This window comes from Manis pentadactyla, chromosome 12 (assembly GCF_030020395.1).
Source record: "Manis pentadactyla isolate mManPen7 chromosome 12, mManPen7.hap1, whole genome shotgun sequence".
In the NCBI taxonomy this organism is placed as follows: domain Eukaryota; kingdom Metazoa; phylum Chordata; class Mammalia; order Pholidota; family Manidae; genus Manis; species Manis pentadactyla.
The window spans coordinates 72,086,634-72,230,812 of record NC_080030.1 but is presented as its reverse complement, the minus strand read 5'-3'; the positions used below and the strand labels follow the sequence as shown (position 1 = coordinate 72,230,812).

The 144,179-nt window shown below is 37.6% G+C and overlaps 3 protein-coding genes across 5 annotated transcripts in view; 2 read left to right on the top strand and 1 right to left on the bottom strand.

The window, feature by feature from the left end:
* Positions 1 to 51,502, top strand: part of DCBLD1 (discoidin, CUB and LCCL domain containing 1) — a 67,635-nt gene extending 16,133 nt beyond the window's left edge. Inside the window, exons 2-15 of one of the 2 annotated variants that reach the window (XM_036925034.2) lie at positions 15,495 to 15,707; positions 29,371 to 29,505; positions 30,881 to 30,932; positions 34,462 to 34,534; positions 36,902 to 37,035; positions 41,624 to 41,664; positions 42,531 to 42,746; positions 43,140 to 43,261; positions 43,537 to 43,684; positions 43,780 to 43,887; positions 45,615 to 45,699; positions 45,934 to 45,983; positions 46,822 to 46,941; positions 49,305 to 51,502. In XM_036925034.2, coding sequence (XP_036780929.1) covers positions 15,495 to 15,707; positions 29,371 to 29,505; positions 30,881 to 30,932; positions 34,462 to 34,534; positions 36,902 to 37,035; positions 41,624 to 41,664; positions 42,531 to 42,746; positions 43,140 to 43,261; positions 43,537 to 43,684; positions 43,780 to 43,887; positions 45,615 to 45,699; positions 45,934 to 45,983; positions 46,822 to 46,941; positions 49,305 to 49,810 — 2,003 coding nt within the window. In that variant the 3' untranslated portion in view covers positions 49,811 to 51,502. The remainder of the gene's footprint in view (positions 1 to 15,494; positions 15,708 to 29,370; positions 29,506 to 30,880; positions 30,933 to 34,461; positions 34,535 to 36,901; positions 37,036 to 41,623; positions 41,665 to 42,530; positions 42,747 to 43,139; positions 43,262 to 43,536; positions 43,685 to 43,779; positions 43,888 to 45,614; positions 45,700 to 45,933; positions 45,984 to 46,821; positions 46,942 to 49,304) is intronic. The other variant, XM_036925033.2, reaches the window with a different exon arrangement.
* A 12,714-nt stretch (positions 51,503 to 64,216) lies between these two features.
* Positions 64,217 to 107,771, bottom strand: GOPC (golgi associated PDZ and coiled-coil motif containing). Of its 2 annotated transcripts, XM_036925036.2 has the most exons (9): positions 107,261 to 107,771; positions 92,386 to 92,550; positions 90,811 to 90,834; positions 87,762 to 87,937; positions 87,202 to 87,367; positions 84,397 to 84,492; positions 82,964 to 83,128; positions 71,866 to 72,046; positions 64,217 to 67,285 (listed from the first exon to the last, which is right to left on the bottom strand). In XM_036925036.2, the coding sequence occupies exons 1-9, from the start codon at positions 107,546 to 107,548 to the stop codon at positions 67,155 to 67,157; spliced, it is 1,392 nt and encodes a 463-aa protein (XP_036780931.2). In that variant the 5' UTR covers positions 107,549 to 107,771; the 3' UTR covers positions 64,217 to 67,154. The 2 variants fall into 2 exon arrangements, with proteins under 2 accessions (XP_036780931.2, XP_036780932.2); XM_036925037.2 differs by lacking the exon at positions 90,811 to 90,834 and having other exon boundaries at positions 107,261 to 107,770.
* Positions 107,772 to 107,993: 222 nt separating this feature from the next.
* LOC118932020 (nephrocan-like) lies at positions 107,994 to 141,978 on the top strand. Its single transcript, XM_057489313.1, has 4 exons — positions 107,994 to 108,122; positions 115,867 to 116,154; positions 123,718 to 124,619; positions 140,005 to 141,978. The coding sequence occupies exons 2-4, from the start codon at positions 115,966 to 115,968 to the stop codon at positions 140,450 to 140,452; spliced, it is 1,539 nt and encodes a 512-aa protein (XP_057345296.1). The 5' UTR covers positions 107,994 to 108,122; positions 115,867 to 115,965; the 3' UTR covers positions 140,453 to 141,978.
* Positions 141,979 to 144,179: the final 2,201 nt, after the last annotated feature.

The window sequence follows — 144,179 nt, the reverse complement described above, 5'->3', positions numbered from 1 at the left end:
GGGATCACAGGACTGGAGAGTGACCAAGAACTTACTAGTCTTCACTGGTTTTACTTGTAGCACATTAACCAATAGCATTAAACTAGTTTTTAAATTTTTTCCCCATTGGGAGTAAATGATATGTTACATTAAAATTATTCATGTCTTTGCACACTGCTGGTAACAGTCTCACATTATGTAGAGAGTCTTGGATAGAACCTCTTGAGATGATTCATTTTCATGCATTCAGGTTTGATTAAATTATTCTTTTAACTGATGGAAAATGTTATGTTGAGATTTACAAGGAAAGACTTTTTTGACAGTAAGTCCCTGTGTTTCCTTTTATTTTACTTTTGAATGTGTTTCATAGACAGAGGCAAAAGTGTCATCTTCATTACATCATCAGTCGTATCATTAGCTGTCTACTTTATACATAATGAGAATAAGGCTTAAAGAGGTTCTAAACAGCTTTGCAGAACTTGGTCATGTGTTTCTAGTCTATAGTTACGACTTCTTTCAGCAAAGTATTAACCATTTTCCTTCCTAGAAAACTAAAGATTTTTTAATAATTGAAGTTTAATCATCATAACTTCTGTTTTACTCTTTTTATTCTCACAGAACCACTTAGGCCCTCCTGCCCTTGTCTTTCTATTCCTTTCCAGGCAACAAAATAAAAACAAAGAAAAATAAAAATAAGTACAGTTGGAGAAGAGCAAAGTTTGTACGACAGTATGACTGATCGTCAAATTAGTAATACCTTGGGAAGTCTGCTCACTTTGCCATCAGACAAAGAACTGTAATAATTGTAAGCTCCCTTTTGTGGTTGAAAAGATTGTAGTCATCAAGGACTCACTTGATTTTAGACATGGGAAGAAATTTTCTTACACCCACACGTGGATGATTGTGTATGTGTTGAGGCCTGTTGTAACTTGAATATTAGAAGAGCAAGGGTACAACTGTAATGAAATCATCTTTCTAGAAATTGTTTCTCTCTTATGATAGTTTAGAGCACTATTACCCAAGTTGCAGGTTGTGATCCGTTAGTAGGCAATAAAATCAGTTCAGTTGACTCAACCAGCATGCTTTTAATGTAAAAGTGTAATGGAATAAAATAGGGAATATCGCAGTGCATTACAAACAGTAAAAAGAATTATAACAGACTTTTGCCTGTTTGTGCATGTATATGCTGTGTGCTTAGGTTGTAACGAAAAATCTGTATTCTAACTATGGGTCATAATGACCAAAGTTTGAAGGCTGCGAGCTTATTCTAGGGACTAGTTAATAATTAATCTTAAAGGTATTTTTGCAGTACTTCTTTACTTCTTCCAAACAATTTTTCAACAAGTATAGTTCAGTTAAAAGTTTTCTTTTTAAGCCTCAATCATGCTTTGTACTGTTGTGGAACTTAGCCCATAACAGGTGTATCTTAATTTCGCCTTTCTGTTTAGTGCAGCATGACTGCTTATCGAAGGGAAATAGTCTTTTAAGGAAGTTAATTGTTTTCCTTTCTTAGTGGGTGGAATTAGAGTAGACTAAATAAACGGTCGACTCGAGTAGACAAGCATCTAGGATTTGTTTTAAGCTTACTTAGAAAATACCTTGTATATCACTGCTTCCAGAGACTCTGAGCTCCTTTAAGTGAGAACTGTATTATACTCAGTTCCTAGCTGTTGAGTGTTTTACTGACTCTTTGGGCATATTGGTTATAGAGACGTCTTCCAGTCCATGCTTTAAGGTTAATGCTGAAAGTAGCATTAGGTGAGTGTAATATTTTTAATTATATTTTTCTGATACATATGTATAATACATACAATGTATTCATGTAGAAAATTTAGAAAAATTTGTAAATAAAATGAAGATCACTTGTAATCTCACACCATAGAAATAAACACTGTAAACATTTTTCCTTCATATCTATATGTGTACTCTATTTTCTGTTTTAAATTTAAATAGACTTTAAATTAAATTAAAAATGACTTTAACCTTTCCTTAATATCATTGCTTGGAGATATCATCATTTGTTCTTTTATAATTTAGATTGTTTCCAAATGTTGTGAATAAAATACTTAAGTTTTATAAGGAGATCACATGGGGAGTTACAAAATACTAATAAGTACTTGCAGCTTTTTCCAAAATACACACATCCTCCCCCCAGTTTTAGTTTTGTAAGTTATTTTGAGGAGGAGTTTTAGGCCCAGTGGTTTAGGCCCATCATGGAGTGACCACCTTCAGATACTCCACAAGGGAGAGAAGAGCTTTCAGTCTGAGGAGGAAATGATACACAGTTTAGTCATCATGTGCTTTGGCAATTAAATTACAGTTCAAAGGAAGAAAAAGATAAACATTGTGTGGCAGCCACTTTGGAAGAGCAGACAAATTCCCTGTGACGGAGCTTCCTCCTTCCCCCTTCCTTCCGCAGTCCCCCCTTTTGATGTTAGGTAGGTGGCAGTTTCATCTGGCTGTCACCATGTACTTCTGGGTCACTGTGACCCACTGCCCACCAGGCCTCCCAACACCACATGGTGCGTAATCATAAAACCAAGGTTGTATTTCTTCCGTTAAATATTGACCTTTATTTCTTTTCATTTCAATTAAAAACAAAACAAAACAAAACCTGTGAACTCCCATCATCCATTTACCACAACTGTCAATGTTTTCCCATCTTTTTTCATACATCCCACTCCTTCCCTTTAGCTGGAGTATTTTAAGGCAAATCCCAGATGTCATGTCATCCTGTCATTTCATCCCTACATATGTCAGTAAGCATCCCTGAAAAAATATATTTTCTTTTATAACCTCAATATCATTATCATACCTAATAAATGAATAATAGTGAATGAGTGAATAGTACTTTCCTGATACTAATACCCCAGTTACCGTGTTTTAAGTGGTTTTGTAAGGTTTGTTTTTCAAATCAAGTTTCAAACAAGATTCACTTGGTTGTTGTGACTCTTAAGTGTCCTTTAATCTTTTTTTTTTTTTTTTTGCTTTAAGCTAATGTTTAATTTTTTTTTGGTGTCATTAATCTACAATTACATGAAGAACATTATGTTTACTAGGCTTCCCCCTTCACCAAGTCCCCCTCACATACCCCTTCACAGTCACTGTCCATCAGTGTAGTAAGATGCTGTAAAATCACTACTTGTCTTCTATGGGTTGCACAGCCCTCCCCATGCCCCCCACGCACTATACATGCTAATCGTAAGGCCCCTTTTCTTTTTCCCCACCCTTATCCCTCCCTTCCCACCCATCCTCCCCAGTCCCTTTCCCTTTGGTAACTATTAGTCCCTTCTTGGGTTCTGTGATTCTGCTGCTGTTTTGTTCCTTCAGTTTTCCTTTGTTGTTATACTCCACACTCATACTCCACATATGAGTGAAATCATTTGGTACTTGTCTTTCTCCGCCTGGCTTATTTCACTGAGCATAATACCCTCTAGCTCCATCCATGTTGTTGCGAATGGTAGGATCTGTTTTTTTCCTATGGCTGAGTAATATTCCATTGTTTATATGTACCACATCTTCTTTATCCATTCATCTACTGATGGACATTTAGGTTGCTTCCATATCTTGGCTATTGTAAATAGTGCAGCAATAAACATAGGGGTGCATTTGTCTTTTTCAAACTGGAGTGCTGCATTCTTAGGGTAAATTCCTAGAAGTGGAATTCCTGGGTCAAATGGTATTTCTATTTTGAGTTTTTTGAGAAACCTCCATACTGCTTTCCATAATGGTTGAACTAATTTACATTCCCACCAGCAGTGTAGGACGGTTCCCCTTTCTCCACAACCTCGCCAACATTTGTTGTTGTTTGTCTTTTCGATGCTGGCCATCCTTACTGGTGTGAGGTGATATCTCATTGTGGTTTTAATTTGCATTTCTCTGATGACAAGCGATGTGGAGCATCATTTCATGTGTCTATTGGCCATCTGAATTTCTTCTTTAGATAACTGTCTATTCAGCTCCTCTGCCCATCTTTTAATTGGATTATTTGCTTTTTGTTTGTTGAGGTGTGTGAGCTCTTTATATATTTTGGATGTCAACCCTTTATCGGATCTGTCATTTATGAATATATTCTCCCATACTGTAGGGTACCTTTTTGTTCTGTTGATAGGGTCCTTTGCTGTACAGAAGCTTTTCAGCTTGATATAGTCCCACTTGTTCATTTTTGCTTTTGTTTCCCTTGCCCGGGGAGATATGTTCATGAAAAAGTCACTCATGCTTATGTCCAAGAGATTTTTGCCTATGTTTTTTTCTAAGAGTTTTATGGGTTTATGACTTACATTCAGGTCTTTGATCCATTTCGAATTTACTTTTGTGTATGGGGTTAGACAGTGATCCAGTTTCATTCTCTTACATGTAGCTGTCCAGTTTTGCCAGCACCATCTCTTGAAGAGACTGTCATTTCCCCATTGTATGCCCATGGCTCCTTTATCGTATATTTATTGGCCCTATATGTTTGGGTTAATGTTTGGAGTCTCTATTCTGTTCCACTGGTCTGTGGGTCTGTTCTTGTGCCAGTACCAAATTGTCTTGACTACTGTGGATTTGTAGTAGAGCTTGAAGCTGGGGAGCGAGATCCACCACACTTTATTCTTCTTTCTCAGGATTGCTTTGGCTATTTGGGGTCTTTGGTGGTTCCATATGAATTTTTGAACTATTTGTTCCAGTTCATTGAAGAATGCTGTTGGTAATTTGATAGGGATTGCATCAAATCTGTATATTGCTTTGGGCAGGATGGCCATTTTGACAATATTAATTCTTCCTAGCCAGCAGCATGGGATGAGTTTCCATTTGTTAGTGTCCTCTTTAATTTCTCTTAAGAATGTCTTGTAGTTTTCAGGGTATAGGTCTTTCACTTCCTTGGTTAGGTTTATTCCTAGGTATTTTATTATTTTTGATGCTATTGTGAATGGATTTTTTTCCCCAATTTCTCTTTCTATTAGTTCATTGTTAGTGTATAGGAAAGCCACAGATTTCTGTGTGTTAATTTTGCACCCTGCAACTTTGCTGAATTCCGATATTAGTTCTAGTAGTTTTGGAGTGGAGTCTTTAGGGTTTTTTATGTACAATATTATGTCATCTGCAAATAGTGACAGTTTGACTTCTTCTTTATCAGTCTGGAATCCTTGTATTTCTTTGTCTTGTCTAATTGCCATGGCTAGGACCTCCAGTACTATGTTGAATAACAGTGGGGAGAGTGGGCATCCCTGTCTTGTTCCCGATCTCAGAGGAAAAGCTTTCAGCCTCTCGCTGTTCAGTATGATGTTAGCTGTTGGTTTATCATATATGGCCTTTATTATGTTGAGGTACTTGCCCTCTATGCCCATTTTGTTGAGAGTTTTTATCATGAATGGATGTTGAATTTTTTCGAATGCTTTTTCAGCATCTATGGAGATGACCATGTGGTTTTTGTTCTTCTTTTTGTTGATGTGGTGGATGATGTTGATGGATTTTCGAATGTTGTACCATCCTTGCATCCCTGGGATGAATCCCACTTGGTCATGGTGTATGATCCTTTTGATGTATTTTTGAGTTCAGTTTCCTAATATTTTGTTGAGTATTTTTGCATCTACGTTCATCAGGGATATTGGTCTGTAGTTTTCTTTTTTTGTGAGGTCTTTGCCTGGTTTTAGTATTAGGATGTTGTTGGCTTCATAGTATTTGGGAGTATTCCCTCCTCTTCTATTTTTTGGAAAACTTTAAGGATAATGGGTATTATGTCTTCTCTGTATGTCTGATAAAATTCCGAGGTAAATCCATCTGGCCCGGGGGTTTTGTTCTTTGGTAGTTTTTTGATTACCGCTTCAGTTTCATTGCTGGTAATTGGTCTGTTTAGATTTTCTGTTTCTTTCTGGGTCAGTCTTGGTAGATTGTATTTTTCTAGGAAGTTGTCCATTTCCGTAGGTTTTCCAGCTTGTTAGCATATAGGTTTTCATAGTATTCTCTAATAATTCTTTGTATTTCTGTAGGGTACGTTGTGATTTTTCCTTTCTCGTTTCTGATTCTGTTGATGTGTGTTGACTCTCTTTTTCTCTTAATAAGTCTGGCTAGAGGCTTATCTATTTTGTTTATTTTCTCAAAGAACAAGCTCTTGGTTTCATTGATTTTTTCTATTGTTCTTCTCAATTTTATTTATTTCTTCTCTGATCTTTATTATGTCCTTCCTTCTGCTGACCTAAAGCCTCATTTGTTCTTCTTTTTCCAATTTCGATAATTGTGACGTTAGACTATTCATTTGGGCTTCTTCTTTCCATCTTTAAATATGCCTGGATTGCTATGTACTTTCCTCTTAAGACTGCTTTTGCTGCGTCCCACAGAAGTTTGGGCTTTGTGTTGTTGTTGTCGTTTGTTTCCATATATTGCTGGATCTCCATTTTGATTTGGTCATTGATCCATTGATTATTTAGGAGCGTGTTGTTAAGCCTCCTTGTGTTTGTGAGCCTTTTTGCTTTCTTTGTACAATTTTTTTTTTTTGAGAGGGCATCTCTCATATTTATTGATCAAATGGTTGTTAACAACAATAAAATTCTGTATAGGGGACTCAATGCACAATCAATAATCCACCCCAAGCCTAATTCTCATCAGTCTCCAATCTTCTGAAGCATAACGAACAAGTTCTTACATGGTGAACAAATTCTTACATAGTGAATAAATTCTTACATGGTGAACAGTACAAGGGCAGTCATCACAGAAACTTTCGGTTTTGATCACGCATTATGAACTATAAACAATCAGGTCAAATATGAATATTCGTTTGATTTTTATACTTGATTTATATGTGAATCCCACATTTCTCCCTTATTATTATTATTATTATTTTTTTTTAATAAAATGCTGAAGTGGTAGGTAGATGCAAGATAAAGGTAGAAAACATAGTTTAGTGCTGTAAGAGAGCAAATGTAGATGATCAGGTGTGTGCCTGTAGACTAAGTGTTAATCCAAGCTAGACAAGGGCAATAAAACATCCACAGATGCAGAAGATGTCTCTCAAAACGGGGGGTGAGGTTCTAAGCCTCACCTCTGTTGATCCCGAATTTCTCACCTGATGGCCCCCCTGCAACTGTGCCTGTCTTAGGTTGTTCCTCCCTTGAGGGATCTTACTCGTCTCTGGATTCTTTGTACAAGTTATTTCTAGTTTTATACCTTTTTGGTCTGAAAAGTTGGTTGGTAGGATTTTAATCTTTTGGAATTTACTGAGGCTCTTTTTGTGGCCTAGTGTGTGGTCTATTCTGGAGAATGTTCCATGTACACTTGAGAAGAATGTGTATCCTGTTGCTTTTGGATGTAGAATTGTATAGATGTCTATTAGGTCCATCTGTTCTAGTGTGTTGTTCAGTGCCTCTGTGTCCTTACTTATTTTCTGTCTGGTGGATCTGTCCTTTGGAGTGAGTGGTGTGTTAAAGTCTCACAAAATGAATGCATTGCATTCTATTTCCTCCTTTAATTCTGTTAGTATTTATTTCACGTATACTCGTGCTCCTGTATTGGGTGTATATATGTTTATAATGGTTATATCCTCTTGTTGGACTGAGCCCTTTATCATTATGTAATGTCCTTCTTTATCTCTTGTTACTTTCTTTGTTTTGAAGTCTATTTTGTCTGATACTAGTATTGCAACACCTGCTTTTTTCTCCCTGTTGTTTGCATGAAATATCTTTTTCCATCCCTTGAATTTTAATCTGTGTATGTCTTTGGGTTTGAGGTGCGTCTCTTGTAAGCAGCATATAGATGGGTCTTGCTTTTTTATCCATTCTATTACTCTGTGTCTTTTGATTGGTGCATTCAGTCCATTTATATTTAGGGTGATTATTGAAAGGTATGTACTTATTGCAATTTCAGGCTTTAGATTCGTGGTTACCAAAGGTTCAAGGTTAGCTTGTTTACTACCTTACTGTCTAACTTAACTTTCTTATTGAGCTATTATAAACATGGTCTGATGATTCTTTATTTCTCTCCCTTCTTATTCCTCCTCCTCCATTCTTCATATGTTGGGTGTTTTGTTCTGTGCTCTTTTTAGGAGTGCTCCCATCTAGAGCAGTCCCTCTAAAATACCCTGTAGAGATGGTTTGTGGGAGGCAAATTCCCTCAACTTTTGCTTGTCTGGGAATTGTTTAATCCCTCCTTCATATTGAAATGATAATCATGCTGGATACAGTGTCCTTGGTTCAAGGCCCTTCTGTTTCATTGCATTAAATATATCATGCCATTCTCTTCTGGCCTGTAAGGTTTCTGTTGAGAAGTCTGATGATAGCCTGATGGGCTTTTCATTGTAGGTGACCTTTTTTCTCTCTCTGACTGCCTTTAATACTCTGTCCTTGTCCTTGATGTTTGACAATTTAATTATGTGTCTTGTTGTCCTCTTTGGGTTCCTTCTTTTGGGAGTTCTGTGTGATTCTCTAGTCTGAGCAACTATTTCCTCCCCCCAGTTTGGGGAAGTTCTCAGCAATTGTTTCTTCAAAGACACTTTTTATCCCTTTTTCTCTCTCTTCTTCTTCTGGTACCCCTATAATGCGGATATTGTTCCTTTTGGATTGGTCACACAGTTCTCTTAATATTGTTTCATTCCTGGAGATCCTTTTATCTCTCTCTGCGTCAGCTTCTATGTGTTCCTGTTCTCTGGTTTCTATTCCATCAATGGCCTCTTGCATCTAATCCATTCTGCTTATAAATCCTTCCAGAGATTATTTCATTTCTGTAATCTCCCTCTGGATGTCATCCCTTAGCTCTTGTATATTTCTCTGCAGCTCTGTCAGCATGTTTATGATTTTTATTTTGAATTCTTTTTCAGGGAGACTGGTTAGGTCTGTCTCTGAAGATCCTCTCTCAGGTGTTGTCTGAACTATTTTGGACCGGCCTAAATTTTTTTGCCTTTTCATGGTGATAGTGGTGGCTGTAGGCAGGTTGCGGGTGTGTCAGCTGGGAAAAGAAAGTCCTTTCCTGCTTGCTGGATGCCTTGCCCTTCTCCACTGCCTATGTCGGTTACCCGCACTCCTGGAGCAGCCACCGGGTTAATCCCCTAAGCGGCTGTGGGCGGGTTCTTCGTCAGAGCAGTGCGGAGCCCTGAGGGGAGTGGCAGACATGCCAGGTGCGCTCCTTCATGATAGCAGCACCCCTGCCGGGCAGCTGTGTGCCAGCAGCGGCCTTTGGGTCTGGCCCGGGTGGCTGTGCGTCAGGCTGGGATTCCGGTAGGCTGCTGGGAGTGCAGCTGCTCCTGCTGGCACCACTGCAGGTGCGCGTGGGCTTCTCCCATGCCCTTCGGGCGCTGCCGCTGCTGGCACATGTGGGCCGCTCCCGGGCAGCTCAGATGCCGCTGCTGTGGGCTTGCGCGGACCTCTCCCAGGCTCCTCTGATGCTACTGCGGTTGGTGCGCGCCTGCTGCTCCCGGGCTACTGAGTTGCCGCCGTGGCGGGCTCGCATGAGCCGCTCCCGGTTCCCTCTGGTGCTGCCATTCCCGGCGCGCCCTGCCACTCTCCCACTACTGGGCCGGTGTGTTGGTGTCCGCGCCAGTTGGGGGAACCACTGGCAGGCTGCTTAGTGCCGTGAGGGGCTTCAGAGCTGTGCTGCCACCCAGGGGGTTAGGGCACCTAAAGTTCCCCGGGATTCCCAGCTGCTGGATAAGTGTGCGGGGACAACTTCGCCCAGCTGTGGGGTCCCTGTCTTTTTAAGACTTGCAAAAAGCACTCGCTTTTCTTTTGTCTCAGGGGCGCCGGTTGCGGGGACCTGCCCACAGGTTTTGCTTTTCCGTTTCTCTAATATCCAGCACCCCGTGCACCTTGTGTCTGCGCTCTGGGTGAGGATTCCTAGAGCTGGTTGTTTAGCAGTCCTGGGCTTTCACTCCCTCCCTGTTCTGACTCCTTTCTTCCCGCTGGTTTCTGGGGTTTGGGAGCATTTGGGTCCCACCTGGCCGCGGCTTGTATCTTACCCCCTTCATGTGATGCTGAGTTCTCGCAGATGTAGATGTATCCTGGCTATTGTATTGTATCCACTGGTGTCTCTTTTAGGAATAGTTGTATTTATTGTATTTTCATAAATTTATATGTTTTTGGGAGGAGATTTCCACTGAACTACTCATGCTGCCATCTTCCTGTCATCCTCTTAGTGTCCTTTAATCTTAAGTAAATGTTTTTTTAATGCCTCTTTATACAGTTCATTGTTGAAGAAACTGAGTTAGCTATGCCTAGATTGTATCAGCTGGTGGCTTCCTTGTGGTGTCAGTAAATGTGTGCCTCTGCCCTCTGCATTTCTTGTAGACTGGAAGTTAGACCTAAAGGCTTGATGAGATTCTGAGTCAATTATTGATTCACAAGTTTTGCTTTTTTGGCAAGAATGCTTCATATGTGTTGTTGCTCAGAGCACAAGAAGAGACACATAGTGTAGCTGATTGCCTTCCTTGTAGTCATACTGAGATCCCTCAGGGAGTTTAGATAGTGACATACCTGATCCTTCCACTTTGAAGTTCTTCCTTAGCCTCTATCCAATTGTTTTCCACCTATTTATGACCATTCCCAAAGTCAGTTACATCTTATTAGGGAGCTGTTCATTTTAATAGAAAAATGTTGTGGAAGTATCTAAAGAGGGGTCTGATAGGGCAGCAGTTCAAGTGGCTTTCCAAGATTAAACACAAGTACACACGTGTTACAAAATCAAAGACAGAGGTAAGACAAAAATGTTTTTAAAATCCTTCAAGCCATTGCTATCATCTGGGAATTATAATCTGAGATCCACCATCAGCTGAGTAGCCCTTAAGGAAAGTCAGTGTACATGTTGTTTTCTCATCTATAAACAGGGGCAGGTATATGAGCCCACATCAGGCACACACCCCATGCTCCTTAGACAAATGTGAAGAACTTGGCTAACAGATTTGGTAAGAAAATTTTAGAATAAAAATGGCCTCCCTTATTTGTTGCCATTCCATGTAGATCTTTTCGATCCAAATTTGTATAAATACTTTAATTAAAAATAATTTAAGTAGAAGAAACAGAATAGTAAAACCAAAATCATACAGAAAAGTATCAAATAGGAAATAAAACCCCTTCATTTCACTCTCTGCCAGCCGAACTTAGCCAGACTGATAATTTTTTTTCAAATTTTTAATTAAATTTGTTATTCTGAGATAATCATGAATCATATGCAGTTGTAAGAATAATGCAGAGAGATGTTATGTACCCTTTCCCCAGTTTCCCCCAAGGATAACATCTTGCAAACCTGTAGTATAATATCACAATCAGGATGTTGATATTGATGCACAAGATATGGAAATTGAACTGGTAGATTTAAAAAATACCTTTTGTCTTCTTCCTTGTTAGTGATTTCTCAATTAGAGTTAGGCTGTGAGAGTCAGGCTACCCAAGTATTAGGATGAGGTCATGGGAAAAGTGCTTCTCTATTGTTTTTCATTTGCATGCATCTGCCTTATTCAATACAGAATACTGTAGGCATTTTCTCTCCCTACCAGTTCTCCATTTCCCATGTTGGCATATTTCAAGTCCTTTTTTTCCAGCTTTATTGAGATATAATTGACACATGACTTTTGTGTAAGTTTATGTCCACAACATGTTAATTTGATCCACTTATACACTGCGAAATGATTACCATAGTATGGGTTAGCTCACACTTCCATCACCACACATATTTACCATTTCTTGTGGTGAGAACATTTTTAAGAACTACTCTTAGTAACTTTCAGGTATATAATACGGTCTTAACTATATCTAGGTCTTTGAAGTCATCAAGGACCTAGTCAAACAGAAGTCATCAACTGTTTGAAGAACAGTTGGGTGAAAATAGCTGATGTAGCTAATACCCATGGAATAAATTTATTATATTAGAACTTGCGATGGAAAATTCCATAATCTACTTCCATAGACAAGAGCGCAATTGTAATTTCTGATGGCAGTTTGCCTTTCAATAAATTAAGACTCAGCAGTACCTTTCAGGTTTTTTGGTAGAACAAAGACTCAGAGAGTTTCATTCTAATAGTTAATGGAAAAGAGAAATTTTTCCAAGGAGCCACAAATACCCCGTGGCAAAGTAGTGATGGGCATGTTGGAGACTTAAACTGCTCACATTCTGCCACGATGGCTAGGTGAAATGAGTTTGCTCTTGGGTTTCAAGTAGAATTGATTGGAAGGAAGTATGATTGCAGGGTGAATAAAAATGACCCTGGGATTTTCCTTTGTCATATGACATGTCACTTAAAATTTAGGATATAATCACCTCACGCCAGTTAGGATGGCCAACATAGAAAAGAAATAGGAACAACAAATTCTGATGAGGATGCAGAGAAAGGGGAACCCTCCTACACTGCTGGTGGGAATGTAAACTAGTTCAATCATTGTGGAGGTTCCTCAAAAAACTCAAAATAGAAATACCATTTGACCCAGGAATTCCACTCCTAGGAATTTACCCTAAGAATATAGCACTCCAGTTTGAAAAAGACATATGCACCCCTATGTTCATTGCAGCACTATTTACAATAGCCAAGAAATGGAAGCAACCTAAGTGTCCATCAGTAGATGAATGGATAAAGAAGCTGTGGTACATATACACAATGGAATAGTATTCAGCCATAAGAAGAAAACAAATCCTACCATTTGCAACGACATGGATGGAGCTAGAGGATATTATGCTCAGTGAAATAAGCCAGGTGGAGAAAGACAAGTACCAAATGATTTCACTCATCTGTGGAGTATAAGAACAAAGAAAAAACTGAAGGAACAAAACAGCAGCAGACTCACAGAACCCAAGAATGGACTAACAGTTACCAAAGGGAAAGGGACTGGGAAGGATGGGTGGGAAGGGAGGGATAAGGGGGAAAAAGGGGCATTACGATTAGCACATATAATGTAGTGGGGGGGTGCCTGGGGAAGGCAGTACAACACAGAGAAGACAAGTAGTGACTCTATGGCATCTTACTACACTGATGGACAGTGACTGTAATGGGGTATGTGGTGGGGACTTGATAATGGGGGAATCTAGTAACCACAATGTTGCTCATGTATATTAATGATACCAAAAAAAAAATTCATCAAGGTGTACAGTAAAAAAAAATTTACAATATAATAATCATGTGTAGGTTGACTTACATATAATTTCTCCTCATTTTATATTTAGTTGTGTTTTCTGTAAGAAGTTTTTACTTTCTCTTATTAAAGCAGAATTTCAAGAGTACTAACAAAAGAGTCATGCAAATGTTTGACCAGGTAATATCTTAGTAGCTTAGAGAGGGTTAGTTATGTGTATATTTATATGCATAATTACGTGTACACTAGTTACCCTATCAGTGCTCAAGATCAATGCCTCCAAAGGTGGGGCAAGTCATAGAAATGAGTGACCCAGGCTTGTTGGGGCGCTTGGGCCTTTGTCTCCTTTAAAGGGCAGCCACCCACTGTATCACTAGCCCTGTGAGAATGCCTGCTGGTATGATTGCCGTGTCTTTCAGTTTTCAAGAGAAAATGTAAATTGGATTTTTTTTTATTAAAGCTTTTAAAAGCAGACAAATACTTCAAATTTTAAATGTAAAGCCATGCACTATGTGCTCCTGTACCATATGCTACATTCTAGTATAATTTTCATTTAATTCTCAACCATTTTGTGTTGAATGCCAGAAAACCCAAGAAATACAGCTGCCACCTTAGACTTTACAACCATCCTTACAGCCTTTGCCCCCGCACCTGCTCTCTCTCTCTGGACTTCTCTTTCTGCCTGTATCACCTCAGTGTTCCAGTCATTTCTACTCAAACTTCCAGTGTTTTTTTTCCCCCTCCTCTTGTGTTTACCCTATACTTAGCCCAAATCCAAGTCTGTTGCTTTTTTTCTTGTGAATTTCCCCATCCTTTTTTCCCACTACCCCATTCTTAGCCCTGGGACTGGACTAAGATCTTCCCTGCATTCCAGTTTCTGTAGCATTACCCAACCAGCACTGATCATCTTTTTCAAATACCTCTTTCATTATCTCCTTTGTCAAAAGTTCCTATGGTCCCTATTACCTGCCATTTAAATTCCACAACTTTTTTTGCCTAGATTCCAGGTTTCAAGGTAGTTTTATCTTAGTTGTCTGTCGACCCTTCCCCCTGGTTTTCTCCAATCTCCTCCCCCAGGCCAGCCTCCTGGTGGGGGCTGCTGGCAATCTTGTGAGACTCTGGATGATGGGTGGATCCTTTCCCTGGACCTTTCTGCTCAGATAGAATATATTCTGGAGTTCTGTGCCCTCCTCCCTTTTTTAAAACCAGGCCTCCTTTATCATTTGGACCACAAGCCTTAAGGCGAGAAGAATGTGGAATAAAGGAAGACACCAGGTCTTTCTCTAGCTCAGGAAGAGGCTGGAGGAGGAGGGCTGCCTTGGGCTTCAGATTATGGGTGCAGTATGTCCGAGTTGGGGCTTCTCTGTGGGAGATTTTGGGATGGAGAAGCCTTGTTTTACTACCTCAGACATTACCTTCTCCAACCGTTTCTGCTTTCACTCCCTTTAGCTGGGGACACAAAATCTTGCTTTGTGTTTGTGGAAGCCATACTAACCACCATATAAATTTCTGTCATTTTGCAATTTGAATGCAGTGTATACTCATTTGCCTTGCAGCCCACCCACTGTGCACGCGAGTAGATATTTGAGTGATTAACCCGGTCTCTTTAATCTACTGGAACAATGCATTGGTCGATTGATGAGCTTCTCTACTCAGAAAAGTGTTAAGGATGTTTCTTCTTTTAGCCACGTAGTGATAATTCACTGAAATAGATTCTCTCTTGCCTCCCTTGACACTTTGTTTAAGCTCCTGGTAGGGCACAGAGCACCTACTGTTACAAGTAACTACTGTTACATAGTTATTTGAACGTGTAACCCTGCCATTTATCTATGAAGTAGTCATCCCTGCTTTTTTGTGTCTCCAGCAGTACCTAGTCTGGTGTGCAGTCCAGTGCGGTAGACCCTTGACATTCTCTAATGATGCATCTGCAGTCTATCAGAAACCATCAAATCTGTGACTGGTATTAACTGAGATATGAATGTTGAGTGATTATTAGTTTCCAGCTAAATGACAGGCTCTTAAAGTCCTCTTGGCTTAAGTATCAGATTCTACCAGCAGCACTTTGCATATATTATCTCACTTGTATTCAGAACAATAACCCTCTGAAGCAACTAATATTATCTTCATGGCAAATTATTGTTAACATTGACTTGTTAATAAGAAAGAAACACAAATGGTGAATCTGTGAATGCCAGGAGCCTGTTGTGCAAATCTGGATGGGTAGTTAGACAGATGATTAGAAAAGGTAATATGATGAGATGGTGTGTTTTCTAATATGTGAAACATTTTGATCAACAATGTGCAGATTAAACTGGAAAGTAAGATGAATAACCTGAAACAATAGTGTTTATAATTTAATCTTTTTAATTTTTTTTTAGCTTTCCTTCTTTCCAAAGAAGGAATGAAATACATGATGTGCAAATTATACCAGACTCTCAATCCTCAGTAAGAATTAATTTCACTTACTTCTTTCATCCTTTTTTTCTTTAACAGGAGATGGCTGTGGGCAAATAGTGACCTATCAGGACAGTGGTACAATGACATCCAAGAATTATCCAGGGACTTACCCTAATCACACTGTTTGTGAAAAGACTATCAAAGTACCGAAGGGGAAGAGATTGATTCTGAGGTTAGGAGATTTGGATATTGAATCCCAGACCTGTGCTTCTGACTACCTTCTCTTCACCAGCAATTCTGATCAGTATGGTAAGAAAAAAAATCCGGGTTTCTTTAAGCATGAAAAAAATTTAGATTTGGAGGAAAGGCAAGTTGTGTGTTGATTAGTGTTAATAACCTGCAAAGATTAGAAGAGAACTTGCTTTTTGTAAACTCTTGGGGTAGCTTACATGGATACATTTGCTTCATAAACTACAACATAGACATCTAAGGAGATGTTAGTGCCAACCTTTTATCTGTGTTCAGGAGCTTTGTTTGAATTTGTAACTTGCTGAGAAGGGAATTGGAGATATATGGCACTTGGCTAGAAAACATCTACAGTTCATTTATTTGTGTGACAAATATTTATTGAACAGTAATCATGTATTCAGAAACTCTGAAGAACTGGGTGGGATATAGCAGTTAAAAAACAAATTTCCTCCTTCATGGAGCTGGCATTGCTGAGGAGGGGAGGGTGAAAAATAAAGAAATGCATCTATAATATTGAGAAGTAGTGAGAAGGAAAAAGAGAAATGATGAAATAAGGTGATATGGAGCCTGTTTTTGAGTATGTTGTGCTACTTCAGATAGGATGGTTAGGAAGACTTCTCCCTTAAGAGGACATCTGAGCAGAGAACAGAATGAAGGGAGGGAAGGGATAGTGCTCATATGTTTGATGAGAGTTTTCTAGGTGAGGTAACAGCAAGTACAAAGGATAGTTTCCAAAATAACCTTTTGGTTTAAGCTTTTGTGCTTTGGGGTGTGCTGTTAGCACACTGGAATCAGAAATCATAGCAGACCCTATGATTCCTAAGGAAACAGCTTGGGTTTAGATGACTAAAAACAAAGACAAAATCTTATACACAGGTTCTTTTGAGAAAGAGGTTTTATGAAGCTCTTTATGTATTCAACTCCAAAAATGCTACAGGTTTTAGGTGATATCCTCCTGCTAGGTCTACAGGCAGTTTCTCACCCACAACTTTCCAGGCTGTCTTCAGTTGCACCCAGAATTGTTTACTCACTCTGGGGCTTCTTCCCAGAGTACTCAGAGGTCTAAATTTATCCAGCCCCTGTAAGAAAAAAATCTAAGATTTCTTATTCCTGGGAATAGTATATCAATTTCAATAATGCTTGAATTAGTGTGAGAGAATAAAGAAAAGATAGTTGATTTCATATAACTGGTTGCAACTTTTTAACTCTAGTTTGAGGCAAATGCAAAAAATGAGAAATCCAGGGACCCTGAAGGCCCTGAGAACACTTCTGTTTAGTTACCAGTGGTAATCAAATGGGCGATAATTTATGGAGGACCTCTTCAGGGAGTGCCTCATTGGCTGGGAAGCTTCATGCAGAGTCAGAGGAGAGGACTGAGTGTCAGAGCTCCAGAGTAAAATGTGGGTCGAAGTGGTTCAGGGCCAGAAATGACTTTTCCACACTGATGTCTCTGAGGAAACATCTACTTTCCCAGAAAATGAACTGTTTATTCCACCTGCTGACAGAGCAGTGGAGTAATCATCCTTGTTTCTTTGGGGCTCTCTCAGATCAGAGACCTCGGTGAGAAGAATTAGAAAGGGGAGTAAATCATCCCAAAGCAGGTTTGGAGAATGGGCACAGCTTTCCCATACTGGGAGGTTACTCCGTCATCTCTGACGTATGTTCACAAATAAATAGAAAGAGGGACAGCCTGAGATTAACTGCATAGTAGGAGTTAGGTTACAAGGTGATCATGGTTGGCCTCAGGGAGCTGTCCTCTCCACATTTGAATTTTTAAGACGGACTCTTCACTAGGAAATGAGTAATGAACAGTAATTCATTTGTAGCAGAAAACCCTAGTAATTAATGTTTCTCTTGAATTTTTTTCTATATACAGTTATGTTTGTCTTTTAAAAACAGAATATATGGTCACTGTAGAAATAAACGTATTCAGTATCTATTATATGCCAGGTATATGCTTGGCCCTTACAAAGGTTTCTGGAATTCTTTTTACACACTGCAAATTAAATTTTATTAACTCCTTTCTACAAATAGGGACACTGAGGCACAGTGAAGTTTTTGTTTAAAGTAACATGCTGAAGATCAGAGAGCTAGTTAAGGGCTAGAAGGAAGATTTATATCTATGTCTTTATGGCTACAAGACATCAATTTCCAGATGTCTGCTCCTCTCTGCCAGTCCCACCACCCAAAGAAAACCACAACGAATTATCACCTTTCCCAGGTGACCTACCCAACATTACATCATATGACAATCTTGTCTAGAACAGAGGTATACTTAATATTTCTAGTTGGGGATATTCTTAAGATAAAATATTTATTAATGCTCAGAATTCCTTTCTTTGTGGCTACTCTAAAGATTTCCTGATCAGTCATGCTAAGGCAAATCCAGCAAAGATAACAGGAATCAGCAATAAAAAGAAGACATGAAAAGGAAATTAGAATATTTCAATCCTAAAGCATATTTAAAAAGATTTAAATAGGTTAGGGCTACATAAAGAAAGTGTACACATGCATATGCCACATATGTTGCATGTATAATATGTTTGTGCCTTTTGTAGTTTTGAAAAGTGTTCTAGAAGTGGCCATTTATTAATGTATGTGAACTTACAATATTTAATACAGTGACTTGAATGTAGTAGATGCACTCAGTGAATTAATGATTTTTTTTTTGAAAAAGTGTATGACAAGTTCAGTGACAAGAAACGAGTTAAGTAAAGCATATTATAGTTAGTTGGAATAATAAACTCATATTTATTTAAAAAGACTATTAACATGGAAAGCTGATTATGATACAGTGTTAGGTAAAATATGAATACATAGTAGTGTTATAATGATAGGAAAAAAAAACCTTTAAATAAAATAAGACAGAACAGAACTAGAAAAATATTAATATGAGATTTTGGAGGTTCAACTGTGAGAATTGTTATGACTTTTCTGTTCTTTTTATTTTTAACAAAGGTACATCTCTTAATACAAAAAACAAATAGATTTCCTTTGACCAAAAACACTAACTAGACCTACATTTTAACTAAGTTAAAGTTTTAACTAAGTTAAAATATTCCCCTGGTCAGTTGGAACTTCCCAGACGACTGCAGCCATTTGCAAAAATGGAGGAGGTGCTATTGTCTGTGAGCTCAGGGAGTGGGCATTCTGGTGGGGCTATTGCCCAGCTTCCAGGGAGGGTGGGAGGCCCTCTGCAGCTGGTGTGGCCACAGGACCTAGCCGGACTGTGGAGTAAGGGCCTTAGTATGAGCACAGAGTCCCAGGGATCCACAGCACCATTTCTGGTTCAGTGGTAGAGAGTGTCTGCTAAAGGGCAGCAGGGGAGATGGAATGTTCTGGAATACTTCCTGAAATTCTAGTATATGATGGTGCTAATGATGGCATGTGTGGCTGAAACAGCTGCATAGTTTTAGTGTATCAAATTTTTTATTAATCAGTTAACTGCTAAAACCCAGACCAAGTAATTTTAAGACTCAGCACCATCAGAATTTTGGATATCGAGTTAATGTTTTGAAAAAGAATAATATTTTCTGGCATTAATGTTCATAAGCTCTGCCAAGAGTAGGCATACTTGAAATGTAATTGCATTAACCATTGTGAATATGGTGAAGTTGTATAGTTTTAATCATTTTTGATTGTCCATCCCTGGCCAATTTTGTTTTAAATGTTTGGTTCATATACCTTGGGTGCCTTTATAACCCACACTGATGGTAGCAAAATGCACTATAAACAAGTGGGACCAATACCAGCTTTCACAGTAATCAGGCAAAACATGCACTTGATCTCAATGATGTTAAAGATGGGAATACTCTTCTGCCTGTCAGATACTATAATTAAGAATGTACTTAACTGTTTGTTCCTGAGTTAAGACACTGACTTGTTCTTTTCAAATACCGTTGAGTCAGCCAGGAAGCAGCAAAGTTGATAAAGTATAAAGTGTATTAACTTTACTTTGGAAAATGTGTTTTTTTAATAACAAATTAAGTATTTAGAGATATGTTAAACAGAAATTTTACTTTAAAACTTATATAAAAATTTTTTAGCTAGAATATACGCTGGCTTTCAAGATCATATGTGCTATATCCTGGCAAAAAAACAGAATCCTTAAGTATACTCTGCTTAGTAGAGATTGTTTTCACTGTAACTAAAGAAATTCTGGGTTTTGGTTTAAGAAAACTGAGAAACTGAGACTCCCGTCCAAAGAAACACTAATGTCCCTTTATGGACTTGGCTCCTATCCAGAATCATGAAGCATCTCCTTCAATCTGAGATAGTTCCTCAGTTTTTCTTTGTCTCTTGCACAGTTTTGAAGAGCACTGACCAGTTATTTTGTAGAGTGGCTATAGATTTGGGTTAGTTTGATGTTCCTTATGATTAGATTCAGATTATACATTCTCAGCAAATATAAAATTTTAAAAAGTAATCTTTAAAAGGATTGTTTGCAACAGTTTCCAACATTAGAAGTTGTGCGGTCATATCCAGCCCCCCATGCTCCCTACCTTCTTACCCCCACCATCTGCCCGAGGAATAAGAACTAAACTGCATGAAGCTTCCTCTGTGTCCCTTTTCACTGGTTTTGTCGAGTGGACTCTTTTTGCTTTCAAAACTACATCCATGTAGGTTATGTCAAGTGTCTTCCCCAAACAGTTCTTTGTTGTTCAAAGAAGCCAGTGTAATAGGAGACTTTGAAAGGACTCAAACATAAAGTGACACCTTCTTTTCAGGAATAGTTCGTCTTATATTGGGGCACATGAGATCGTACAGACTTGACTGAGTTAGCCAAAGCTATTCTAGGGTTGAAAAAATTCACATTTAAACCTGGCATTTTAAGATTCAAAGGAAGAGTCTATTTATTTAAAACTGTTGTGTAGTACAGTTCAGATTGCTGCTTTGGTACTGATTCCTAATCTCCTTTTATATTCATCATATAAAACATTAAGAGGCTAGTTATACAATACATTCAACTATAGGGAAAAGGAGAAGCTGGCTCAGGCATTGTGTCATACCAATATGCCTACATTTAAAATGTGAAATATCTAACATTTGTGACTCTGACAAGGAAAGTCTATGAAATCAAACTGAGTATCATTATTTGCAACTTTAAAACTCTTTAGTGACCTTGTAACATTCACTCTCCCTCTGGTTAGTTTCCATTTCCAGTTTTGTTGACCAGAAAAGATTTGAAATCACTGAGTTTTGTTTCTGCCAACTGTTCAAGGGGCCCCCAGAGGAACTGTCATTTCTGTTTTCCTGAGATTCCAAATTGACTGGGTCCCAATTTTGTCCTGAAAATTGACCCTCCCACAGTGGGTTTAGGGTCGTTCCCAGACTGCCTGAAGGACCTGCTGGCGGAATCTTGGTAGGAACCAGATACTGGCTCTCAGGATCTCAAAGGACCTTATTCTGATGGAGTCTCCTAGACTTCCCCCCACCCAGGTCACTGTGGATCAGTAAAACCAGGCTTCCTTCAGCCTGGATAGAGATGAGCTCTTTTGTTTCTGCCTAGATTTTTCACTTCTGCTTGAGAGTACAGACTCTGGAATTGGATACCTGGCTACAAATTCTTGCCTTACTGCTTATTTTTATTGCTTGACCTTGAGCAAATACTTAATCTTTCTGTATCTCCATTTCCCCATCTTTAAAATGTGCAAAACAATAGAATCTACCACTTAAGGGTGATTGGAGCATATATTTATGTATATGGCTTAAAAGATCTATGCTTTAGTGTAGCACAGAGAAGACAAGTAGTGACTCTATAGCATCTTACTACACTGATGGACAGTAACTGCAGTGGGGTGGCGGGAACTTGATAATATGGGTGAATGTACTAACCACAGTTTTGCTCATGTGAAACCTTCATAAGAATGTATAGAAATGATACTTTAAATAAATAAATGAATAAAAGATCCATGCCTGGCACATAATAAGTACTCAGTCAATGTTAGCCATCATCATCACTCCCCTCCCCCTCCTCCTCCTGCTTGGTGGTCTCACACACAGTTTATTCTTTGTCTAGAGCAGAGAACACATTGGTCCCTCTCAATACCCTGAGCACCCTCCTTCCTGCCAGCAGCCCCATGCCCTCCTGCACACATTCCTGGTGACCTAAGTTTGCCTGAATCAGTCCAAGCGTGGGGCAGGAGTTTCCCGAGCCAGAAATAGCTCCATGTGCGGATTTCCTCCATTCAGCCTTGTGAGATGAGCGAGAACATGTATTTTTTAAGCCCCTAGTTTGTTCAGTTTGGCTTTTTCATTTTTGCCACTGTCGTCAGTCCATGCCTTTGTGTGGTCTTCTAGTAAGAGCCTCCCCAGCTTTCCCTCACTCCTGTCGCTAATTTCCATCCCTCTAGGCCATGCCATCCAAGGTTATCTTTTAAATATTATTATTATATCCTTTTTTCAAAAACTGTTAACTGTGCTCCACTATCTACAGAACTTGTTAGCATGGCATTCAAGGCTTGCTCACTCTCTTCCCATCCACATTTCCAGCCTCATCTCAGAGTCTCCCTAGCTCTATGCCTTATCCCTAACACATCACAGTTTCCTGCCACAGTACATTTGTTGATGTTATTCCTTGCATGTGCCCCTCTCCCTTTCCTTACCCTGTTTTTTCTACCCCTTCCAATGTGCACACACACATACACACACACACACACACACACACACACACACACAGTAAAGGCAGACCAAATCTGATGCTACTTACCCTAGAACCTTTTGTGGTGTCTAGCAGCTCCACTCACTCCCTTTTGGGGGCTCATTTGATTTTCTAACCCTTCATAAAAGCACCAATCTCAGTTCAAGATCATTATTTTAGCTTCTATACCAGACATAGGGATTCCTGAGCAAGGAATTCCATTTTATTCATCTTTTTACTATCCCCTACTGCTTAGCACAGTCTTACAAATACAGGTGGTCATTCAACATTTAATGAATCTGATTGCATGTAGCTTGATTTTGGCAAACATTTTAAAATCTGGATTTTTACAAAAGATAAATTAGTGTATTTTTATTCACTCTGTAGGAAGAATCACAGTAAGATTCCTCTGCCTGTAAATATGCTGTCTGCATTTAAAAAAAGGCTTGATTTACATAGAATTTTAGGGCTCTGTGTATTATATATAGAAAGACCATGAAACACACTATAACAGGTGGCTGCCGTTGAGCATGCAGTTCGGTGTGTGCCCTGGGTTAGTACTTTATAGTTACTAACTCATGTAATCCTCTAGTGGCCCTGTGAGAGAGAGCATGTGATTAACATCCACACATAAGTAAACTGAGGCTCCAAGAGGTCAAGTAAGTTGCTTATGATCCCTTAACTAGATTAAGGATTCCAGTCTGGGTATTTGACTCCAGAGAGCCAGCTCTAAGCACTGTGCCATCCCGATTCAGTGTGACAAAAGCCATCTGATCCCATGGCTTGTGCCTAAGAAGACCTAAGCCAGAGTTCTTGTGTGTCATTTGCTGGGAGGAATGGACACTTCTAGGTCTCCCTATAAGGATGTATCCTGAAAATAAAGTGGAGCTCTGAAAAATCACTCACAGAGTATTAGCATAAATCTAAGGTTTAAAAAAATGCTTCTTACTCAAAATGCATTAGGAGGCACCACGGTCAGTGATAGAAACCAGTTCACTACAAGAACCTAATTGTAGTCAGCTAAATTGGTTCCATTCTGCTGAATGATTTGTGCTATAGAAAAACCAGAAAGTCTGAAAATTGTTGTTACATTTCCTGGACTTCCAGCGCCACTCCCAACATTTTAAAATCATTGTCAGTGACTTGGAAGTACAACTATGTGAAACCACCTGTTAATATTCATATTACACTAAAGAACAAGAGAAATGGGCAAAGTAGGAAATAATGTTTCTTTGATATTATCTGTTTGATATATTTCTTTGATATTCTTAAAAGTTATTAAAGAAATACCAAGATTTCTTTGATAATTTTTTAGAATGATACGTACCTGGCATACTGCAATAAAATCTAATCATAATGCCTTGTCTATTGTTTTTTTTTTAATTCCAAATAGGGAAAAACACAAGATTAGTAGCCTCTATTTAATAAATGTTTTATGTCTCACCAACATATTATGGAGAATGCAAAATTCTATGACTTTTAGAGATATGACGAAAATCCTTGAAAAAATGTCCAGCTTGTGGAGAGTTGTTTTGGACCCAAACACCCTAGAAGTACATTCCCCTGTATGACTGGGGATACTTTGATGGAAATTCTTGAGGACTGCATTTTGTTTTTGTTTTGTTTTGTTTTGCCTTTTATGCCAAGGTATAATTCAGAAAGAATTTAAATTCATAGATAAGGTTATATCAGCCAGAATGATCCATGCTAAAGAGCTCATTAACATAATCATAAGCCTCCAGGAGGAAAAGCTATTGGTTTCCTCCTCTTCCTCCTTCCCCCTAAATGCTTCCCTGGAGACACTGTGATTTAGTTTCAGTAATAGCCATCTTTTGTTGGGAGAGAAATAATGGCCCAAGTGGGTTGTGAGCTACAGTGTTACGGCATGTTTTGACCCCAGTCCCATAGCCCCAGGAAAGCTTCACCTTTGTCCAGGAATCTGCCTGCTTCATTTCTCATCTGTCACTGATTTTTGTCTGAGAACCAGCGACCACAACTCTCCAGGGATACCACTTACATTCTTACGTGACTCTGATTTTAATGGCACAGTCCAGGAATATCCCTTTCTTATGCTAATTTCCCTCTTTTCAAAGAAAATGGCCCTGAAAATTCTGTAATTTTGTGCAGTGACCTAATTGCAATTAGCAAGCAAGGACGACCCCTGCCATTTGACTGCGCTAAAAAAACAAATGGAAAACGGACACAAGTCTTGCGGCATTTGCACTTCAGCATTTCTGCAGATTATTTTTAACAACATGCTTCTGAACACAAATCGGGGCCATGCTGGGTATTGCTTTCCAGGAAGCTGATAGCGTGCGCTGTCTGGCTTTGCCGTGGTGCTCCCTGGGAGGGCCACCGAGGTTCCGTGGCATGTTCTTATTTGTCATGAGAAATTAGATGTGTGCTTCAGAAAATGCTCATAAGGTTAATGAAGGTTTTTAGGTTATTTTGTTGTTCAGTTTGATTCATGACAAATCTTTCAGGAGTTAGGTTTTTAGGTCTCTGTCTTGTTCACCATGGAGACTGCAGTTATGGGGTGCGGGGGGAGTCCTCTTTTTTTCTAACAACATGCATACATGTCCCTTTCACAGATGAAACAATAACTTAGTTTCTTTAGTTTCGAGATGAAAAGCTTATACCCACTTAAAATGACTTGGACCAGTTATTAACCAAACTATTATTGCCTTATAACATAGAGTCGAGCAGACAGTCCATGAGAATGGCACAGTAGTATAAATTGCTGTCTGGATTGTCAAGATTGCCAGAGAATCAAGAGGATTCTGGGTTTGGTCCAGGGCAGAGAGTCCATTCTTCATTGTGGGACAGTTTTCTTTTATTTGTACTTACAAAGATGAAGGGTCCCTCTCAGCTGCTTATGGAACAGTAGCCCCAAACGGGCTGTGTTGTGAGGAATTGGCCTACTGTGCTCAAGGAAGGCAGCTCCCGCAGTTCTGCCCTTTATCCTTTTCCCCAAGGAATCAGTCCATTGTCTGCAAGGTCTTGGTCTCATGTCTGGTGCCAAATGCCATAGTGTTATTCCATTGGGGATCATTCACAGCTCTTCCACAGTCCAGAGCTACCAATTATATTCCACAAAAGGTAGAGATATTTATCTTTCCTGATTTTCTTCCTACTTGATGAACTGCCTTTCTGCTGTGCTCTAGTCCTATGGGAATGTGGGACTGCAAAGTAAAATGGGATGAACCTACCTTGCAGACAAGAATAGAGATGAGGGTAAGTGGGAATTAGCAAGTCCAAATCAGACACACACCCTGCCAGGTGTGAAGCAGACATCCAAGCAAAGCTGTGAGTCCTGATTTTAAGTCTGCCTAAGTTCTTATGACCCATTCAAGAAGGGCTGGGGTTCTGTCTAACCATGAGTTAAGCAAGTTCAGCAATCCAGGAACGCTGCCGAGGAGGGAGACTGTAACCGTGGTCAAGATTAGACATCATCAAGCTCTCATTTGGGTCCCCAGTGGAGTTGTTACTGTGACTACTTAAGTCTAAGTATAGACCCTTTTAAAAAGTGAGGATGGAGAGTTCTAATAGTGAAATACATCGTTTGGCCTGGTGTGGATAGAGGAACTTTCATAAGAAAAGGTATTATCCTCCAGAGTCTAGCTGAAAACTGAGGACATTGCTTAGGACAGACTCTGGTAGAATCCTTCAGTGGTTTAATTATTTTTCTCTCTCACTGCCAGTCACATTTTTCTCTTTACATCTCTTTTCTCTTTTAACTTTAGGAATCCAGTTATTAACTTGCAGTCTGTGAAAAGGAGTCTTTATCTGTCAGACCTTCAGACACACAGGCAATTATTTGGATGTTTTGCTGCAGGCTGTACAACAGCCAGTACCTGAGTGCTGTTGCCTTCCTGCTATGGTGATGGTTGTGCTGGGATGAACTCTCACAATAACTTTTAATGATGCCATTTATGTAGACAGGGTATATCCTATCTCCTCTAGTGTTTAGTTACATTTTTTGTAGCATATCAACAAGAATGTGAGAGGGATTGTTGCCTGTGGGTTAAGTATGACTAAAGGAGTGTGTGTGCTCGCATTTTCTTTCTTTGAACTTCTTCCAGAAATATTTATGTGCCTATCATGACTTTGGGTGGATGGTGCCAAATTAGAGTTTTACTGTATTTATGTGTATTTTTGGTCTAGGAAATCGTTGATCTTATCCAACAACTTAGTGTGATGGCACACACTTATCTATTTGTTTAAAATAAGTATAATTTTACAACCTTTCCTTTCAACTGTTCCATAAAAAATCTTTTCTAAAAGAATCCTATTATTCAGCCATGAAAAAGGATATCCTGCCATTTGCATATCAGGATGGACCCTGAGCACATTAGGCTGAGTGAGATAAGTCAGACAGAGAAAGACTAGTACTGTATGATATCACTTACATGTAGAATCTAAAAGAGCCACCCTTGTAAAAACAGAGAGGAAATTGGTGGTTGCCAGGGGATGAGCAATGGGAGGATAGAACAGATGCTGTTTGAGGGTATAAACTTGAACTCATAGTAAGCCCTAGAGAGAGAATGCACAATACAGTGAATATAGGCAGTAATAAGGTATAATAATCAAGCTTGCTAAGAGACTTAAACTTAATTATTCGAATTACTAAAAAGAAATTATGATTGTGTAATAAGATAGAGGTGCTAATTATCCCTGTAATGATAATCATATTAAAATATACAAATATATCAAATTAATATGTTGTACACCTTAAATTTACACAGTTGAATATATTTCGACTAAAAAAAAATTCCAAAGAAGTTCTCACTGCTAATCAGTTGAGACTTACTTACCTCACTGTTTTTATTAGAACTCACTGAAATGTAATATAGAAATTTAAGAAGAAATTAGTGTCATCAGCCATTTTGGAGAAGTATATGCATGTTATTATTTTCTCTTGGAAAAGATAATAGTAGTTGGAAAAATGTTCTGATTTATCAATAGCAGCAAGTTACTAGTTTTTTATTATTCTTAGGTTTGCAAAGCAAGTATCTTCTTTGTGCAAAGAGCAAAGGAAATTTCAAATCCTCATAAAACAAACAGAATAAGCTCTGACTCGCCTTAATTTTGCAAAAATGCTTGTCATTCTACTTTAGTATACAAAAATTCATTTAGTATAAATTGCCTATCTACTATACTCGGAAGACCTACAGAAGTTCATAAAAATCTACATATCTGTTAGATATCTATTGCACTAATATTTGCCTTCCTTTCTTCCTTTTCCATACTTCTCCTGACTTCTGCATACTTTAAAATGACAGGATTAAATATTTTAGTATCTTTATAGTCAGATTTGGTTTTCAAAACTGTTGCAAGTAAAAGAACATTTAACTTCATTTCAATTCAAACAACATTTGGAAGACCACCACATACTAGGTGTTGTACAAGCTGCTAGAGACAAAGTGATGGGTAAAAAGTTCCTAATCCCATGAAACACAGTTAAAAAGGAAAACAGACGTTATTTATTTCTTTGTTTTAATGTGTTTATTTATTTAACAAGTACTAACATAGCTCTCATTATATGCTAGATACAATTCTAAGTAATTTGCAAGTATTAACTCATGTAAGTAGTTATATACCACAAGTGTTTCTAAAGAGGGAAGTGATTTTTTTTTTTTTTTTGCTACAGTTTAATCATAGGGAACAACAGAGATTGGGGCATGAAGGTAAACACACAGCATTGCTCTTTTATTCTACCACATCTTCAGAATGTGAGACCTGGACAAGACATTGATCCCTAATGTCAGAAGAGGACTGCTTAGTTTTCATCCCTTCATCCCTCTTCTTTAACCAGATGTTGTCATTGTTGCTGTGGATCTCCCCATACTATTTTATTTGGGGAGAAGTTAATGAAGCTTATCTTTCTTCAAAATTTGCTTGCTATTCCCTATTTTCCTAGAAATTACTGTGTCTTGCAAGATGACAATTTGTAAGCTAAAGTTTAACTAGTTTTAGAAAGGTTTTTTTCTTAGCTCCAGATCTGATTTTGTCCTTTGAAAGTTCATTGAACTTCCTGTTACTTTTCAAGCAACTTATTCTAGAAACAGTATGTTATACTCTTAATTGTATAACTTATACTATGGTATTTCAAAAGCCTTTAGAAATTGTTCTGCTTTCTTATAAATTTCATTTTACAAATCACAACAAATTATATTGGTTAACCAGCAGTTATGTAGGAGAGAGATAAATGCATAAATTGCATAAGAACAAAATCTTTACCACTCATTGGACAGTCTTTTAATTCTAGAACCTTCTTGAAAAGAGGGAATTTATGAGTTTCTTTGAACAAATTTAGGAGACCTCTAGAATATCATTTTTGTGATAATACTTTTTTTCCCACCTGTTTTTATCTATTCAGGCTGCTATATCAAAATACCACAGACTGGATAGCGTATAAACAAAAGACATTTGTTTCTCACAATTGAGAGGCTGGCAGTCCAAGATCATGATCCTGGCAGATTCAGTGTAGTAGCTGGAAAGAACCCATTTGCTGGTTCATAGACTTCTCTGCTGTGTCTTCACATGGTGGGAGGGGCCTGCAAGCTCTCTGGGGCCTTCTTCTTAAAGGCACCATACGCAGTCATAAGGGCTCTACCCTTTGAAGCCTCCCAAAGGCCCTGCCTCCTAATACCATCCCACTGAACATTAGGATTTCAACATAAGAATTTTTGGGACACAAACATTTAGACCATACTTTAAGCAAATTTAGGAGGACCCTAGAATATCCTGTATGCAATACTACTTTCTTTACTAACTAATGTATTTGACCTTTGTTTGCTAGTCTTTTTACAAAAACCAAAACCTATCTCTTGGGTTGTGCACAATTAATTAGTTGCAACCTTATCCGAGTGAGCCACTTTGCCTCTTTGGCATGTCAGTATAATCACAATCAGTCACTTACTACCAGTCTCAATATTAAGCAAAATTTCAGTTGGGTAAAGATTACAACCTTACACGTGTGTTATCTGGTAAATTTGGCCTTTAAGGAAAAAAAAGTGCCATATATCAATTCTTTGTTCTGGTCTAAATTTTGAAGTGTGCCAAAAGTATGCTTTTTTTTAGGACCGTATTGTGGAAGTATAACTGTTCCCAAAGAACTCTTGCTGAACACAAGTGAAGTAACTGTTCGTTTTGAGAGTGGATCCCACATATCTGGGAGGGGTTTTTTGCTGACCTATGCCAGCACCGACTATCCAGGTATAACAGAAGAATCAACATGAGTCTGTAAACCTTTATCTGTCTAAGAATTCCTATTGCTACTGGACTGCCACTGTCCCTGGACAGAATTGACCTCAGATAGAGAATTAAGATGTGAAGAAAAATAGGAATGCAATGTCTTTGTAAGTAGTTAGATCTGTACTGAATACTTTGATAGAACATGTTAGATTCATCAGCTGACCTGTGTGGAAGAAGGTTGATCTCTTTTTCCTAGAAACTTTGGTGGAGCATCTTCAGGGCTACCCTGACCCTTCTAGTGTCTGGCTATTCTCTGGAGCCCTTCCCCAACCCCTTTCTTAACTCAAGCCTTTTAACCAATGGCACTGCCTATCCTCCACATACATGTACCCCTACCAGTGCATCAGCATGGGACGTGTGTATGAGCAGGACGGAGTAACTGTCACAGAGTGCCCTAACCGTGGAGCTGACTCGAGCAGGAGAGAAGGGAAGCATGAACACCGATGAGAGAGGGAAGTGTGGCCTCCTGTCTAGGCCTCTGGTTCTCTAAAGTAATTACCATGCAGTCCACTGCATGCCTGCCCAGGGTCTCAGACATGCCCAGAGTTTCTGCCCTCAGTCCCCTCTGGAAGAAGTACTCGGGGGAATGAGTGTGCACCATTTGTTTCTCTCTCAGCCAGTCAGATCTGACCTATTCCAGCAGGCCCAAGCATGGCCAGTGTTCACCATTCATTGCTCTCTAAGAATTACTGAAAAGATTAAGGAAAGAATTATTTCACCAAGTGTGGAATATTTTGGAAACTATACCAAGCTGATCTAAATACATGAAAATTGACAGCATCTCAGTGTCTCCATTGCTGAGTATTTGTTCAGTTTTATACTCCAAAGAACACTCTCTGTTTAAGTCCTTGGTCTTGACTGAACAAGATAGAGGCTGTTTGTGTTCTTGGTAAACACCTGCTTCTGTGTCACTTGGGTGCCACTAGCTAAATTGTTAAATTAAAATGTTCCTGAACCTTCTCTATGAACCACACTGGGCTTTTGAATTGTTTTCCTCCTGCCAGTTGAGGTTTTATACATGATCTTTGTAGGCATGTAGTGGATAGTAATTAACTAGTGTTGATTTTTCTGTTGGAAACAGATTCTGCTATTGTTTACTGGACAACTGCTGAAAAATCATCATTGGTGGTAGAAAAGAGAAATTGAAAGGAACTGATGAAATCCTGGGAATAGTGTTCTCAGTTTCAGTTTATTTTTAAACAGGAAAATTCAGATAACTAGATAACAAGTAAATGCTTTTCTTAAAATGGTCTTTTATATTTAAAAAGAAATCTTTGAACATTAGTGTCTAACTTCCATTCAGTATGCTAATTGCAATTATCTTTATTTATGACAGATTTAATAACATGTTTGGAGCGAGCTAACCATTATTTGAAGACAGAATACAGGTAAATATAGGTGTCCTGGCTGTGCTGCAGTCATACATTGCTGAACATTTGGTTTTCCTTAACATTAAACCAGATAAAGTTACTTATTTGTGTTTGTTTTTTTTTAAATATCATCTGTGTTATAATTAATGAGGAATATTTGAAATGGTTTCTTATACAGTAGAGGCCAACCAATTTTTTCTGTCAAGGGCCAGATAATAAATATTTTAGGTTTCCAGGCCATGCCATCTCTTTTGCATCTATTCATATAAGTCTTTGCTGCTGCTCTAATACAAAAGCATTCATAGACAATATGCAAACAAATGAGCATGGCTGTATTCCAATAAACTTCATTTACAAAGCAAGCAGCAGGCTGGATTTGGCCCATGAACCATGGTCTGCTGACCCCTGAGTCCTGTAGCACCAAAGAGCCCTAGTGGAACCCAGAAGTACATTTTTTCCTGGCCAGCATCTAGGAATGCCTTTTGTAATCCATTTACTTTTGGAAAGGGTTCATGTTTTCTTTTCCACAAGAAAGAAACCTACTGAGAATAGGAGATAAAATTTTTCATCACAGCTTTACTTTAATTATGTAATCTCTTTGATACACATTTCCTTATCTATAAAATCAAAGAGCCTAACGCAGGATGTCTCAACCTTGGCACTGTTGATATTTTGGGTTGGGTGACTTTCAGGTTGTTGTGATGAGCTCTCCTGTGTGTTGATGGATGCTCACCAGTACCCCTGCCCTCTACCCTCTTTGCCAGTTGTGATAACCGAAAACGTCTCTGGACACTACTGAATGTCTCTCAGTGGGCACAGTTCACCCTCAGTTGAGAGTCTATCTGGAGATCATTGTCAACTGCAACACTACTAACAACTGTAACTCCTTAGAGAGCTTTCTTAGTGCCAGGTACAGCTCTCTGGACTTAGCAGATAAGTGACTCATGTGAATATTCCAACATGTCTGCAAAGTAGGTCCTATTACACCCTGAAACAGGCACAAAGCAATTAAGAAACGCCCAGAGCTACACACTTGATAACTATATCCAGAGAGTCAGGCTCAGAAGTCCACCATCCTAGCCATCTCAGATGTTTCAATGAATGGGATTATTTTATATGCAGAATCAATGCTAGTATTAACTAATATTAAGTCTGGTAAAAAAAAAAAAAAAAGAAAATGGCCAATAATTAAATGCTGCTCCATAAAGTTGCCTTTTATCCAGTGTAGTTATAAGCCAACATTCTCAGAAAGCTTTCCAGCTTTCCAGCTTCTCTATACATTTCCAGTGGTGATAGGGCCTTTAGGCATTAATGGTCATTTCTTGTCCTCCTAAAGAATATACTCAGCCTACAGGAGGATATAGTGCCAGATCATCTAAGTCATTGCCTGGCTGTTTTTGTAGTGTTTCATTAAAGATGAGGTGATAAATCGTATAGGTCCACAATCCCTCATGTATAATTGTGAAATGTAGAAAGCATTAAAAGTAAAAAGGTTTTTTGTAATTCATTTGGTGGAAATACCTGGTTAATGTGACCTGAAATTCATTTGACAGCAAAATTGGACTACGTTGACAAGTCTATTTAGTCTTTATGTATTTGATTTATATGACTATTCATGTATTTGATAACAGACATACTAATGTTTTTTATCAATATGTGCAGACCTCAGTGGGGTCTTACGTCATATACATCATTGGCAGTGTTTTACTTTTCTAGAATCCAGAAAATTCTGAATTCTAGAATACATCTGGCTCTAGGGGTTAAGATAGCGGAATGTAAACCTGTAGTAGGATTCTCCATTACTCTTATTTCTTAATTCATTGATCATTGTGCAATGCTGCACTGCATAAGGTCAGTGGGAAATAATTGTGAAACCTGTATTTGGGTAGTTTTAATAATTAGATGTCATTTCACATCTGATTTGCTATGTCAGCAGGAGGAAGCTGAGAGGAAATTAAATAAAAACAACTGCTATTTTGGAATCTGTTTGGGCTGGTACATTCTTTTTAAACAAACTAAGTAAACGTTATAATGTGGAATATATAAAACAAGGGTATACAGAATTCACTTCAACTTCAGAATTGTCAATGTTATAATAGTTTGACTTTATGCATGTTTTTCATAGATTGTCTATATATATATATATAGCTGTTTCTCATAGCCTGTTGATACGTTGATACTTGGAGGAACTACAGATGGGGGAACTGAATTTAAGGGGGATTATATGTAATGTTCGGGGTCACACAGCCAGCTAGGTAGTACCACTTCCTTGGTCAACCCGCTTAAGTCCCTCCAACCATACCATTTGCCATGACATGCATCTAGAAACTTCCTTGAAAAAGGTTAAGTAAATGGAATCTCAATTTTAAAATAGAATTTTTTTAGTCAAACTCATAGAAACCAGAAAGTAAAAAAGTAGTTGCCAGGGTCTGTGGATAACGGAAGTATGTAGAGGTTGGTAAAATGTACAAACTTTCAGCTTTAAAATGAATAAGGCCCAAAGATTTAACATGTAACATGGTGACTATAGCTGATAACACTGTAACGTGTAATTGAGTTTGCTAAGAGAGTAGAACTTAAATATTCTCACCATATTTTTAAAATACATATTTACATTATAAAAATGTCAGATTATGGATATGTTAACTAGAAGGGTAGTATATATAAAATCATCATGATGTACACTTTAAATATCTTACAATTTTACTTGTCATTTATACTGCAGTTAAGCTGAAAAAATATATACATGCCTCTTCTTCTGATTGCAAAATGTAATTCAGACCTAATGTAGACCATCACTGTCCAGTACCTATAGCTATTAAGGGCTTAAACCATAAGTAGTCCAAATTGAAATGTGCTTGAAGTATAAAATATACTGCAGATTTTGAAGACTTGGTACAAAAGTAAAAGGACTGGAAATATCTCATGGATATTTTTTTTGTTCATTATATGTAAAAATGATAAAATTTGAACATATTGGGCACAATAACATATATTATTAGTATTAGTTTGCCTGTTTCTTTTTACTTTTTTAATGTGGCTGCTAGGATATTTAAATTTATATATATGGCTTCCATTATGTTCCTGTTGGATAGTACTAGCAGAGTGAAGCAAGATGTTATTGAGTTAAGACAGAAAGTAAAAGTTCATCAAAATCCTACTCTCAGAAAGAATCAGGAGATTTTCTTCCTTTCCCTTTTTATTCATAGAAAACAAGTTATTTTATATATTTTAATAATATGTTTTTATAAAAATTAGGTCATAGTGTTTAGAAACTTTCCTTTTTGTCTAAAAAATATTTCTTGGACATCTTTGAATCAATTAAGATGCATTAGGGAAGCTCACTGTTTAATAAAGTTTATAATGAATCCTTACATAAAACAAATAATTACTGTGTAAAACTTGCCCTCAGATTAACATTTTAGATCTGTGTTCACAAATGAGGTTTCTGATCTATTAAAGCAAGGTATTCCCTCCTGCATCTTTTAATACCTTTTAATTTAAATACAATTTAATAAAATATAAATTCTTTATTTTCTTTTTCCAGTAAATTCTGTCCAGCTGGTTGTAGAGACATAGCGGGAGACATTTCTGGGAATGTGGTGGATGGATATAGAGATGTAAGTAATTGAGAGTCATTTTCTAAGAAAAGTAAGTGCTTGTTCCTCTGTCTAAATTTATTACAAAGCTGTCATATGTATATATATATATATGTGTATATATATATATATGCATGATTCTATCTTTTCTGAGAATAAATGAAGTGAAATAATAAGTATGAGAAACAAGATTATCCATGCATTTGTTCCTGTTTTTAGCATTTCCAGTTATGTATTCTATAAATGAAATGGTAAACAAAACCTTTTGAACACCTAAGAGTGTAATTCCGTCTATTTTTTATAAGAGTTCATCCTTTTTGTTACAATTTATTTCCTTATTTTATTGCTCCAGTTGTTCATGTCATACAGCCAAGGACATGAACATTTACATCACAGAACAGTGACACTGTCTGGAACCAGTGAAGCTATCCATCCTGCTCTTATATATTATCACCCTCCTGCCTTGCACCCCAGTATGCCTAATGAGACTCTGGGTTATGCATTTTCCCCAGAGACACATGAATTCACAAGAAGTATTTTTCTAAAGTGTATGTATCCTGTCTCCAGATAAACAATCCTTCATTTCTTACTGTATACAGATTTCTATCCTGCAAATCCAATGCCTGGTTTAAAATTTGCATTGTTTTTTAAAATATTGGGTTTATAGCTTATGGGAATTGGCTTGAGTTATTAAAAATGTGAAAATCTATTTAGTGTTTTTAACTTTTCTAAGATTTTAACTTTTGACATGTGCTTTCATGCATGGAGAAAGCATACATGTTTTTGGAGATTGATAATTCATCTCCGGTGGGGAGGAAAAAAACTTGGTTTTACTTTGCTTTTAGCGCATCCTGATTCTGGAAGAGCAGATTTTGTTATTTTGCTGTTTCCACTTTCATATATTGTCATTCTGTACAAGATTGATAGAGGATATTCATTTTTCCTATAAATTGTTTGAATCCTAAAGTGGTTTACGCTATCTCAGTCTGAAGATATACTTGGTACTGCCTATTTCTAAATGACTTCCCGAAATTCAGAGAAATAAAAAGTTGAAGTAAAGTCCCCCACCCATCAATAAAAAGTTTTTATTTATCATTTTCCTGTCCTGAGCAAGGAACTTAAGAATCGTGTACAATAAGAAAAATAGCATTATTTTGTATTTACTTTGGTTTTCTTGCCTCCCCTTGACCACTGTCTTTCTTAGTGTAACAGGTAAATGGTTTCCTGCGTGGTAGTTCTGAGTACATAATCTGCAAGTGCTAGCAAACAGATTTCCTATAACTGGTTTTATACCATTTGCTTTTAGAATGATTTTTTCTGGAGAGAAAAATTTGTATTTTGAAAACAAATCTCTTCACAGAAGTCTGAGTAGTGCCTTTTTTGTATATGTTGATATTGTGGGTGTATCAGATATCTATTGCTACATAACAATAATACCACAAACTTAGAAACTTAAAACAACATATGTATCATCTCTCACATTATGTGGGTCAGGAGTTTGGGCATGGCTAAGGGGAGTTCTTTGCAGAGGGTCTCACAAGGGTACAGCCAAGGTGCCAGCTGGAGCTGCAGTTTCATCTGACGTTTGAGTGGGGAAGGATTTGCATCTAAGCACAGATGGTATTGGCAGCATTTAACTGAATGCTTATGGATTGTTAGATGGAGGACCTTCAATTCCTTGCTGTATGGATCCTCCCAATACGACTACTTATTTCTTCAAAACCAACTAGGGAGAATTTGCCTACAAGGGAGTACCGTAACAAGACAGGTTATAGTCTTATGTAATGTTACGATGGAAGTGGTGGCCCATCACCTTTGCCATATTCTGTTAGTTAGAAGAAAGCCACAGCTCCCCCCAATACTCAGAGGGGTCATTCAGTGGGGGAATACCAGGAGGCAGGGATCGTGGGGGTCATCTTAGAGTCTGTCCTCCATGATGCCTTCATCATAGAAGATGTGTTCCATGGCAGCACGTCTTTCCTGGAAGTATCTTTGCAAAACCAAAACACATTCTCTAGGTCAGGATGACAGAATCTGTAAAACAAGTTGCTAGAGAAGCTGTTGAAGAAAGAGGCACTCTGTTTCGGGCAGACACTTACTCTTTGGGGGGCCACTACTCCTGTAAACTACGTACTTAGCTACCTAGTGGGTCAGTTCCCAAGTAAGCCAGCATAACTTAGTGACTCTGAGATCATTTTGAGATAGTTATACAATATTTTCTATCTCACTGAATAAATACTTCTACATTTTATTGAAATGAATTATAGTTTAGCAATATCATAGGTCAAATAGGAATCCTGACCACAGTTATAATGAAATGGGAAACTCCCACTGTGTTTCAGATGTGTTCTTGAGTAAGCTAGGAATGATGACGTTGCTGTTTTTCAGACCTCTTTATTGTGCAAAGCTGCCATCCATGCGGGAATAATTGCAGACGAAGTAGGTGGTCAGATCAGTGTGCTTCAGAGCAAAGGGATAAGTCGATATGAAGGAATCCTGGCCAATGGTGTGCTTTCAAGGGAGTAAGTACTTTGCCTTTTGTTCTGAGTGGAAAGTAATCCTAAAGGCGTAATTAATCAGCTCACAATTTTGAAAGGACAGCAGGCATGTGATACCAAGGGTTTGTCAACTGGGAGAAAAAAGTGTGAGTGCTTAGAGTAGCGTTTATGGTGTCTGTGTGGAAGATAAATGCAGCAATAGAAAAGCTCACTGTTTGTGCTCACAAGTAAGTTAAAAGGGTACACATCTGAACTCCAAGGGCAAAGGAGTATTTTTACACTCAGTTCTTTACTAGGAGTGAATAGAGGCTTATTCCTTTTTGGTCTTTTCCAGTTTCAGTAAATTGTTGCATATCTCCAATATTACCAAAGATACTGAAGGAGACCGGGGACTAAAATAAGCCCATACAAAACCGCCAAGATCCACAGAAGGTCCCTAGAGACAATCTCTTAATGATGAATAATAGTTGGACATGAAACAAAGATGGCTTTTGTTAACGTTAATTTGTCTGGTGTTATCCTTTGCTCTTTTAGTTTCGTAAGAAAAATGTATGTCAATTGCTCTAAACATTTCAACCTCAGCTTTTAATCCTTTCAAGTTTCCTCTGCTTCTGCAGAAGAAAACTAGAGCTCTTAGAACTAAATACAGGTGGGCCTGTGGTCCAGATGTTCACCCTACCAGCAGGCAACTTGTGATAGTCCAGGTGGGGGCTCCTCTCAGGTGGATGCCTCATGGGGAGAAGTGAGCCTTGAGCCACTGATTTCTCTCTCTCTTCCTCCTTAGCTGCCCTGGAAATGTCTTCCTACTACTGTGACCCTATGTTATTTTGGATAGGGTGCCATTGGTCTTGGTCCCAAGGATATATTCCCTATGCTATTTTAAGTTTAAGGAAAATATATTTTAAGCTCCAGAGAATCAACTTAAGAACTCACAGGTAAACTGTGAGTTTACTAAAACCCATTTCCAGATTGGAGTGTTGGCCTAAGTCACAGGAGTGGGGATTTGGAAGTCGTAACAGAAGTTGGGGGAGAAGTTGATTAGGTTGCCATCAGGAAGGAGGCAAGCCTTGGGTTTCATAGAAAGCAGGGATGAGGCTTAGGGTCCCAGGGGTAAAGTCAAGGCCTGGGCAGGGGCACTGGAGAGGAGTTGCGACAGCCCCCGGCACTCGTGCATATTCAGCAGGTGGGTGGCTGAGGAGAAAAGGCAGAGCTCCCACAGGCAATTCCGAGTTGACAGTGTGGGTGAGGGTAACTGGAGAGGGTGTTCTAGGCCAACTCGTTCACAAGATGCTGTACGTAATCTATAAAAGGCAGTCATCCATGGAGCATGTATCTGTGTCCTCTGCCTGTCATATACTTTCTGACCTTCCCATGTACTTTCCCCTGTGGATAGGAGTTTTAGCTATGCAAGGCCCCGAAGTGTTCTTTTCCTATTATCTGAATATTAAAAGACAAATTAGTCTTAAAATTCGTGCCAGAGTTTAAGATCTAAATAGCTTGGCAACAAAATGCCTTTAGAAACAAAAACCAAATAAATAAAATGTTTATGTGTGCATGCACATATGTACTATATATAAATAAAATTTTATATATGTACACACATATTTTATATATACATAAATTTTTTTTCACTTATGTATTTGCTTCAAACTCTTTGTACCTTAAAATTTATATCCTGATTTATGGTAAAAGTGATTGTTTATGCACAGTAAGCTTTAAATGTTAGCTGCACCTTGACTCTTGAGGATCTCTTTTGTTTTATGTTTTTTATGGTTTGTTGTGTTGATACTAGGGCATTATTTCAGGAAGATATCAGGTTGTGGGCTCCATTTGTTTGTTTCTGCCATCTTGAAATTGGAACAAAGAACTGGCCTTTGGCTTTAAATCTGTTTTTTGGAAACTCTTGCCTATATTTGTATACGTTTTGAATGCTTTTGTAGAAAAATAGGGTAGTAAAATATTTAACTTTTGAAATCCTACTTGGGTTTTATTTTTCTTTAGAAGAAAAATTATTAAAACTATTGAATAAAAGTAGACCTATTGAAAAACTATTGAAAAAAAGAATTATATTCTCAGTTATTTCTGTTACATCAGCTCAGCTTAATACATATGAAGTTGCTTTATATAATTAGAAATGAAACTAATATGCAAAAATAAGAGTACAGAAATCTGATATTTTGAATTAGGAAATTAAATAAATTAGGAAAAGTTTTGGTCCACATTCCATATAGTTATTTGGACAAATTGTCCGATTTTTGTTTTAGCAGAGTAGAAAGTACATAATTATATCAAGGTCTCTTCTTCCTTCTAGCTCTGTGGTTTTGCACTGACTTTTCATACAGAGAGGAGTAAAATGTATGCATATGGTCTCTCCTACTCATTCTGATTCCCAAATCCTTAGGGAATAGTTGTTTTTATCTGTGCAGTTTTGCCGTCAGGGAGGACTGCACACGCGGTCACTGAACTTCTGTTCCCATACGATTGTCTGGCGTCCAGGAAAAAACACAGAAGGAAGCATTGCCGCTGAGGAAGAAGGAGTCCCTAAAGTAAATATCTAGGTCCTTCTGGGATTCATCCCTGGTCGAGTCACTTCCTGGACTTGAGGAGACCAGGATGGAATCAGGAAAGAGAGCTGACCTCACACCGGGGACGATGGCTCAAACCCACAGCGGGGAAAGCTTCTCTTTCTGTTTATATCAGACTCCTCTTGATGGCTTCTTCAGTCCTCTGGGAAGGCTGGCAATTCCTCACTCACCCACCAGTGGGGAAGCCTCAGAACTCCTGAACTCCCTAGGGTGGTTTCATTTTTGAAAGAGGAGCTCATTTACCTATGGAATTCTCTAAGTGGTTGTATTTAGTTAGTTTAATGAGTGAAATGGGAAAACATTCCAGCTGATAATGGAGGAAAGCCAGGCAGCGAGCTGTTAGAATCAGAGCCTTTCCTGGCAGCGTCTTTTCAGAGCTAACTCCAAACTTATCCTTCTTTCCATTACTTTTGTTTTTCAACAACAAAAAAAATATTTTGATGTTTCATGGCAATGGGAATGAGTTTAGGTGCTCAGGGTTGCAGCAGTATTATTTGGATTAAATTTCAAGAGTAATACTTAGTGCAGAAATATTAGAGGAAATGGAAAAATCAGTCAAAGAGAGGCTGTAAATAAACCTTAACAAAAATGTAAATGCAGGTTGCAACAGTGTGCCACCTTTAAGATTAGGAGAGCTGGACCCTCACCCCATCTTTGCCACTAACTGTGAACTTCAGCATGTCTCACGACCCAAGTGGGTCTGCATTTTCTCATGTGAGAAATGACCTGTGCCTGCATTATCTTCAGCACAGAGATTACAGTAGAACCTTTATGTGGCATGCCAGGGCTTACAGTGTCTCTGCCTGGCAGTGGTGAAGAATATGGAGAGAATCCATTCTAGAGTTTGACTACCTGTTACTTATGGGAGGAAAAAAAAAAAACATAAAAAAAAATAAAAAATAAAAAACTTTGATAGGAAGGTGCTTATACTCTAGTCCAGACTATGTTTGGGTGCTCGGCAGATTCACAGTTCAGTACTCTGTCCATTATTGTCATACATAATTCAGAATTAAACATGTAAAATAACAAGCAGTACTCTCAGATTGTAAAATAATTGAACACAACAGTGACATCTGCCTTTTTTGTGTTTACCTCTAATATAGTAAGTTCTGTGCCCATAAGATTAATCTTGAAAATTTGAAATTTTCTATTTATTCTACATATTTTTACACCATTGAATTGGTGAGGGCTTCACAAAAAGGCAGATATGGTGTTGGGCCTTAGGAATCTCTTCTCCACTGGGGAGACCAAAGCTGGCTTAGTAAGTTTGCCCATGAGAGTCATGCCACTGTAAGCTGATGGGTCCTGAGGCCTGGGGATCAGTGCCAGAGAAGGGGGGGGACTGTCTCCCAGCAGTGAGGGCCCAGTCAGGTCCAGTCAGTGACATGCTGTGAGCTGTCCCCAGCAGTGCCTCATTATCCAGAGGCAGGAGCTGGTGGCTACAGTACTAGGAGTGTGACCAGAGAGAGACTGGGCTGATGCTGTCCCCGGGGCAACACTGCTGGGGCGGAACCCCTCAGGGAGCGCAGAGAAGGCAGCTGGCAGACAACATACTCATTCTTCCAAAAGTGACCAACCTTCCTCATTTCTCTCAAAGGTCCTTGATTATTGACGCCAGGTGGGACACTTTAAGGTAACTTCCTGAAGCAGAGGGAGTATCAGGGCAGCCATCCTTTCTGCCTCCATCACTGCGTGTTCATTAATTGGGATCAGACATTGTTCCTGAGACTGCAGTTTTGCACATTCCTTCCCATACAATGTGTGGGGTGATGGAAACAGCTCAGGATTTTGGTTCCAGAGCAGTGTCACAGAGTCCTGCCCACTTGTCACCTGTATGACTTTAGGAATGCTGCTTCCCTTCAGTGGGCCAATTCAAAGCACCAGTGATGAATAGTAACAGTGGCCTTGCAGGTGTTGTGAGAACCCTGCGAGGTGTGGGAGGGCCCTGGAACCCTGTGCTGTAGCACTGTATCCATCACTAAGATCCAGTTAAGCAACTCACCCCATGTTTGTGTTTATAATTTCAGTGGTTCCCTGTCAGACAAGCGATTTCTGTTTACCTCCAATGGTAAGGATCATACTTTCTTTAAGAATTTGATATTTTTAAATCTTCAGTGGTAGTTTATTCTTCCCTCAGATGACATAAAGGACTTTTATTTTTATTTTTCCCTCAGGTTATAGCACCAAGTAGACTTTCATTTAAAAACAATACATAAGACAAGAAGCCCAATTAGCTTTAAGTGGAAAATATTTTTCTTTATGGCCTAAACTCTCTCAGATATTTGCCAAAAAGAACAAAAAATTGCAATGACATTTATTTTAAGTAATTTCCTGTATGTTATATTTTAATAGACAAAGCTTTATCGTGAATAAAGTTATTGAACATGAATATACAAAATTAAGACTTCTTAGTCCCCCCATCATGGAATATGTTTCTTGTAAATATTCGCCCTCAGCATAAAGTACGAATATGTCTTCTTTGCTCAGAAAGGAGAGTGTGGCCTTTATAAGATCACCTAGACATACCTCCTCTTCAAGGGTACAGAGTTGAGGTCCCCTGTGATCTAGTGAGAAGAAACCCAGTGTTTTAAAACTTTAAGACACTTTGCACCTTGCTGAAATCCAGATGAATTTAGAAGGTTAGAATGGAAAATCTACAGTGGGGACAAAGAGATACCACGTATAGGAGATGTGACTTTGATGAGGTCCATTAAAAAGAAAAGCAGCAACAATTTCAAAACACCATGGTACAAGTGAGTCAAATGCAAGTCTGGGTCATTAAAAACTAGTAATTAAACAGCTGACTCAGTAGCAGAAGTAAATCAACTGAATAATTCTAGGTGAGATGGGGTTTGTTTGTTTAGGGTGTGTTTTTGTTTATTTTTTTAGTTTGTTTTCATTGTGTATTTATATCTGTCCTGCCCTTTTTCCTAGGTTGCAGCAGATCCTTGAGCTTGGAACCTGACAGGCAGATCAGAGCTTCTTCTTCTTGGCAGTGGGTCAGTGAGATTGGAGAACAAATTCAGTGGTCTCCCAGCCATGCCCGGCTTCAGGACCAAGGGCCATCGTGGGCTTCGGGGGACAGCAGCGACAACCACAAACAGCAAGAGTGGTTAGAGATAGACTTGAGAGAGAAAAAGAAAATAACAGGTACCGACACGAGAGCAGTTTCACTGATACATAATGATTAGCAGTTGAAATTATGTTTTTGGTTTACATAGCTGCCTCACTCTCTACCTCAAAGTACTCTAAGTCTTTTTTTAAAGTGACAAATCTTCACATTATCTCTGAGAAGAACCTGTGTGCAGGTTGTAAATATGGATGTATGGATTAGGTCAGTGGCGATACCTTTTTATGGCATATTGTCAGTGTGAATATACTCATCATCTGTGGTCAGGTTTCCAAATGCACATAAGAAAAATAGGCCTTTGGTTTAAGATTTCAAAAATGAGGACAAAAAATAGAATAGAAACCTGAAATTGTGGTGCATGTTTTATAAGACCTATTTCTAAAACTAACCTATAAATAATATTTTCTTACAAGGAATTAGGACCACAGGATCCACACAGCCAAATTTCAACTTTTATGTTAAGAGTTTCGTGATAAACTTTAAAAACAATTCCAAGTGGAGAACCTATAAAGGAATTGTGAATAATGAAGAAAAGGTAAGAGACACTCTGGAGGAAAGAACTGAGTAGAAGAGCATGCCTCCAGATGTTTTCCTCAGTATGCTTCCTGAAAATAGATTTGCAGCAGTCCCTTAGTTAGATAACTTGGCCTTTGTTTGCAAAGCCTTATATCTTCAGTATCAAGGGTGTCTACAGAAATGCAACAGACACAGAATCCTGGCTTTGGTTCTGTATGTCTGGGTATGAGTGGGTTAATAAACACCTGAAAACAACTAATGGAATCTGCAACTAAAAGTTAGTTGTCTCTACAGGTGTTTCAGGGCAACTCTAATTTCCGGGATCCAGTGAGGAACAATTTCATCCCTCCCATAGTGGCCAGATATGTGCGGGTTGTGCCCCAGACATGGCACCACAGGATAGCCTTGAAAGTGGAGCTTATTGGCTGCCCGATTACACGAGGTAGGACTCAGGGCAAGTCAGTGAGTTCTTCAGTCCTGGTCATCTCCTTTCACAAATTGTTGTTACTAATGTGGTTTTCCCAACATTTCTCTTAGGTTATGATTCATTGGGGTGGCGCAAAACAAGTCCAAATACCATTGGTTCAACTAAAAGAGAGGATGAGACAATCACAGAATCCATCCCCTCTGAAGAAGTGCCCACAGGTAGAGCAGTTACTGTTTTGTGGATTTCCTGAGGAGTATAAGTGGTATTCCAGCTGATATTATGGTAGCTTCAACAAAATTTTTTTTCTCTGTCATGTAAATGTCTACAAGCAGATGGTCCACAACAATTCACTGCAATATTGTAAGTATGAAAGATAGTGTTTGCCTTTCAAACAATAGGTAAATATTTTTCAGAAAAATAATAGCACATCCATGCAGTGGAATACTCTGCAGCCATGAAAAAGAAGGTGTTAGTAATATAGGAAGTTTTCTGAGATGCAGTGACAATATAAATAAGCAAGGTACAGAATAGTCTATATAGTACTTTACTATGTATATATATATGTGTGTTCTATATAGTACTTCACTATGTGTGTGTGTGTGTGTGTGTGTGTGTGTGTGTGTGTGTGTATTCATTCCAATAACTCTAGAAGAATGTCAATAAACATAATTTGGCTTCCTGTAGGGGAGAAGCAGAGTTAGGAAGGAGACATTCCATTCCATACCTTTATATGCTTTTCGAATTTTGAACACGTAAGTGTATAATGTATTCAAGTAATGAATGTTAAAGTTACATTCTTTTTTTGGAATATAATTAATGTATTCTATAGAATTTGGAAAGATTAGAGAAACATAAATAAAAATTAAGATCATCCATCAATAACCATAAATAAGCATCCATAAATAATCACCATATTCCATTTTACTCAATCCAGTATATTTATAACTTTGAGACAAAATGGTAGCATACCATAAATTCTATTCTGTAGCATATATTTGTCACTTAACATTGTATTATATGCATTTTCCAATGTTATTAAATAGCTGAAAAACACAGTTATGAATATCTTTATAGTATTCTTTCATATGGATATACCATTATTTACTTAACCATTCCCTTACTGTTGGATGTTTAAGTTGTTTAGATTTTTCCAAATTTCCACTCTTATAAATATACTGCTGTTACTCACGTACATTTTGTTCCCTTCAAAGTCCCTTATGCTAGCTCTCCTGAACCACACATTTCCATTCCTGATCATCCCTTTAGTTTCTCCCCAGGGATCACAGATAAAGAAGGATGAAGAACAAGTGTTTCTCTTTTAGCTTGCATAGTTTCTGCATATTAGGGGCCTGCTTTAGTGGCTTTTGAAGTGACCTCCTATCTTAAAGCAGAAAGAGATACAGGAAGACATGGTCTGGTGTTTCATGCAGCAGAGCAGAAATGCTGTTTAAGGTCATCAGGCTGCATTTCCTTTCAGGCCTTGGCTCCAAAGCAAAGCTCTGGTCAACAGGAAGCCCAGGGTTCTCTGGGCCCCATTACTGAACAGGTCCAAACCTGCCCGCTGTCGGATGGGGAGAACTGGTTGCTTTAGCTTCACACTGTGTTTACATTATTTATCTCTCTGAATAGCTCCTGGCTGGGTGGACCAGCTTTAAACTTTCCCCCTCAATTCTGGTACAGTCTAATAGGGTCCAAGCAGTAAGTTCAGATAAATGTTAATCCCTAAGGAGCCTTTTGGGGGAAAAAAGGTAAATTTTATTTCCTTGAACTAGCCACAATTTTGAATCCTCTTTTTGCTTTCCGGTATCAGTAAATGCCTAGCATGTATTCATTTTCCCCATATATTAAACTGTTGAAGACCTTTCAAATCAATGTTCAGTTTTAGATCATGAAGTTTTGTTGCAGTTCATTTCTATTGTAATGTGGTGGTTTCCCCTCCTCTTAGGAATAAACGTCACAACTGTTGTTATTCCCATTGTGCTTCTTACCCTGCTTGTTGCTGGAATGGGAATCTTTGCAGCCCTTAGAAGGTATGTGACTTCACATTTTTTAATTCTTCTCTAGTTGTATAAAAAAACCACAAAACCAAAATGGTTGCTTTTCAGATATTAATGTATAGAAAAGTAGCATTACTTCTTCCAAGATAAAACATTAACTTATATTTTAAAAACAAGTTGCATAGAGGTAGAAAGTGTCAAGTATTATTTTATAAGCAATACTTATCACTTAAGAAACCTTTTCAGTAGGATTTTTTGTCTTGATAGGAGGAGAAAGAAAGGAAGTCCTTATGGATCAGCTAAGGCTCAAAAAACAGGTTGGTTAAAACTCTACGATGATATTCTGTCTTTGAGGAAGGGATAGGATCTGCTGATTGAAAGCACAGTTAGGTCAGTGACCAAACATATAAGTTAAAAAAATAAGATGTGTAGTCTTTAAGTTAGCAGATCTACAAGGAAGGAGTATAGTGTTTCCTATCTCTATTTTAGAGACCTTAAGACTAGTTTACTTTTGTTTTTGTGCATCATCCCATCTCTTATCAACATTCTTTTTCTTTTGGCTGCTGGAGTTGAGGCCACTCACTACACTGCCTGTCATCTAGGAATTAGAATGGCCCCATCTGAACTGAACATTGTCCAGCACTCTCTGTATGTTCACTTCCTGTGTTTTCCACCCTGGGAGGACAAGGTCTAGGAAGAGCTCGTGTTCAGGTTTCAGAGAATCCTTAGGATACAAGATGCCCAAACAATGAGTCAGCCGTGGAGCAGGACCCCTTGGAATCTCAAGGACAACTTGGGACTTCACCTCCGCAAGGTCTAAACAAACAGCTGTGTTGACTCCCCTAGGTCACCAATGCCATGTCAGGGCAGATTATGAAAAACCATGCCCAGCTGGCCTAACAAAAGGGTAATCTGAGACCTAATGGGCACAAACACATTTTAAAGGCACAGTGGAAAGCATGTTGGGATAGTATTTGCTGTTGTAATGACCTCAGCATGCTGCTTTGACCACACACCCTGAGGGCTGTGGCCAAGTATTCATCACTGTCAGCCAGCAGAAAGCAGCCTGGCCTCAGACTCATCAAGGAATGTGTTGTGGATATGTGCATTACACCTTTGAGATACTAAGTTTGTTTCATGTTATCTTTATTCCAGACTGTTGGAAGCAGATCAAGTATCCCTTTGCCAGACACCAGTCAGCTGAGTTTACCATCAGCTATGACAATGGAAAAGAGATGACACAAAACTTAGATCTCATCACGAGTGATATGGCAGGTAAGCATCAAGCCTTTGCTGTTAGACAGGAGGTGCTGCTTATGGGAGAGGGGAGATGCAGAGAAATCAGACTAAAATCCTTTTGTTTAGATGGGATCCAATAACTCAGTAACGTGTGACGTTTTCTTTCCGCACTCTGCACAGAGTTATAGACTGATGTTGAGCTCTCTCTCAAAAGCCCCATTCAGCAGAGGCCTGTATACCAGCAGGGGCTATAAGGAAACCCATAGCAGTGGCCTGAAGTACCACTAAAATTTGGAAGCCCTTAATGTTTTTGTTACTAAAGTTTCACTGAAGGCATAGGAAGGAGGGACTAGAAAGATGAATTAAGCACAGCTCCTCCCCTTGAGGAAGAGGAGATAGGGATTTGAAGAAACCTATCCAGCGTTAGGATGGCCTCAGTGTCCCTGACAAGCCATCGAGAGTTGAGATCCTCAAATAATCTGGGGAAGGATCCATTTTTTGCTTTTATTTTTATATATATTTGTAATCCACCAAGGACTAATACTTTTGTAAAATACAATATAAATTGGTAGTAATAATGAAATTTTTAGAAGACATACAAAATGCAAAGCTCTAATTTTATTAAACTCAGTGGACATAAAACACTCTCAAATTGCTTAAGGTTTATATACACTTGCTCTCAGTTTTCTTACTCATTTCAGACCTATGTAGGCATCTGACAGTTATACTCGGAGTAGCGCTGCTTTAGCTTCTTGCTACTTAAAGTGCATTCTGAGGACACACAACAAAGAGCTTGCTAGAAGGGTGGGATTTCAGGCCATCCCCAGGCCTACTGAACCAGAAGTTCCCAGGTGAGCATGTGTGTGTATATATATATATATATATATATATATATATATATATATATATATATATATATACACTAAGTCACAAAGGTACCAGTGGAAAGGTTGCTTGAGCAGGGGCATAGAGAGCATCCTCCAACCCCAAATCCATCTTCTGTTCTTTCCCCCTGACAATTCTAGTGCTACCCTGGGGATGAAGCAAGCAGAGGGGAGAACCCCTTAGCTGTTCCCTTCTTCCTCTCCGTTTCCTTCAGCTTCTGGTGCAGCCTATCGTTCTTCCTCACAGTGCGGTCCTGCTCGGGCACCATAAACCTGCAAGGCCCCAGTCCTACTCCTGCCCCCACTGTGCCCAGTCCCTCCCATAGGCAGTCTTGCCCACTCCCTCCAGAGTTCCCGGCAGACCCCTTCCTGGCATGTTTGTCTGCTCAGCTGCTCATGCCCAGACTTTCCTCCCAATAAGGCAGTAATTCTCTGCCTACTGGACATCTCCACCCACAGGTGTCACCAGTCCTGCAGTGTGCCCAAAACTGTCCCTAACTCTCCCCACATATGCTGCACGCATTCCTCTTCTAAGTGGCTTCCCAACTCCAGGCTTAACATCTGGGAAGTCATGGCTCTTAGCTCCCTCTTTCCTCATGCTACTAATCACTGGTAATAAATTCCTGATTCCTGTCCTCAAACTGTGGCATGTCTCCAAAGCTGTCGCCAGACCTCCAATTTGTGACTTATATTTCATTTCTGTGTTTTTAACTTCTAGGTTTATCTTTCCTTCTTCAGTCTGCCCCCAAGTTACCTCTAACTGTGCCCATTTTGTAGGAATCCTCAGGTTTCTGCACAACTAAACCAAGCTTCCTAGCAAGGCACCCGGTGCTGCCACGTGATCAAGCATGTGGCTAAACAGCACACCTTGGGATGGTGTACGACTTCTGGCTCCACCCGCTGCTTGCTGTGTGATCTTAAAAAGTTACTTAATCTCTCTGCTTCACTCTTCCATTTGTAAAATAAGTAATAATACCAAACTCATAGCACTTTTTTTTTCTTTTTGAGGATTTAGTTACTTGATTATCTTAGAATAATCAATGGCACGGAATAAGTATTCAATAAATGTGTTCTAATATCACCATTATCATTATTCCCCAACCTATCTTGGTCTTTATAGTCTATTCAACTACTCCAGGTCCCTCATACTCAGGTCACATCAAGCTCCAACTCTAAATAGTTGTTCAATAGGATGCTTAACCTACTACTTTTCTCTTTCCTCCACCTCCAAAATTTGGCATTTCAAGCGCCACACAGTATTTTCCCTCATACCCCTAGGCCTGGCTAAAGCGCCTCTCTGCCTTCTCTGTGTTCCTGTGCCCCTCGCAGGCCTCCAGTAGCAGAAGTATGGTTGTGTCAGTCCCTATTGTGGCATCTATGCCTTGCACAACTCTTGGGCCCGGTACACGTTAGGCGTTCAGCAGTTTGTTCAGCAGACACCCCCCTCGACCAACAGCTGGCTGGTCCGTGTGTCAGTGCGGTCCACAAACGTGTCTTCTGCTCTTCTGATGTCAGATTACCAGCAGCCTCTCATGATCGGCACCGGGGCCGTCACAAGGAAGGGCTCCACCTTCCGCCCCATGGACACCGAGGCGGACGAGGCCGGCGCGCTCTACCACTGCCCTCCCGGCGCCGGCCGCCACGAGTACGCGCAGCCGCTGCCCCACGGCGAGCCCGAGTACGCCACGCCCATCGTGGAGCGGCCCCCGGCCCGCGCGCACGCCTTCCCCGCGCGCAGCGGCTACCGAGTGCCCGGGCCTCGGCCGCCGCGCGAGCACTGCCTCCCCGCCGGCGGCCTCTCCGCGGCCGGGGCCCCGAGCGCGGCCTACCAGATGCCGCAGAGCCCCGCGTCCGCCGCCGCGGGCTACGACCAGCCCAAGGTCGGCGGCAGCTCGCCCGCAGGCCGCGCAGATCCCGACTATCAGAAGCCCCTGGGGAATCCCGCGACGAGTGACCCTTACTCGCCCCCCAGGGACTGCCCCCGAGCCCTCAACCCGACAGCTATGACGGCGCTCCTGTGAACACCCGCCCCGCCCCCTCGAGCGGAGCCTCTGCTGGGGCAGCGCCTGCGGCGCGGGAGGCAGGGCAGGGGGACGGGCTCGCGCGCGTGCCTATGCGCCCGCGTGTGCGCGCGCCTTAGGCCCCTGAGGGAGCGTCCTGGAGACCACCTCCCATTCTGTTTACAGAATTGTGCAGCTGGTTTTGTTCTGACCCACAGGGCAAGCGTCTGTTGGTTTTTTGGGCTAGGAAAATGAGAATTTTCAGATGGCATTTTCATGTCTCTAACTGTGATATTTGAGCTGCTTTGGTGAAAAAATGTGCAATCTGTACAGAGTTGTATTTAACAAGAATTAAAGTAACTTAAGTTTGCTATATCAGATTTTTGTTCTGCACAGAGGTTAAGCGGGAGAATGCAGCTGTGGCGAAAACGTCTATGTTCATTTTTAAAATATATTTTATCTGATAACTGTATTAGCATCAGGTCTATTTAAATTTAATCTTGTTACTGTGGCTCATTTCCTTTCCTTTGATAACTACAACTAAAAGCATTGTTAACATACTTCTGGAAATTACTTGAACCATGAAAAGCGCACCGGGGTGGTGGTTAGAAATTACCATTGCAGATTAAAAAACAAAACACAACCGCCTCAGCAGCTGCTGAGTCTGTTCCTTAGACTCCACTTCAGGTGGAGACCGCGGTGGCTGGGCAGGCCTGTGGGGCCCCTCTCTGCCTCCGCCTGAGGGCCCTGGCTCTCTGAGGTCTATAGGCCTTACTAACCCTTTGTTTGGTCCTCACCTGAGACCTGGAGATACTGTATGGCTTTCACCTGCAAATCCACTTTTCAAACTGCAAAGTCAAATGCTGAGACTTAACCATAACCAAAACTGAGCTCCCAGCAAACTGAATGAAGGTGACACAGCAATTAGTCTGAATTACTGTGTCAGATGCTTTTGTACCTCAGATTAAAAATATTGCCGAGGTCAGACACCCAAGTAAAAAATAATTTTTGTGACTTTTCTTCAGAAATAGCACGTTGTACCTTGAAACAGAAGAAAGTTATTTAAAGTATGTGCTTACTTACCAAAGTGACAGAGGCCAAATCTACATAGAGCTTTTCAACAAAGATGGTTGGGAATTGAACTGATTTTTGAAGAAACAGTTTCCCCTCAACTATGTGTCTATAATTCAAGATAATCCCAGACCTCAGCTGTACCTCATGTTCAGTGGTTTTTGTCTGAGTTTGCTTTGTGAGTTCACTGTGGGGGATTTAACCTCTTTTGCCAAAGAGGAAAGTATGTGTTTCTTTAATAGAAAATGTGGACCAAAAAATCCTTTCCCTAAAAAATGTATTATAATCCTATTTGTATGACTATGACTTTCTGTGAAACGTGTCAATGTTAAAATAGTAGGGAGGGGTGGTGGAAGTTCAGGGCAGACTAGCTGCTGGTTATTGTAGAGGCTAAACCATTTACTTTGTGGAGTTTACATGGTTTGATACACATAGTAATTGTAATAAACTATGCCAAGTCAAAGTGCCTGCCTCTCATCAGCATCCTGCTTGCTGGGCCACTGAAGGCACTTGAGGCTCAGCCTCCATAAAAGGACAAGTGGTACTGCAGAAAGAGCATGAGCTTGGAGTCAGGTCTGGTTCCAGACCCTGACCAGCCCACAACAGCTGAGGGATCCTGGGCCGGTTATTTTGGAAATATATGAAGTCCAACCGAATGAGAACAGGCAAAGGCTATTCCTAGATTGCTGTGGTAGGGGTCAGCCACCGTCACTTGCATTTTGGCAGAGGTAGACTCAAAGGCAGCATAGGAGTAAGAAAGCTTTATAGGACAACAAAGCTTTATAGTACCTCCATCAGATATGCCCAGATTGGAGGCTGTTGGCATGAGGAGCTGTAGGATGGATTATGGGGTCCCCTATGTGGTTAGGGGTGCTTATAAGTTGTGGCTGACAAGACTGCACTAACCACAGAGGCTGCTGAAATTTTGCTCTGGGTTTTATTATTATTTAAACTTTCATTAATATTTATAATCAGCCTAGCAAACATCTAGAAAGGATGTAAGAGATTGTTCTGTTTTAATTATACTTGCTTTGGATTCTTAGCAGAAAGTGAAAGACATTTCTAGGCACAACTGTAGACACCATGAATAGCTTTTCATAAATATGTCTGTTCAACAGTCTAAGGGTAGCCACTAGGTTCACCTCACTATTCTCAAAATTCTTCTCTTGCTTTCATTCATTCACCCTGTCGTTATTAAGGTTCCCAGAGCAATGTTCACCCTGTACCAACCTGAGATGAGAGCATTCCTAGGAAGCTGGGAGTTGCCAGGACCTGGGAGCAGTTGAGACTGCTTATGGGATGCTAGGATTGAATACATTCCTGCTGGTGGTCCTTGCCCTAAACAAGCCAGCGCTCTGTTCACACCCACACCACTGTGCTCACTGCCTGTTACAGATCTCTGTTCTCCCACTGAGGGTCTCATTCCCAGCCTCTCCTGGTTCTGGAATTTATTCCTCTAGAGACTTTAAAAGATTTTCACTCTGCCTTTGGTATTCTGCAGTTTTACTACTAAGTATTTGGCTGTGAAGTCATTTGTATTTACATTAGTTGGGACTTGTGCTTCTTGAATCTTGGTATTCACTTTTATCGACTATAAAAAATTCTCCACCATTACTTCCACTAGTGGCAAAACCATTAATTGCCCCTGTGGTTTTCTCTATTCACTCCTGGAATTCCTGTTGGATGTTCATTGGACCTTCTCATTCTATCCCTCCATGTCTCTTAATCCCTCTTATCTTCCATCTCTTTATCTTTCTGGGCTGAGTTTTGGGTAAATTCCTAAAAGACAATATTGCCTAGCATTTGAGTGCAGACTTCAGATTGCCCAGATGGGAAACTGCAACTTCTCCACGCCTGTTTCCATGCTTGTTTTGTGGAGAAAACAATACCATCCACCCACCTGTGGGTGGAAGATTCAATATAGCTTTTAGAGCACTGTGGGGCCCACATGAAGCACTGTGATAAGATTACATATCATACTCCACTTACTAATTCCCTTCTGCTATCTAATCTGCCTTTTAATTTAGCCACTAAAGTTTTAATTTCCTTTTATTTAACTTCCAGGTCTGTTCTTTTTCAAATCTACCCTTTTTAAAACTGTCTTCATATTTTCTTTTTATGATTCATTTTAATCATTTGAAAAATACTAATTTTATATTGTCTTTCTGAATATGAAGAGAATTCTGATTGTTCTGTTATCTTCATCTCATTTAGTGTAGGAACCAAAGTCTACAATGGTTTATCATGATCTGTGCTGTCCAGTAGGACCTTTTCAATGATGGGAAATATTCTTTGAGCTACTCCACATGGTGAACACTAATACAGGTGGCTTTTGAACACTTAGAGTGTGGCTGGACTGAGGATTAGGTTTTTTATTTTATTGAATTTTATTTTATTTAAATGTAAATACCTATATAAGGCTGTTGGCTACTGTATTGGACAAATCTGTGATATGCACCCCCAACCCCTCATCATGCTGTCACCACTCTGACCTCATCCAGTACTTCCCCCCACTTTGTTCACCCCACTCCAGCCACTGGGCCACCTGGCTGTCACCTGAATATGCCATGGACACACCCATCTTGAGACCTTTGCATTTCCTCTTCTCTCATCCTAGAAAGCCCTTCCTCAGATATCTGTATGACTTCTCCTTCCTGAAAGTTGCACTCACACATAACCTCCATGAGGCCCTCCTTGTACTTCCTGTCTTAAAACTGCAGATTTTGGGAAAAAAAGATAGCGGAGTAGGAAGGTAAGACAGAAACCTCCTCCCACACACACACACCAAGCAAGCAACTACAGCAAATACAACTAACCCTGAAAATGACTTGAAGACTTCAGAACAGAACACCTATACCTGGTGAAGAAGAGACAACACAGAGAAGGGTAAAGTGGCAGAGCCACAATCAGTCAGGACCCAAGCCCTTCCCTATACCAGACCACAGGCAGGAGGAAGAGGAATGGAGCAGGGAAGGGATACGTGCTCACGAACTCTGCACACCCGGCCCTGGAGTGCTGCTCTGGGAACACGAGTCCACATTGCATTGGGCTTTGGTGAGCAGTGGGTCTGGACACCAGGGAGAGTTGGAGCACTCTGGGAGGTGGAGACTGCAGCTGCTTGTGGAGGAAAGGCATGCTCCATTGGTCCCACTGAGACCCAGCATAGGCAGCAGCCTGAAAGATTTCCCAGCAGAGGGAAGAGTGCCAGAGAGGCATGGGTTGGAAGGAGCTGTCTCTGCAGGAGAAAGGGCAGGTGGATGACACTTCCCCAGCCTTCTCTTAGCTCAGCTGGTCAGGTGCTCATGGGAGCCCCAAACACTCCATCCCCCTTACTGATGCCTCAGCCCCAAGACACTTCTCTGTATACCTGCCTGAATGCCTGGCCTGCTCTGCCCAACAGCATCACACTTTACTGCCTGCTGTCTGCTGAGAAATAAAACAGAGGTGGCAGTTTGGAACTCATGAAAGCATGACTGTCCTACCTACCCTGTTAACCTAACACTCCCCTGCAACAGCTGCAAGGCAGACAGAGGGAAGCCCTGACCAAACAATCCCAGCAGAAGCACCACTGCTCCGATCACAAAGGGCCGGCTGAGGCAAACTGTCATCCACTGCAGAATGAGACCACTGCGGGCAGACAGAAAGGCAGCCCCACCCATAACCCACCAACAGCAAATAGGGCTCCACCTCAAAGGAGAATCAGGCCCTGGAAAGAGTCTTGAGTTTCTGGGCACAACAGGGTCACTTCTTCATAAAGCCATTATTCTCTGGACCAGGAAGTATAGCAGATATATCTAATACAAACCAAGAAACACAGAAAACCCTGCCAAAATGAAGAGGCAGAGGAATATGTTCCAAACAAAACTACAGGATAAGACACCAGAAAGAGGGCTAAATGAAACAAAGATCACCAATCTTCTTATGAAGATTTCAAAGTAACAGTCATAAGTATACTCACTGATCTGTGGAAAGTATTGATGATCTCAGGGAGAACTTCAACAAAGAAAGAAAACCTGAAAAAGAGTCACTAAGAGCTGAAGAATACAGTAACTGAAATGAAATATACAATGGGGGAATGAACAATAGACTGCTGCAAGTACAGGAGACAATCAGTGATATGGAAATCAGAGAACAGGAAAACTATGAAGCTGAGGAACAGAGAAAAAAATCTCTAGGAATGAGAGGATGCTAAGAGAGCTGTGCAACAACTCCAAATTAAAAAATATCCACTAATAGGGATACTAGAAGGAGAAGAGAGATAAAGGTATAGAAAGTCTCTTTGAGGAAATAATTGCCAAAAACTTCCCAAATCTGGGGAAGGAAAGAGACACCAGATCCTGGAAGTACAGAGAGGCCCTAACAAAAGGAACACCAGGAAGACAACACCAAGACATATGATAATTAAAATGACAAAGATTAAAGATAAGGAGAGGGTATGGAAAACAGCCAGAGGAAAAATTACTTATAAGGGAAACCCATAAGGCATTCGTGGATTTCTCGGCAGAAAATTTACAGGCCAGAAAGGAGTGGCATAAAATATTAAATATATTGAAACAGGAGAACCTTCAACCAAGAATCCTTTACCCAATAAGGTTATAATTCAAATTTGAAGGAGAGATTAAAATTTCCCAGATAAACAAAGGCTGAAAGAATCTACAACCACCAAACCAGCATCACAGGATGTGTTAAAGGAACTTCTGTAGATGGAAATGTTCTTAAGCCTAGTTTTCATCAGTGAAAATAAACCCACAGTAAAGGTATTAGACCAATTATTTACCAAGCTAGTATGAAATTAAAACAAAGGTTGCAAAACAAACTATACACAAAGTAAGTCAAGGAATACACCAAAAATGCAGATTATGATATCCTATACATAAAGTGTGGAGGAAAAAAGGAAGAAAAAATAAATACTTTTTAGTTTGTGTTTGAAATAGAGCAATCATCAACTTAATATAGACTGTTAATATAGTAAGGAATCTATCCATGAACCTATGGTAACCACAAGCCTAAAGACTATAATAGATACAAAAAAATTTTATAAAAAGAAATCTAATCACAGCACTAAAGAAAACCATCAAATAACAGGAAAAGAGTATAATAGAAGAAGAAGGAAACAGAGAGGAACTAAAAAAACCAACTAGATAACAATTAATAAAATGGTAATAAGTACACACCTACCAAAAATTATGTTACCTGTAAATGGACCAAATGCACCAATCAAAAGTTATACAGTGGCAGACTGGATAGAGAAACAAGGCCCATCTCTATGCTGCCTACAAGAGATTCTTTTCATACCCAAAGACATACACAGACTAAAAGTGAAGGGATAGAAGGAGATATTTCATGCAAATAATAGGGAGAAAAAAGCAGAGTAACAGTACTTGTATCAGACCAAATAGACTTCTAAACAAAGAAAGCAACAACGGACGAAAAAGGACATTACATAATCAAAAGGGGATCAGTTCAACAAGAGGATATAACCATTATAAATATAAACATAGGAGCACCTAAATGTGTAAAACAAATACTAACAGAACTAAATGGGGAAATAGGCTGCAACTCATTCATATTAAGTGACTTTAACACAGCCCTTATATCAATGGATAGATCACCCAGACAGAAAATAAATAAGGAAACAGAGGCACTGAATAATACATTAGATCAGATGGACTTAATAGATTTCTAGAGAACATTCCACCCAAAACCAGCAGGATACATGTTTTTCTCAAGGTCATATGGAATGTTATCCAGAATAGATCACATACTAGACCACAAAAATCACCTTAATAAATTCAAAGATTGAAATTTTATCAAGCAATTTCTCAGACCACAGCAATATGAAACTAGAAGTAATTTACACAAAGAAAAAAAGCCTACAAACTCATGAAAGCAGAACAACATGCTTCTGAATAATCAATGGATCAATGAACAGATCAAAACAGAAATCAAGCAATAGATGGAGATAAAAACAAAATACAACATTCCAAAATTTGTGGGACACCGCAAAAGCAGTTCTAATAGGGAAGTACTTAGCAATACAAGCCTACCTCAAGAAACAAGAACAATCCCAAATCAACAGCCTAAACTCACAATTAAAGAAACTGTAAAAAGAAGAACAAATTAAACCCTAAGCTTTTATCTCCATCTATTGCTTGATTTCTGTTTTGATCTGTTCATTGATTATTCAGAAGCATGTTGTTCTGCTTTCATGAGTTTGTAGGCTTTTTTTCTTTGTGTAAATTACTTCTAGTTTCATATTGCTGTGGTCTGAGAAATTGCTTGATAAAATTTCAATCTTTGAATTTATTAAGGTGATTTTTGTGGTCTAGTGAGTAGAAAGAGGGATATAATAAAGATGACAGCAGAAATAAGGAAAATAGAGAAAAACAAAACAATAGGAAAAAAATGAAACCAAGAGCTGGTTCTTTGAGAAGATAAACAAAATAAACAAACCTGTAGCCAGACTTATCATAAAAGAAAGAGTATACAAATAAACAAAATCAGAAACAAAAAATGAATACTCACAACAGATAGCATAGAAATACAAATAATTATTAGAGAATTCTATGAAAAATTATATGCCAAAAAATTAGACAATCTAGAAGAAATGGACAAATTTCTAGAAGAGTACAACCTTCCAAGACTGACACAGGAAGAAGCAGATAATCTGAACAGACCTATCAGCAGCCATGAAGTTGAACTAGTAATCAAAAAAATCCCAGGGCTTCACAGCTGAATTCTTCCAAACATTTAAAGAAGAGCTAAAACCCATTCTTCTTAAGGTATTCTAAAAATGAGAAGAGAAGGGAATACTTCCAAACTCATTCTATGAGGCCAAGTTCACTCTAATAACAAAACCAGACAAAACACTTCAAAAAAGGAAAATTGTAAACCAATAGCCCTGATGAGCATAAATGGAAAAACCTTCAACAATATATTGGCAAAGTGAATTAAAAAATACATCAAAAAGATCATCTATCACAACCAAGTAGGATTTATCCCAGGGATGCAAGGATGGTACAATATTCATCAATCGACATGATACACCACACTAACAAAAGAAGAATAAAAACCAAATGATCACCTCAATAGGTGCTGAAAAAGCATTTGACAAAATTCAATATCCATTTATGATAAAAACTCTCATCAAAATGGGTATAGGGAGAATTATACCTAAACATAATAAAGGCCATATATGACAAACCCAAAGATGACATCATACTTAATAGCAAAAAGCTGAAAGCTTTTCCACTAAGATCAGGAACAAGACAAGGATGCCCTCTCTCACCACTTTTATTCTACATTGTACTGGAGGTCCTAGATATGCTAATCAGATAAGATAAAGAGACAAAAGTCATCTAAATTGTTAAAGAAGTTAAACTGTCAATGTTTGCGGATGACATACTGTATATAGAAAACCTAAAGACTCCACCAAAAATTATTAGAATAACTGGATTCAGCAAAGTTGCAGGAAACAAAATTAATACACAGAAATATGTTGCATTCCTGTATACTAACAACAACTAACAGAATGAGAAATCAGGAAAACAATTCTATTTCCAATTGCATCAAAAAGATTAAAATACTTAGGAATAAACCTAACCAAGAAGGTGAAAGACCTGTACTCTGAAAACTAATTTATAAATAAATGGAAATCTATCCCATATTCATGGATAGGAAGAACTAATATTGTCAAAATGACCATCCTGCCCAAAGCAATCTACAGGTTCAGTGCAATCTCTATATCAAAATACCAACAACATTTTTCAATGAACTAGAGAAAATAATTGTAAAATTCATATGGAACCACAAAAGACCCTGAATAGCCAAAACAATCCTAAGAAGAACAAAGCTGAACAATTTATCCAATAAGGGGTTAACATCCAAAATATAAAAAAGAACTCATATGACTGAACAACCCCCAAAAATGCAATTAAAAAACGGGTGGACAACCTGAACATTTTTCTAAAAAAGAAATAGAAATGGCCAACAGGCACATGAAAGGTTGCTCCATACTGCTAATCATCAGGGAAATGCAAATCAAAACCACAGTGAGTTATCACCTCTTACTGGTTAGAATGGCCACTATCCAACAAGCAAGGATTAACAAGTGTTGGCAAGGATATGGAGAAAGGGGAACCCTCTTACACTGTTGGTGGAAATGTCAATTGGTGCAGCCACATTGTGAAAAGCAGTATAGAGGTTCCTCAAAAAACTAAAAAAGAGATACCATAAGACTTAGTAATTCCACTTCTAGGGATTTATCTGAAGAAAATAAAATCCCTGATTCAAAAAGATATGTGCACCCCTATGTTTATCACCCCATTGTTTACAATAGCCATCTTACAGAAGCAACCTAAGTATCTATCAATAGATAAATGGCTAAAGAAGAGGTGGTACATATACATAATGGAATATTATTCAGCCACTAAAAAAAGAAGAAAATCTTGTATTTTGCAACAACATGGATGGACCTAGAGGATATTATGCTAAGTGAAGTAAGCTAGGTGGAGAAAGACAAATACCATATAATTTCACTTATTTGCAGAATATAAAAACAAAACAAAACGAGCAAAATAGCTGTAGACTCATAGACACTGAGAAGTGACTGGTGGTTACCATGGGGGAGGAGTTGTGGTGTTTAGGTGTGGAGGATGAGCAGGATAAAGGGGCACAAAAATTCTCACTCATAATACAAGTTGGTCATGGGGATGGTAGTATAGCATGGAGAATACAGCTATGATTCTGTAACATCTTCCTATGTTGACAGATATGTAACTGCACTGTTGGGGGTAAGGATTTAAGAATACAGGTAACTGTTCAAGTGTTGTGCACTGAAACCAATATAAGATTGTATATTAATTATACTTCAATTAAAAAAATATTGAACCTCCAGAAAAAACCACAAAAAGACTTCCCCACTTTCTATTTCCTTTCCTCCTTTTCTGTTTATGTGTATCACTAATATAGCACACATTTTTATTTTCTTGCTTATTATCTGTTTTTCCCACTAGACTGTATCTCTTGAGGGGAAAGATTTTTGTCTGTTTCCTGCATATCTCCCGCCCCACCAATGTTCAGTACTTACATGCTCAATGAATGAGTACTCAGAAATTCTTGAGGCTTTTCCTGTTTGTTTCTACTGACTCTTGTTCATGAAAGCTTGTCTTTGCATGGCTTGAAATTTATTGAAGGCCCTCCCTTACTAAGGCTTTTTCCTCCTTTGAAATCTGTTTAGTTTTTATTTCACTTTGGGTAAATTATAATCTCTATGAAAATTTTTCAGATTTATTCATATAGAATTGAACAAAATATTTTTATAACCCTTTTAACTTCCTCTGTTTTTATGACTATCTCCCTTATTTATTTTATACATACATTTTGTATTTTGCTTTTACTGTCTTTCTCATTAGTTTAGCCAGCAGTTTATCTATTTTATCGTCCTTTTTTTTTCTTTTTTTTTGTTTTTCTGCTTTCAGAAGCTGACAACCCATTTGTTACAGGCAGGGGTAAAATTCTCTTAACAATGGTGAGGATGATGGTAGGGGCGTCACCTAGTGAGAGTGACATCTTCTCAGAGGGTACAAATATCCTGTTACAGCTTTGCTTCCTGAAGAATATGGGGACTTCATGCACACAGGGAGGGCGCCACTGAGGGTGTGGGGGATGCTCTAGTCTCAAGGGTCTAGGAAATTACTGTGTAACTTCAGGAGCTCTTGCATTCTAATAGCCACTCGATTACAGAAAACTATTTATAGAGAAATTCAAATCCAGCTCAACTATCATAAAAAAGTAAAAAAAGAACAAAATTGAATCAATCCTAGGCTCCATAAACCTTTCACAATTTAAGAAAAATAATTATTAGAGGAAGATTGAAAAGCTGACAATTTCATCTGTGCTTCCCCTTGCCCTTTTTGAATGTGGCCTATTAAAGTAGAATCAAGAGAGGGATTTGCATCCTGGCTATGGTGATTACTAGTTATCCTGGACAAGTAACATAACTCTTCGTTCATCCTCATTCATCATAAAAGCCTTCCAGCTTCATTGGGCGCCGAGTATCACATTTGGAATCTGCTGCCTCCTGCTGGCAATTTACCAGATTGCAAATTGTATCTTTCTAAAGCTGAGCCCAAGTTTGTGTCTATTTTACATTTTGTGTTTCTAATTTTCCTTTCTTCCTCTTTATAAGCCAGAGGTCTTTCTCTTACAACCAAATATCCTTTTAACTTGAACTTTAAGACTACCTTGTTACTTTTGCTGTTCAAATATTCCTTCTTTCCTGTTTTGTTGCATTCACTATTGAGGAGTTCTAGAATTTTATTTTTGCTTTATATACCTTGAGATAATTTGTGCATATACAAGATAGAATTATTTTTAACTTTGTAGTAAGTTGATTCTTTAAGAATGTAAGTAGTTTTATTCCTGATGCTCTTTTTCTTGGTCTATTTTCCCTGGTAATTAACTCTCTCAACTTGCCTTTGGAGAATATGTATGTCCAGTGTCTCTTCTTTATTCTGTCACTTTCTAACTTCCTGTATCCTTATGTTTCAAGTATGTTTTTGTAAACAATTTGTTGCTGGATTACTTGTTTCTAATTTGAACTTTTCCTTTACCTGGAGAGTTTCTTGATCAAAACTCTCAAATTCCATTAGCACTAACTTGGCTCCTGCTGATAGGTGCTAGCTATTCTTACATTTTGGGAACCTAATCTCTTCTCTCCCTTACCAGGCCCAGCACATCCACAGCCAGGCTTTGCTAGAATTTCAACCTAGTTATAGGTCTGGCAGCCAACAGAATAGATGGGGGCAGTTATTACATGAGGGGGTGGGGATCGGGTAGCAGCCTCTGCAGCGTTTTTTTTAGCATAGCAGAGGGGAATGTTAGGCAAAGGAGGATTTCTGCAAGACCAGAGGATGCAGTAGGGACCACAGTGTCAGCATCCTGAGGGGCATCCATCCAGATGTCTCCATATTTCATATTTCAAGGCTCTAGGTTTTCTCCACTCACAGCCTTGACTTTCACAAAATAGAATTTGGCTGAACGTTCAAGTATCTGAAGCTCTTCAGTGCAATTACAAACACTGAGATTGTCAGCCTGAAGCTCAGCTGTTTGAACCGTTCCATTGCAGGAGAAAAGGCCTCCTTGTAAGCTCCCCAGGTCCTCTAACTCTCACATTTAGGCGTTACCAGCTTGACTGACAGCACTTGGTCTCTAATTATCCTTCTATAGTTAGTTCTATAGTTCATCAGTACAACCAGCCGACCCTGTTTTTGCAGACATTTTTCTCCCTGTATTGATCAAATGCCTGCATCATTGAACTTGCAGAGAATTCCTCTCCAAGGGGATGTTTGCCCATTACCACACGTGTCTAAGGTTCCCAAGACCCTCTCAGGCTGAGTGATTTGCTAGGAGGACCCAGAGGACTCAGCACAGAGCTGTCCTCACAACTATGATTTATGACAGAGAAAGAACACCAAGCAAAACCAGCAAAGGGAAAAGGCACATGAACAAGTCCAGAGGAAGCCAGGCACAATCTCCAAGAATCTTCTCCCAATGGAGTCACACATGATGAACTTAATTCCTCCAGCAAAGGTATGTAACATGTATATTGTACACCAGGGAAGCTTGCCTAAGCCTGGGCATAGGAATCCAGGGTTTTATCGGGCTGTCACATAGGCATTGTCCATCTGGCATGTACCAAAATTGCAGATTCCCAGAAGGAAAGGTGTTTGTACAAACATTTCAGGCACAGTGGACCACCTTAGCAGTTAGGGAATGAGGGCAACACTCCCAAAATCAAATTGCTGGACACTAGCTAAAGGTGATTCTTGCAAGCAGGCCTTTCTAAGGATAACGATTCAGGCCCGCTGTTAAACCTTTTCTCCACACCATCTGTGAAATGTTTAGTAACTGAAAGATGACTTTGTGCCAAGGACTGTAAGTGCCCCATCTACCAACCAGATGTCATCCTCTTCACCTCTGGGTGGGAGATGAGCCAGTTCCTAACCTCCAAATTAACCCTTCTCCTCAGACCTCACTCCTAGTCCACTGTGTTAGTCTGGGTCCTCCACGCAGCCGCCACCAAGACAATGAAGGATCACCTGTAACAGACTTGTTAGGGACAATGCTGGTGAGGAAAAACGACGGAGTTGGGGTTGGTGGGACACTGGGAGGCAGCCAGATACTGATGCAGGTATGACCTCAGGGGAGTGGAGGAAAGAAGGTTGGATCAAAGCAACTTAGACTATAATGTAACCCCAAGGAGTCTGGAAGACCATCAAGCAGTCCTCAAGCCACAGAGCCACATCCCTGTCATCATCAGTCACCGGCTGGGGACAGTGTGTGAGAGGCGAGGCCTCTGCCATCACGTGGGGATGGACTGCGGAGCGCAGCAGCAGGGCGGCCTGAGCAGTTGTACTGCCTCCTGCTGGAAATATGAAAGATGCTTTCTCGTGGCTGCCAACCACAAGAATAGCTCTCAAAATACACCTGAAGAAGATTATCAAACAAGTATTTAACACCAACAGAATGTGGTAATTGGCAAAACCTTTTAGTTAAAAAGAGTTAGTTATAAATCCACCTAGATCACTGATTAACAATGAAAATGCAAATTATCTCTTACATTTCATAAATTCAACAGTATTTGTGGTTGTAATACTAGGAAAAAGACAAATTTCTTGGTACATTGAGAGCTTAAACTAACATATAGACAGCATGTTGTATTAGGACTAAATTAAAGTTAGTTACCACAAAAAGTATAAATGCTCTATAACTCGTTATTTTAGAAAATTAATACTTGAAATACCATTTGTAAGTTTGTCTTCCTGATAGACCTCAAATACCCTCAGCAAAGAAAAGGCATTTCTACACATTTTACCTAGTTCTTTGGTTGACTATAAATGACCATATGCGAAATTTGTGAAGCAAAGAAATTGAACAGTTTACAGATGTTCGTAAAAATTACTTTATGTATGATTTAGGAACTTCTGAATTATATAGGCCTAGATGATAAAATGGAAGAATATCCTCTTACAAAGAATCTAATAGCATTGGTTTTCTCATTTTTATCAATGTTATCCTCACAGATAACATTGGCTATCGTATTTGTAACACAAAATTAACCCAAGACTAGTTTTGCCATCTGCTAAATTTCAACAGAAAACTGGTCCCACGGTTGCTCTGGCAGTTCCTTCCAACCAAGGTATTTAACAGACTCAGAATAAACAGTTCCTAAAATCCGTTAATTACTGCCAAAAAAAAGTTCTATTAGAGTAACCACTTTCAGCCTTTGCATGGACTTTATGACTTGTTGGTACAAGTAACAGAAGCTACTAGAAATAAGTAATAAACCAAATATTTAATGCCACAGAAATGCAAAGTGTTTATTTTTTTAAAAATGAGATACCATTTTAATGTAGAAGATGCCATCTTTATTTACAAGCTGATAAAAAAATATTAAACTCAACTTAACTGGATATAATACATTTATCATAAATCCTATAGATTTGAGGCTGACCCTAAGTGGAAGACTGGATAGGTGGAATAGTAGATTACATAATAAGGATGCCAAATAATGTGCAACTTACACATGAATCAATACACTTTGTTTCTGAACATGAAAACAAAAGTCCACTGTGAGAATAAACCCAGCACCAAGGATAAGCTGTGCTAACTTTGGACAACTGTTAGTTATAATTACAAGACTCAAAATTTTCATCTCTCTTGAGTCTATTTTAGTAAGTCTCATAACCCAAATGTTTTTTCATCATATTCACAAGAGATACCCTGGAAGAGAATTTCAGAGGTTAAAATACATACTACCCTTACACTCAGTACTGAAATTTTTTTCTTAACTATTCTGTTTGTGTGTGCATTTGTGTTTTTCTTTTCCTTTCAAATTGTAATGGCTTTGTAACAGTTCTCTCCTTATCTGTTTGGTTTTGTGCTAGAAACTTGAGTGTTATGAGTTTCTTTCCTGTAAGTGTGAAAACATAAAAACTGCTTCTCATTCAGTCCTTTGGAAAAAGTCTGTATTTACTTCATTCCCCAAAAACCATATATTCTAAAATGAACTTTTAACTGGCTATTTTCTAAACACCTGACAGGAAATACAGTAGCTTCTGAGCAATAGTTGTCTCATGCAGGCTTGCAAACCAAGGTGGAGCCGGAATGAAAAGGGAACTGACCTGTGCAATTTCAAACTACCCAGAAAATTTTTCACTCTGCTTATCTGCCCTTGCAAGTTTATATCATAACCATCTCATACAATCCTTCACATTACACAGCATCCTCATAGAAATGCCAACTTGAGGCTTTACAAAAACTCTTCATAGTCTTATTGGATAGTTCTAAAAAAATCAAAAGTTTTTAGATAATATTTCCTAAGGATTCAGTCATAGCAAATAAAGGATATTCTCTGAGAAAATGACATGGTCATCCCATCCCAGGCTGTGTTTTAAAAAGATAAGAATAACATGGTTTCAAGTCACAACAAAAAAGTTTTCAGATGGACTACAATGTGAAAATTATTTTTTGACAATGAATACACTGGCTATAATCTAGTTTGCTGATCTCATGTCATGCATAGGGATATGTGTTTGGAATAGAGGAATGTGTACAGAAAAGTTTTTTTTTTTTAAGAGGCCTTACCTGTCAAGAGCAAACAATAATGTAGAGTTTGCTTATTCAGTTGTACAATTAAATACTAGCTTTTGCTTAGAGGCAATGTAATGCTATGAAGTATTTCAATATCAGTAACAATATATACTATGAAATGCATTTCTATTACAAATTAACATAGTGATCTACAGCTAAACAAAACCACCCAGAACAAACCATCAATGAGCAAGTTAAAACATAAAATTTATAAATAGCAAAACCACCAAATGAAGTATATACATTTTATAGATTTATCTATGAACAAATATACAGTGCATCTAGGAAAGACAAAGTGTGTTTTATATCACATAACATTGGAATATTAGAAATGAAGATACCGATATACTCAAAGCCATGTAGTAGGCTTTCTCCCACTTAATATTCCCCTAAATGTGTATCCTTTAGAACAGTGATAGTGGCAAAACTATCACCTCTTTAAATGCAATGTTTTCACATTCCCCAGCAGGATATAGTGGCCTGCAGAACAGTAAGACAGCAGGCACTCCATGCATAATCCTGGGATAAGAGAATTCGCAAATCTGAAGTTTGCATATAACAAGCACTTTAGTCAAACATACACTGACATAAAAGGCCAACCAAAGCAATAACCTTATCACAATGTCTTCACCTTATCTTGTTCAGTCAGCTTTTTAAGACCATTGGCAAATCAGTTACTTTCAGAGAAAACTGCAGTTTGAATGCAATGTATTTCATTGACATAGGAATATATTTGAGCTTTACTGCCAGAAAGATGTGTCTTTAAGTGCCAGGACTACCACAACAGGACAAGCTTTATGAACAACTCAAAATGTATAAAATTGTTTTTTGTCGGTCTCAGAAAAAAACATTTGACACTAAACATCAATAAAATAATGCTCCAATACCATGCACACAGATCAACATAACTGACAACAGATACTTTACACTCATCTGCATTTCTTTTAAAAACCAGAAAAGTACAATGTACAGTAACTTTTTGGAAACTATTTCTAGTGCAAAATTGATTGATAAAGGATTGCTTAAAAAAACTATTTTGTACTGCACTTAATAAAACTGAAAGGCAAAGTCATTACCATAATGATCATTAAGAACTGATTAAGCTATCAGGATGCACAATAAATTTAAAAAAACCAAAACCAGTATTTCAATTAAAAAAAAACATAAGTCAAGCCTACATTTCTGCAATTCATTGAGTCAAGTTCTGTCCTTTGAAACACCACACTTAACATCTGGAATACATAATATGAATTCATTTACTCTCTTGTATTTAAGGGCTATGTCTTATAAAATTCCAGTTAGCAGTGTCCTTCTACTAAATGGAAAAGGAACCAAATAAAACAGTAGTGCTTCATTTGGTACTTAAGACTCTAGTAACATACCTCTGGGAAACACATGCTTTGGTGCTTTACAATTTTAAGAAAATCAAAATTGATTTACATGCAATAGCTAATTATGGTATAGTACAGAAAACAGAGAGTTTATGCACTTATAATTGTTCACATGAAGCCCTGAGGTACCCGCCTTTCATTCAGGCAACAGCCTCCCTTGATCTTGTACAGCCTTTGGCACCATATTCCCGAGTGCCCCAAATTCAGAAGAGTCTGATTAATGATCTTGTCCGGAGATAACAGTCAATTTAGTAAGATTTTTTGTGATACAGACTGTGCATATCATCTAGTTTAGAAGCACTGTCTTCTAGTGGAGTTTCACTCGAAGTTCCTAGGTCTCCATTTTCATGTCCATCAGTTACTGACTTCTTATTAAATCCTGAAAGAAACAGAAAAAAAAAAAAAAGACATTTTTTAGTCTTTAAAAAAAAGGAGCCCAATAATTTTACTGAGTAAAAACAAAGTAATTGTCCACTCTCAATAATAGTAATGGCAATTAACAGATTCCTAGATTAACCAAGTTAGCAATTCTGACAAAGGAATTCTTTCTTCTTACAGCAGATATCAAACACTGTACAGATTTTTAAATATTATCTACTGGGCCTATCTAAAAATTGTATAAAAGTTCCTACCAAATTTTCCATGAAGCTTAGAACTGAACACACACAACTGTGAAATTCAATTCTACTTATGCAAGTATCTGTTGAACTGTAAACTGTATTTTTTCTTTTACATTTTGTTTTCAAATTATGTAACTTCAGTTCACTGAGGAACATACTAGTTTATCACTATAAATCTAGTTTGTTGGCAAAAAAAATGTCCAGATAAAACTGATTTTGTTCAATCTACAAAACAGACAATAGGCTTGCAAATAAATGAAAACTTACTATGTCATCTGCTTAGAGAGCTGTGAAGTATGGACATGTGCTAAACAATAACCAATGGATTTGTGTGTGATTTGAACCAGTTAATATTAAGTAATATTTCACATGAGCATATATTTTTGGTAATATGAGCAACATTTTAAAAGATCTGCAACTTATAGAAGTGACAGGAAAGTCTTCTGGCCTCAACTGCAAAAAGGCTTCTAATCCTGACAAAACAAGTAGAAAGGGTGAAAGACAATGAAATCACAGGAAGAGCAGCCCAACATGTAGGTTTGGACATACCGCTCAGACAATAGTTTTGTTCAAGACGCTTGGGGAGAATAATTACTACTGCTGTCTTTGTGTAGATAATTCATAACATACCAGTTTACCAAAAGGGCAATAGTTCATCAGTTTACTATGCAAGAAGTTCTCACAATTTTTGATCTCAGGATGCCTTGACCCTCTTAGTAAGTACAGAAGACTCCAAAGACTTTTGCTCATGTGGGTTATTAATGTTCTGTGGGATACTGATGTTTACCATATTAGCAATTAAAACTGAAACATCTAAAAAAAAGTCTGACTTTGTTAAAAATGACAAGAAATTCAATAAATGTTAACATATTTGTTTAGTGAAAATAACTATTTTCTAAAAAATTTAAAGAGTAGAATTTACAATTTTGCACATCCTTAATGTCTAGTTTTATAGGCGAGCTGGTTACTCATATTTGCTTTTGCTCAAGCTATTACAAGTATATGAAGAAAGCTCATTCACCCTCATACATGTAGTTGGACGAGGGAAGAGTGGTTTAACAGTGTTTTCAGATAACTGTCAACATTCTTCTTTGACATTATACCAAAATTTGACAATATAGAATTTGAAACCATATAGTGAACTTTCTACATGCTGTCACATTAAAATCTATTTGTTTATCTTGCACTTTGAATGGCTCTTAACCATGCAGGACTTTGTAATTTCAGGCACTAGTCACTTGAAAAACATTAGATCACTGAGCTTTGCAGCAATTCAAAGTTGACACGTTTCATTTTACTGTATCAAAAAAATCACATTCATTAATATCACCACTGATTTTATTAGAAGAGTTCTTTAAGTGTTGGGAAACTTTCAAACTCGTAGTACAGTGGTGCCACTGCCTTGTTCATATGGAGGCACCAGTAGTTTTACCCCCATTGCTTTTGCACCACTGGTGTAAATTACAATACAGCAAAAAAAGGTAAATAATGTCTTAGCATTATTATGAAAAGCTTTGATCTCATGAATCCCCTGAAAAGTATCAGAGACCCCTAAAGATCTATGGAACTCAATTTAAGAACGACTGTTCTATGTAAAAAAAGTGCTAGAATTTTTCTTTAAAATAATATGTAAATACTAGCAAAGGAAGTAAACCAAAAATGCTCAAGATCACATATCCTGGTTCTAGTAACAACCATAAGACATTTCATCACTTAATCATATTTAGCCTATAAATCATTATATTACTGGAGAAGAATTTGCACTAAGACACCAAGATGACACTAAGATGTATCTACTCTAAAAGTTATGTTGGTCTTCTTTCAGAGTATAGAAAACTTGAATTTTATTTATTTTTCAAGGTTCACTTGTAGTTCAGTAACTGGTAATACACTTGTCTTGAAGTCCAAGATGAATCTACTAGAATTATATGTAAATAAAATTTTGGCATAGTTACCATAGTATATAATAAAAACTGTAAGCAAGGGAAAGCTATTTATTCTGTTAATGATGGTATCCCCATCATTAAAAGTGTTACTGAAGAACATCTATAGCCTTCATTTTTTAAATTTATTTTTTCATTTTGATATCATTGATGTACAATTACATGAGCAACATTATGGTTATTAGACTCTCCCCATTATCAAGTCCCCACCACATACACCATTACAGTCACTGTCGATCATGTAGTAAGATGCTATAGAATCACTACTTATCTTCTCTGTGTTATACTGCCTTCCCCGTGCCCCCTCTCGACATTATGTGTGCTACTCGTAATGCCCCTTTTTCCCCCTTATCCCTCCCTTCCCACCCATCCTCCCCAGTCCCTTTCCCTTTGGTTAACTGTTAGTTCATTCTTGGGTTCTCTGAGTCTGCTGCTGTTTTGTTCCTTCATTTTTCTTTGTTCTTATATTCCACATATGAGTGAAATCATTTGACACTTGTCTTTTTCCGCCTGGCTTATTTCACTGAGCATAATACCCTCTAGCTCCATTCATGTTGTTGCAAATGGTAGGATTTGTTTTCTTCTGATGGCTGAACAATATTCCATTGTGTATATGTACCACATCTTCTTTATCCATTCATCTACTGATGGACTCTTAGGTTGCCTCCAAATCTTGGCTATTGTAAAGAGTGCTGCAATAAACATAGGGGTGCATGTCTTTTTCAAACTGGGCTGCTGCATTCTTAGGGTAAATTCCTAGGAGTGGAATTCCTGGGTCAAATGGCATTTCTATTTTGAGTTTTTTGAGGAACCTCCATACTGCTTTCCACAATGGTTGAACTAGTTTACATTCCCACCAGCAGTGTAGGAGGGTTCCCCTTTCTCCACAACCTCGCCAACATTTGTTGTTGTCTGTCTTTTGGATGGTGGCCGTCCTTACTGGTGTGAAGTAATCTCACTGTGGTTTTAATTTGCATTTCTCTGATGACTAGCAATGTGGAGCATCTTTTCATGTGCCTGTTGGCCCACTGAATTTCTTCTTTGGAGAAGTGTCTGTTCAGATCCTCTGCCCATTTTTTAATTGGCTTATTTGCTACTTGTTTGTTGAGGTGCATGAGCTCTTTATATATTTTGGCTGTCAACCCCTTATCAGATATGTCATTTATGAAAATATTCTCCCATCATGTAGGATATCTTTTTGTTCTATTGATGGTGTCCTTTGCTGTACAGAAGCTTTTGAGCTTAATATAGTCCCACTTGTTCATTTTTGCTTTTGTTTCCCTTGCCTGGGGAGATATGTTCATGAAGAAGTCACTCATGTTTATGTCCAAGAGATTTTTGCCTATGTTTTTTTCTAAGAGTTTTATGGTTTCATGACTTACATTCAGGTCTTTGATCCACTTTGAGTTTACTTTTGTGTACGGGGTTAGACAATAATTCAGTTTCATTCTCTTACATGTAGCTGTCCAGTTTTGCCAACACCAGCTGTTGAAGAGGCTGTCATTTCCCCCATTGTATACCCATGGCTCCTTTATCATATATTAACTGACCATATATGCTTGGTTTAATATCTGGACTCTGTTCTGTTCCACTGGTCTATGGGTGTGTTCTTGTGTCAGTAGCAAATTATCTTGATTACTGTGGCTTTGTAGTAGAGCTTGAAGTTGGGAAGCGAGATCTCCCCTGCTTTATTCCTTGTTCTCAGGATTGCTTTAGCTATTTGGGATCTTTTGTGGTTCCATATGAATTTTAAAACTATTTGTTCCAGTTCGTTGAAGAATGCTGTCAGTATTCTGATAGGGGTTGCATTGAATCCGTAGATTGCTTTGGGCAGGATGGCCATTTTGACAATATTAATTCTTCCTACCCAAGAGCATAGGATGAATTTCCATTTATTAGAGTCCTCTTTAATTTCTCTTAAGAGTGTAGTTTTCAAGGTATAGGTCTTTCACTTCCTTGGTTAGGTTTATTCCTAGGTACTTTATTCTTTTTAATGCAATTATGAATGGAATTGTTTTCCTGATTTCTCTGCTAGTTCATCGTTAGTGTATAGGAATGCAACAGATTTCTGTGTATTAATTTTGTAACCTGCAACTTTGCTGAATTCAGGTATTTAGTTCTAGTAGTTTTGGAGTGAATTCTTTAGGGTTTGTTATGTACAATATCATGTCATCTGCAAACAGTGACAGTTTAACTTCTTCCTTACCAATCTGGATGCCTTTTATTTCTTTGTGTTGTCTGATTGCCGTGGAGAGGACCTCCAGTAGTATGTTGAATAAAAGCAGGGAGAGTGGGCATCCTTGTTTTGTTCCCCATCTTAGGGAAACTGTGGCCTTCATATTTTACAATTTTTCAACAATAAATACATTAATAATAAACTTTAGAGTGACTTTTACCTTGTAGCATTTTGATTTCCCCACTTGTGTCTTTGCAACCAGCACCAGGATTACTCCCTCCTTCTAACTCATCAAGATACAGTCGGTAACGATGACCACTCTCATCTTCATACTCTACATTTTCATCATCAGAATCCACTTCAGGAGCCACATAAACTACTTCAAATTCAATCTCTCCTCTCTAAAATGGGGAAAGAAAATGAAGATGTCAACTTGTTATAATTATATTTTAAAACAGATTCCCAAATTCTTTGGGGTGACAAACAGGAGTGAGTAGTCAGACCTCAGATGTAGCTCTTCTCAAGGCAACAAATAATGAAACTCTTGACTCTTAAGAGGCAGAAGGGGACTTAGAGGTCATTGTGTCCAGACTAATCCTCTCTACAAGTAATTTCCTTTTAATATTATAGTAGTTCTTTCTACTGGCCACAATACTTTTGCTAAAAAGCTTAAAATATAAAAGGATGCTTAATTATTTAATTTAATCTTGGAAAAAACATTAAGTTTAAAATTCATTTTGCCATTTTGTACTGTACATAGCAGTTCAGAAAATCATCGAAATACTCAAATATTAAATAAAATTGTACCTAAGGACAGCACACAAACTTTTCCTTGACTAATTTTAGAAACTTATGCACAGTGATTCCTTGTTTCTTACTGAATAGGTCTCAAACCTTTTCTTAACTTTCACTGGGTACCAGACATACATAGTGTTTAGTATTCCATTCAGAAATAATAGCTATTACTATATTTACTGTGCAAAATTATATCCTTCAATCCTCAGAATAACCCTTGTAGTCTTTTACATATATGAGAAACTGTGTGAGTCCTGGAGAGAGGAGGTAACTCTCCCAATAGGATGAACAAGTAAAACAGAAAAAGAGCAATTTGACTCTGAAGTCTTTGTTCTAATTAACTGGATTAAATGTATAATATTTATATTACTATATACGATAACAACTTCATGTTCTTATAAAGCTAGATTATTTTGTTAAATAAATTCCAAGATGTAACTATTATTTAATAAGACACTACAAACAACACATACAAGTCTGGTATTTATAATCCTGAAAATAATGGCCTGACTTTGCTTACAAGAAAGCATGCCATTTTTACTGCTGTTCAAAGGCTCTTTGCTGCTCCAGCAGCTTAAGGTTATGTTTCAGAATTTTAATATGTGCTCTGCTTCTCCTTAAAAGTTTATGACTGCCTATTTGTATCTACTATGCCACAGCTGCCATTCATCCCACTCTTACTACTGGATAAGTAAAACAAGTTCGGCTGAGGAAACCGTAACTTAATGAGGCTAGCTGCACTCTTAGATCTCCATTATTAGCACGTAAGTTTTTTAAATACCATTTTGGGAGACAGAGGGATAATGCTGTGGTCTTCAGTAAAGTTCTAGATGACAGAATTGGGTCTCTGGGTAGCTGTCACAGACGTTGGGCCTTTACTTGAGAAGCACTTTCTAAAAATCATCAGTGTATAAGAATGGAACAGAGAGCTTTATCATCAAGTCCTTCATTTAATACAATTATTTAATAAGTAATATTGAAGAGATTTATGCATCATGTAGACTTGAACCTAATGAACTTTAAATTTACTTTCAACTCTTGAGAGTCAATTCTACAGTGGCATACTATGCTGATGGTCCAACAAGCATCTCCATGTACTACCAATACCTCTCTAATTCCCTCAACCCTATTGCTGAAGGAAAAACCAGACATAAAAAAATCTTTATGGAGGGGCGGAAGATGGCGGCGTGAGTAGAGCAGCGGAAATCTCCTCCCAAAACAACATATATCTATGAAAATATAACAAAGACAACCCTTCCTAGAATAAAGACCAGAGGACACAGGACAATATCCAGACCACATCCGCACCTGAGAGAACCCAGCGCCTCACGAAGGGGGTAAGATACAAGCCCCGGCCGCGCGGGAGCCGAGCGCCCCTCCCCCCAGCTCCCGGCGGGAGAAGAGCAGGCAGAGCGGGAGGGAGACGGAGCCCAGGACTGCCGAACACCCAGCCCCAGCCATCCGGGCCAGAGTGCAGGGCGCTCGATACTAGGAAAACAGGGCAGCAAAAACAGTGAGCGGGCACTGGAGGCCGGGTGTCAGAGGACAGAAGAAAAGCGCGCAACCATTTTTTTTTTGCTTTTTTGCTGTTTTGTTTTGGCGGGCGCTTTTAGGAAGTCTTAAAGGGATAGGGACCCCAATACTAGGGAAACAGGGCAGCAAGACCTGTTAGCAGAGGCCCGAGGCTGCCACCGGATAATAAAGAAAAACGAGCGACCACCTTTTTCTTTTAAATTAAAAAAAATTTTTTTTTTTAATTAAAAAATTTTTTTTTCTTTTTTTTTTTGGTGGTCGTTGTTTTGTTTTGGCGGGTGCCTTTTGGAACTCTTAAAGGGGCAGGGCGGGACACTTAATCTAGAGGTAGGGGATCCGGGGATCCCTGGGCATCCTAACCCCTGGGCTGCAGGGAGCAGGGAGGCCCCTTACGGAGATAAATAGCCTCCCAGCAGCTCCTGCTCCAACGCGACTCCACCACTTTGGAGTAGCTGCCCGAGCCAGGCCACGCCCACGGCAACAGCGGAGATTAACTCCATAGCAGCCGGGCAGGAAGCAGAAACCCTGTCTGCACCCAGCTGCCCAGCACAAGCCACTAGAGGCCGCTGTTCTCCCAGGAGAGGAGGGCCACAAACCAACAAGAAAGGAAGTCCTTCCAGCCGTCACTCGTCCCAGCTCTGCAAACTATTCCTACCACCATGAAAAGGCAAAGCTACAAGCAGACAAAGATAACAGAGACAACACCAGAGAAGGAGACAGACCTAACCAGTCTCCCTGAAAAAGAATTCAAAATAAGAATCATAAACATGCTGACGGAGATGCAGAGAAATACGCAAGAGAAATGGAATGAAGTCCGGAGGGAGATCACAGATGCCAGAAAGGATATCGCAGAAATGAAACAAACTCTGGAAGGGTTTATAAGCAGAATGGATAGGATGCAAGAGGCCATTGATGGAACTGAAATCAGAGAACAGGAACGCATAGAAGCTGACATAGAGAGAGACAAAAGGATCTCCAGGAACGAAACAATATTAAGAAAACTGCGTGACCAATCCAAAAGGAACAATATCCGTATTATAGGGGCCCCAGAAGAAGAAGAGAGAGGAAAAGAGATGGAAAGTATCTTAGAAGAAATAATTGCTGAAAAATTCCCCAAACTGGGGGAGGAAATAATCGAACAGACCACAGAAATACACAGAACCCCCAACAGAAAGGATCCAAGAAGGACAACACCAAGACACATAATAATTAAAATGGCAAAGATCAAGGACAAGGAAAGAGTGTTAAAAGCAGCTAGAGAGAAAAAGGTCACCTATAAAGGGAAACCCATCATGCTAACATCAGATTTCTCAACAGAAACCCTACAGGCCAGAAGAGAATGGCATGATATATTTAATACAATGAAACAGAAGGGCCTTGAACCAAGGATACTGTATCCAGCACGACTATCATTCAAATATGATGGTGGGATTAAACAATTCCCAGACAAAAAAAAGCTGAGGGAATTTGCTTTCCACAAACCACCTCTACAGAACATCTTACAGGGACTGCTCTAGATGGGAACACTCCTAGAAAGAGCACAGCACAAAACACCCAACATATGAAGAATCGAGGAGGAGGAACAAGAAGGGAGAGAAGAAAAGAATCTCCAGACAGTGTATATAACAGCTCAATAAGCGAGCTAAGTTAGGCAGTAAGGTACTAAAGAGGCTAACCTTGAACCTTTGGTAACCACGAATTTAAAGCCTGCAATGGCAATAAGTACATATCTTTCAATAGTCACCCTAAATGTTAATGGGTTGAATGCACCAATCAAAACACACAGAGTAACAGAATGGATAAAAAAGCAAGACCCATCTATATGCTGCTTACAAGAAACTCACCTCAAACCCAAAGACATGTACAGACTAAAAGTCAAGGGATGGAAAAACATATTTCAAGCAAACAACAGTGAGAAGAAAGCAGGGGTTGCAGTACTAATATCAGACAAAATAGACTTCAAAACAAAGAAAGTCACAAGAGATAGAGAAGGACACTACATAATGATAAAGGGCTCAGTCCAACAAGAGGATATAACCATTCTAAATATATATGCACCCAACACAGGAGCACCAGCATATGTGAAACAAATACGAACAGAACTAAAGGGGGATATAGACTGCAATGCATTCATTCTAGGAGACTTCAACACACCACTCACCCCAAAGGATAGATCCACTGGGCAGAAAATAAGTAAGGACATGGAAGCACTGAACAACACAGTAGAGCAGATGGACCTAATAGACATCTATAGAACTCTACATCCAAAAGCAACAGGATATACATTCTTCTCAAGTGCACATGGAACATTCTCCAGAATAGACCACATACTAGGCCACAAAAAGAGCCTCAGAAAATTCCAAAAGATTGAAATCCTACCAAGCAACTTTTCAGACCACAAAGGCATAAAACTAGAAATAAACTGTACAAAGAAAGCAAAGAGGCTCACAAACATATGGGGGCTTAACAACACGCTCCTAAATAATCAATGGATCAATGACCAAATCAAAATTGAGATCCAGCAATATATGGAAACAAATGACAACAACACTAAGCCCCAACTTCTGTGGGACACAGCAAAAGCAGTCTTAAGAGGAAAGTGTATAGCAATCAAAGCATATTTAAAAAAGGAAGAGCAATCCCAAATGAATGGTCTAATGTCACAATTATCGAAATTCGAAAAAGAAGAACAGATGAGGCCAAAGGTCAGCAGAAGGAGGGACATAATAAAGATCAGAGAAGAAATAAATAAAATTGAGAAGAATAAAACAATAGCAAAAATCAATGAAACCAAGAGCTGGACCTTCGAGAAAATAAACAAAATAGATAAGCCTCTAGCCAGACTTATTAAAAAGAAAAGAGAGTCAACACAAATCAACAGTATCAGAAACAAGAAAGGGAAAATCACGATGGACCCCACAGGAATACAAAGAATTATTAGAGAATACTATGAAAACCTATATGCTAACAAGCTGGGAAACCTAGGAGAAATGGACAACTTCCTAGAAAAATACAACCTTCCAAGATTGACCCAGGAAGAAACAGAAAATCTAAGCAGACCAATTACCAGCAACGAAATTGAAGCGGTAATCAAAAAACTACAAAAGAACAAAACCCCCGGGCCAGATGGATTTACCTCGGAATTTTATCAGACATACAGGGAAGACATAATACCCATTCTCCTTAAAGTTTTCCAAAAAATAGAGGAGGAGGGGATACTCCCAAACTCATTCTATGAAGCTAACATCACCCTAACACCAAAACCAGGCAAAGACCCCACCAAAAAAGAAAACTACAGACCAATATCCCTGATGAACGTAGATGCAAAAATACTCAACAAAATATTAGCAAAATACATCAAAAGGATCATACACCATGACCAAGTGGGATTCATCCCAGGGATGCAAGGATGGTACAACATTCGAAAGTCCATCAACATCATCCACCACATCAACAAAAAGAAAGACAACAACCACATGATCATCTCCATAGATGCTGAAAAAGCATTTGACAAAGTTCAACATCCATTCATGATAAAAACTCTCAGCAAAATGGGACTGGAGGGCAAGTACCTCAACATAATAAAGGCCATCTATGATAAACCCACAGCCAACATTAAATTGAACAGCGAGAACCTGAAAGCATTTCCTCTGAGATCGGGAACTAGACAGGGATGCCCACTCTCTCCACTGTTATTTAACATAGTACTGGAGATCCTAGCCATGGCAATCAGACAAAACAAAGAAATACAAGGAATCCAGATTGGAAAAGAAGAAGTTAAACTGTCACTATTTGCAGATGACATGATACTGTACATAAAAAACCCTAAAGTCTCCACCCCAAAACTACTAAAACTGATATCGGAATACAGAAAATTTGCAGGATACAAAATCAACACACAGAAATCTGTGGCTTTCCTATATACCAACAATGAACCAACAGAAAGAGAAATCAGGAAAACAACTCCATTCACAATTGCATCCAAAAAAATAAAATACCTAGGAATAAACCTAACCAAAGAAGTGAAAGACTTATACTCTGAAAACTACAAGTCACTCTTAAGATAAATTAAAGGGGACACTAACAGATGGAAACTCATCCCATGCTCGTGGCTAGGAAGAATTAATATCGTCAAAATGGTCATCCTGCCCAAAGCAATATACAGATTTGATGCAATCCCTATGAAACTACCAGCAACATTCTTCAATGAACTGGAACAAATAATTCAAAAATTCATATGGAAACACCAAAGACCCCGAATAGCTAAAGCAATCCTGAGAAGGAAGAATAAAGAGGGGGAGATCTCACTCCCCAACTTCAAGCTCTACTACAAAGCCACAGTAATCAAGACAATTTGGTACTGGCACAAGAGCAGAGCCACAGACCAATGGAACAGACTAGAGAATCCAGACATTAACCCAGACATATATGGTCAATTAATATTTGATAAAGGAGCCATGAACATACAATGGCGAAAAGACAGTCTCTTCAACAGGTGGTGCTGGCAATACTGGACAGCTACATGTAGGAGAATGAAACTGGACCATTGTCTAACCCCATATACAAAAGTAAACTCCAAATGGATCAAAGACCTGAATGTAAGTCATGAAACCATTAAACTCTTGGAAGAAAACATAGGCAAAAACCTCTTAGACATAAACATGAGTGATCTCTTCTTGAACATATCTCCCCGGGCAAGGAAAACAACAGCAAAAATGAGTAAGTGGGACTATATTAAGCTGAAAAGCTTCTGTACAGCAAAAGACACCATCAATAGAACAAAAAGGATCCCTACAGTATGGGAGAATATATTTGAAAATGACACATCTGATAAAGGCTTGACGTCCAGAATATATAAAGAGCTCACACGCCTCAACAAACAAAAAACAAATAACCCAATTAAAAAATGGGCAGAGGAACTGAACAGACAGTTCTCCAAAAAGGAAATACAGATGGCCAACAGACACATGAAAAGATGCTCCACATCGCTAATTATCAGAGAAATGCAAATTAAAACTACAATGAGGTATCACCTCACACCAGTAAGGATGGCTGCCATCCAAAAGACAAACAACAACAAATGTTGGCAAGGCTGTGGAGAAAGGGGAACCCTCCTACACTGCTGGTGGGAATGTAAGTTAGTTCAACCATTGTGGAAAGCAGTATGGAGGTACATCAAAATGGTCAAAACAGACTTACCATTTGACCCAGGAATTGCACTCCTAGGAATTTACCCTAAGAATGCCGCAATCAAGTATAAGAAAGATCAGTGCACCCCTATGTTTATCGCAGCACTATTTACAATAGCCAAGAATTGGAAGCAACCTAAATGTCCATCGATAGATGAATGGATAAAGAAGAGGTGGTACATATACACAATGGAATACCACTCAGCCATAAGAAGAGGGCAAATCCAATCATTTGCAGCAACATGGATGGAGCTGGAGGGTATTATGCTCAGTGAAACAAGCCAAGCAGAGAAAGAGAAATACCAAATGATTTCACTTATCTGTGGAATATAAGAACAAAGGAAAAACTGAAGGAACAAAACAGCAGCAGAATCACAGAACTCAAGAATGGACTAACAGGTACCAAAGGGAAAGGGACTGGGGAGGATGGGTGGGTAGGGAGGGATAAGGGGGGGGGAGAAGTAGGGGAGTATTAAGATTAACATGCATGGGGGGGTAGGAGAAAAGGGAGGGCTGTACAACACAGAGAAGGCAAGTAGTGATTCTACAACATTTTGCTATGCTGATGGACAGTGACTGTAAAGGGGTTTATAGGGGAGACCTGGTATAGGGGAGAGCCTAGTAAACATAACATTCATCATGTAAGTGTAGATTAGTGATACCAAAAACAAAACAAAACAAAACAAAAAAAAAGGGCAGTTCCTGTGTGGTAACCTCCAATAAGTTCTACACAAGGGTATAAAGGGCATATAAAAGTGTAGGCAAAGGGTCTGTTTGCGTTTATACAGAGGATCAAAGCCTAATTGGGCTACCCCAAAAATGAACTAAGATACGATATGAAAAAGAACTTCCAACATCAGCACTCTCTGGAAGACTCATGAAGAAGATGATCATCAAAAAACCCCAACAAAGATCCATGCACTACTACAGGTGTAGATGCACTCATCCCACCAGCTCCTGGACTTGCCATGGGAATGAAGGAGATATCTAAGCTGGCCTGTGCATACAGTAAAACAACAAATTTGACTGGATCTATACTGTTGGAACTCAACCAAGAATTAGGAAAAGTGCAAATTGTAGCGCTCCAAAATCTTACAACTACAGACTATTTACTGTTAAAAGAACATAAGGGATGTGAACATTCCCCAGGAATGGGTTGTTGTAATTTGTCTGATTTCTCTCAGACTGTTCAAGTTCAGTTGGACAATATCCACCATATCATAGATAAGTTTTCACAAATGCCTAAGGTGCCTAACTGGTTTTCTTGGTTTCACTGGAGATGGATGGTAATTACAGATATGCTTTGGTTATGTAACTATACTCCTGTTATGTTAATGTGTGTGCGCAATTTAAGTAGTAGCTTAAAACCTATACATGCCGAAGTTACTGTACAAGAAGATATGTCAAAGAAATAATCAATCTTCCCATGTTTTCTTCCACCTGCTACTTCTATAGCTTTTCTTCTTCCTTCCTAATTACAACCCTTAAATAGAATTCGTGCCTCATATCAAATTTACCGAGTATCATAATTCTTCCAAGTGGTAAAGATACCTCAAGACAAATGCTGGGCATAGAAGCTACAGGGCATAAATATGCAAAGAAATAAAAAGCTAACCATTTCAAACAATAAGGCTTCTCTCTCACTTACCAACTTTACATTTCCCTGTATGGCCCCGGAAGGTGACTGGTTAGCCAGAGACGGGTAAGATTCCTCAAGGGAGGAACAACCTAAGACAGGCACAGTCGCGGGGGGGCCATCAGGTGAGAAATTGGGGATCAACAGAGGTGAGGCTTAGAACCTCACCCCCCCGTTCTGAGAGAAATCTTCTGCATATGTGGATGTTTTATTGCCCTTGTCTAGCTTGGATTAACACATAGTCTACAGGCACACACCTGATCATCTACATTTGCTCTCTTACAACACTAAACTATGTTTTCTACCTTTATCTCGTATCTACCTACCACTTCAGCATTTTATTAAAAAAAATAATAATAAAGAGAGAAATGTGGTATCCACATATAAATCAAGTATAAAAACCAAATGAGTATTCATATTTGAACTGACTGTTTACAGTTCATAATGCATGAGCAAAACTGAAAGTTTCTGTGATGACTGCCCTTGTACTGTTCACTATGTAACTTATTCATTATGTAAGAATTTGTTCTCCATGTAAGAACTTGTTTGTTATGCCTCAGAAGATTGGAGACTGACGAAAATTAGGCTTGGGGTGGATTAATGATTGTGCATTGAGCATTGACTCCCCTATACAGAATTTTATTGTCGTTAACAACCATTTGATCAATAAATATGAGAGATGCCCTCACAAAAAAAAAAAAAAAAAAAAAGGACAGACTTCCAATGGTAAAATAAATAAGTAACCGGGATGTAATGTATAGCAAAAGGAATATAGTCAAGATATTGTAACAGCTTGGTAGGGTGATAGCTGGAACCTAGAATTATGTATATAAATGTTTTATCACTGTGTTGTACACTTGAAACTAATGTAATGTAATACTGTGCGTCAACTACCCTTCAATAAAAAATAATTATCTAAAAAAAAAAAAGATAGTTAGAGACAAGAGGTAAGCTTACTGTAGAAGAAGTGAATTGGTTTGTGAATACATATAGATGCAGTTGTCTGAATAACATCCATTTTGAGATGTTCAGAGGGCAGGTGAGACCACATAAAAATATGCAATGACTGTGAATAAAATGGATTTCACGTATTTAAAACAAAAAAAATCTTTATAAGTATACTGGGTGACAAATATGACTTTGGTCCTGGATATGAATCCTAACTGTGATTTTTTGCTTTGCAACCTTGAGTAAATAATTTACTCTTGTGGATAAAATGAGAGTTCCTCTGGCCAGGATTCTCACCTGGCCATGGTTGACTAGCTCACTACACACCTGTGAGCAATACATGGCTGTTGACTATAAAAAGAGCTCCGCCTAGGGCTCTGGGTGCGATATGGTGTCAGGGCTGCAAGGCTGCAGGAGAGCAGAGCAGAGGCTGGAGTGGTGGCAGCACTGAGGACAGAGGCCCAGAGGACGGCTGGGTGGACAGAGCGGCCCAGAGAACGGCTGTGCAGGACAACTGTGCAGAGAAGCCCAGAGAACAGCCGTGCGGAGAGAGGGGCCCAGAGGCAGAGAACGTCTTGCTGCCTGCAGACTCGCTCTCAGTGAATGGGATTTTAGTGACTGACCTGCCACCTGGAAATAAATTTGGGTGTAACCCTTTCATCCCAAGAACGTTTTGATGTCATTTTCTTTGGTCACACTTGCCCGGGTGTGAAACCCATTGGCAAGACAACTCTCTAAGAACCTTACTTTACTCACTTTATATAAGAGCACTGGACTAAATGAGTTCTAAGGACTCAAACATTCACGGCTGTAAAAAGTTCACATCTAGCACTGTTTGTTTTTTCTGAAATACCTATATTTATATAGTGTCTTAGTCATTAATGATGTTTTGCTTTCTAAGAACCAGGTCCTGTCCTGAGTAAGCACTGGGTATGTATTAACAGACTTATTCCTTATAGCTTTCAGATAAGGACACTGCAGCACAGAAGATTTAAGTAATTTATTCAAAGCTATACAGCTGTGGAAAAGAGCAAAGAAAATCTTTTTTCTGTAAATCTGGCTGAATGTTTTCTATAAAAGCCCCAAATCAAAGGAAATTAATGTCTCTATATAAATACTTTACTATTTGAGAAACCTCCTAGGGAAGTATAAAATATTCAATCGATTCAGAAAGAACCAATTGATAGATCCCATTTTAATTACATAAAGCAACTTACCTGCTGGGAAAGAATGGTTACAGCTTCTTTATGCTTTGTGTCCCTTAGGTTAACTCCATTAACAGCCAGAATAGCATCTCCAACATGCAGCCCTCCACATCTATCAGCAGGTTGCCCTGGGTGGATCTCAGAAATGAGGATTGGAACACCATGTTCTTTCCCACCCTAACGAAAAAAGAAAAAGCAGTAAATCAGATTACTCTTTGTATAGCCACAGAGTATTCTAACAATAAAATGTTTTTTTAATGTATTTCAGTAAACACTTATACTATCTCTAAAAGTGCTGAGTGAAATCTTATTTGCTACTTATATAATGGTAAATAAATTATTGAGTATCAAAAATTTATCTCAGTAAAATGATTAATAACATCCATGTGTTTTTCTAAAATGTATTTGAGGGCCAAAGAATGGAAGAAAAAGATGTTGAAGAACCAAAAATCTACAATCCATTAAGCTCTTTTAAATATACATGAAAACATATTATGTATTAGTAGTCCACAGCACTATTAGATTTTATCAGATCTGAATTACTATGAAAGGTAAGACATACCATTATTTATGTACCACAAAAACAGTTTTAAGATTTTATGATGAATCTCAATTCAGAAATATTAAAATATGAAAAAATATGCAATGCAGAATTGATAAAAGGCAGTATTTGGTATCTTTCCTTTCTAGCTTGTATCTTAATTATGTGTGTATATGACTGTATATGCATGTTTAGTTTCTCCTAAAATTTATGTTAAGGGCACTGCATTAAAAATAGTATATATTCAATAAGTACCCCTGATAAACTTTTCTTTGTTAAGAAACATTCCTACATTAAGCAATTCTAGAAAGCAAATGAACTTATGCAGTGCCTAAGTATTACCAAATGATGATTAGAGTAAAACAACCTTTTCATTCATCTGGAACAAAGCACTGAACAGCAATGAAATGACTCCAAATATATGTACTTTATAATAGATTGGTCTCAGGATTGTTGCCCAAGACAACTGATTATAAAGGCATCAAATTTAAAAAGGAAGAATAGTTGGACCCAAGAGCCAGTGAAATCCAACAGCAAAGAAATGAGACATGAGAAAGATAATGCACACTCTTAAGAAAATAATAATATAATCTTAGCATTTAACATGGAAGAAAACAATCATATCCATTCCCAAAGGCTCCTAGAGGCATCACAGGACATGGCACAGAACTACAACCTGAACCATAAAGAAAATGTTAAACTATGCTTACTAAAGTAGTATTTTTATAAAGTAATACTTAACAGTTATTAAGATTTATATACCCAAAAAAAGTTTACACAAAAGATAAATTCAGTTATCTAGAATATACATCCAGAATACTTTATTTCCCAATGATGTCCAACAAAGGAGCATGATTCATCTAGATTAACAGTAGAAAAGGAGCCTGGAAGCACTACTTCTTACTGTGATTGAAATGCCAAGGCCTTCATGATCTTCCTTAAGGAGAAGAACTTTTCTAATTGGACCAACACCTTGGCTTTTCTTTAAAGAGTCTTGATCCTTATTGGGGGAAAAAAAGAAAAATTAGTACTACTTAAATATTAAACCTGTACAAAAATAGTAAACCCATGTTATATAACTTGCTTTTAGAAATCTTTATCAATTTCCTAGAATGAATACATGGTATAGTGTTAGGAAAGTAATTAACAGACCAACTAGAAAAGTGAAAATAGTTGTTCTATTCATATAGTGAAATGTACAGATGATTTCCTCACCCTTTTGTTTATCTCTTTAATACTGATACATCTCTTTTTAAACTGTAGAACATTACAAAAGAAATGATTGCCAGAAATTAACTGATAATATCTTCTAGAAATTAAAGTAATTGTTTATCATCACTGGAGAATATCTTGAAGATCTATATCCATTTTAATTAAAAACAAAATTTTCAATTGGATAATTAGTTACTTTTTCATTCCTCTGAGCTCTAGAGTCTACCTCTTAAATAAAGGACCCTGCTCCCTTAATAATTCTTTCTCTGGTACCTTTCCCCTTTCCCTCTCTACTAAGCTCTTTTCCTGTTCAGCATGTAAACAAATTCTAAGCCTCTAGCTTTAAAATACTGACCATGTACAAACACAGAACAAAATAAAAACCCTTCAATCAGTAGTGATTCTACAGTATCTTACTATGCTGTAATGGGGTATGTGGTGGGGACTTGATGATGGGGGGAATCTAGTAACCATAATGTCACTCATGTAATTATAGATTAATGATACCAAAATAAAATAGAAAATATAAATAAATAAATAAATAAAAAGAGAAAAAAAAATACAAACCTTTAATCACCTATTGTCTTCTTTAGCTACTATCCTCCCTCCATCTTTACTTAATCTCCATAGTTAATCCTAACTTTATCTACTTCCTTGCCTCACACATTTATTAATTCAATCAACTGTAATTATGGTTTTATCCCACTTGCTCCACTGAACTTGCCTTCTCAGTCACTGGTAACCAATATGCTACATTCAATGAACACATTTTAGTCACTAGCCTACCTGAACCTTGCAGCAAGCTGGTACTATTCATTACCCCCTCTTTGAAAACCTCACTCTTCCTTAGTTTCCATTGCACTACTTTCCTAGATGCTCTATAGCTGACAGCCCCATCCCAGGCTCTTCCTCTGGAGATCCATTTCGTTCCCTCACTCCATAAAAATTTCGCTCCATCCTTGGCCCCCTATTCTTTTTTCTTTCTATATACTTCCCCTGAGTGATTTGATCAATTCCATGATTTCAGTAATAACAGACAATCTCCCTAATATTTCTTCAACTCAGACTTTTCTCCTGAATTCCAGAGTCATCTATCAAACTGTGGGTTTTGGCCATCCTACTGGCATCTCAAGCACTACATGTATAATACTGATCTCATCATCTTTTCCCCAAAACTCTCCTTTTCCTCTACTTGCTTTATCAATGAATGCCATCATCTCACTCAGTTGCCCACACCAAAAACCTAGACTCTTTCTTCTCCCTCACCTATTTACTAAAAAGCACAGGTAGTAACTAAGTCCTCTTGACTCTAATTCTTTCAAGGCTATCCTTCTTCTTAAATACACTTCCACTGCCCTCATCACTTTCTCCTTGGATTACTACAGTAGCTATAGTTTGATTACCTACCCGACTCCCATTAGGCACTCTTCTATTACATCCTTTTCACATCACCAAAGCAATTGTTAAAATAATGCTAAATCTTATACATTTTTCTATGATGATAGATAGTAACTGCACTAGTTGGGATGAGAATTAATAATGTGTATAACTGTTGAGCCACTGCATTGTATACTTGAAACCAATATAAAATTGTGTATCACTATATTTCAATTAAAAATATAATAATGTAAAATCTTATTAAGCCATTTTATTTAAAACTCCCATGATTATCAGGTTAAAGTTCATACTCCTGTATTTAGAATAACTTTTGTCATCTGGTCACTCTTTAGAAATTAATGGGGCCTACCAACGTCCCAGGGAAGGCAATGGCATAAGTACTTATTGCAAATCCCCACTCCTCTTCCACCAACTCCATGTTCATATGAATTCTTCTTATAATAATCTTTGCAAAGGCAAAAAACTTTACTATTTAAGGCCATACTTTATCTTGGTAGTAAGATATGTAAGCCACTGGGTAGGAGTTAGACATGCATTTATTACTTTAAGGTTTATATTATCAGGCAGTTGTCATAATGAAATTTAAAAAGGATTTATCCAGGTAAGAAAGCTTCTGAATAATGTTAACTACAGAAGAAGACAACTGGACATAGATCTCAAATTCCATCTTAACTGAAGACCAAACAGGTGTAAATGTTAGTTCAGAAACTACATTTTAATCCAGTTACCAAAAATTCCCTGAACAAACTACCCAAAATAGTTACAGATCAATATGACTACACTCTCTGCCAAGCTTAGAATAAACTTAAACATGTCTAATCATGATCCAGGATCATTCTGAAATATGAGCTTAAGTACTACCAATATGCATTTACTAGCGATAGTCCACTGACTGCAGAAATATCACTTTCAGGGCATTGGTAAGTCTATAAAGAGTATGGATTCTTACAACTTTAAATATGTACCTGTTTTAAAAGTTTAATCTCATTTTCACTTTTTAAATAAAGGTTTTAGACACTACTAGAGGGAAAAAAATGGAAAGCACTTCAGGTTAAGGGAAGAAGGCAGAGGCTGAGTGACAGCAGTTAAGCAAGCATACGTGGCCTGGTGGTGCCTGCATCGGTCGTTTCAGGTCGTTGCGTCCTCTACAAGCTCTGATGACAGTTTTGTGACGATGCAAATGTATTTCAGCTTCCAACTGGTTCCAAAGCTTATCATGAGCAGGTCCTTTCATATCTCGTCCTAGTAATTGTATTTGTTGGACCCTTCATATTGGGAAAAGAATGGATTCAGTTCGTTTTTCATTATCATAATTTTCATTATAGAGAGAGTTCAGAAGAATTACTGAGCACAAATAGCTTTTGCAACTAATGCTCAGGAACCTCCTAAGAGGCTGAAAAGTGCAGCTTAGCTATTAGCATTTCACAGTAGGTTTCTATTAGTGTGTGTGTGTGTGTGTGTGTGTGTGTCAGAAATTACTTAGTATGGCTAAATATCTATAATATATAACGCTATCAAGATTAAGTTAACAATAGCAATAGTAAGCTATAACCAACTGTAAAATAAATCTTACAGTAACAATTAATGTTTCATTTACCACAATATCTCGGTAAATATCCAATCTGTCACATAGACTAAAAAGGAACCCATTTTACACACCTTCCTGCCAGTTCTTTATCCAAGTACTTGGCAGCCAGTCTTGCCCCATAAACTTCAGCCTGGAGAACAGCTATATGTCTACGAAGGGCTTCATTCTCTTTTCTCAACAACTTCACTTCAGCTTCAAGTTGAGCTTCTTTCATTTTTTCTTTTTTGTTTGCCTCAAGTTCTCTCTCCTATTGTAATTAAAAAACAAACAAACATAATGTAATGAAAATACTTTTAAGACTCTTTAGCAACAGACAATGTTCCTTAAAATACACAAAAGCACACAGTCTATGATACCAACAATGAAAGCATATAATAAAAATTACTACTTCATACAGTGTAGCATTGAGAAGGCAAATAGTGACTCTGTGGCATCTCACTACACTGATGGACAGTGACTGCAATGGGGTACGGAGTGGGAAACTCGATAATATGAGAGAATGTAGTAACCACATTGTTTTTCATGTGAAACCTTCATAAGAGTGTATACCAATAATGTCTTAAAAAATAAATAATTTTAAAAAATTACTGCTTCATTTCTATAAAATGGAACACCAAGATTTGGATCTAGTTCTTTTTAACTAGTACTAGAAAGTGCTGTGCCCACTTCTAGATAAGATAACTGCATGCACTGGGGTACTTTGATACTGAAGATATCAAGAGAACTAGTCTCCTCTAAGCTCATGTTATCATATGCTAACAGGAGTAGCTTCAATGGGTAATTGAATCTGCTTTCAATTTACCTTCTAAGAATGACTCAAGAAACTAGAATAAAAAAAAAACTTTTTGATGGTCATATACAAACATTTAATTAACTTTAATGCAACAAGTCTATAAAGCAGGTCAAAATCATTCAGTTATAAAGAGATACATTCTATAGCTAATTTATCTTAGAGGACTACAAGAAACTTAAACAATGCTTAAGTTAGACTAGATATGCCATCCTATGCTCCACTAGAAAGAAAGTCCTCATATGTGAATTTATAGGTTATAGGTGTTAGAGAATATAACTTCAAAATCTTTGCCACCAAATTTTATCACAAGCTTACATGTGAGAAATAATATTTAATTTACCTTAAAAGTATAAAGAACAGTGTCTATTCCTATATGTCAAAGGTTACAAATGTAAATGGCTTCAAGATCCAAGCATAGAAAGGTAAGTGGGCACAAGACAAAGCAGAGTGGAAAACAGAAGGTACAAAATCCTGCCAAAAAGCAGTCAAATTCAAATACACACATACACTATGTGGCCAAATAAACTCTTCTGAGAGTTAAATGAGGACCCTCACAGATATTTTAAGTGTTATTTTGGATCAAGAAAACCATCCAAACACTGTAAACTTTCATTTGCCCTGAGTAGAAGTGTTTTCACTGACTTACAGAACTGCTTTTATGGACTCACTAATTTGCAGAATTAATAAATCTGTGAAAAAGTGGTTATATATGTGGATGAGATGTGGAAGACACTGTTCACAATAACACCATGTCTCCTTTATAAGACTAAATATCTACTTCAGCACCAGGGAAAATGTTTCTCTTGAACAAGTGGCAAATGATATTCTTTCTACTGTATAAGTAGTTACTATAATAATTTCTATTTTATTTAAAAAGCTGAGAAACAAATTTAACCAAACTTTTAACAATTCATGGAATTTATTTTGGGACTAATTTAACTGTAGGCTTTAGCCTACTATTTTGACAAGATTAATACATGATATCCTTAAACATCAAAATATGATATATTCAAATACAAGGCAGTGAGAGCATCACAATCTTGAAAAAATGCTAAAATGAATGACAGCCATCAAATGATGGATATAGTATTCATCACTTCTTTAATTAAAAATATTATAAACAGAAGGAAGATTAATTAGCAGGATTTTTCAATTTCTGTAAAAAATATATAGCCATAAGAACATAATTTGTAGATACTGTTTTAAAGAATTTGAAGAACTAATAATCCACATCTTCCTTTTATAACAACTTTCCAATTACTAAAATCTCAGTTTATACTTCAGAACCTATTTCCCAAAAGGGCAGGTATTAGTTTCAAAAGAAACCAATTTGGGTAACATGAATACAAATCTTTTTTTATGACATTTACTGAGGTTAATGCTGTTTGTTTCAGAAAAAGAGTTCATAGAAGACCAAAAATTCTTTGGCTTATAGGCTAAATAAACTTTATGTTGAGAATTACCTACCTACAATTACTTTAATGAACTATTCATACAGCAAGCTATTATACAGTATTTATGAAATCTAAGCAACTGCTTTGCTGTAACGATTCAGCCCACAATAAATCTGACAAACCTGAGGCCTGAAATTACAGAAGCAAGCAATAACAGGACTAAGAAAACTGAAGTTAATCACTTCTGGATTTAAAGAAAAAAAAATTTTTTTTGTTAACCTGTTTATTGTTAGGTAACAACAAAGAATTAATTTTGTATTTAGATATCGAAATGGTGTATTTTCAAAAGAAGTAAAGCCATATGCAAAGCTGGAACCTGACTAGGTTAGGGTAGTGGGAAAAATACTAAGAATTTATATATTGTTATTTTCTTAAATAAGTTCTGCTAAAGAGTTTCAAAATTCAGTTGTTTCAAAGGCCACGCAATTATTCTCAAAACTGCTGAAAAGTTTTAACACATGCAGTTGATGAAAAAGAAAGCAACATACAAATTCTTTTTATGAGAATAAATTCAAATAGAAAAGGAGGAAAAATCTAGACCTGCTTAATGTATCTTCAAAACACTCAGGTGGAAAAACCAATTGCTCTTTTGAAGTAAGGGTTTAAGCAAGTTACAAAGGCTCAGAAGTTGTCAAAAATTGATGGGCTCTGCAAATAATGGCTATAAATCACTAAGAAAATAAAAATCTTTAACAAAGTATCATGAGAAAAGAACAATGGGTCACTGAACATTTTCAGGTATTGACGCACTTGAAAAAATTACTATTATTAACATCATTTTCAAATACAAAGTGACAACATGTAATATGCAAATAAAACACCAAGAACACTTCAGCATGACATATTAAAGCAAAACAGAAACAGCATACTTACCAGCTCCTCCAGAGAGGGGACAGACTTAAGATACAAGAAAAAAGTTTTATAATTAGAAAAACATCATAAAAATGATTTTATCTAGTGGTATAATCATTACAAGGAAAATTCCCCTATGTTGAACATCACTCGGGTAAAATTCATTAGAACAAATGTATTTGCAAATCCATAAACCATATTAACTGTATAATATTAGATTAAAAAAATTTTTAATCAAAATTAGTCAACATATCTGGCTTAGCGTCTTTCCACAAGAGCACACTGTTTTGCATCTATTGTTACCTTCAGGTAAATTCTTTTCTAGTGAAAATGTACATTGTTTCTCAATGTTAATATCAAACATTCCAAAGCAGCATCTATGAATCTGACTCATATTGGCTAACTTAAAACAACAATACTAATTAGATTAATAGAATTTCAGAATTTAAAAGGACTCTAGAAGAATGTAAATACTCAGTTAATTCTAACAAATCAGTATTAGAAACTAATTAACCAAAGAAATGGATTTAACTGAAGACAAGTAAAACTTGAAAATGTATTACTCTCATCATCAACATCACCTCCTGCCTTTCCCAAGCTGTATCTTACTTATTTATTACAGTGTTGACTATAGCTAAAATAAGTATCTGGCATATACACACTTAATACATATGAGGTTAAACTAAAATGAGACTTTAAAAAAATTCTATTGAAACAACCTATATTGCTTAAAAGGGCAATGATTAGTTACGGAAAATTTATACAATGGACATTACACACACACACATTCTGAAGTGTTCAGTGGCAGGGAAAATGCTTTTCACATATTACAAGCAAAAGAAAAAAATGTGCCACTAGTTGGCACCCAATTCCATTTTCTCCTTCCTAATTAACAAAACTCCAATTTTAACTGGAGGTGGTCATGTGACGAACTAAGAGCGTGACATACAGCTAGGGAAAGCCAATGAGATGGCTAAATTGGTAAAAATTGTTGAGAAGGATTTCATGAAAAGTTCTTTACAAAGAAAGCTAATGCAGCAGGGAAGCATCCTTTTGCCTTTCCCTTAGATTCTTCTTTCTGCCTGGAATGTGGGCATGAAGAAATCATGAGGATAGAAATCATGAGCTAAAAATGGCAAAGCACAACAACAAAAGGAACCTGACCCCTAATCTGTGGAGCTGCCATTATCACCTTTGGACTGCCTGTTTCAGGGCTTTAAATTGAGAGAACATAATTTGCACTATTCAGTAATGACCTAAATGTTACTTGGGATTTGTGTTATATGCAGCTGAACTTGATTGTAACTGATACAGTGGGGCAAAAAAAATTATCTGTTATTATCACAAACATCTTTTAAATATATTTATACAGATACTTTAAAACAGGAAAAAATCCTACCCTAAGTATCAACTGGCTATTATACAGATCATCAGTAGACAGTAAGATTGTGATGATCATCTTTACATTTCCTGTATTTTCTAAACTTCCCACAATGAGCATATATAACCTTTTATAATTAAAAAGCCTCACTAACAGTTGCCCTCTTCACCCTCTAAAATACAGATAAGTTGTATATTACCCTCTAAATTACTCACCAATTTTGCCTTAATGGTACCAGAGTCAACACTTTGACCGGTTTTAGCATGAAGCTGAAGCTGAATTGCGTGCAACTGTAAAAGCTGATCATGTACTTCTTTCTCTAATACAACTTTCTCTGCTTGGGTCTCTGTCAGTTCAGATTTCAAATCCACCAGCTGTGCCTTATAAAACAACAATAAAAAGCATTAAGTATGCTTAATTTTCTTTATTTTGACTCTAATAATTATTATTCAAGAATGACAATAGGCTATCTTTGAAATGAAGAGATGAACACTGGACCATTATCTGACATCCGTTTAAACTGACAACATCAATAGTACTAGTAAGATACTGAGTGGCAGGAGAACTCTACCATAAGCAGCATCTTCTAATACAGAATGTTACTTCCACTGTCCTTTGCTTACTTTGAAAAAGCTTTTCACTGTTTCAAGTTTATCAAAATATATAGGTATGAGATGATTCATCATCCTGTAGAGACCACATGTGCTACAGCAGTCCATTAACGTTAACAGTGTGTTAGAGGAGGCCAACATGTGGTGCTTTGTCTTCATCCCAGATAATACTAGCCCAAATCAGGCTATCCCCTATCTAGCAGTTACTTTAGGTGCTAAGTAAGCTATGACCTACTGAGGTTACAATGGGCCTAAAGATCACAGTTAACTATAACTACAGCTAACTACAGCTAAAGTGCAGCAGAACAACTCATCAGAACCACTTACCTATTCGATTTCAAGTTTTTCATTTTTCACAATTAATAAACTGTTTTACAAGTGTGCACAGGCTATGTCCTATGTGTATCTAGTCTTCCCAACTAGCCAGATTAAAGTTCAAGGCTATTCAATACAATGTAATTTTACTAGTAAGTATCTAGGGGCCCAGAACTATTAGTATAATGAGAAAAAATATACTTTTTGAAAGTATAGATAACTATGCCCTTAAGAAGCTTTCTATCCATCAACTGAGGTGATAGGTGTGTGAACCAAGTAAAGAAAAATGTAGCAAATTAAAGATAGTTTAGAATTGGTCTAGTGCCAAGGAATTCAATGTAAAGGAAGGTTTAAAGAAGGTTAGTGAGGAAAATTAGGACTGAATTACATGACAAGGACAAAACTGAAGCAGAAAAGCAGTCTAGAGGAAATGACTAGCAGAGGCAGAGACTAGAAACAACTTTGGTAGCTCTCTGGGTATAGGGATAAGAGGACTGAAATATCGCTATATCCCAACTGTACCAACCAGTGCCTAGTATATGAAAGAATCTCAATAGGTATTTTTAAGTTGAAATGAATTCTAATAATAGCTCTGGAATTGTCCCCATACAAGCTTTCCCACTTTTAAAATAGGGATAATATCCACAGAAGATGTGACCATTCCCGTAAGATTATTAATCTACATACAACAAAACACTTACTGGACTATGAAGATGTTGTTCAAGGAAATTAGATTACCTAGAGTTGTATAACAGACTGGTTAAGAAAGTGAAGCTGGATACAATGAATGGTTTTAGATGATAAATCAAAACTAAATTTAATCTGGTAGGAAACCACTACATGCTATCAGTGACATTATTGTTTTTGTTTTAGTAACAGCATTATTGAGATATTTCACATAGCATAAAATTCAGTCTTTTAATGTATACAATTCAGTGGTTTTTAGTATATTCATAAAGTTGTACAACCATCATCACTATGACTTGGAACATATTCTCTCATTGATTAGCAGTGTGATATTTGCAGGTTAAGGAGGTGAAGACAGGACACTAACAAAACCCTAATTAACTATCTAACTGATGTTACCGGTAACTCTGTAACTGAAAATAACACATTTCACAGTACTGAAAGGAAATCATCAGCAATACTTACAGATTGTGTGTCCAGTGGAAAATCAGGTCAAAAATAACAAATATTTCAAGTTCAGAGAACAGTGAAACCATTGATGGAAATACTAAGATTAGGATGGTAGCTTATATATAGACAAGAGGAAGAGAGATGAGTTTAAAATTTAGGCATGCTGATTTTCATGTCAGCCATTATATAATCAACAGAAACTATCCCACAGCATTTCAGGAGTTTTAACAAAGTGATAACTTAGGTCTAGGGCTGGGACTGGGGCACAGATATGTGAGTTAATATCCTAAGAATGAACTGGAGGGAGAACAGATGGCCAAGGACTGGGGCTTGGGTAATAATCAGTCAGGATGGCCTGAAAGGTAGAAGAAAAGAGGTGGCATTCTATAAACCAAACCAAATGTTTCATAATATAAAACACCACTGCATCTTGCTTTTTTTTACTTCCTGGATATCATTTGATATTAGAACTTCCTCATTCCTTTTTTTATACCTTTTTTATCCATGTATAACTTGCATCAGAGAAGTACAAACATAATAAACTGAAAAACAAACATACCCATTTAACTACCATCCCAATAAAGAAACAGGGCTGTATGAGCACTACAGGACTCTCCCTGTGGCTCCTTCCAATCACTACCTCCACTTTCATCCAGAAAGATTACCTATCAGACTAATACCTTGAATTCTAACACCACAGATAATTTTGCATGTTATATAAATGGAATCATACAGTATGTGTTCACCTAAGTCTGGCTTTTGCCTCAAGAGTATGTCTAAGATTCATATGTGTTTCAAACAGCTGTGGTTCATTTTCATTGCTACACAGGATTCACTAAATGAATGTACCATAATTTACCAATTTCATTCTACTTTTGATGGACATTTATGTTATCTTCAGTTTTTGACTATTAAATTGATGCTGTTATGGACCAGTCTTTTGGTACATATGAAATACAGTTCTGTTGAATATGTATCTAGGAAGGAAACTTCTAGTTTACAGAGTATAAGTATGTTAAATCTCAGTGGAAAAGGCTAAACAGTTTTCCAAGTGACTGCAGACACTGACATGCCCACCATATACATGAACCTTCTTATCCTTGCCTTCATCTGGCATTGTCAGTCCTTTTAATTTTAGCCATTCTGGAAGGAACGCAATGGCATTTCACTGTGGTTTTAATTAAAGTTTCTTGATTACTAGTAAGGTTTACCGCCTTTTCATAAATTTATTGACCATTTGGATATTCTTATTTGTAAGGTGCCTGCTCAAGTCTCTTGCCTGTTTTTCTACAGAGCTATTGTTTCCTTATTGAGATATAGGAGCTCTCTCTTTACAACACATGTACACAGTTATGAATATGAACTCCCTTATTGGGTATGAATTACAAATACTTTGTCCCAATCTGCAACTTGTTTTTTAACTTACTTAAAGGTGTCTTTTGATGAACAGGGTGCTTAATTTTAATGTAGCTCAGTACGTCAGTAGTTTCCTCCCCACGTTAAATGTTTCTTGGCCTGAATGCTACCTGTTATCATCAAGTTTGCAACCTCTACTTTTATGTTATTTGCATTCACTTGGTATAATTTTGTCTGTTTATTTTTAACCTTTCATCATATTTTTTTATGTTACAGTTGTATATAGCACATACACATGTAGAGATTTTATTGCTCTTTGCTAGATTTAAAAATATGTTTTTTAGTATCATGGAGGCTTTACATTTTTGTGCTAATAATTATTTTTGGAAATTATCCTTAATTTCCTGTTTAGATTATATTTATCATCCCTGTTATTAATAGTCATTAAATTACTTTGTAACATTTCTTCCTGCCTTCCCTCACCCTTCTCCAACATTTAATGAAGTGTTACCTATTTCCAGCTAAAAACTATGAACAATCATCAAGCTTATATTACTTTCAAAATATTCTTTTCTCCCATTTGTCATAGTTGCACTACATTTCAGAGCATACAACTTATAATATTTAAATATTATTTTATCACATTTAACTCCATAGTCTTAGTTCCACTATTAAATATATTCTATTCTCACCACCAGACCATTTATCAAAACTGCTCCTATGATTTCAGCTCATTCTCTAGATTTCTCAGAAAGGTCTCCTAACAATATTTCCTTGTTTTCAGCATGTTCATGACTATTCATTTGTAGTTTTTATACATGAAGTCAGCTTGGCTGGATATAAAACCTTTGCTCATTTTCTTTCCTTGAGCACTTTAAACATGTCGCTTCATTTTTGCTTCTGGTAAAATGCTCCTACTAAATTGTCCAATCCTAATCTTTTCTTTCTCTTTGTCTGCTTTATTTTTAATTTTACTAAAATGCAGCTTAGTGTTAACCATTATAGGTACATGTGTACCCTTTCAATATGCAAATTCAATCTTGTATTATTTCAAGAAAACTTTGTTGATAGTTAAGAATGAACTGTGTGGCAATTTGTTTTTTTATTGAGGCAGAATTCATATAATATTAAATTAATCATTTTAAGTGAACAATTCAGTGGTATTATTTTCACAATGTTGTACAACCACCACCTTTGTCTAGTTCCAAAATGTTTTCATTACCCCAAAAGAAAGCCACGTACTTATTAAGCAGTCACATCCCATTTTCCTTGTCCCCACCTGGGAACCACCAACTGCATTTTGTGTCTACGAATTTTTCCAGATATTTCAGATAAATGGAAGCATATAAAATGTGACCTTTTGTGTCTAGCTTCTTTCACTCATGTAATATTTTCAAGGTTGACCCATGTTATAGTATGCTATCAGTACTTCATTCCATTTTATAGCTGATAGTATTGCATAGTATGTATACACTGCAACTTGCTTATCCACTCAAATGTTGACAGACATTTGGGTTTCCATCTTTTGGCAATCACGCAGTGCTACTACGAACTATGAATCACGCAGTGTGAATGTGTGCTTGAGTACCTATTTTGAATTGTTTTCAGTATATACTGAGGAGTGGAATTGCTGGATCATATGATAATTCTATGTTTAACTTTTTAAGGAACAAACTTTTCCATAATGGCTGAACCATCTTACATTCCTATGAGCACTACACACAGGCAGGTTGATACTACTTTTAAATATTTGTTTTGCTTCATGTTTTTTCAGGGACCCTAATTATACTAACATTAATCATTCTATCTTTTCTACTTGTAATTTCCTCTCAAGTCCTTTTTTTTCTCTTATATATCCTCTTTTTCTTGCTGTACTTACTATATTGCCTATTTTTTAATGTTTCAATTTAGTCTCCATTCTGAAATTTTTTCCTAATTTTTTTCACTCAGCAAGTATTCTGTTCAGTTTATTTATTACTTTATTTCTGAGTTCTCCTACCTCTGCAATATACTATTTTACTCACAGTGGAATAATATGATTAATTTCCTTAAAAGTACAAATAAGCCTGGTCTAGAAAGTCCTTCTTGGTCCAAAACACAACTCCAGGGTTTTATAGTTTTTGTGAGGGGGGGTGGCGCAAAACTTGAATAACATGTACTCTTTCTGAGCAATATGAAGTGTACACTAAAGTGAGCCTACTTAGAAATAGCTTTAAATAAGCCATTTAATCTGTAAAACTGTTACCTCTTTTTCATTACACTGACTTTCATTCTACATTTGTCTTATTGTTTCTTTGTGGTATTGTCTAATACAATCTTCTTTTCCTTATATTTCCTGTAAAGTGTAAGTTGGATCTAAAGGTTCACTTAGATTTACTGAAATCTTTGTGGCAAGAGTTAGACTGTATATTTCAACAGGCATATACTGTCTGGTTGTCCAAACATGATTTATTTTTTAAATAATGAGTCTCATAATTTACCTGTAACTAAGTGAAACTTATGGAGTTAAGAAAGAAGTTAAAGAAGCAAAAGTGGTATTCTTTAATTAATCTGGCAGACTAATATTCAAATGAGAAATTATTGTATTCTAAAAAGGCAAGGAAAACAGGGTAGTATGCAGGTCTTTTGAAAGTAGCCTATTAAAGACATGGACTCATCATGAAGTAAAATAATTTCTCAAGGTTTTTCAAAAAGAAAGAAGAAAAAAATTCTTTACAAAGAGAGGATGCAGGTTTCAAAATGTAAAGTCTAATTTTATTAATTTTTTTGAACAAAGGTATTTACTCTGAATTTAGTAATATTTAAGTAACTGTTTTCTTGTCTATAAGTATAATAGCTGCTAAGGAAAGTTAGTCATTGGTAAATTTTATGTCAAGATTAGATATTTTCCTATTTTATTTAATGGTTACCCTCCTAATATCACAGAATTTTAGAATTCAAAGATCTTAGAGAACATAAAGACTATGATTACAACAATTAAAATTAGATAATGAAACCAATGCCAATCCGGGCTGCTTCTATTTCTAAAGCTACCAAAGAAGTCAGTGGCAAAACAGCACTTCGAACCCAATTCTTATTCCCAGAGCAAGGTAGTGGAAATGTTATCAAGCAGTCAGCCATAAGGAAAAATGTGTTATTATAGCTATAATACATATGTTTAACTTACTAACAATATTCATAGCTACCAGAAGGCAAGCATCTACTTACCATATGGCAGGCAAATACCACACATTATAATTTTTGTCATACTCATTTTTTTTAATAGTTAAGGAAACTGAAGTTAAGAGTTTAAGCAATTTGCCCAAGATCAGACAACTAGAAAGTAACAGCCTCAAAATCAGCTCACCAATAAAAAAGCTGAGCATCTTTTACCTCATTGTCTTACCCTGGCCACACTGCAACTAGTACAGAATGAAAGTTAAAAAGGATTTCAACCTTCAACTCTTCATTTAAAATTTCAAGTGATATCCAAAATGTTTTCTGTCTTGCCAATGGGTTTCAGCCCCGGCCAAGATCTCCATGGATGCGATGTGACCAAAGAAATTGACAGCAAAACATTCTTGGGGTGAAAGGGTTATACCCATCTTTATTTCCAGGTGGCAGGTCAGTCACTAGAATCCCATTCACTCAGAGCAAGTCTGCATGCAGCAAGCCGGTCACTGTCAGTCATAATAAGGAGTTTGAATTTTATTGAAAGTACAACTGAGAAATTTCAAGCAGAACACCACGATCAAATTTATGTTGCAAAAAAGGCAATGATGAGTAATATGGGAGACAATGTGAATGAACTAGGGTTGAGGGATCTGAAATGGCAACATGTAGATAAACTTGTGATGTATTCTTGAAAGTTTAAGTACTTTTTATGTAAACCTCAAAATGAAGTTCCAAACAATATAAAATATTTCTTGTTTCCATTTTAATGTTAGAGAACTCAGTTACTTGATGATCAAACTAGAAGTGGGATGAGAATCAACATGCTCAATATTTTAGAAATGTCACAAGTACACTAAATCCATACTCAATAGTCTTAAGTAATGACATTTAAAATTATTTTTAGTCATAGTTTCAAATTTTTCTTGAAATATTAACTCAGAAATCATATTCTTGTGAATTACATACCAAGGGAATAAATGAACCTGCATATTCAGTCACTCAATAACGTGGTGGGCCACTATGAATAGTCAACAAGACAGACACCATTCCAGTTTTCATGAAAATTGTTATTACAGAATGCCTATTGGTACTCTCTCAGGATTCATGCAGAACACTAGAGGTGTTTCAAATAATTTATTCATTCAAATAAACATTTATGAGTATATACTCTGTGCCAGGATCTAGAGACAAAAAGAATAAGACACGGCTTCCACCCTTAAGAATTTCACTGTCTCATAGGAAGAGATAAAAATACATTTCCAACTATGATGTAGAGTATCATAAACACTATTATAGGGGTATGTGTGATGTACCAATTCAAAAGAAGTAAATGGGAAAGTTCTTCGTCAAAGGACAAGTTTTACCTGAGTGTTGAATGGTAATCGGCTAACATATGGACTAGGGAAAGGGGAAGGGTCTGAGATATGAAAATCCCTAGTTGATGAGAGAGGGACATAAGCAGGTCAGAAAGGCTGGCATTTAACGTGTGAGCTCCAAATTTCCAATTTCCAATTTTTTTTTTTTTTACATCAGAAATCTTTGCTTTCATTTATTTCACTGAACTTTTTTTTTTTTTTGGTATCATTAATCTACAATTACATGAGCAACATTATGGTTACTAGACTCCCCCCATCATCAAGTTCCCACCACATACCCCATTACAGTCACTGTCCATCAGTGTAGTAAGAGGTAGAATCACTACTTGTCTTCTCTGTGTTGTACAGCCCTCCCTGTGCCCCACACCCCCTACAGTATGTGTGCTGATCGTAATACCCTTTTCCTGCCTTATCCCTCCCTTCCCACCCATCCTCCTCAGTCCCTTTCCCTTTGGTAACTGTTAGTCCATTCGTGGGTTTTGTGAGTCTGCTGCTGTTTGGTTCCTTCAGTTTTTTTCTTTGTTCTTATATTCCAGATATGAGTGAAATCATTTGACACTTGTCTTTCTCCGCCTGACTTATTTCACTGAGCATAATACCCTCTAGCTCCATCCATGTCGTTGCAAATGGTAGGATTTGTTTTCTTCTTATGGCTGAATAATATTCCATTGTGTATATGCACCACATCTTCTTTATCCATTCATCTACTGATGGACACTTAGGTTGCCTCCAAATCTTGGCTTTTGTAAATAGCACTGCAATAAATATAGGGGTGCATATGTCTTTTTCAAACTGGGCTGCTGCATTCTTAGGGTAAATTCCTAGGAGTCAAATGGTATTTCTATTTTGAGTTTTTTGAGGAACCTCCATACTGCTTTCCACAATGGTTAACTAATTTACATTCCCACCAGCAGTGTAGGAGGGTTCCCCTTTCTCCACATCCTCGCCAACATTTGCTGTTGTTTGTCTTTTGGGTGCTGGACATCCTTACTGGTGTGAGGTGATATCTCCTTGTGGTTTAATTTGCATTTCTCTGATGATTAGCAATGTGGAGCATCTTTTCATGTGCCTGTTAGCCAACTGAATTTCTTCTTTGGAGAAGTGTCTGTTCAGATCCTCTGGCCATTTTTTAATTGGCTTATTTGCTTCTTGTTTGTTGAGGTGCGTGAGCTCTTTATATACTTTGGATGCAATCCTTTACCGGATATGTCATTTCTGAATATATTCTCCCATACTGTAGCAAATTTCCAATTTTAAAAAGGGCCCAAACACCAGTTCTGCAATTCACATATAAGTCAACCTGATATTCATACTCAAAGTAATTATTCACTACTCAATAAAGTTTGAAAGCACTATAGAGAAAAAAACACCCAACCCATTCAAAATGGGTTCACAAAGATACAATGTTACCCCCTAAGGTCAGCTTTCACAAAGCACTTGATAGTTCAGATGATTTCACCTGAAACATAGTACTGTCTTACCTTCTGGTAGACAGATATGGCACTATATACTAATTGAAGTAAAATACAACAAATCTAACAATCCAAGTAAGTGTAAGGTGTTACGGCAGCCTCTGCCTAGTGAGCAGGACTAAGTAGGGTGAGGAAAGATAAGTGGGCATCTGATACTGTAGACAGATAAGCCATTATACACAAAGCTTATGCCAAAGTAGAAATGCCATGAAAAAGCAAAGCCTATTTAGACAACTGCAAATAGACAAGTTTTATTGAGGCAAAAGCAGCTAAGAAGGAGTGACACCATGGTACACTTTTTTTAGCCAATAATAAGGAGTTTTAAAAAAAGAGAAGTGACAGAATCAGAGTTGTCTCTTTCTGATGAAACATTCCATGAAAATGAAACATTTTTAGAATGATTTTGTCAACCGAAGGATGGTTTGGAGGGGATAAGAAGCGATTAGAAGACCATTTAGGAATATGCAAGACAGGATAAAGACTTTATGCATGGTCTCCTAAACTCAACTCATTATCTTTCCTGCCAGACCTGCTCCTTCTACTAGATTCCTTACTTCAGTGAATGGGATAAGTCTCCTAGGGCTTCACAGCAAATTACCACAAGTTTGGTGCCTTAAAACAACAAAATTTTATTCTCTAACAGTTCAGGATACCAGAGCCCCAAATCAAGGTGTTGGCATGGTTGGTTCCTTCGGAGACTCTGAGGGATAAACCATACCGCGTCTGTCTCTTGGCGATCTGTGGTTGCCGCCAAGCCTCGGTATTTTCTTTACTTGCAGACTTTTCACTCTAATCTATGATTCCACCTTCACGTAACTTTCTTTCAAGTGTCATCTCTCTATATCCTCTCAGTGTCTCTTATCAGAACATTCTTATTGGACTTAGGGCTACTCTAATCTGCTATGGTCTTATCTCCATCTTAACAACATCTACAAAGAAACTTTTTCCAAATAAGGTCACATTCTAAGGTTCTGGATAGACATGAATTTTGGGGGGGTGATTATTCAATCTACTACAGGTTATCACCCAATATGTTTCTCAAACAGAAAGGTAGTGTCATCCTTAACCCTTCCTCTTCCTCATTCTCTACACCTACATAATTATCATATCCTGGTTCTTCTTTAATTGAAGATTATCTCCTATTCTTCATCCTCATTACCATTTCACTTCAATAACTCTCTTGTTTACCTACCAAATTCCTTGCTACAGTACTGGATGGAATCAATTATTATTCTCATTACTATGCCTGTTACTAAACAAGTAAAGTATTGCTGGAGAAAGTCACACAACAGGGCAGACAAGTTGTACTGTGAATTTACAACTAACTCCAATAGACCTTCAATTTGCCTGGGTCCTTCTATTTCTCTGGCCAACTGACTCTCCCACTCTTACATGACTATTTCAAATCTTTTTCACTCTCTTCAAGTTCTTACTTTCACCCACTTTCAGCAGTTGCCCTAGGCTTTTTTACAGAGACTAAAGATACCATCCCACAAAAACTCCCTCAACCTCCCACCTTCTGCTCTCACCATCACTGCTTTCCCTCTTAGTATAATAGCTATTCTTTCAGTGTAAGGCCATTCTCTCTACATGTATTTTGGATCTCACCTTCATTCAGAAAATTTACTAACACTAATTATCCCTCTCTTTCTCTAAAATATTCAGCTTTTCCCTCAACTAGATCTTTCCTATTGGCTTATAAACATATTTAAGTTTATTTTTCATTTAAAAATAAGATGAAAACAATACTTCCCTTGAACCCACACTCCCCCTTCCAGTTATCTATCCAGCCACACTCTCACTCTTTCTGCCTGTTTTTCTCTCCATCTCCTCCTCCCTGTACCTGACATAAATGTGTATTTTTGGAGAGATTGGCTTCTCTAGCTCCGTAGCCTCCAGCCCTTTATTAATCCTGAGTAAAACGAGCCTTTTTATAAAACCTACCCCACAGGCCTTTGTGAGAATTAGATAACTCGAATAGGAAAAAGCCTGGCCCATGATAGTTAATTAGTAAGGTTATATAGTTATTGCTAATAAAATCTCATATCCATCTATCCAACTGACAATACAGAGGCATCCTGAATTCCCTCATCCCTCTATCCCAATCCATCTCTAGATTTTATTTTTACCTCTCAAATCTCTCATGTTCTGAACGCTTTTTTCCTTCTCCCCTATCCTACTCTGCACTATCAGCATCTCAGATGGATAAGAATAAAAACCTAACTGATCTTGCATCCTTGTCACTCTCCCAAAGCCCCTTCTTAAACTAGCCAGAATGCGCTGTTGTAACCTCCTATCTGAGGTTACTATCTAGTTTAAAACATTTTCCAGTGTTATGATAAAGCCTCCAAATCTACTACATGCCTATCAAATTAATGTAGATACCATTCCTACCCATCTGCTCAAACTTATCTTGCATCTCACTTCTTTTGTCCTCTGCTCTTACAACACATAACACTTTTTCAGTTATTCAAATGTATTATGCACTTGCCTGTTCCTGTTATCTTTATTGTGATGGTGAGTGATATTCCTATTTCTCTTGGCCTAATTTATTCCCACTCATCCTTTATGTCTTAAGTCAATGGTCACTTCCTCAGGGAAGTCCTTGATTTCCCAGAATAGACTCTCATTACTCTATATATCTTTCATAGCACTCATTAAAGCTGGAATTTCACATTTGTGGGATAATTATCCTGACAAATTCCTCCAATAAAATCCAAGCTCCATAAGAGCAACAACTGTTCACATTTTTGCTCCTCTATTGTATCCCAAGTGCCCAATACAGCATCTGGCACATAATTAGTGCTCAGTAAATATATGCTGGTATTTAGTTTCAAGTTCAATGCTGCAGCATAGCCTCAATGCTTGTTTAAAGACAGACAATTTTAAAGCAGTAAAAGGTTGGACATCATTAGTGCATTATCAACATGGCCCTAGATCACAACTGAAAGTTTCCCCAATGATGTCTGTGAACAGTAGATCATTTAAAAAAGAGATACTGGTTTAGAAGTTGCTGAGGGAATGGAGCATGTGACAGAGGATGTACTGTTTTGCTGTTTTCTAAAGAAGGAGTGAAGGGGCAGAAAACTGTATTTCAAGAGAGGTGAATTCTTCTCAAGGATTGGTTCTCAACCTCTGTTCTACCCCAACATACCTTCTACTACCACTAATGCTATTACTACTACTAACACCCCAGTCAGTACCTGCAGCTCCAGCACAGCTGTCACCAAATGGCTCACCACAGCAGGAATTTTCAAGCAGGTGGGAAGTATAAGAGAGAAGTGAGTAATCTGAAATGGCACGACTTCAAAATACTCTGACCTCCCCTTCCCCTTATGATAGACCTCTCCCCAAATGTAACTTGTGCCAAGAAGCAGTTACAGAGCTATCACATGTTTAATTTTAGGATGTAACCAATGATTTTTTTTTTGCAGCAAAATTGTTTCCCTAATTACTACATTAATACTAAACATGATATTGTTAACTAAAGACACAAAGACTGGGTAGAACGGGCAATCTGTAAGGATACTCCAGATCAATTTAAATATAAGTTACCCATACTGGAGGTCGTCTGTGTCTTGATTATAAAAACATTTTATTATAGCAATATGGTTTAAGGTACTAATTTCTAAAATCACTTAACTCTGATGCACATTTATTGTATCAAACCATAAGTGGCCCAAAATGTTATGTCTTAATGTCCATAACCTTAAAACAACATAACTAATTTATCCACTTACTAAGAAATAAAACAGGGCAAGAAAGCATGGAAAATCTTTTCAAAGATTTCAAGATCTCAGAAGACTGATATAGTTTATGAAGCAAATTCTGAAGTTGCAGAGCAGTTGAAAGGCACTACTGACAAGAAATCTCTCTCCTCAGCAATACACAACTGATTCCATGAAAACTCCACAGACAGATAAACCAACTGTAACGGAGAAAAAGAAAAACAGCGCTTAGTTTGTCTCCTCTCCATTTTCTAAGACCTTTAAATCAATGTTTTCAAGCATGTTGAAAAAGCATGCTCACAATATGATAAGCTAGCATATCTTATTTTGAGAAATAACACTACCTCCTAAGCCAGAATATGGAGTCAGAATATGTAAATTATAATTTCTGAAAAAAAGAGTATGCATAATTTATTATAGCTCTGAATACTCTTCTAAAATACTTAAAAGATGAAAAAAACTGACCATCACCTTGTACTCAAAGATCCTTTCTCTAAAATTAATTTCATATCTGACATCAAAATTTCATCGTTTAAAGTTTCATTATTTTAAGTCATTTAAAAAATGAATTAGATATTCTTTCATTCTTTTAAAATATAGTTTTGGTTGTACATGATAGGACAGTTCTCATGTGGCAAATGCTACTCTTGCACTGTTAAAGTGGTATTACTAAAAACCATCAAATGCAATTTTCCTACCGAAAAAATAATTATCTTCTAGAAATTACCACTAACCAAGAAACTAAGAGACATTTTCATATACCCAGAATACGAAGTGATTAGCTTCGTATCAGTAATTTCATTCCAGCCTCTTCAAAAAGGATGGAAGAAATTAACAGTCCTTTCAGTGGAGAAGGTTTGCTAGTCAAAGACAAATTATACCACCTTTTTCATGGCTGACAAGAGGGAACACTAACTGCTAACTAAGCAAGGAGAGGATGCATACCTGATATTCATACTGCTTTAGATCCAATGGGCACTCTCAATCATTACAACTGATAGCAGGGATGATTTCCTCAGGAACAATGCTCAAAGAGCTTTGCGTATCACTAGCTACCATATTTTAATCTCCTTTGAAATGAAAAGACCCATTCTCTAAATTATCTAGTTAGAAAATGTTCTTTATGTAATAACGTTAATCTACCGTGATTTCTAAAGTGTACTACAGGCTTATTTAAATTTCTGCATAATGTGGTAGATTTTTCGTTGTTTTTGGAGCCACTACCACTCCACCCACATTCACAACCAAGATTAGGGATTAAAGCAAATGATCATTTTTCACATACCCTCAAAAATAAATTCAGACTTCGGTAAATGTAGTAAAGTACAGACAAAACCTCAACGTGAGCAGTTACTCGGGTAATTGTAGAGAGCTCTGGAAGTATCTGCCTGTAAGTTAAGGACCAACTGTAAACCGAGAAGGACATAGATACTATTATTGTTTATCCCACTAAATTTTCCTAGGAGCTTTGATCAAATTCCCCCAAATAGTTTATGCATGTAGGGAGTAGTAGCATGTCTTTCTGCTACAACAGACAGGGATCTGAGACAGTTAAAAATAATGAGGACTGTGTCTGTCTGGTGATCCACAACGTAGTTTATCAATGTAAAAGTAGATGTAGAAATTCAAGTTAAAAGGTGGGCTAGCTAAGGTATTCTTACGGCAGAGAACCTTTGAACTTACGTCTGTTAATGTAATATGCAAAAGTAGGCTGGTGTAATTAGTGCCTGTTTCCTCCTCCTCAGAGTTACTAGGAAGGTGGATGACAATATCCCGGGACACCCACACGTCGATCTACACCCCTTTTTCTACTCCAACCTTACACACTCCTTTCCTTCACACACACACACACACACACACAAAACACACACTCTCCAACACGTCTGAAGCCCAGGTGCCCCAGTGGGGTTGAATGCCACCCCCTCCAGCGCCCGCAGCTCACCTCTAGCTTGTGGTTGATCTGGGACACTGTCTGGGCTTTGTGGCAAAGCTGCGCAAAGCAGGAGCTCAGGCTGGTCATCTTCTGTCGCCCCTCATAAGTGATGTCTGCCTGGTCTGGATCGATTTCACCCAGGAGCAGATCCACATCCACGAAGGCCTTGTCGAACTCCTTCTCCAGCACCTCCAGCCAACGGAACATGGACACCCCACCAGGGGAGACCCCCACGGCGCAGGAGGCGCCCCCTGGGCCCCCCGCGACTCCTGTCGGGCACGGGCCGCCTGCAGACATGGCGCCGTCTAGGGCCTCCCCCAACTGCGGCTGACCCCCGCCGCCCCCCGGCACTAGAGGACCTGCTGGGACTGCGGGGATCCCCGTGCACGCACGCTCCCGCAGTCCCCTCCCTTCTCCTCGCGTGGCGAACACCGCCAATGCAGCCTCTGAGCGGCAGGAGCGACGAGGCTGAGGCTGAGGAGGCAGCACACGGAAGGAACGAGCCTTCCCAACCTCCCGGCCCGGCCCCGCCGCGCATGCGAAGCGAAGACCCAGGCGTACGCAGCCGGGAAGAACGAAATGGGCGGGGCTGGGTGCGCCCTCGGCCTATGCGGAGCCTCGGCTTGGGTCCCTCCCGGCAGCGGCCATATTGACAACTGGCAAATTCCCCCTTGAATCCCGCAGGAACAGCGGCTTGAAGTGTCGGCTTCCAAGTTGGAAAGACCCAAGGAAGAGAAGGGTATCCACGTCGCACAGAGGAACGGCTTCCGCCCGTTTTACCTCGCCGCGGGCAGGCGCCTTTCCAAAGCCTTTCGGGAAGGTTGCTGTGGTGACGTCCAGGGGCCAGGAAAGGAGAGAGCGGGAGAGCGGTGTGAGCATGCGCAATGACTACGTTTTTGCCTTTTTCCATTACAGTTCCTGTTTAGGTTGAGGTGGATGGACATTCTGGCTCTTCTTGGTAAACCAGATCCTAAATTGTGGGTGGAAACTGTCTAGCTGCACGTTGAAGGACAGCGGCTGACCAGGTTCTGCTGCATCAAATACGAGGTCTTTGTATTGTAATCAAGAGTCAGGCAGGCCTGGGTGCAAGTGTTACACCCTGTCACATATTAGCAGTGCCATCTTAGATGTGTTTTTTAACCTTGAAGCCTCAGCTTACAAAATTTACTTGACGCAGTAAAAAGGTTAAATGCTCAGATTGAGAGCTTGGCACTTATTATTACACCACAAGTTATACATTTCCAAAGCAACTACTTAAAAAGTTGTACTTATTTAAAAATCTGGTGCAATGACCCTGCACGTGACATTGCAGGACAACAAGATTATGAAGATTCGTATATTCATGAATAATAAATGCAGAGCCCTGTTGAGGCATTGGGGACACAAAAATGAGTGTGTTCTTACTCCAGCAGAGCTCACAGGTGAGTGAGTCTTACACTCCGAGTTTAAATGTTAATTTGAATTTTTTGGCTTCTTTGGTAGTGTTTACGAACAGTCTTTTACCATTACGCCTACTCACACTCAACCCCTTCTCACTTGGAGAGTAGCCCGATCTTGGAAAGGGTGGGAGAAACCAGTTTGATTAGAGTCAGCTGAGAGGAACTTTCTCTCCTCCATAGCCGAGGGTTATATCTGACTACAGACTTCCGTGATCTGGGACAGACCCTTCCAGTTAATAACCACCAAAACCTGCACTATGTGCTCCTCGCCAATGAAATGCTAATGAGGATTAATCAATCATAATTTTAAGACGTTCTCTGGATACTGCAGGCCGACTGACTAGCATAGGTCAATAAAAATAAAGTCCTTTGGCTTTAGCAAACTTAGCAAAACTAAAATGAGATCCTTGCCTTGATCTTAGATCACGCAAGTTTTAATACACACAACAAATAATATAAAACTAAAATTTCTTTCCTCGTTCCCTTCCAAATTAACTATTTCCATCTGAAGTATTTGCAAGAACATCATTACTACATCTACCAAGTTCCCAGCCTCTTTCTTTGGGCATAATATAGGTAGCAAAGCATCTTCAGAAATGTGAAGTAAATTCTGCATACATGGATGTTTATTGCCTTCGTCTAGCTCGGATTAACACATAGTCTACAGGCACACACCTGATCATCTACATTTGCTCTCTTACAACACTAAACTCTGTTTTCTACCTTTATCTCGTATCTACCTACCACTTCAGCATTTTATTAAAAATAATAATAATAGAGAAATGTGGTATCCACATATAAATCAAGTTTAAAAATCAAATGAATATTCATATTTGAACTGACTGTGTATAGTTCATAATGCATGAACAAAACCGAAAGCTTCTGTGATGACTGCCCTTGCACTGTTCACCATGTAACTTATTCACTATGTAAGAATTTGTACTCCATGTAAGAATTTGTTCGTTATGCATCAGAAGATTGGAGACTGATGAAAATTAGGCTTGGGGTGGATTAATGATTGTGCATTGAGTATTGACCCCCCTATACAGAAATTTATTGTGGTTAACAACTATTTGATCAATAAATATGAGAGATGCCCTCACAAAATATATATATATATATATATATATATATATAAAAATATATAAACACACTTCCAATTGTAAAATAAATAAGTAACCGGGATGTAATGTATAGCATAAGGAATATAGTCAAAATATTGTAACAACTTGGTATGGTGATAGCTGGTACCTAGAATTATCATGTATATAAATGTTGAATCACTGTGTTGTACACCTGAAACTAATGTAATGTAATACTGTTGTCAATTACCCTTCAATAAAAAAAAAAAAAAAAAAGAAATGTGAAGTAAATCATTTATAATGGGTGGAGGGCAGTTACATGGAATGACAATAGTAACAGCTTTCCATTAGCGAGAACATACTATATGTTAAACATTGTGTTACTTGTTTTACTTCTTTCACCCTAACAAAATCCTGTGCAGTAGGAATTACCGTTTTTTTATAGGTGAGTCACAGAGAGTTTAAGTATTTTGGTAAGGTCATACAGCTAAAAATCAACTGAGGTGAGATTTCATTCTAGGGGTCTTTTTCTCCAAAGTCTTAGCTGTTAATCATGGGATATAGAGGATGAGGGAATCAATTTCTTATATATTTCCAGTAATCAATTGGCAAATGAGTCCAAAAGTTTTTTTTTTATTATTGATGTCTTCCCAGGGATAAGCCATATACAAATCTATTAATATATAAAAATATTACCAAAAAAGTAAGTGTAATACTCATTTTCTATTATCACTCACTTTTAATTTGTATGAACTACACTTGAAAATAAATTTAATTTCTTTAAATATATATATATATTATTTAACTTTTGGCTATATTTTGTGTGTACAGCTGAAATGCATTTTATTATAAGTGTTTATAGTTTTCAATGTTCTGATCCTTGGTGAATACTCCTATTTTCAGGATAGAACCCAACTGCATTTTGGTTTACAAACTTTACAACTCCAAGTCACACCTACTGTGTCTCAGAATATATCCCATATGAGCCCCTCTCTTTGCCATCGTGGGTAGCATCCTATGTACACATCCGTATGTGCTTGCTGTCTTGGTACGATGGGACTATTTCAAATGCTAGTGAGGTGCCCTCTATGTAGACATCTTTTGCCCACCTCGATGGGATTTTCCATTTCTCTGCAAGTCAAAGCGGAAATGAAGTGCAGGGAAAAGCAGGGTTTGATGTTCAAGTGCTGCCCTCTGTTGTCAGTGTGCTGTATCTACACTTACTGCCTTCTAGAACGCTGAAATTTGGAATTGTACGTAATTTCAATACTTCTGGGATTTATTTTCCTAGAGATAATAAAACTTTGATACTTCTATTTGCAATTGCATTGGCAGAAATTTCCAGTAACTGTTTCATAAACCATGCTTACGTGATTATTAGTCTCTATAATAACAACTTAAATGTGATAAGGAGCCCTTTAGACCATCAGCTCCTTGGCAGCAGTAACTGTAGCTTGTTTATCTTTTAATTCTGGGTCCTAACACAGGACCTAGAATATAATAGGAATGCCGTGAATATTTGTGGGATCAGGTCAATAATTAAGACACTACAACCGTCTCCTTAGGAAATGCTAAAAAGAGTTACTTTCCAAGATACACCTTTGATACCTGCCAGAGAACATAGCTAAACATCTGTTTATATTGGCTCAGGGGTTAGGAATAACAATAAAATACATGTTAGTCTTTAAAATCCAAGGAATATTTTTCCCAACCTAAAGAGAAATGTTCATTTAACAATGATTTGGATAGTTTAACTAATCCATTATAATTTAGACTTTGAGAGTTTTTTTTTTACCTACTCCATAGTTAAAATTACACTTTGGTATACCCAAACTGAAAAAAAAATACTTAAAAAACTCTCTATTAATATATTTTTTTTCCTTACACTCTCAAAACTGACTATAACTGCTTTTCCACTGTTACCTTAGCTACATTCTTCATTTGCTTTTTCCCACAGCTCCAGGTTTACTTCAGTATTATCTAAAACCATTTATTGAGTTTACTAATCATTGAAACTTCTTTCATCTGCTGTCAAGTCACTGTTTATTTCTTTGTCAGACTTTATAGATCAAACAGACTCCCCCTCCTAAGCTTCTATCATTTATGTTTCTTACATATTAATTCCATAAGGGACCCCCAAAATTGCATTCTTAATACCCTTTAACATTATCTTTCTTTTGCATTTAAACAGTATAAGAATATTGCAAATTATCTCCTTTGAATTTTTATAGTCTTCCAAATAAACAAGTCAGAAAAGTATACCAAAAAACTTACACAAAAGCCATGTCACAACAGTTGTAGATAGAATTTGTTTGGTCCCCAGTTGATTGTAATTCATTCAAAATTCTTGACTTTTGTGCCCATGGTAAGCAGTGTGAGGGTAAAAAGACGTCTATATTTTGGCCGTTTGTCACTGCAAATGTGAGGGGGGTACTGCCCATATTTGAACCCCCTTTCTCTGTTTACTTGAATTTGGGAAATAGAGCCTTTCTCCTGTAATGAACTGAATGTCAGTCACTTTCCCGGCTCTGTGACAGCTAGAGCCCAGGCATATGATCTAGGGACTGCTAACCATCCACCTGAAATTTTTACTAGGAGACAGTGAGGCAGGGGCTGTGACAATTCTTGGCAGGGAATAGAGCTGGGAGTTTGGGGGGCAGCACCCTTTTTCAGTAGCACCAGTGCCAGCAATAGTCTGCCTTTATTCTTGCCTATTCTCAAATCTGGTTCTCTAGGCTTCCTACAATATTGTGTGCTACTCAGTTTTCTTTTAATAATTCTAACTCTGCTTAGATCAGCCAGAATTTGTTTCTCTTGCTTGTAACTAATAATCCAAATGGACCTAGTTATCACTAATTATCATTAATGGAGACTCTCTTTTCCCATGGACTTAACATGCATAGTTCATTTCATATATTCCTTTCTGTAAAATTATTCCTTTCTGTGAAATTATTTTCCCCTCATTTTATCTTCAGTCTATAGAAAAAAACTGAGTTTTAGAGAGGGTAAGTGGTAGAAAATTTTATTTTTTGTTTTACTTTAAATTTATGCCCTTCTTACAACATTCTCAAGAAGAAGCAAACAAGTTTGGAAAGAATCATTCACAGTGTTTTTTAATCTTTAAAATTTGCTTTACCTCAGAATGAAATTTTCATACAGTCTTCTGTGTAGTTCTTGGTGGGTCAACTTCATAATAGGAATCACAAGCCAACATTTCCAGACCCATGTCAGGAAGATTTTGGGTTGGTCAGTTTCTTCTCTGGAATTTGCTTTCCTGTGTATAATGGAACTTGCCCTTTGCTTCAAATAAACCAAGAAAGGCCAATATCCACTACACAGAGACACACATTTTTGTTTATTGCAGGGTTTCTTAACAACCGCGCTATTGACATTTGAGTTGCACAATTCTTTGTTGGGGTCCGACCTGTACACTGTGGAGTGTTTAGTAGCTTCCCTGACCATTACCTTTGGATGCCAGTAGCACTGCCTATTCCCCACCCCACCCCTCAACCTTCTATTGCCATCAAAAGTATCTCCAGACATTGCCAAATTGCCTTTGGCTTACAGGAAGAAAGGAAGGCAGGCAGGAAGAATGAAGGTAAAGAAGTAAGAAAACAAGTCAGGGAGGTTCCTGGATTGAGACTCTGAACAAAGTCTTAAATCTAATTTAATCCAAAGTCAAATGCAAGGCATATTCCTCAAGACTATAATGTTTCTTGTGTTGAAAGACTAAATTTAGATTCTTGGCTGTATTTTGAACTGAGTTGCTGGGTGAGTCTTTGAGTTTCCATACTTGAGAAAGGCACCTTTTTTCCTTTATTAGGTTTCCCCTTCCCAAAGAAACCAAACAACGATTAGATAAGGTATAGTTAAATCCTTTTTAGAGAAAACAACAGTATTTCTCACTCTTAGCCTTAGAGACTCCATAAGCTTAAGACCTAAAAACATAAGTTCAAGGTAGAGAACTTTACACACATGGCACTTAATTCACATGTTAATTCAAACAATGTCACATGTTAACTAACATGTGAAAACACTGAGAGTTAGCAGAAACTAGAAACTGAGTAATGGTGGCAGCTTTTGCTGCTGCTTCTTAGCATAACATAATTGCAAAGGAGCTTGTCACCTCTAGAGCAAGTACAACATGCATGTCTTTCAAACAACCAGGCTGTACCTTTGTACTATACTTTCTCTGCAGTTTATAGTGTCAGTAAGACTTTGCCTTCTAGCTGAAAATAAGTTGACTTCTCAGCTTAACTCTAAATAAATACATGTAGTCTGGGGAACAGATGGGGCTTTCATTGTTAAACACGTTCTCAAACTTTTTATGGTTAAGGTTACTTGTTATGTTAAAATCAGGAAGCAACCTAAAAAAAAAAATCTAACACTGAGTTAGTCAAACTCCGACAATACTCTTGATGGACTATTAGATAATGAAATTTATATTTATGGAGACTATGAAATTATATGGAAAAATACATAGTAAAAAGTGCAGAATTTAAAGTTGTAATATGAGTATGTTTACCACCTGACAAAAGTAAAACTATGCAGAGTGTAAAATAGAGTATATTAGAGATAATGGTAAATTGCAGGAAAGCTATAGAGATACCATGGAAGGAAAAAAATATATGGTGTAATTTCAGGACTCAGTCAAAGAAAAAGGAATCCTGTGGCCCCCAACAGAGGACAGAAAATGAAACTCATTGCTATGCTGCATAACAGAAAATTAGCTATCTTTGATGCACATGAGAGGACAGGACTTTGAAGGCATTTTAATTACCTAAATGTGAGTTTACTCTTTTAGCAACACAAAAGAAAAAAAAGCTCAGTTTTTGTCTTTTCAAAGGGAAAAGAAACTGAAAAAAGTAATTAGGGGACAGGACTAAAGTTGATTTTTCCCCCTCCTTGCTCTTTTTTCCAAATTTTCTTTCATTGAGCATTAGTTTGCTATTTATAGAAAATTCTAAAATTTAAAAAATAATTATATTACCAGACTATAAAGTTAAATAATAGAGTTTGTTGAAAATCAGAATATTAACAGAAAAATCTCATCACTTCTTGGCTTAAAGGAGAAAAAAAGAAAACAGAAAAAAAAACGATCATAAAAGAGGAATAAAAAATTCTTTGGAGAAAAGCACACAGAAGTCCTTACTCAGAAATAGAACAAGCTGATTATTAGATGAAAGAAACTTTTGGCTTCAAAATGAAAATTGTAGGAAAGAAAGGTAAGGTTGAAGAGGAGGTCAGAGAAGTTTTCAATGTTAGAAAGGCTTTCTTCGGAGCAATCAGCTGAAGCCAACCAGCATGGGAAAGTTTCTATCTTCCACTTGGGAGGAAAGAGCTTCTCTACATAATCTTTGCTTAAAATGCTTTTAAGTTCCTCAGCAGGAGTGACCACAGCAGTACAAAAAAGCCACAAAAAAGAAGTGCCCAGGACAAGTGAAGCTTTCCCTCTTCAGGCAGGTTTCACAGTCAAAAGTTCCTCTAAAGAAACCAACAGCCTTTTCTTCCATTCTCACAACTGGATAAAAATAGTAGACCCATTTGAATAACAGACCCATTTGATTCAACAATATATTTGAATGGCAAAAATGTTTTCCAAATAAAATATTTGGGTGGATCAAGTGATAGATGAATTGAACAAGTTATCCGAGGCTCTAAATACCTCTTCATTGTACCTCACTGTTTCACCTAGCAAAAAATGTTACTGACACAACAATAATAAATAGAAACCTGCCTATTTTCCCATAACCAGTTAATGGGAGAAGAAAACACCTGCCAATTGCTGTCCTACAAAAATGGTTTTAATATAGGGTCACAGAAAATTCAAAGGTTTTATAGCCCACTATAAAACAGCTCTTTGTCTTTTCCCACTAATTCCCTAGTGTCACATTTAACAAAACAAGGAAACTGCAGATAATAGAAGTGTTTGCAGATTAACCTTCCAAGCCATAAATAACACAGGGTCTTGCTCACCTACAAATATTAAGGCAGCTTATCAATGTTTAAGCCCTTTTCTCTTTGTAAGGGTTGCTAACATTTTAACCCAGGCAAATTGAGAATTTTTTTCTTTCCTGTCTTCTTACATTGACAGAGTGCACATTCATAAGATTCTATTATCAGATTTCATGGTATAAAGCGTGGGACATCACCTAAGCACTCACCTGCTACCCAAGAGGCCGTGTTTTGGAAGATGCATCTGCTCTATGTGGTCCTTGTTTGGCTGTCTCTTAGCTATGGTTTTGATTCTAACTGTCCTGGAAGATGTAGCTGTGATTCCATGCAGTCGGTACAGTGTTACAGGCTAACTGAGGTACCATCAGGTATTCCTTCCACCACCAAGAAGCTCTACATCAGCCACAGCAGAATTCAACGCCTTCAGGTAACTATTCACTCTGCACTCAAGTTGCTGCAATTTTATTTTGTGAGGCAGTGTGAGAGGGAGTGTGTGGCTGTTAAACTGGATTTAAATAATAAAAACCTAAAAGTGATGGTTATCAAATTTGGGTAGTTACACTAGCTACCTGCTTGCTCTGTACTACTGAGATGGCTCTGGATATATCTTTTTAGGGAAGCAGCCAAAAAAAATCACATTCTATAATTAATGATATTTTATTTCAGTTTACATTCCAAAAAAATTTGATTATGTTGTTGCAAAGTAAAAGTAAAGAAAGAGTTTGAGAGCATATGGCCACTTTATGTCCCCAGAATTAAGTCCATTCAGGGGAAAAAGTAGTTATGCTTATGCCATAGAAGGCAGATGATACTTAAAGCATTATAAGACTCTCAAAATGAACACAACATATGATAAGTATTCATACAAATCCTACATACCAGCTAAGCACCAGTGTCTTTGTGGAAAACCATCCAGAGGAAATACATGTTTTTGTTTTGCCATATGACTGCAATTCTCAGTCTATGTGCCTTTAATTTTAACACTCATTTTTATGCTTACCTATTCAGAGGGCACTGGCATGAGTTCTATAGATTTGACTGACTTTGAGAATATGAAGGAGCTTTTGTTTTTGACCTTTGGTATTTTGAAAAGTATCAAGAGGTTAGGGTTCTCACCCTAGTTTTCTCACTAACTGGAGATATAACCATTTAGAAAGAAGTTAAACATCTCTGGGCTTCACTTTTTTACCTTCATGAAAAAGGCTGGATTAGATTGGTGTTTCCAGGCTGGCGCCTGCTAGATGGAAAATTCTATGGCTCTCTGATTTTGCTTTAACTGGTCTCTGTTTCTACCTCATCAACCCAAATCCTAAAACAAGGAAATGCCTCTGTGATCCAGGTGCAGAGAAGCAGCAGGTGAATGCACTTTCCCTTCAAGTAGAGATACCTCCCCTTTCATTTGGTAAAGAAAGTTTAATGTAGGTGCACATAAACACAGAGGTTAAAATATGTAGCATGGTATTTATTTCGAGGCTCAGTAAGCACAATTGCCTAGTTGTTTACTTTTGTCTTCTAATCCATAGCACCTCATGCTAGAGAGCAAGTCTACTGCTTCAAGACTCAGCATTCAAATGAGACACCTTGGTTAAAGGGCAAGATGCTTAAATATTTATTCTGAGGACTTAAGATGCTGAAGCTGAAGTGTCAGCTAAGCCTGATAATGATCCTACACTGATGCTTTCCAGCCCAATACAATGAAGTTATACTTCTCATCAAATTCAGTTACTGAATGAGTGCATTTGTCATTGGTTTAGGTTCATTGAAGAGCAATATGGCCACTTCTCTGACTTTAATCCATGTAATTGTCTCTTGGAAGAACAGTTCCCAGCAGAAGGGTTGATGAAAGAGGATTTTTTTGTGAATGAAATAAGAAGCTCTGAGCAATAATACTTCTCTTTCAAAAACCCTTAGGTTTTAAATGACTGTATATTTTACTTCTATTTGGTGAATATAGTGTGTATCCAGTTTATTTGGTTTGAACTATGGAATAGTTTTAAAGAAAAAAATACCTCAAAATGGATCTTCAGATTAATAGCAATAGAAATTATGTATATATGTATTTTAAGTATATATATTATATATATTTATATACATGTGTACTCATATACAATATGCACACACATACCACATGTATATGCATGTATATTACATGTGTGTGTGTGTATCACAATTTAAAATGTTTCTATTACTTGTTCATATAATTCACCTGTGTTTGGGACTGTGAATGCTGTGTTTGAGACTGGAGATAAAAGATGTAAAATTCACAGTTCCTGCCCTCAAGTAAAGAGGGACTTTATTTATTCATTTATCTGTAAAAATTCCTACTTCTTCGAGGTGTGCGCCATTGGGCTGTAACTCTTTCATTACTCCTCTCATACCCCTGGTCCCTCCCCTCCTGGCTCCTAGTTTCCTCTCCATCCTAAATCCTGCATGTGCCTCAGTCTCCATTATCTGAGCCACCTAAGTCCTCGAACTCATACAGAAGGATCTGTCTACACTTTTGCCTCACCACAACCATCATCTCTCTTGGTTATATCATAATCCTCATTCTGCCTAAAACCTACTCACTGGTCATCATCTCCTTTCTTTTTAGCTGCCACACTCTGTGTTTATCTTGCCACCTCATGGAAATTTCAAATCCCAGAAGCTCTGTTCTTTCAAATAATCAGCTTATTTCTTATCTATCTTCTTTTCCTACCCCTTCCCTTCTTGCATCCCACAGTTAATTATCTCAACACCTATCCAACAAAGCCTTTGTGTTTTATTAGGGTGCTCATTTTCCTTTGCTTCTCCTATACCTGGACAGCTGGATGCTGCTAGAGAGGATCACCTGACCTGTGTGTGTGTGTGTGTGTGTGTGTGTGTGTATGGTTTGGAAGCATAACAAATTCAAGGGCTCCAACTTCATCTGGGTCTTCAATATCACCCATGTATCCTTTCAATTCTTGGTCAGGTTCTCCCTACATTATCTTGACATTTTCCAAAACTTCAGTAGTTAGGGATCACCTTCCCAGTCTCTGCCATCCTCATTCTTCCCAAACGGCTGAGCCCCCTCTTTACTGACAAATTATGATGAAAATGAGGCCATTAATACTAATCACCCTCAACTCCTGCTCACTGTGAACTAACTTGTCTCCACCCAATTCTGAAAACTCTTTCTTCCAGACAGAGCAGATGAGATGTCCCTCCTTCTATTCAAGGCAGCCTCCTTGTTTGCCCTTTACCCTCTCTCCCCCAGCCTTGCCCAATCATTCTCTCATATATTTCATATCTTCAGTTGCTCTTTCTTTACTAGGGCCCTGTTGTAGCCTATAAGTATGCTCCTTTCATACAATAAATTATTTTAATTCTGGTCTCCTCTTGCTACTTTCTCTCTTTATTTGCAAAACTCTGTGAAAGGCTGGTATGTACTTACAGTCCCCACTTCTTATTTATTCTTTAATTCAGTGCTCTCTGGTTTTTACCTACTCCATACAGTTATAACAAAAAACAAATCACTTCTCTCTAGAACATTGGCTCACTCCTATTTCTTGAAATTCTCACTCTCTTGCCTTCCATGACATCACATTTTTATGTCCTCATTATTCCTCTTTAATATTTCTTTTCTGCCATTTTTGTAGGTTTCCTTTCCTCCATTGCCCTTTATTTTTTGGCTCCCCAGAGAGGTGCAATCCTTAGTCATTCCTTTGCTCACTCTGCACACTCTCCTTATATGACTTCACTTCATGTAAGTGATGATGGCTCCCATAACTGAGTTTCTAATTCATACCTTTCCTCCATGTTTCAGACTTAGCCAGCTGCTCACTGAACCTCTTCATTTACCATATAAAGGATCTCAAAATAACATGCCCCACGCTGAATTCATTTCAACCTTTGTCCCTAAATTCTGTGGTCTTTTATGACTGGCTTCTGTCACTTAATGTCCTCAAGTTTTATCCATGTTGTAGAATTTATCAGAATTTCCTTCCTTTTAAAAGCTTAGTTAAAAAAAAAAGCTTAGTAATATTTTTTTGTATTTATATACCACATTTTGTCTATCAACTCATCGGTTGATGGACATCTGGGTGGTTTCTCTTTTGTGGCTATTATGAATAATACTGCTAGAGTTCTTCATATATTTTATATATAGAACTGCAAGAGTTCTTCATATATTTTAAATAAACTTTCATATATAAGTTTTTGTGCAGCTATACGTTTTCATTTCTCTTGGGTATACAGCTTAAGAGTAGAATTTCTGGGTCATATGGTAACTATGTTTAGACTTTTGAGGGACTGCCAGACTTTTCCAAAGAGGTTGCATCATTTTGCATTTCCAAAGAATAGATGGAAATTCCAATTTCTCCACATTCTTGTACATTTCTTATCTTTTTTTGTTTTTGTCTTTGTTTTTGGATCATAGCCAACCTAGTGAGTGGCAGGTGGTATCTCATTTTGGTTTGACTTCATTTGACTAATGACTAATGATATTGAGCATCTTTTCATGTACTTATTGGCCATTTGTTTGTCTTCTTCAGAGAAACATTTATGTGAATCTTTTGCCCATTTTTAAATTGGGTTATTTGTCTTTCTATTATTGAACTGCAAGAGTTCTTCATATATTTTAAATAAAAATTTCCTATCAGATATATTACTTGCAAAATTTTTTGTCTTATTCTCTAGGTTGTCTCTTTATTTTCTTGTTGGTATCCTTTGAAATATGAAAGTTTTAATTTTGATCAAATCCAGTGTATCTGTTTTTTCTTGTGTCACTCTTGCTTGTGGTCATGTCTAGGATAGCTTTTACCAAACCCAAGGTCATAAAAACTTATGCCTATATTTTCTTCTCAGAGTCTTATAGTTTTAGCTCTTAAATTTAGAAGACAAATAGGGCTGTCAATTTAAATGATTGCATATTATATCTTTTATGGGACAGAGGAAAAATACTTCAAATTCCTCCTGGTTAAGAAATATATAAAAGGATTTATCACTGAGCGGGAGAATAATGGATGAGTTTTGAGCACTTTTTCCATACTTTCCAAAATTTTTTAATTGTTTACAGAAAATAAGTGTTGCTTTAATGATCAGAAAAAAATTACAACAGTATTTTACAAGCTCCTTGCTGGCTTTACACACATCTGAGGCAGCAACTTAGGGGATGTCAGTTTCATGTGTTCACTGTATCTATAAGGAGCCCATGAAAGGTGTGTGGCCCTCTAATTCTTGGAACAGGGCCTGCCCAGAATTAGACCTGGAAATAAAGCCTTTCGTGGGGAAGGCAGCAGGAGTTGCCCCTTTGCTCTATTTAATTTGACTTGCCTTTTTTTTTAAATTTTACATACTTTGTTGCAGCTTTTATCTACATGTGTATTCGGCTCACTAAACTGTAAAACTGTGATGGCAGGAATTACATAAGCTTCTTATGCCTAGTTGTTAACAACAAGCATAAATTGCGCTGCTTTTTAAGCAACATTGAAAACACTGCCAGCAGCCCCAAGGTTAGCTCTAGGGCAAAAGCATTTCTTTCCACATCTTTTGAGCACAGCCCTGCTTAGGCCATGGAAATGGAAAAACAGGTCTAACAATATTTTCCCTTTGTCAATTCTGCAAAATCAACTGAGAAATTAAAAATCAGTGGGTGTCTTCCACATTGTTTGTGGCACCACAACTCTATATTCTTCCACTAAATGCATGTTTTCTCACTAAGGTTAAAAAATATATGCATTGGGATAAAGTAAACCTGGGTTGGAAGCCCAACTTTTCCACTTGCTAGCAAGATATACTTGGACAGGTTATTTCACCTTCTTGAGCCTTAGTTTCCCTCTCTGAGAAGGGTATAATCATGCTTAGACATAGGGCTTGTAAATATAATCATAGTAATTACTTAGAAAGTGGTAGCCATTTTAATTAATAATAATCAAAGGTAATCTGCATGATTCTAAACAAAAAGAAAAAGGTTCTCTATGCCTAATAAAACAACTATTCACTGGATTCAGTTAAGAATAGGAACTATATTTATTATTTAGGCCAGTCTGTCTACTTTATATGTTAATGAAGACAAACTGAAGCTCTGACAACACACTTTATTTGTCTAGACCCCAGATAAATTGCCCATTTAGATCCATGTCATCTCTGAGACTTGCTGCATAGACAGCAGTCTTTCAGGGTTTGTGGTCACTCAGAAGTGGAAGTTTTAGTAACACCGAGGTTTTTTTGTGGGGGGTTCAACAATCCAAGAAGTGAAGGTCTATGTCCAGAGTCCTTTCTGACTTTAATGAAAGAAAGCCTAGAAAAGGGCACTTCACAAGAGTAGATTAAAGAACACTGAAGCAGGTCATTTAATATGTGGTGGGAGGGCTGAAATTCTTCCATCCCTTAAATGGGAGATTTGGACTAATCTCTAACATTTCTGCTTTTTTAAAACTCTGGTTTGTGTCCTCATCATGAGTCTTTTTTGAAAAACATTAACTGTAGATCAAATACAATAGAAAATGTATTTGAAAATGGTGAGTTGAGGAAGAAAGGGTTTTTGAGTCTAATAGACCTTGTTGAAATTATCAACTCTTTCAAGTCTGATAATAGCAAACTAGCAGGCTTATTAAGAGAATTAATGATAATATATAGAAAGCACTTGTCTCTTGTAGATATTTAACAAGTACAAGAAAAAATGCTATTATTAAGATTAAAACTCATTAATAAGTACATCTGATCAAACATTAAGAAAATATCAAATGTTAGCAGCAATATATAAGCCAAGGCAGCTGCCAAAACTATTATGATTATAAACTTTTGTTTACAGGAATTTTAACATGAGATCCTTCTAATAGAATATCATATTAGGAGATGCTGTAAAATATACCATAGTTCATCATATGTCCTCCCAGAATAGAAGTGTCTATAATAAATATGTTAATTTTGATTAACCCATTTTGAGGGTGTTAATCATGCATTGGTATTACAAAAGGGCTCCACTGCATAATTAAATCAAAATTTAGAAACTCTAGATGATGAGACATAAAAATGTGCATTGAAAATTCTAGCTTAATTGAATTCTAAATAGGTTGAAAATTTCATGAAGATTTTTTTAAAACTGAAGAAAACCTGGAACAATTCCTCTTTTTGACTGAACATGATCTTACTCCGAAAACCAAATAACAAGTTACATCATCCTGGAAAAGAGGTGGATGTCAAGCCAGGAAGTTGGCAGATATGTGGAGAAATAGGGGTGCTTGAACTTGCAAACTATGGAGAAAGTATGTCAGATAGAGTAATTTCTAAAATCTAGAAGAGGAGTCACATCAGGTCTCAGATGGAATGGACTCCTTACTCTACAGGGATGGAGACACACATATCCTGTTCGTTTCTTCCTGGATCTTTTTCCATCAATGAAGTACAAATTGTAGGGTAGGGAACAGGGAGCCTAGTTTTCCAAACTGTAATATAGTTGAAAATGTATCTCTGATAGGCCCATCCTAGTGATAGCAATGTCTAGGACACTTAAATATTTTACTTTTAATGCTTAAAAAAATTTTTTTAATGTAATTTATACTTTAAAAAAATCTAAGCAATGCAAAATGTAGATAGGTGGACAGATAGAAAATCCCTTCTAATCTTACTTCCTAGAGTAAGCAACTGTTAATAGTATGGTGAAAGACTTTCAGGTTGTTTCCACTTTCAGCTATTTTAAGGTGATACAACAAGGAATATAGTATTGCATAAATCATTGTGTAATTCCTAAGTACTCCAGTCTAGAAGTCAACTTGCTGGGTCAGTGTGTGAAAGTGCTTAAAATATTTTTGATATCTTACACTGTTAGCAATCATGAATAAAAACAATAAGGACCTGTGTTTCCATACTTTTCCAGGAGATAATTTAAAATACATGCTGAAGGGAAATCTGAAGTACCATTAGTATTGAATGATTTTATATATATATGGTATTTTTTTCCACAACAATCTTAATTTATTGCCTTTCTCCACTTCCCCCCCTCCCGCCATCCCTGCCCTTTTTGTAGCTATGTAATTTCACCCGAATGTTGGCTCTAGAAGATTTTATTCTGTTGGCCAGTGGAACAGAGTCAGTAGAAAATGACACCTTCAAAACTCTGAGTACCTTGAAGACCTTGGAACTCTGGAAAAATAAGTTAAGACGAGTCCCCAGTGCTCTCCCCGCCAGTCTTGAAGTGTTAAAACTAAATGATAATTCAATATATGTCCTACAGGGATCTGATTTTGAAGGACTAAAGAAATTAAAAATCCTTGAACTTAAAAACAATCTGATCTCTTCTCTCTCTTCCCACACGCTCTCCTCCCTTGTCAGTTTGGAAAATTTGATGTTGGACGGCAACAGTATTGAGTCTGTAGCTGGGCAGCTGGTACTTCCCCGTCTGAAACATGTGAGCATGGAGAATAACAAACTGCATCTTATACCAGCTAATTTCTTTACATCTCTTCAGTCTTTGCGATTTCTCAGTTTCAGTGGTAACTTTCTGACTAAAATGCCTGTAAATATGCCCAAATCCTTGTTCTCTTTAAAAATGGAGAGAAACCAACTCAAAATAGTAAGGTTTCGAGACATGAAACACTTGGAAAATCTTTCCCATCTTTACCTGTCAGAAAACTCTCTCTCTTCCATTGATGGGGCACAGCTCCTTGCCAATTTAACTACTCTTGAGCTGTCCCAAAACCAGCTTCAGATGTTGCCCCTCAGACTACCAGCAAGGCTACAAAAACTTGATATTAGCAATAATCTGATTCAGAGAGTTACAGCACAAGACTTCCAGGACCTCCGAGACTTGAAACATTTGTTTCTGGACAACAACATCGTCAGCCTGTTCGAAGCTGGAGCCCTACAGAGGTGTTCCCAGCTCTCCAACCTGGCACTGGAACAAAACCTGCTGTTGTCTATACCTCTAAGGTAAGTGGGCATTATCATTCATGCTAACTCTATAAAGTTTTCTGGAGATTGGGGTGATCAAGCACATTATACAGTCAAGAAAAATAAAGCAATCATAAATTATCTGATAAAGCTATCCAAGGGTTCAGAGGTAGAGGTTTTAAACAGGGCTGTGGCATCTCCAGCCCTCAAACTGAAGCCTGCACTACTTTATCTTGTACGTGGGACAAGATACCAACAGGTAAGATCTATATCTGAAAATACGCAATGCGAGTTTGGGGAAGTATGCTGGCAATCATAATGTGGAGATATTACTTGTGAAAAGTGTGTTTCACTTTTTATATATAGTCTGGATCCAGAAACACGCAGACTGGGCATGCACTTAGCCACTAGCAAAGCAAAGGCAGGAGGAAGACATGAGGGGAAATGTAGTAAGATATTTATATTTTTAAAAAGAATAAATAGTAGGTATGGAAAAAAATCACAACTCTGTAATCTAATATTGTATTTAGTTTGAGTTAAATGTTTGAGAGCCTCATGCTCTTCTCAGTGCTATGATCTTTAAAGGACTTAGCCTGGCTCTGCTGATTTCTCTGTGTGTCTGTGAGTGTACAAGCCCATTAGTGTCTGTCTTACCATTTGTTTGTAGTTGTCTCTTTTGTTCTCCCTCCCTCTCTCTTTCTCTCTCAGTCACACACACACACACACACACACACCTCATACCCTGACACTTAATTTCTCTTTCCAAATATCCCTCCCTCTCCCAACCACTGTACCTGTTCCCCCTAACCAGTCATAATTTATAATATACATGTTTACATTAATGATCCTATCTAAATTTTACTCCATGTTCTACATTTTAAAGCAGATTGGTAAAAAAAAAAAGTAGACAAATAAAGCACTATTATTCTCTTAAAGAAGACATTATGTTGTTTATCATATGTGCCTGTCAGTGGATTCTTTTTCCTTTGATATTGTATAGAAAAAAAGGTTTTCTGCCCTGTCTCTTGTGATTATCAAACTTCTCACAATATATCAATTTCTGGCTTCTATAGAATCCTATGACATTCAATTAACTTATTGTCATTGTTACAGTAATTTTTCTTATCAAAGAGAAAGGGAAAAATTATCTTTGATATGTATAGATATTGATTTTCTTCTAGTTGAAAGGGATTTTTTTATTTTATGGTATGGCAACTGGGTAACTATATACTATACATACACTAACATATAGTATGTGTAACTTTGATGCAAAACATCAGTGATTTTTTTCCTACTGAAATCAGAATTTAAAACATATATTGAGGGTGATTTGAAAGTAATCAATTTCTTTTAATGTATAAGCATGTACATACAATTAATTAAATTCAACAAGTATGTGTTAAACATTTACCTTTTGCCAGGTACTTTACCAGGCACTTGGGACACATCAATGTAATAAAAGAGATAAGACTTCTTGTTCTGTACAGCTTAAATCCTGGCAGGGAAAGAATAATGATAAACATACTGTGCAAGTAAGGTATATAATATGTAGGTGGTATTTAGGGTTATAGTTAACAACAATACAGAAGGGCAGCATTACCAGGTTCAAGACCTTAGAGAGCGGGGGTGGCTGTTGCAATTTTAAATAGGGTAAGTGTAGTAACCCTCATGAAAATGTAAGCTTTGAGCAAGACTGGAAGGAGGCGAGGGATTTAGCTATGAAGCTATTTGAGCAAAAAAGTGTTCTAGACAGAACAGCCCGTACAAAGGCTTTAAGGCAAGAACATGCCTGCAGTGTTTCAAGACTCTAATACTTGTTATTTTGATATTTGTCTGCTATGTTTCAAGGCGTATTTTTTACTACTGCATGCCTTTACTCCAAGAAAAAAAAATGGTGTATAAAATAACTAAAAAAACAAGTTAGGGAGTGACTATGTTATGTAAGGATTCTCAGCAGGCTGGGACAGCAGTGGGCAAAACTGTGAACCCAGTGGACTTTTCTATTCAGGTGACTTGTAGAAAGCATTTGGTTAAGTAATCCTGCTAAGTTTAATGAGTGAAAAGTAGCTTAATTATTAATCCCTTCCAGGGTATGTGTGTTTTAATAAGTGACTACATAAAGCACAATGCTTTTACCCAATAAAGTATATAATGGAATTGCAAGCCTGAGCTAGCCATACTTTTCAAATCTGGCTTCCCATTAGATTTATCTGGAGAGCTTTAAAGAAGTATACTCATGTCCAGACCTAATTTCAAACCAATTAAATCAGACACCCCAGGGTAGGAGCCCAGGCATCAGTATTTTTGAAAAGCTCCCCAGATGAACTTAATGTGCAGCTAGGGTTAAGAACTAGTAGGCAAGAACAATGCGACATGTAGCATGAGATGGGAGTGGGCTTTCTCTCTGAGGGTTAATTTAAGCAAGACAACTGTCTGCTCTGTCAAGAGAACATGGCCAGCTAGGAGAGCAATGTCTTACAGAGTGATTTTACAATTCCCTACCACCTCCACCACCCACCCACTCACCAGGCTTTTCATTGAATTTGAAAGAGGGAATACCCAGTTTTTCTATGGTTTTCCTCCCATAAAAAATTAAACCCAAATATTATCTATTCTTTATATTTGAATTTTAAGACTTTTATTTATGAACCCAAACAATATACTCTTTCCATTTGTATGCTTGTTATCCATACACAAAATTATACTTTAAAATTTAGTTTTTCTATAAATAATCTGTAAACACAGGCAATTTATCTTTTGCTAGTTGCTCACCCAGTCTAACCTTTTGCTACTTGTCAGTTGTGTTATCCTGTCACAAACTATTCCCACAAATCCCTTCTTTTGCCTACTATCCTCCATTCTACATTTCATCAAGAAAATAATGGTAGATGGTTTAAAGTACACATATACTCAAATATCTACCACATTTGCCTCAATGTGTTAATTGAGATAGAAAAGAATGCCTAACAACTATAAAGTGCTTACTAAGACCAGCAATGAATGTACATGTATGTGTTATTCCCTGTTACTCCTTACGACAATCCCCTGAAGGTAGTAGGTATAATATTTTGCCTATTTTACAGATTAGGACATTCAAGTTAAGAGGTATCAAGAAACTTAATCAAAGTCACATCATCACTGAACAGTGGAGCAAAGATGAAAACTCCAGAGCCAGGGAATTTTACCCACCACAAAATCACCTGCCTCCCAGATTGACTCTACTGCCAAAATACACTGTGCTACTTAGAACTTAAAGTGTCCAAGACCCAAGTCTCACTTTTTGCACTTCTTGTTTCACCAATCTGCAGTTCAGTGAACAAATGTACATTACCTAGTATCTTCTTTACCTATAATTTGGATAATTCAAATCCAGAATAGCTTTCTACAATCCAAGATAGTTAGCGTTTTATTTTACACTCAGGCACCACCTACTGGCAAGAGGAAGTGTGCCTCTTTTTTTACTCTGAAAAGCAACAGGACCCATAGAACAAGTAGCATCTTTAGAAACATTTTTGTCTTAAAACATGGGCTACGTTTTTATATCAATCAGACTTATAAAGCCAAATTAAATCAAAACAGTAATATGACTGCTGAAAGGTCACAAAACCAGGAAATTAGCGATTTCTCTTACAATGTCATTTTGATTATAACATCTACTAAAACATGAAAGAAAAAAAGAGACACTCCTAAGAAGAGGTACATGTTTTGGCTCTCCGGCCCAGAACAGAATACAGTGGACCCTTGGACAATGGATGGTTAGGTGCACTGACCCCCATCCTCCACACCAACATCAAAAATCCACAGAGAAGTTTTGATTCCCCAAAACTACTGATAGCCTCCTTTGACTGGAATCCTTACCAGTAGATGACATAGATGTATTTTTAAGAGTATGTGTATTATATACTCTATTCTTAGTATACAATAAAAGAAGCTAGAAAAAAATTTTTTTCAAGTTGTCACAAATCTCCAAAATATTTTGCAATGTATTTATTGAAAAGAGTACATGTATAAGTGGAAACCCATGTTGCTCAAGGATCAACTGTAATTGTATTTGTGTTTTAAAAAAACTTGACTTGCTCATACTAATTAGTTGACATTTATTATGTGACTTCTGTGTACTGAGCACTTTCGTCTGTAGGGTGGAAAACCAGAAGACTTAAGAAGCTACATAACTTACCTGAAGTCACACCCTGGTAACAGAATGACCAAAGTTAGAAATCAAGTCTTACAAAGTAGACTCAGCTCTTGGGTTTCCTCTGCCCTATCTTTACTCAGTAATGCTCCCTTGTACTCTCGGTGGTAATGGATTCTTGCTCACTGCTACACCTTACTATATTAGTAATCCATCTTTCCTTGGGGGAAAAAAAGCTGTATGTAAGAGATTTTCTGTATAACTTTTAGAGATGTACCTTATATAAGCTGGTGTGTGCACAAAATTACAGTGTCCTGGGGATTAATTTCACATTGAATTTAATTATCAAACTGTTAAAATGTATGAAGTTATTTTCCCTGGTAAGTTAATCAACTTTATTAGGTAAGTTTTATCCCAACTAAGTAAAGGCACTTAAAATAAAACTTTAAAGTATCCAGAAGCCACAAATACTTATTTATGTAACATACCTTACAGTTTAGAATATGAGTATAGATGTAAAATATATAAATATAAATTTGTATAAATATAAAAAGAAAAGAAAAATCCAAGAGCAAAATTTAGGCTAAGTGCCAGTAAACTAAAAGGTTAAACTTTTTGGAATGAAATTCAAATTAGAATAATAAGCAAAAGGTAGTATTTTCATAAAATATGGCTAAATTCATTTATTTTTTGTTTTTGATATAGCAGTCATATGACTGGGACAACCACAATAAATACTAAAAGGCATGAATGTACACATAATGTGTTCACTCTGTGTAAAAATAGCATTTGAGTGGTATTTCAAGGGCCTTTTTTTCCCTCTGAAACTTTCCTACTTCTTACACTTCATAGAAAGAATAGCACTTAATATAAAGTTGTTTAGTAGCAGAAAGATTTTCAGGTTCACAATCATGATTCTTTTTTATTTTTTATCAACAGGTATTGGCATAACATTTTTCAAATTGGTATACACAATTAAAAAAACTTTTTCCTGATTGTAAAGCAATACCTGTTCAAGGTTGAAATCTTATTGTGCTGAAAAATAAATATCATCCATAATTGCCCAACCAGAGTCTCTATCTAGACATGATTTGTTTTTTATGTATTTGGGATCATTCAATACCGTTTTCTATTTTTTCCACTTAGTATTATAGAGTATTTTTTTCTTTCTTTTCTCTTTTTAATTTTCTCCAAGTTTCACTGTGGACCCGGGGATCTCAATTTGTTCAGTGTGTTGTGAACATTTATAGTTACTAATCTCTTTCAGTGCTCAGGTTCTCCCAGTTTTGGCTAGTGGGAGCCCCTCCAAGCTGGTCCTGTGTCCATGACACATGATTCCATTATCTTTTTAAAAAATTATAACATAATATGTTATAGTATACGTAAAATTTACCATCTTAACAATTTTAAGTGTATAGTTGAGTAGTATTAAGTGTCTGCACATTGTTGTGTAACTTGTCTCCAGAACATTTTCATCTTGCAAAAATGAAACTCTATACCCATTAAACAACAACTTCCCATTTCCCCCCTGCCTCCACCTCCTGACAACCACTATTCTATTTTTTGTTTCTACTCTAAATATCTCATGTTAAATGGACTCATACAGTAGTTATTGTTTTGTGACAGGCTTTTTCACATAGTATTATGTCCTCCAGGCTTATTCATGTTCTAGCATGAGTTGGAACTCCTTCCTTTTTAAGGCTGGACACTTGTACTGCTGCCATATTTTAGCTATTGTGAATTCAATATGAGTGTATAACATAGATGTATAAATATCTCCTTGAGACTCTGCTTTCAATTCTTTTGAGTATATACCCAGAATTGGAATTACCTGATCATATAGTAATCCTTTACAAAAATTTTTTTGACCAACCATCACATTGTTTTTTCATAGCAGCTGCACCGGGTTACATTCCCACCAACAGTGTACAAGGGTTCCAATTTCTCCACATCCTTGCCAACACTTGTTACTTTCTGCTTTTTTTGGTAGCAGCCACCCTTATGGGTGTTTCACTAATCTTTGAACATTTCATTGCATCCTGGCTGAGACATTCCTGTTTACCTCATGCTAGAAATGGAATCAGCCATTTCTCCAAGAAGCTTTGCTACTTTTAAGTGGAGATTGTAATTCTTGAACTAAGATCTGTGTGCTCAGTGTGCTTATGCTTTTGGGGTAGCATTGCTACGAGGGTGTATACTGTTCTAGATCCTTATAGTGTTCAGAGCTAGGAAATGTATTTTTTTAATTATGAACTCACAGTGACATTTCCAATTCATATTTAACATTAGAAAAGGTTTTTCTTTTATATTTGTATATTTTTCCTCTTAGAATGAAAGTTTTGGTTCCTAACATTACTACATTTACTTGTTTTGTCTTACAGTATTCATTTGAAAGTTTCAGTATTTCATTAGTAGCAGTAGTATTAACAATAAGCATACTGAGAGTAATTCCTTTGTAGGTCCTTATATCCTTAGAATGTAAGGCTTAGATATACACACTAAGGATATTCAGTCAGTGTTGTGAACATTTATAGTTACTAATCTCTTTTGGTGCTCAGTTTCTCCCAACTTTGGCTAGTGGGAGCCCCTCCAAGCTGGTCCTGTGTCCATGACACATGATCCCATTATCTTTTTTAAAAATTATAACATAATATGTTATAGTATACATAAAATTTACCATCTTAACAATTCTAAGTGTATAGTTGAGTAGTATTGTCTACACATTGTATTTTTTTCTTTATATGGTTATATTGCCAACATAAACATTTGATTAATTAATTGCATTTGTTTCTGCTTGTGTTCATTTTTAGAGTTTGATTTTGTTTTATTTGTTTTGTGAACATATAAAACATAAACATGATTCCAAAGTTAAAACCATATGGAACTAAAAAGAAAAGAAATACTACCATTTGTAACAACATGGATGGATCTAGAGGAAATGATCAGTGAAATAAGCCAGGCAACGAAAGACAAATACCAAATGATTTCACTCATTTGTAGAAGCAAAACTGAAGGAATGACACAGCAGCAGACTCACAGACTCCAAGAAGGGACTAGCAGTTACCAAAGGGGAGAGGTTGGGGAGGATGTGTGGGGAGGGAGAAAGGGATTAAAGGGCAATATAATTCGCAATCACAACATAGATAGGTCACAGGGAAGGCAGTACAGCACAGAGAAGGCAAATGATGCCTCTATAGCATTTCACTCTGCTGATAGACAGTGACTGCAATAGGGTTGGGGTGAGGACTTGATAATAGGGGTGAATATTGAAACCACAGTGTTGTTTATGTGAAACCATCATAAGATTGTGTGTCAATGATACTTTAATTTAAAAAAATGAAAAAAAAAAACATATGGAACCAAACACTCCCTATGGGTAACCATTTTTATTCACTTCTGGTTTATCAGGCTTTTTGTTTTTCAAAAGTAAGCGAATACGTGCACGTGTTTTCTTACTTCCCTCTTACACAAAACTAACCTACTATTATAGTATTCCACTTCTTGCATTTTTCCCATTAGCAATACTTTCATTCAATACTTCCATTACCAATATAAATTATTTTATGATAATTTATAGAGATCAACCTTTTTAGAGACATTTCTTTTTAAGGGCTGCACAGTAGTTCTTTACTGTTGTACTGGTTGTTTGAAATCTTTTGCTTTTATAAATAATGCCATAATAAATACACAAATGCTGTTTTATATTTGTGAAGTCATATTTTCAGAGGGTATACCTAGAAGTGAGATTGCTGGGTTGAAGGTTAAATACATGTTGCTTTGTTAAGCTTTGCTAAATTTTCCTCCATAGAGACTGTGCCTTTTTGCCTTCCACCAAGCTATGTGTGAGAATATCTGTTTCTTCATATCTTTGCCCATGGAATCTAGTATTAAGGATTAAGCTGTTAACCAGTCAGATAGGTTAGAAATGGCATCTATGATGGTTTTATTTTTCATTTCTCTAGTCTCACTGTGATTGAGCACTACAGTGAGGGCTTTGCCTTTCTGTTTATGTGGACTTCCATTCATGATTTTTGCCCATTTTCAGTCATTTTAAAACTTTTTCTTTCCAATTTTTAAAGTCCTCTGTATATCATGGAGATTAGCTCTTTGGGATATAAGGTAGACCTATTGCCCCCTGTTTAACTTTTGTCTTTTGACTTTGCATATGTCTTTGCATGCAGTTTCTTTCTTCTTAATGTAGTTGATTTATATATTTTATTTATTTATCTATCTATCTATTTATTTATTTATTTTTATTAGGGTATTATTGATATACACTCTTATGAAGATTTCACATGAAAGAACAATGTGGTTACTACATTTACCCATATTATCAAGTCTCCACCCATACCCCAATGCAGTCACTGTCCATCAGTGTAGTAAGATGCCACAGATTCACTGTTTGCCTTCTCTGTGATACACTGTTTTCCCTGTGAACCCCCAAACCATGTGTCCTAAACATAGTACCCCTCAATCCCCATCTCCCTCCTTCCCGACCCGCCCTCCCACACCTCTCCCCTTTGGTAACCACTAGTCACTTCTTGGAGTGTGTGAGTCTGCTATTTTTCCCTTCAGTTTTGCTTCGTTGTTATACTCCAGATATGAGGGAAATCATTTGGCACTTTCTCTTTCTCTGCCTGGCCTATTTCACTGAGCATAATATCCTCCAGCTCCATCCATGTTGTTGCAAAAGGTAGGATTTGTTTCTTTCTTATGGCTAAATAGTAATCCATTGTGTATATGTACCACATCTTCTTTATCCATTCATCTACTGATGGACACTTAGGTTGCTTCCATGTCTTGGCTATTGTAAATAGTGCTGCAATAAACATAGGAGTGCATATGTCTTTTCGAGTTTGAGAAGTTGTATTCTTTGTGTAAATTCCAAGGAGTGGGATTCCCGGGTCAAATGGTATTTCTATTTTTAGGTTTTTGAGGAACCTCCATATTGCTTTCAACAATGGTTGAACTAGCTTACATTCCCACCAGCAGTGTAGGAGGGTTCCCCTTTCTCCTCATCCTCACCAGTATTTGTTATTCTTAGTCTATTCGATGCTGGACATCCTTACTGGTGTGAGGTGATAATCTCATTGTGGTTTTAATTTGCATTTCCCTGATAATTAGTGATGTGGAGCATCTTTTCATGTGCCTGTTGGCCATCTGAATTTCTTCTTTGGAGAACTGTCCCTTCATAACCTCTGCCCATTTTTTAATCGGGTTATATGCTTTTTGTGTGTTGAGGTATGTGAGTTCTTTATATATTTTGGATGTTAAACCCTTGACGGATATGTCATTTAGAAATATATTCTCCCATACGGTAGTATGCTTTTTTGTTCTGTTGATGGTGTCCTTTGCCATACAGAAACTTTTTAGTTTGATGTAGTGCCATGTGTTCATTTTTGCTTTTATTTTCCTTGCTTAAGGAGATGCATTCAGGAAGAAGTTGCTCATGTTTATATTCAGGAGATTTTAGCTTATGTGGTCTTCTAAGAGTTTTATGGTTTCATGACTTACATTACGGTCTTTGATCCATTTATAGCTAATTTTTGTATACAGGGTTAAACAATAATCCAGTTTCATTCTCTTGCATGTAGCTGTACAGTTTTTCCAACACCAGTTGTTGAAGAGTCTGTTATTTACCCATTGTATGTCCATGGCTCCTTTATCATATATTAATCGACCATATATGGTTGGGTTTATATCAGGGCTCTATAGTCTGTTCCATTGGTCTATGGGTCTGTTCTGTGCCAGAACCAAATTGTCTTGATTACTGTGGTTTTGTAGTAGAGCTTAAAGTTGGAGAGCATAATCACCCCAGCTTTATTCTTTCTTCTCAGGATTGCTTTGGCAATTCCGGGTCTTTGTGGTTCCATATGAATTTTATTTTATTTTTTTCTTCTTTTCCATATGAATTTTAGGATGAGTTGCACTAGTTCATTGAAGAATGCTATTGGTATTTGATAGGAATTGCACTGAATCTGTAGATTGCTTTAGGCAGGACGGCCATTTTGACAATATTAATTCTTCCTATCCATGAGCACGGGATGTGTTTCCTTTTATTGGTATCTTCTGCAGTTTCTCTGATGAGTGTCTTTTAGTTTTCAGAGTATAGGTCATTCACTTCCTTGGTTAGGTTTATTTCTAGATATTTTATTCTTTTTGAAGCAACTGTGAATGGAATTGTTTTCCTGATTTCTCTTTCTGCTAGTTCATCGTTAGTGTATAGGAATGCCACAGATTTCTGTGCATTAATTTTGTATCCTGCAATGTTGCTGAATTCAGATATTAGATCTAGTAGTTTTGGAGTGGATTCTTTAGAGTTTTTTATGTACAATATCATGTCATCTGCAAACACAGACAGTTTAACTTCTTCCTTGCCAATCTGGGTGCCTTTTATTTCTTTGTGCTGTCTGACTGCCATGTCTAGGATGTCCAGTACTATGTTGAATAAAAGTGGGGAGAGTGCGCATCTTTGTCTTGTTCCCAATCTTAAAGGAAAAGCAATCAGCTTCTCACTGTTAAGTATAATGTTGGCTATGGGTTTGTCATATATGACCTTTATTATGATGAGGTACTTGCCCTCTATACCCATTTTGTTGAGAGTCTTTATCATGAATGGTTGTTGAATTTTGTCAAATGCTTTTTCAGCATCTATGGAGATGATCATGTGGTTTTTGTCCTTTTTGTGGATGTGGTGGATATGCTGATAGATTTTCAAATGTTGTAACATCCTTACATCACCAGAATAAATCCTACTTGATCATAATGGATGATCTTTTTAATGTATTTTTTAATTTGGTTTGCTAATATGAATATTTTTGCATCTATGTTAATCAGGGATATTGGTCTGTAATTTTCTTTTTTTGTGGTGTCTTTGCCTGGTTTTGGTATTAAAGTGATGCTGGCCTCATAGAATGAGTTTGGAAGTATTCCCTCTTCTACTCTTTGGAAGTAGAAGGAGGATGGTTATTAGGTCTTCACCAAATGTTTGATAAAATTCAGCAGAGAAGCCATCTGGTTCAGGAGTTTTTCTTAGGTAGTTTTTTGATTACCAATTCAATTTCTTTGCTGGTAGTTGGTCTATTCAGATTTTCTGTTTCCTACTGGATCAGCCTTGGAAGGTTGTATTTTTCTAGAAGTTTGTCCATTTCTTCTAGGTTATCCAGTTTGTTAGCATATAATTTTTCATAGTATTCTCTAATAATTCTTTGTATTTCTGTGGTGTCCATAGTGATTTTTCCTTTCTCATTTCTGATTCTGTTTATGTGTGTAGACTCTCTTTTTCTTTGATAAGTCTGGCTAGGAGTTTATCTATTTTTGTTTATTTTCTTGAAGAACCAGCTGTTGTTTTCACTGATTCTTTCTATTGTTTTATTCTTCTTGATTTTATTTATTTCTGCTCTAATCTTTATTATGTCCCTCCTACTGACTTTTGGCCTCATTTGTTCTTCTTTCCTAGTTTCATTAATTGTGAGTTTAGACTGCTTATATGGGAGTGTTCTTTCCTCAGGAAGGCCTGTATTGCAATATACATTCCCCTTAGCATGACCTTTGCTACATCCCACAGATTTTGCAGTGTTGAGTCATTGTTGTCATTTGTCTCCATATATTGCTTGATCTCTGTTTCTATTTGGTCATTGATCCATTGGTTATTTAGGAGTATGGTATGAAGCCTCCATGTGTTTGTGGATTTTTCCTTTCCTTGCATAATTTATTTCTAGTTTCATACCTTTGTGGTCTGAGGAACTTGTTGGTACAATTTCAACCTTTCTGAATTTACTGAGGCTCTTTTTGTGGCCTCGTATATGATCTATTCTTGAAAATATTCCACATGCACTTGAGAATGTGTATTCTGCTGCTTTTGGGTGTAGAGTTCTAGGTCCACCTGTTGTAATGTGTTGTTCAGTGCCTCTGTGTCCTTACTTATTTTCTGTCTAGTTGATCTGTCCTTCAGAGTGAGTGGAGTGTTGAAGTCTCCTAGAATGAATGCATTGCATTCTATTTCCCCTTTTAAGTCTGTTAGTATTTGTTTACATATGTAGGTGCTCCTTTATAGGGTGCATAGTTATTTATAATGGTTATATCTTCTTGTTGGATTGTCCCCTTAATCCTTATGTAATGTCCTTTTTTGTCTGTTGTGACTTTCTTTGTTTTGAAGTCTATTTTGTCTGATACAAGTACTGCAACTCCTGCTTTTTTCTCCCTATTAGTTGCATGAAATATCTTTTTCCATCCCTTCACTTTTAGTGTGTATATGTCTTTGGGTTTAAAATGAGTCTCTTGTAGGCAGCATATAGATGGGTCTTGTTTTTTTACCCACTCAGTGAATCTATGTCTGTTGATTTGTGCATTCAGTCCGTTTGTATTTAGGATGATTATGGATAGGTATGTACTTATTGCCATTGCAGGCTTTAGATTCATGGTTACCAAAGGTTAAAGATTAATCTAAGAGTCTAACTTAACTCATTTAATATGCTATTACAAACACAGTCTAAAGGTTCTTTTTTCTCCTCCTTTTTCTTCCTACTCCATTCTTCATATATTAGGTATCATAGTCTTTGTCCCTTGATTGACTTTGGGGAAGTTGATTTAATTTTGCATTTGCTTAGTATTTAACTGTTCTACTTTCTTTACTGTAGTTTTATTACCTCTGGTGACAGCTATTAAACCTTAGGAACACTTCCATCTATAGCAGTCCCTCCAAAATACACTGTAGAGATGGTTTGTGGGAGGTAAATTCTCTCTGCCTTTGCTTATCTGGAAATTGTTTAATCCCTCCTTCAAATTTAAATGATAATCTTTCTGGATAAAGTATTCTTGGTTCGAGGCCCTTCTGCTTCATTGCATTAAATACATCATGCCACTCCCTTCTGGACTGTAAGGTTTCTGCTGAGAAGTCTGATGATAGCCTGATGGGCTTTCCTTTGTATGTGATCTTATTTCTGCCTCTGGCTGCTTTTAACAGTCTGTCCTTATCCTTGATCTTTGCCATTTTTATTACTATATGTCTTAGTGTTGTCTTCCTTGGGTCCCTTGTGTTGGGAGGTCTGTGCACCTCCATGGCCTGAGAGACTATGTCCTTCCCCAGATCGGGGAAGTTTTCTGCAATTAGCTCCTCCAAGACACTTTCTATCCATTTTTCTCTCTCTTCTTCTTCTGGTACCCTTATAATATGAATATTGTTCCAATTGGATTGGTCACTCAGTTTTCTTAATATTCTTTCATTCCAAGAGATCATTTTTTGTCTCTGCTTCAGCTTCTTTGTATTCCTCTTCTCTAATTTCTATCTCATTTATTGTTTTCTCCACCTTATATAATCTGCTTTTTATGCCCTGCATTGTGCTCTTCAACGACTGGATCTCCAACCGGAATTCATTCCTGAGTTCTTTAATACTTTTCTGCACCTCCATGAGCATGTTAATGATTCTTATTTTGAAATCCCTTTCAGGAAGATTCATGAGGTCCATTTCATTTGAATCTTTCTCAAGTGTTGTATTTATCATTTTGCTTTGAACCAGGTTTATTTGGCATTTCATATTTGTATATGGCGCCCTCTAGTGCCCAGAAGCTCTACTCTCTGGAGCTGCTCAGCCCCTGAAGCAATGTTGTGGGTCACAGGGGAGTGGTATTGGTGCCTGGGGGGAGGAAAGAGCTGTTTCCTCCTTTCCAGCTGCTATGCCTGCCTCCACTGCCTATTCAGTGGGCCGAGCACACAGGTATAAGCCTCTATGCTTTGCATTTGTAGTTGCTGTAGATGGGGCTTCCCTCTGGCTGGCCTAACACCAGGGTAGGGTTGGCAGGTTTGTGAGCCAGGTGGGGCTGGCCGGGAGAAAGGCTCAGTAGGCTGCATATCACGGAGGGTCCTTTGACCTGTGCAGCCAGTCAGGGAGCTGGAGTGCCTGAAGATTGAGAAAGTTCCTAACCTTCTGGGTAGAGTGCACCTGGATAATTTTGTCTTCCTGTCCTTTCTCCTGAGCAGCAAGCTCTTTGCAGTCCTTGCCCCTTTAGCAGCTCTCTTGTTGTTAGGAAGTCTCTCAGACTGCCTGCCTTTCTTTTGTCCCAGAGCAGCCAGATATGGATCCCTGTTTTCCATAAGTGGCTGGAATCTCAGTCTCTCTAGGAATTCTGCCTGTCTTAGCTTTCCAACCCCCTAATCATGACAGTACCGTGGAAGCACCATGAAATGTAGGTTTGTGCTCCCAGAGAAGATCTCTGGAGTTAGGTATTCAGCAGTCCCAGGTCTCCAATCCCTCCCTGCTCCATCTGGGGTGGGGTAAGGGCTTGGGTCCAGCCAGACCATGGCTTTGGTATGATACCCTGTTCTGTGAGGTTTATTCTTTTTTCCAGGTGTATGCAGTTTGGCACAGCCCTCTTTCCTATTGCTCTTTCAGGATTAGTTGTATCATATTATATGCAGTTTTAGGAGGAAGCCTCTGTCTCATCTCTCACGCCACCATCTTTAATCTATAATTGATTTATTGATCTTTTATAGCTTCTAGATTTTCAAGACATAGTTGGAAGACCTTTCTCATAGTATTAGTATTGAAAAATTATTTTAAAACATGATTTTTATGATCACATAATAATCAATTATCTCTTAATTTCCATGTTAATGGATTTTAGTCTTTTATAATTTTTTGCTGTTACAAATAAAAAATATGTGACAAATATAGTTGTAAATAAATATTTATTCCTTCTCCTATTATCTCCTAGGCTGAAAGGCATGACATTATTTAAATTTGATATGTTTTACCAAATTGTTTCCAAAGTGGTACCAATTTACCTGTCCATGAACAGTTTAAATTCTTACCTCACTACACCCTCAGCAGCAATAAATCTTAAAATTTAAAACCAAAATTATGCTTTAATTATGTATATAAAAACATTTAATCATTTTCATTGCCTTTTATATTCATAAACAATAATACTTCTTCATATTTTTATTTGACATTTTTACTTTTCCTATAATAACTGATTCATGGCCTTTGCCAACTAAAAAATTTGGATCTTAGTGTTTTTCTTATCAATTTGTTTACATGGTCCCATATGGCAAGAAAAAAATTGAAATTTATGGCTAGGAACCAAAAAAAATCAAATGGTTAGAAAGACTATGAGAAAGGATTAAAGACCTATAAATAAGTCTGAGGTTTGCATTTGTAATTAATTTTTCAAAATAAAGCTTGTTTTCTAGCTCCAGATAGGACAGAACAGCACAGAAAAAGCAAGCTGCCTTGACACCTATGTAACAACGGTCATGGCCTCATCATACACCCTGTCTCCATGTTTTTGCAGGCTCCCAGGGACCTTAGCCAGGCTGGACCTAAAAGGCAATGCCATCCAGGATATTGCTGAGAAGGAGCTCAAGGATCTAAAGCAGCTTCAGGTTCTGAACCTCAGGAACAACAAGATCTCTGCTTTAGACCTCAGAGCCTTGGAGGGGCTGCATCGCCTCAGGTATCTGTACCTGGATGGAAATCCGTGGAATTGCACCTGCAGTCTCCTAAGAGTAAGGGAGATCCTGAAGGCCAAGGGCACAGATGTGAGGGGAGGACAATGTGCAGCACCGGCTGAACGACAAGGGGAGAGCTGGATGTCCTCCAAGAAGATCATGAAGCAATGTGAGCACCACTTACATCTCACTGAGAAAAGCACAGAGACCAAAAAGAAACCAAAACCTGAGGAGCTCTCGAACATCAGAGCCAATGTGGACGATGATGATTATGATTATGAAATAGATTAAGTATGTGCTTTGTTTACAATGTAGAAAAGGTTTTTGTTGTTTTAATAGACTTTATTTTTAGAGCAGCTTTAGATTCACAGCAAAATTGAAAGAAAGATACCAAATACCAAGATTTCCCATCTCTCCCTTATCCCCACACATGAACAGCCTCCCCCATTAGCCCGTCCTCCACCAGACTGGAGCATTTACTACACTTGATAAACCTGCACAGACACATCATAATCACCCAAAGTCCATGGTTCACTGTAGGGTTCACTCTTTGTTTTGTACATTCTGTGGGTTTGGACAAATATATAGTGACATATATCCACTGTTACAGTTTCACACAAAGTAGTTTCACTGTCCTAAAAATCCTCTGTGCTTCAGAAAAGTTTTTTAATGCTCAATTTCTTAAGCAGAAATATACATGTAGATATGCAAGACTCTTTTTGTAAGTTTTTCTTTTTTTAAGAATGAAATGAGGGTTAAGATAATTTGAGGTGGGGGGAGGAAAGTAGAAAGGAACAATGATAAGAAGATGTAAGATTCCTTCCTCTTTAAAAATAATTTGTGTTTTATATTGAAGCCTACACAAATAATAATGCCAAAGAAAATCATCTGGCTAACTTCCTGCAAATAGAGTAGTTAATTTTATCAAATATAATGTGATGGGATTTTTTATATGAAGCTGGTGCCTATTGCCCTGCACCACAGGCTTTTGGCTTCAAGCAATAAAAATAGACTAACTTAAGCAAGAGATAATTTATTGGAAACACTGGGAAAAGCTCACAAAGGAAAAACTTGAATAAATCTGGAAAGGAGAGAGATCAGAATTGTTCCAGCACCCAGGCACAAGGACATAATGGAGAGACCCTCAGCTGCTTCAGGGTTTCCTATGGAAGATGAAGTGCCCCATTATTATCACTGTTAGCTTCCCTCTACTCAAGACGCATTTCCTCAGAGGGAGAGGCTGATTAGCCTAGCTTGAGTCACATGTTCGCCCTTGGCTAAGGGATAGTCGGTCTTGTTTGACAGTATTACCAAGACCAAAGGGAAACCAAATAAGGAAATGTAAACTGGCATCTTAAATACAACAGATGTTTCTACAATGGCCTTCCTCAAAAGAGTTGGTTTTGAGTTATATTTAGTTTGTCCCCCCACCAAAATATTGCCCCATCCCAATATATTTCGTTATATTTAGTTGACCACTATCTCCTACTTCCTTTTGATTAACCGCATGCTTTTGAGAGTTGCCTGTTTGGGGATAGAGATGTGATTGTAGAATAATTTTTTTCTATCAGTCTACTTATGAATATGATCTACTGGCAAGTAAATCTGATACCCTATCCAAGTTAGTTCCTTTTATAATTAGTAAGATTTACCTGTTGCAGTATCTTACAAAGTTTTCCATTAAATACTCCTAAAGACAGAGTAAGTGAATAGTAGAGATTGAGTGGATGAGCAAAGACGCTTACTAGAAGCCAAAATTTTCTTCAGTGTCATGTTTTAACGTTTTATGCAAATTTTGCATCACTTGCTTTATGTCCACATTTTCTTCTCCCAAAATCTTTATAAAACTGACACTTCTTGGTGAAGAGCCCCATTTATATTTGTGGTTTGTAGTGTTCCTTGGCACACTGCCAGGCACCCCAAGTACATAAAGGACAGATGCACAGACATAAGGGAACTCTTAACACGATTTGCCCTTTTGCTGTGTGGGGCTTTAACTCTTTCAGTGTGCTAGACCCAAGTTCTCTCCAAGAAAGGCTAAAATGATTTGTGATATGTAAAAATTTATGCCCACAGACACTGCCTGGATATTAGTAATGAGAATTCCCAAGCTGTGAGGGCCTTGAAAAATAATCTAGTTTTTTACAGTTGAGGTTGCTGAGGCTCATAGGGGTGAAAACACTGGCACGTTCACACATATAGGAAGCGGCACAACTACAACTTGATTGTGCCTGGGTTTCTTTCCTTCAGTTCAATCCTCTTTCTACTACAGCATTTACAGCTATGTAACATTCAGTTAGTACATTTTACTTACAAACAAACTCTAGGAGAGTAATATATTCAATATAGAATCTATATTCATTTGCTTTGGTGGTCATAACAAAATAACACCAGCTGGATGGCTTAAAGAACAGAAATTGATTTTCTCACATTTCTGGAGGACAGAAAGCCCAAGATCAAGATGCCATCAGGATTAGCTTTTGGTAAGGCCTCTATTCTTGGTTTTAGACTGCCTTAATGTTAGTCACCTCCTGAAAGGCCCTATCTCCAAATAGAATCAAACTGGGGATTAGGGCTTAACATATGAATCTTGGGTGACACAATTCAGTCCATAACAGTATCTGTCTATATCTATCTATCTATCTATCTATCTATCTATCTATCTATCTATCTATCTATCTATCTATCATCTATTTTAGATTCTGGCACTGGATTAAGTTTATTGATAAATTTACAAAAAAAAAGGAAAAAAGGTAAGAAAGATAAATGGAGATACGGTGAAATAGAAAAGTATAAAGAAGTAAATTCTAGGGCCTAATGATCACACCTTTATACTTATGAAGACTTAAACAAAATCAGATATTTAGCTATTAATCCTGGAAAGCAGCTAGAGAGCAGATTTAAGATATAGGGCAGTGAAATTAGAAGGAAGTATGAAATATGGAATATGAGATGATGTTTCACAATCCTGGAAAGTGGGTGTAGATGAGTGTCACTGGAGTTGGAGAATGGACAGTCATCTTAGGCACAAGGGTATATTTAATGCCTTAGAAAAGAATTACTTGGTGGTAAAGAAAAGGGGAGATAAACTTCCTGAAACTAGTTTTTTATGTTACCTTTATGACTGTATTTTGTCACCTGTAAAATGGGGATTATAGTACTACCTCCTGGAGTTAATTCTTTTGAATTAAACCTGCATAGAAGAAAACATTTTCCTGATTGTCCCCATAATTTGCAAATCTGCTTCTCTCTCCAAAGGGAGACATTGCTCTATACTCTGGATGCCAATCACATGGTGGCATAAGTAAATGGCATCCCCTAGGGTTATGTGGTGGACAACATGTGTCCGAAGGCACTTTTCTTCTCGCACTGCCTGCCCCCAGCATTTCAAGTCACGTGTGATTAGGCCTACCAAGAGTCAGAATTGAGCCACATGAGCCATACCCCTCCTACTGGCTGCTGCCTTGCTAATACAGATCCTGGTTGAAGCCTTCAAATGGCCCCCCTGTAACAGCTTGATTGTTCTGGTTTAAAAAACTGGTCTTCACTCACTTTTGGGAGAGGGGGTGAGAATTCCATCTGATTTCTAATTCTCCAATTATTTCCCAGAAGGATTAACTGAAATGAATGATCTGAAAATAAGCCACTGGTGCTCCTTTCTGGTGACCATGACACACATGGCCACATGTACAGGTACTGCTTTTTTTTTTGGTATCATTAAACTACAATTACATGAGGAATATTATGTTTACTAGACTCCCCCCATCACCAAGTCCCCCCCATATACCCCATAACAGTCCCTGTCCATCAGCAGAGTAAGATGCTATAGAGTCACTACTTGTCTTCTCTGTGTTGTACAGCCCTCCCCATGCCCCCCTCATTATACATGCTAATCATAATGCCCCCTTTCTTTTTTCCCCCCCTTATCCCTCCCTTCCCACCCACCCTCCCCAGTCCCTTTCCCTTTGGTAACTGTTAGTCCATTCTTGGGTTCTGTGAGTCTGCTGCTATTTTGCTC

Bases quoted from the DNA above. Each gene is read 5' to 3' on its own strand.
- GOPC (XM_036925036.2), bottom strand. From the start codon at position 107,548: ATGTCTGCAGGCGGCCCGTGCCCGACAGGAGTCGCGGGGGGCCCAGGG. The intron at 87,368-87,761 runs GTGTGTAAAATG...CCCAATATGAAG, and splicing joins GATAAAGAACTGGCAGGAAG to GGTCCAACAAATACAATTAC. The intron at 72,047-82,963 runs GTAAGTTGCTTT...TCCCCATTTTAG, and splicing joins TAACCATTCTTTCCCAGCAG to AGAGGAGAGATTGAATTTGA.
- LOC118932020 (XM_057489313.1), top strand. From the start codon at position 115,966: ATGCATCTGCTCTATGTGGTCCTTGTTTGGCTGTCTCTTAGCTATGGT. The intron at 116,155-123,717 runs GTAACTATTCAC...CCCTTTTTGTAG, and splicing joins GCAGAATTCAACGCCTTCAG to CTATGTAATTTCACCCGAAT. The intron at 124,620-140,004 runs GTAAGTGGGCAT...ATGTTTTTGCAG, and splicing joins CTGTTGTCTATACCTCTAAG to GCTCCCAGGGACCTTAGCCA.